General features: G+C 51.9%; 2 protein-coding genes and 1 long non-coding RNA gene across 15 annotated transcripts; 2 read left to right on the forward strand and 1 right to left on the reverse strand.

Annotated features, from left to right (window-relative positions):
• The first annotated feature begins 49072 nt into the window (after positions 1 to 49072).
• LOC120394371 (alpha-mannosidase 2C1-like) lies at positions 49073 to 65970 on the forward strand. Of its 6 annotated transcripts, none has more exons than XM_039518601.1 (17): positions 49073 to 49240; positions 51602 to 51727; positions 53243 to 53366; positions 54006 to 54076; positions 54577 to 54754; positions 55208 to 55397; positions 56845 to 56951; positions 57321 to 57431; positions 58480 to 58572; positions 59287 to 59403; positions 60613 to 60708; positions 61205 to 61350; positions 61622 to 61745; positions 62949 to 63070; positions 64083 to 64168; positions 65127 to 65221; positions 65835 to 65970. In XM_039518601.1, exons 1-16 carry the CDS (start codon positions 49140 to 49142, stop codon positions 65162 to 65164), a joined length of 1830 nt encoding a protein of 609 aa, XP_039374535.1. In that variant the 5' UTR covers positions 49073 to 49139; the 3' UTR covers positions 65165 to 65221; positions 65835 to 65970. The 6 variants fall into 6 exon arrangements, with proteins under 6 accessions (XP_039374535.1, XP_039374537.1, XP_039374538.1 ...); XM_039518603.1 differs by having other exon boundaries at positions 65817 to 65952; XM_039518604.1 differs by lacking the exon at positions 65835 to 65970 and having other exon boundaries at positions 64069 to 64168.
• A 3231-nt stretch (positions 65971 to 69201) lies between these two features.
• LOC120394370 (maestro heat-like repeat-containing protein family member 1) lies at positions 69202 to 116360 on the reverse strand. Of its 8 annotated transcripts, none has more exons than XM_039518594.1 (41): positions 116098 to 116360; positions 113000 to 113053; positions 112541 to 112615; positions 110095 to 110166; positions 108657 to 108710; positions 108451 to 108525; positions 107964 to 108071; positions 107054 to 107142; positions 105945 to 106025; positions 105454 to 105520; positions 105212 to 105325; positions 104801 to 104874; positions 104385 to 104507; positions 103749 to 103844; positions 102335 to 102485; positions 102073 to 102128; positions 101203 to 101344; positions 100706 to 100755; positions 100275 to 100382; positions 99997 to 100113; positions 99664 to 99789; positions 98767 to 98913; positions 97692 to 97811; positions 96946 to 97025; positions 96326 to 96464; positions 95582 to 95677; positions 94977 to 95081; positions 94733 to 94859; positions 94260 to 94354; positions 93871 to 94020; positions 92913 to 93067; positions 91132 to 91288; positions 90876 to 91042; positions 90078 to 90209; positions 89829 to 89943; positions 89313 to 89468; positions 88947 to 89129; positions 88437 to 88589; positions 87466 to 87600; positions 86936 to 87005; positions 69202 to 72786 (listed from the first exon to the last, which is right to left on the reverse strand). In XM_039518594.1, the coding sequence occupies exons 2-41, from the start codon at positions 113043 to 113045 to the stop codon at positions 72521 to 72523; spliced, it is 4572 nt and encodes a 1523-aa protein (XP_039374528.1). In that variant the 5' UTR covers positions 113046 to 113053; positions 116098 to 116360; the 3' UTR covers positions 69202 to 72520. The 8 variants fall into 8 exon arrangements, with proteins under 8 accessions (XP_039374528.1, XP_039374532.1, XP_039374527.1 ...); XM_039518598.1 differs by lacking the exon at positions 116098 to 116360 and adding an exon at positions 115546 to 115667 and having other exon boundaries at positions 69202 to 71182; XM_039518593.1 differs by lacking the exon at positions 116098 to 116360 and adding an exon at positions 115546 to 115667.
• A 9197-nt stretch (positions 116361 to 125557) lies between these two features.
• On the forward strand, positions 125558 to 134106 carry LOC120394374. The gene is made up of 4 exons (XR_005592265.1): positions 125558 to 125723; positions 127393 to 127563; positions 130036 to 130149; positions 134017 to 134106. It is a non-coding gene; the product is annotated as an uncharacterized LOC120394374 (long non-coding RNA).
• The last annotated feature ends 6057 nt before the right edge of the window (positions 134107 to 140163 follow it).

Below are 140163 nucleotides of genomic sequence, written 5' to 3' on the forward strand. Positions count from 1 at the left end.
TTCACTGTTGTGATGCACTTTTAAGCTGTTTATATGCACAGTCCGAAATGCGTCCCTGCTGTGGGGCCTGTGTACATTGCAGGTAACAGCGTGACCCCTCCCTACCACCTCAGAAGGCCCCTCCCATCAGTTTTGCAATTTGTACTTTTCCATGAGGAATAACACCAGCAGCAGATTCCCTGCATCAAACGATCGCTCACAAGGAGAGCGGAACCCCCTTTATCCCATCGAGTTGGGACCAGGGCCGGATTGGTTAACCAAAACGTCGGATAATCGGATGAATGGGAACGTGCCAGGCTGCAGCACCATCTAGGGACCATAGGAAAGATCGCCCACTTCTGGACCGATGTGCGCTGGTTGTTGGGTTAATATGGAGAACCGGATACTGGAGGGTCAGATAAACAGGGTTCTACTGTATTGTGATCATCCCATTCTTTCCGAGCTGCTTGGCTTCTAGTGAGGCTTTGCGTCACTATTCCAATCATGGATTTAGGGAAACCTAATTTAGGCTCCTCCCTGTGAAAGGGAAAGGAAAAGTGAAGTGCTTCAGTAAGATCAACCTGACCAGAATGAAATGGTTCCATTTTTTGTTTCAAAAGGACATTTGGCTTCATACGTTTATTTTATTTTGGATGAGATTGTGCCTTTCATGGTTTGTGGCACACAAGCAGACAAGTTAAAGAAAATATAAAATACTCTTGCTGGATGTTCGCAAAGTCTCGCTAATTTGTTTCTTAGGAGCCAGAACAACAACACGTAAGAACCCAAAAGTCAGAGGGAGAGAACGCAGGCTACTGCCTATAATAGAGAGGCACAACTCACTGGGGACCTGCTGACTGGCTGCTGCTATGCCCCGATTGTGTGCTGCCCTACTGAGCTCCCCAGTATGCAAGCATGCCCAGGAACCCTGCCCAACATTTAAAGTCACAGTATTCCATTTTAACACAACCACAAATGCACCAGAGCATCAATATTTTCTGTTTAACGAGGTCTTTCCTTTTTTGGAACCCTTGTTTCTAAACATGCCATGTGGGATTTGAATCAAATTTCAGCAACTACTTAACATGTGGGTGGAATCATCATTAATGTGTATTCTGGGTAGTTATGTTGTTGGCTTCTTTAGGAAATTTGGGGAAACAGGAACACTGGCAAAGCCTCGCCCCCCAAACACACATACACACCACACATTTGCTGCCCACTGGTGCTGCCAGAGCAGTAGCCTTGTGACATCAGAGATAACCCACCACTCAGCACTCCCTCCCTCCGGTCCATTTTCATACTTGGGGAGAATGACTAGCACCCTGGCTGCCATGGCAACAGCTCCCTTTGACAGCTGATTGCCCCCTTGTTACCAGAACATCATCACAGACAGGAAGTTTGTAATGAAACAGGGCCAGAGCTGGATAACCGGGACAGTCCCTGCTGTGCTCAGTGGGGTTTGTGCTGCGGTACGGGTCTGTGTTCCTTTGCAAAGGGCAGGTGCTTGCTACTTTCCTCAGTAAGGCCTAGGTGAAAACAAGATGCAAAATTCCAACTCTTTTTCTTGGATATTGTTTCTCTGGTTCTTGCCCATTCAGGGTTACAGCTGAGAACTTTCACTGACCCTGCAGTTGCATAAAATGAGTTTTATTTTAATGCAGTTTAATTTAATGACTTTCAATACTCTGATCAGCACAGCACTGAGTGGTGAAACGGGGATTTTCATCAAGATAACAATGGCAATAAAATATAGACTGAACCAACGCATGAGTAAGAGCTTCATTGTTTAAACAGCTTGTAGAGGTGTGGACTCATCCCCGCAGCACCTCCTGCTGGTGACTTCTGCTAATTAGCTCATTCCAGCTCCAGAGCGCTCGCTGCAGGCTGGTGATCTGCCTGTCCTCTGGCCGGTGCCACTTTAGCAGGGGTGCTGCCCCCTGGCAGTAACCCCTCAGTCTCAGGGTCTCCCCTCCTTGGGGAACCTCCAACCCACTATTCCCACCTCGCATCAGTATATGGCTACTGCCAGTCATCATCTAGCCCTGCACCCTGGGGCAGGCTGCAGTATCAGCCACTCATCACTGGCAAGGAGGGTCTGGACCTACTGCTTTGTCCTACCCCTGGGCTGCCCTCTGCAACCCCCAGGACCTGTTGGCCTTATGCAAGGTCACAGCCTGGGGCTTTCCAGGCTGGAGATCCCCAGCTCCTCTGCCTGTCCCCAGCCCTGCTCCACTCAGGTATCCTGTCTCTAGCTCCCTGCAGCCAGGCCCTTCTCTCTCTACAGACAGAGAAAGACTGATCCTTCCAGCTTCCCCTGCCTTCGTATAAGGCCCTGTTGCTCAGTTTGGGGCATGGCCCCAGCTGCAGCCACTTCCCCCAATCAGCCAGGGTTTTACCTTGCCCAGCCCAGCCCTCTGCAAGGCTTTTCTACCCCCTTCCAGGCTGGAGCGGGGGGTCACCAGGTTATACAGCACAGAGATAAAAGATTTTCTTTCTATTAAAAAAAAAGGAAATTAACAAACAAAAACCCTTCATTTAACGTTACTGACATTTGCTTTCATCAATAAAATCATTAGGCAATACAAAGGCAAGGTTTTTAAACAGGATGAAAAGACTACAAAGTGAAGCATTCTCAGGTTAGCAAATGTCCAAAGAAGTGTTGCCCTGGCACCCTCAATTCAGTCCTCTTGTGCATTTGCAGGATGATGCAGACTTTAATGACATGATCCCATAGTATTTTTTTCCCACAGGACCCCTTCCTTATTCAGCGCACAGGGTTTTCTGCTATGGGGCTGGGTATTGAAGGAGTCTGTTGCCTGTAGGATCCCTGCCTCATTTCAACGTTGCACAGGCAATGCTCATTCTGGTATTTCCTAACTTGAGAGTGCTTCACTTTGCAGCCTTTTAGTTCTCTGTGCATTTCCTAATGTTTATAGCTTGCTTTACTGAGGAGAACATTCTTCATGACAAAGGGCTTGGTTATTTATCTGGTCAGTGTCACTAGTGTGCGCTTTACAAGACAGAGAAAATAAGGACACTCCCTGATACAAAGCCCCTATGATCTAAGCAGGGGCGGCTCTAGAAATCGGGCTGCCCCAAGCAGCGCGGAGTGCTGCGCCGCCCTTCCCCGGTCCCGCGGCGGGTCCCCTCTTCCCGCGGCTCGGGTTGAGCTCCTGCCGGCATACCTGCGGCAGGTCCACCGGAGCCCGGGACCAGCGGACCTGCCGCAGTCATGCTGCCTGCGGAGCTCAACCGAGCAGCGGGAAAGACGGGACCCGCCGCAGTCATGCCTGCGGCAGGTCCGCAGGTCCGGTCCGCCCGTGACCTGCCGCAGGCATGCCGGCGGGAGCTCCACCGGAGCCAAATGCCGCCCCCCCGGGAAACGGCCGCCCCAAGCGCCTGCTTGGCGCGCTGGTGTCTAGAGCCGCCCCTGGATTTAAGGAAGACTGACACATACAAAGAAAGCAGGAGATGTAAGAACTAGGATGTTCTTTCTTTCTTCTGATGAATAGTCATTTATTTATTATGAATTATTATGAGGATTAAAGAAAGGGTGGTGGATTGGGGAACTTGTGTGGTGAGGAGGTTCTATGCAGAAGTTTCCATTGTTTGGCACATGCAGCTGATCTGAAGTGCCGCACAGTGCTAAGTTTTGGGTAGCAAGCACCCTCACAATGGCAAAGAGCCTTTTCAGAACTCTGATGCAATCTTCTCTTGATGCTCATCATCTCTGGTGGCCTTTAACCTTAGGCTCATCTCAAGCTCTTTCCACCTATGGAATGCTCTCTGGTGATTTGCTGCCCTCTCATTGCATGCCACATTTCTAGCCAGATTTTTCCAGTCCTTTGTTCCTGTAGAACACAGTGTGGCTGGAACATTAGACTGGAGGAGTTTGCAACAAAACAGTATGCAGCATTCTGGGTTTTGAGTACATAAGCCATGGCCTCTTCACCTTGTCACCATTGGGGATTTCACACCAGGAATGTGTTGGATGGAAACTTCTGTTTTCATTGTCTTTGGGGAACATGAAGTTTTTCACTTGCTGTGGCCCAGGCAGTACAAGGAAGTCCCTCAGGCTACTGATCAAGTGGGTCCACAGTCCTGGATCATCTAGATTTAAGGAACTAAACTCAGCAGCAGCTGTTTCTTGTGCCTCCACCACACTCTTCTCTGATCTACACTTTTCTTCAGGAATGTGCATGGTTACATCCATTTGAGATGAAGATATGGATGCTGCAGTAGCTGCCAGGTCACCTGCACTCTGACTACCTGGAAGATCAGGCATCTCCTCACCACTCACATCCTCACTGAGGCCGGAAGGCTCACCTTGAAAATTTGTGTCTATGTATCTCAGGAGAGTGTCATTCCTGCGTAGACAAAAAAGCTTCCTTTGCTTTCTTTCTTTTTCTGAATGCTGCCTCAGAGGGGCCTTTTCTTCTTTCACTCATGACTGCTGTTCTGTGCCAGCTAGAGTGGCAGGGGACAAATAAGCAGGCTGGTAGCAGGGTCTGAATGAGGGAAGATACCAGCATCTTAAGGGCCTACTCGGCTCCTACTACTTCAGTTGACTGCCTGTTCTCCTCAAGCGGGTTCAGGGAAGCAGCAGGAAATAGGAAGCAAAACAGGCTAAAAATCCCCATGGTTCTTTCCCACTAGACAGACATCCAAAAAGAAAAAGGCTTTCAGACAATTATTTCCTTACGCTCTGACGGGGTGAAATTCAGCCCTGTGCAGCCAGCCAGGGCAAGGTCTGTGCATCACAGCGGGGTTAAGTGGCACTTCACTGACCAGGTGCTGGGAGACTTCGGTGGCACAGTTTTCCTCCTGGATTGGAACAGCCGGCTGGAATCCTGTGAGGTATAGAGCAGAGACAGGTTAGGGCCACAACGTTCACCTCAGAGGCTGAGCTTCTACAGACTTTTGGGATGTTCCCATCTGAGAAGGAGGATTTTGGCCAGCCCCAGCTCAGAGCTTTCAGTCACTTCAACCAGTGATTCTCTGGCACAGTTGATCTAAAGCAGCTGAACTTTTCAGGCCTTGCCCCCATCTCCGACCCCCCTCCCACCTCGCATTGCCCTCTAACAGCCCTCTCCCTTCTCTCGATCACTGCCAAGCCCAAATACAGAGCCTAGCCCACGATCCTCCTCTCTTAGACCCTCTCCTCACATGACCCTCCCCTACCTTTGAGAGGCTGATCCCTGTGCCCTTCACACAGCTCCTGGAGACATCATGGCTCCTCAGGACAACTGGGCAGTGGGTGGTTCCAAACTCTGTGTGGGGTGTGTGGTTTTCCGTCTAAGCATCACTGAGAGCCAGCACGTCTCGATTTCACAGGATGAGTGAAGTCTAGGAAGCGCTGCACTTCTTGAGGACTTCCAACTTCGCCCCATTTATCAATGGCTTCCACCTTATTTGCATCAATGGTAACATCTTCTGGGGAGAGGATGTACCCCCAAAACTCTGTGGAGAGTTGGCTGGAGGTTCCGCTTTTCCAATTCTGTGTTGAGACCATGCTGCCGAAACCTCTCCAGGTTCGATGTGCTGCGTCTGCTGCTCTGGGTTCTCCAAAAAGAGACGTATTTCACCCGAATAGATGACACTGTCCCCAAATACATCACTGATGAAGTGTTTCAAGGTCAGGGGACCCTTAGTTAGCTCAACTAGCATATCAGACCGTTAAAATGTCCATCGTCTGTTTTGAAATCTGTCTTCAATTTGTCTCTTGGCCAAACGAGGGTTAGATTGGAAATCCTTGCAGATGAAGTTTGATGAAACCCTTTGCAGATTTCCTGTGAGCCAACAATTGTGGGATTCGCAGCAGAGGGTCATGGTTTCAAATGATCACTTTGTTCAGGAGCTGATTGTCTAAAGAGAGGCGTAGCAGAGTCCCACATTTCTTCTTCCCCAAAAGGGCCTGCTCTTAGGACCAGTTTTCATGACTGCATGCAGGGAGATCCACTAATTCTGGTCTCAACAATGCATAAATACAGGGAAAAGCAGCTTTCAACCAAGGTGGTAGGTCAATAGGGCAGTCATAGTCCCGGTGCAGAGGTAACGAGTCCACATTTCTTTCCATGTTATCCATGGAATCTTGGTATTTATCAGGAACGCCACCATCAATCAAACCCTAACCCCTCCCCTTGACCCTCCCAAGCCCTACCCGTTGACCCCTTAGTCTCTCCCACCTGTCACCAGAAGTCCCGCCCCATGGGGGGGTTTAACTCCGGGGTCAAGGTGGCCACATGACTGGAAGCAAGGTGTGTCATGTGACCCCTCTAAGAAATCCTCCCACCACTCTCTACCAATCAGGATGGGTTTCATCCCAGAAGGACCACCCTGAGAGGAGATTTGACCAGTCAGGGTGAGTTCTGAGGTGGGGTGACCCATCCAGAAGTGGGTCGTGTGACCCCTCTAAGAACTCCTCCGACCACCATCTACCAATTAGGATGGGTTTGACCTGATAGGACTGCCCTAAGAGGAGATTTTGACCAATCAGGGAGAATTCTGGGGCAGGGTGACCCATCCGGAAGTGGGCCATATGACCCCACTAAGAACTCCTCCCAAGGCCCTCTGCCAATCAGAGTGCAGCACCATTACCCCTTAAGTCCCAGCGCCGGACAGATGAGGCCATCTCTTACCAAGGACACATGGTTTAGAAATCGTGGGAAGGCTGCTGAGAGGAAACCTGGACTCCTTCACCATCCCCGTGAGAACTTCAGACTGTCTTCATCCCAAGGGTCTTTGACTATCCGCGGAGAAAGCTCTACATCAGCGACAGTGCCGAGGAGGAGGAGGAGGGAGTGACCGAGGGGAGCCCTTCGGCCCAGCCATTGATGGATAAACCGGAACCAGAACCCCAAACCCAACTGCTTGTGAGACACCCCAATGAACATGGTGACCTCTCTTTGTCCACCCACTTAGAGGTGGAATGCAATTGAGGCTGGGGGGAGTCACCAGTGGACAAGGTGAATGGTAAAGACGTCACACAGGTAAATGAATGATTAAGAAACAATCGCTTCTTAACGGGTAAGGAACCAGGAGTTGTGTAAATCTAAAAACAAACACTGTGGCGCTTACACTGTTTCTGTTCTGAAAATCTCTCAACAGCTCGACAATGCCTTTCTAGACGGCCTGGAAGCCCTGGACAGCGTTGCATCAAGCAGGGAAGATGAACTGGGCCCACCTCGGTTTTGCTCAATGCCGATACAAATTGTTGAAGAAGACTCTGAGGATGATGGCCATGAGGGGTTTCGGAGGAGGCTTGGCATAGAACTAACTGAGCCAGTGCCACGTCGTGAGCGTAAAAAAGTCACGCAGACTATTGTACGCGTTGCTGTTTATGCTGCCCTTAAGCACTGCCTGAGGGAAAAGCTTTGTGAAGATTGCGAGGGCCGTGTCATAGATGCGCCAGGCCAACAGCCCCACGACTGAGTGTCTTGGACTTCAGTGGATATAAACCACAAGCTCTGGGGCCTATGTGCTGAGCTGGGTTTGGAAAGCTGATTAAACACCGTGATTGCCAGAGGTTCTGCTGTGCAATGTCTGTGCCTAAGCCAAGAACATTTAGTGCAAGGGGGGACCTTGTTCAATGCTGTGCAGTTGAGTGGAGCCCCTGACTGTGTTTTAAAGAAAATAACCTGCTTACAGCTGGAGTGGAAAAATTGGAGGCACCTTCTGGTTCATTTTCTTTAAAACACAGTCAGGGTCTCCACTCACTCACTTGCACAGCATTTCTCCAGTTATGGCAATCATGTGAACAAGGACCCACAAATTGTGGGGTTTTTGCTATAAAACCTGTTGAAAAATCTCTATTCAGGGGTAAGCCAGTTCGCTGGTCCCCGCCCCCGGCATGCTCGTAATAAAGGGGCCTCGTGTGATTCTGATCCAAACACAACGCGGGGTCATTTATCCACGACACGGCGTGATATTGGCCGTCTAGTCTGCACAAAAAGTTACAGATTCCTGCTTAAGGAAAAGACTATTTGTAAGGAATCTAAAAGGATTCAGCTAGAGAATGGTGAGGGGACAAACATGCGATAGAAAACTTGGTAGCTGTAAATTTTAAAATAAACCCTATTGAAAAGGGCTTTGTGACTATCTGTGTTTCTGTTCAAAGGCCTTTGGCCCTTAAATGAGCTAAAAGTGTTAATGAAGCATCTTGGCTTGGTTTCAAGGAGCTGTATGTCTTTTAAATAAAAAATCAATTGTTTGTGAGAAGCTAGCGCTTGTGGGTTTTGAGTGTAAAAGTGACCCATTTACAGCAAAAAGCTGAAATGTATGTTGTGGGTGGGGGGAAAATCCTAAGAAATGTGCTTACAGTAAAACAAGCAGGCTGATCAGACCTGTGTTTGAGTACAATACAGTTGACTTATCCTGTTGAACTGAGTGGGTTTAACACCCCCCCTCACTGAATAGCCAGGGTGACTGCGATTACTTACCCTTGTTGCCATAGGGTTAAATTTGATGGGGGTGGGTGAGGGTGGATGGTGAGTTCTGATTAATATGAAATGAAATAAAACCTCAGGAATTCGCAGATGCTATTGGACAGTTTCAATATAACAGCTGGAGTTGGCAGAACTCAATTAGACAGTTTCAATATGACCCCAGGAGTTGGTGGAACACTATTGGACAGATTAAATATGGCCCTGGAGTTGGTCGAATGCTCTGGGTCATTCTTTCTAGAAAACACCCCCACCCCAAACTTTAAGCATGAAAGAAACGTGTTTTTTTAAAAAAAACCCAAGCCCCAAGACATTCATTGATATCTGCAAAGGGCCCCCCGCTTGGAAATGGGGACTGTTCAATACTCTAAGAAGGCCCCGCAGAAACATTTAATTTAACTTACAGAAAAAAGGAAAAAAGAAAAAAAAAGCCCTGTTGTGCAGACAGCTTGGTTCCCCCACCCCAGATCACCACAGGGGGTGCTGCGGAGGGCTGCCTAAAGTCCTTAAGGATCTATTAGTTCAGAGCCGTGGGGATTAAATTAACCTGCTAGCTACTATGCTGAAGTCTGTTTGAACAATGGGCTAAGATGGTATAAAAACGTCAGGTCTGTTGGAGACTGTCCTTTTCAACAGAAACTTTCTTGGAAGGCTGCTGGACGGCAGACAGAGGTAGGGCTGGCTGGCTTGAACTCTGAAACTATACATTGTATAATGCCACTCTTTGCCCAGGCTGTCTTAGGAAAATCATGGTGCCTATCTTCATTGCAGCGTGATCTGCTTAGCATGGACCCAGAATGTTAAGCTGCAGTTCACCACCAGGCCAAGGTAAAAACCATTTTAACTATAGTTGTGCTTAATACTGTTTTAAAATCTTTAAGTATTGCACAGTTTGTATAGGGATTTGGTGGTAATAGTAACTAACATTTTTGCTTGTTCTTTAACCTGAAGGCCCAAACACACATGGGGGAACGGGACAAGCATGTGCCTGCAACACTTGATCCCTTAGTGAAAGGGAACTTTTTTGCAACTGACTTTTAAATGCATGGGGGGGGGTTATTGAAAAGTATATGGAGGCAAACTTGGTTTAGTGTGTTTCTAAAGCTGCTAATTTGTGTGTGAGAGGGGTCTGGGCAAGGCATAGGTGTAGGGTTTTAAAAGTACTTGGTTTGTTTCAAACCAACAGGGTTTTTTCCTGTGCAAAATGTGGTTTAAAATGGATTTTAAAAGCAGTTCGGTTTTTATTCTGCAAAATGAGATGTATTTTAAAAAAATGTTTGAGGTTTTTGTTGTTGTTTGTTTGTTCAGGGCTCAGGTCCTTGGCGGGAGCTGAGCGACAGCAATAGTTCAGGGCTCAGGTCCTTGGCGGGAGCTGAGCACACAGCAATAGTTCAGGGCTCAGGTCCGTGGCGGGAGCTGAGCACACAGCAATAGTTCAGGGCTCAGGTCCTTGGCGGGAGCTGAGCGACAGCAATAGTTCAGGGCTCAGATCCTTGGCGGGAGCTGAGCGACAGCAACAGTTCAGGGCTCAGGTCCTTGGCGGGAGGTGAGCACACAGTAATAGTTCAGGGCTCAGGTCCTTGGCGGGAACTGAGCGACAGCAATAGTTCAGGGCTCAGGTCCTTGGCGGGAGCTGAGCGACAGCAATAGTTCAGGACTCAGGTCCTTCGCGGGAGCTGAGCACACAGCAATAGTTCAGGGCTCAGGTCCTTGGTGGGAGCTGAGCACACACAATAGTTCAGGGCTCAAGTTCTTGGTGGGAGCTGAGCACACAGCAATAGTTCAGAGCTCAGGTCCTTGGCGGGAGCTGAGCGACAGCAATAGTTCAGGGCTCAGGTCCTTGGCGGGAGGTGAGCACACAGTAATAGTTCAGGGCTCAGGTCCTTGGCGGGAACTGAGCGACAGCAATAGTTCAGGGCTCAGGTCCTTGGCGGGAGCTGAGCGACAGCAATAGTTCAGGACTCAGGTCCTTCGCGGGAGCTGAGCACACAGCAATAGTTCAGGGCTCAGGTCCTTGGTGGGAGCTGAGCACACACAATAGTTCAGGGCTCACGTTCTTGGTGTGAGCTGAGCACACAGCATAAGTTCCGAGCTCAGGTCCTTGGGGGGTCCTTTGAGACAGCAATAGTTCAGGGCTCAGGTCCTTGGCGGGAGCTGAGCACACAGCAATAGTTCAGGGCTCAGGTCCTTGGTGGGAGCTGAGCACACTACAATAGTTCAGGGCTCAGGTCCTTGGCGGGAACTGAGCGACAGCAATAGTTCAGGGCTTGGGTCCTTGGCAGGAACTAAGCACACAGCAATAGTTCAGGGCTCAGGTCCTTGGCGGGAGCTGAGCACACAGCAATAGTTCAGGGCTCAAGTTCTTGGTGGGAGCTGAGCACACAGCAATAGTTCAGAGCTCAGGTCCTTGGCGGGAGCTGAGCACACAGCAATAGCTCAGGGCTCAGGTCCTTGGTGGGAGCTGAGCACACTACAATAGTTCAGGGCTCAGGTCCTTGGTGGGAGCTGAGCGACAGCAATAGTTCAGGGCTCAGGTCCTTGGCTGGAGCTGAGCACACAGCAATAGTTCAGGGCTCAGGTCCTTGGCGGGAGCTGAGCACACAGCAATAGTTCAGGGCTCAGGTCCTTGGCGGGAGCTGAGCACACAGCAATAGTTCAGGGCTCAGGTCCTTGGCGGGAGCTGAGCACACAGCAATAGTTCAGGGCTCAGGTCCTTGGCGGGAGCTGAGCACACAGCAATAGTTCAGGGCTCAGGTCCTTGGCGGGAGCTGAGCGACAGCAATAGTTCAGGGCTCAGGTCCTTGGCGGGAGGTGAGCGACAGCAATAGTTCAGCGCTCAGGTCCTTGGCGGGAGCTGAGCGACAGCAATAGTTCAGGGCTCAGGTCCTTGGCGGGAGCTGAGCACACAGCAATAGTTCAGGGCTCAGATCCTTGGCGGGAGCTGAGCGACAGCAATAGTTCAGCGCTTAGGTCCTTGGCGGGAGCTGAGCGACAGCAATAGTTCAGGGCTCAGGTCCTTGGCGGGAGCTGAGCACACAGCAATAGTTCAGGGCTCAGGTCCTTGGTACGAGCTTAGCGACAGCAATAGTTCAGGGCTCAGGTCCTTGGCGGGAGATGAGCGGCAGCAATAGTTCAGGGCTCAGGTCCTTGGCGGGAGCTGAGCGACAGCAATAGTTCAGGGCTCAGGTCCTTGGCAGGAGCTGAGCACACAGCAATAGTTCAGGGCTCAGGTCCTTGGCGGGAGCTGAGCACACAGCATTGGTTCAGGGCTCAGGTCCTTGGCGGGAGCTGAGCACACAGCAATAGTTCAGGGCTCAGGACCTTGGCGGGAGCTGAGCACACAGCAATAGTTCAGGGCTCAGGTCCTTGGCGGGAGCTGAGCGACAGCAATAGCTCAGGGCTCAGGTCCTTGGCGGGAGCTGAGCGACAGCAATAGTTCAGGGCTCAGGTCCTTGGTGGGAGCTGAGCGACAGCAATAGTTCAGGGCTCAGGTCCTTGGTGGGAGCTGAGCACACAGCAATAGTTCAGGGCTTAGGTCCTTGGCGGGAGCTGAGCACACAGCAATAGTTCAGGGCTCAGGTCCTTGGTGGGAGCTGAGCACACTACAATAGTTCAGGGCTCAGGTCCTTGGCGGGAGCTGAGCGACAGCAATAGTTCAGGGCTCAGGTCCTTGGCGGGAGCTGAGCACACAGCAATAGTTCAGGGCTCAGGTCCTTGGCGGGAGCTGAGCGACAGCAATAGTTCAGGGCTCAGGTCCTTGGCGGGAGCTGAGCACACAGCAATAGTTCAGGGCTCAGGTCCGTGGCGGGAGCTGAGCACACAGCAATAGTTCAGGGCTCAGGTCCTTGGCGGGAGCTGAGCGACAGCAATAGTTCAGGGCTCAGATCCTTGGCGGGAGCTGAGCGACAGCAACAGTTCAGGGCTCAGGTCCTTGGCGGGAGGTGAGCACACAGTAATAGTTCAGGGCTCAGGTCCTTGGCGGGAACTGAGCGACAGCAATAGTTCAGGGCTCAGGTCCTTGGCGGGAGCTGAGCGACAGCAATAGTTCAGGACTCAGGTCCTTCGCGGGAGCTGAGCACACAGCAATAGTTCAGGGCTCAGGTCCTTGGTGGGAGCTGAGCACACAGCAATAGTTCAGGGCTCAAGTTCTTGGTGGGAGCTGAGCACACAGCAATAGTTCAGAGCTCAGGTCCTTGGCGGGAGCTGAGCGACAGCAATAGTTCAGGGCTCAGGTCCTTGGCGGGAGCTGAGCACACAGCAATAGTTCAGGGCTCAGGTCCTTGGTGGGAGCTGAGCACACTACAATAGTTCAGGGCTCAGGTCCTTGGCGGGAACTGAGCGACAGCAATAGTTCAGGGCTTGGGTCCTTGGCAGGAACTAAGCACACAGCAATAGTTCAGGGCTCAGGTCCTTGGCGGGAGCTGACCACACAGCAATAGTTCAGGGCTCAAGTTCTTGGTGGGAGCTGAGCACACAGCAATAGTTCAGAGCTCAGGTCCTTGGCGGGAGCTGAGCACACAGCAATAGCTCAGGGCTCAGGTCCTTGGTGGGAGCTGAGCACACTACAATAGTTCAGGGCTCAGGTCCTTGGTGGGAGCTGAGCGACAGCAATAGTTCAGGGCTCAGGTCCTTGGCTGGAGCTGAGCACACAGCAATAGTTCAGGGCTCAGGTCCTTGGCGGGAGCTGAGCACACAGCAATAGTTCAGGGCTCAGGTCCTTGGCGGTAGCTGAGCACACAGCAATAGTTCAGGGCTCAGGTCCTTGGCGGGAGCTGAGCACACAGCAATAGTTCAGGGCTCAGGTCCTTGGCGGGAGCTGAGCACACAGCAATAGTTCAGGGCTCAGGTCCTTGGCGGGAGCTGAGCGACAGCAATAATTCAGGGCTCAGGTCCTTGGCGGGAGCTGAGCGACAGCAATAGTTCAGGGCTCAGGTCCTTGGCGGGAGCTGAGCGACAGCAATAGTTCAGGGCTCAGGTCCTTGGCGGGAGCTGAGCGACAGCAATAGTTCAGGGCTCAGGTCCTTGGCGGGAGCTGAGCGACAGCAAGAGTTCAGGGCTCAGGTCCTTGGCGGGAGCTGAGCACACAGCAATAGTTCAGGGCTCAGGTCCTTGGCGGGAGCTGAGCACAAAGCAATAGTTCAGGGCTCAGGTCCTTGGCGGGAGCTGAGCACACAGCAATAGTTCAGGGCTCAGGTCCTTGGCGGGAGCTGAGCACACAGCAATAGTTCAGGGCTCAGGTCCTTGGCGGGAGCTGAGCGACAGCAGTAGTTCAGGGCTCAGGTCCTTGGCGGTAGCTGAGCACACAGCAATAGTTCAGGTCTCAGGTCCTTGGCGGGAGCTGAGCACAAAGCAATAGTTCAGGTCTCAGGTCCTTGGCGGGAGCTTAGCACTCAGCAATAGTTCAGGGCTCAGGTCCTTGGCGGGATCTGAGCACACAGCAATAGTTCAGGGCTCAGGTCCTTGGTGGGAGCTGAGCACACTACAATAGTTCAGGGCTCAGGTCCTTGGCGGGAACTGAGCGACAGCAATAGTTCAGGGCTCAGGTCCTTGGCAGGAACTAAGCACAGAGCAATAGTTCAGGGCTCAGGTCCTTGGCGGGAGCTGAGCACACAGCAATAGTTCAGGGCTCAAGTTCTTGGTGGGAGCTGAGCACACAGCAATAGTTCAGAGCTCAGGTCCTTGGCGGGAGCTGAGCACACAGCAATAGCTCAGGGCTCAGGTCCTTGGTGGGAGCTGAGCACACTACAATAGTTCAGGGCTCAGGTCCTTGGTGGGAGCTGAGCGACAGCAATAGTTCAGGGCTCAGGTCCTTGGCTGGAGCTGAGCACACAGCAATAGTTCAGGGCTCAGGTCCTTGGCGGGAGCTGAGCACACAGCAATAGTTCAGGGCTCAGGTCCTTGGCGGGAGCTGAGCACACAGCAATAGTTCAGGGCTCAGGTCCTTGGCGGGAGCTGAGCACACAGCAATAGTTCAGGGCTCAGGTCCTTGGCGGGAGCTGAGCACACAGCAATAGTTCAGGGCTCAGGTCCTTGGCGGGAGCTGAGCGACAGCAATAGTTCAGGGCTCAGGTCCTTGGCGGGAGCTGAGCGACAGCAATAGTTCAGGGCTCAGGTCCTTGGCGGGAGCTGAGCGACAGCAATAGTTCAGGGCTCAGGTCCTTGGCGGGAGCTGAGCACACAGCAATAGTTCAGGGCTCAGGTCCTTGGCGGGAGCTGAGCACACAGCAATAGTTCAGGGCTCAGGTCCTTGGCGGAGCTGAGCACAGCAATAGTTCAGGGCTCAGGTCCTTGGCGTGCGGTGCTGAGACAGCAATAGTTCAGGGCTCAGGTCCTTGGCGGGAGCTGAACACACAGCAATAGTTCAGGGCTCAGGTCCTTGGTGGAGCTGACCACACAGCAATAGTTCAGGGCTCAGGTCCTTGGCGGGAGCTGAGCGACAGCAATAGTTCAGGGCTCAGGTCCTTGGCGGGAGCTGAGCACACAGCAATAGTTCAGGGCTCAGGTCCTTGGCGGGAGCTGAGCAAACAGCAATAGTTCAGGGCTCAGGTCCTTGGCGGGAGCTGAGCACACAGCAATAGTTCAGGGCTCAGGTCCTTGGCGGGAGCTGAGCACACAGCAATAGTTCAGGGCTCAGGTCCTTGGCGGAGCTGAGCGACAGCAATAGTTCAGGGCTCAGGTCCTTGGCGGGAGCTGAGCACACAGCAATAGTTCAGGGCTCAGGTCCTTGGCGGGAGCTGAGCACAGCAATAGTTCAGGGCTCAGGTCCTTGGCGGAAGCTGAGCACACAGCAATAGTTCAGGGCTCAGGTCCTTGGCGGGAGCTGAGCACACAGAAATAGTTCAGGGCTCAGGTCCTTGGCGGGAGCTGAGCACACAGCAATAGTTCAGGGCTCAGGTCCTTGGCGGGAGCTGAGCACACAGCAATTGTTCAGGGCTCAGGTCCTTGGCGGGAGCTGAGAACACAGCAATAGTTTAAGGCTCAGGTCCTTGGCGGGAGCTGAGCACACAGCAATTGTTCAGGGCTCAGGTCCTTGGCGGGAGCTGAGCACACAGCAATTGTTCAGGGCTCAGGTCCTTGGTGGGAGCTAAGCACACAGCAATAGTTCAGGGCTCTGGTCCTTGGCGGGAGCTGAGCGACAGCAATAGTTCAGGGCTCAGGTCCTTGGCGGGAGCTGAGCACACAGCAATAGTTCAGGGCTCAGGTCCTTGGCGGGAGCTGAGCACACAGCAATAGTTCAGGGCTCAGGTCCTTGGCGGGAGCTGAGCACACAGCAATAGTTCAGGGCTCAGGTCCTTGGCGGGAGCTGAGCACACAGCAATAGTTCAGGGCTCAGGTCCTTGTGGGAGCTGAGCACACAGCAATAGTTCAGGGCTCAGGTCCTTGGCGGGAGCTGAGCGACAGCAATAGTTCAGGGCTCAGGTCCTTGGCGGGAGCTGAGCGACAGCAATAGTTCAGGGCTCAGGTCCTTGGCGGGAGCTGAGCACACAGCAATAGTTCAGGGCTCAGGTCCTTGGCGGGAGCTGAGCACACAGCAATAGTTCAGGGCTCACGTCCTTGGCGGGAGCTGACCACACAGCAATAGTTCAGGGCTCAGGTCCTTGGCGGGAGCTGAGCACACAGCAATAGTTCAGGGCTCAGGTCCTTGGCGGGAGCTGAGCACACAGCAATAGTTCAGGGCTCAGGTCCTTGGCGGGAGCTGAGCACACAGCAATAGTTCAGGGCTCAGGTCCTTGGCGGGGGCTGAGCACAGCAATAGTTCAGGGCTCAGGTCCTTGGCGGGAGCTGAGCACAGCAATAGTTCAGGGCTCAGGTCCTTGGCGGGAGCTGAGCACACAGCAATAGTTCAGGGCTCAGGTCCTTGGCGGGAGCTGAGCACACAGCAATAGTTCAGGGCTCAGGTCCTTGGCGGGAGCTGAGCGACAGCAATAGTTCAGGGCTCAGGTCCTTGGCGGGAGCTGAGCACACAGCAATAGTTCAGGGCTCAGGTCCTTGGCGGGAGCTGAGCACACAGCAATAGTTCAGGGGTCAGGTCCTTGGCTGGAGCTGAGCACACAGCAGTAGCTCAGGGCTCAGGTCCTTGGCGGAGCTGAGCACACAGCACAGTTCAGGGCTCAGGTGCTTGGCGGGAGCTGAGCACACAGCAATAGTTCAGGGCTCAGGTCCTTGGCGGGAGCTGAGCGACAGCAATAGTTCAGGGCTCAGGTCCTTGGTGGGAGCTGAGCACACAGCAATAGTTCAGGGCTCAGGTCCTTGGCGGGAGCTGAGCACACAGCAATAGTTCAGCGCTCAGGTCCTTGGCGGGAGCCTAGCACACAGCAAAGTTCAGGGCTCAGGTCCTTGGCGGGAGCTGAGCACACAGCAATAGTTCAGGGCTCAGGTCCTTGGCGGGAGCTGAGCACACAGCAATAGTTCAGGGCTCAGGTCCTTGGCGGGAGCTGAGCACACAGCAATAGTTCAGGGCTCAGGTCCTTGGCGGGAGCTGAGCACACAGCAATAGTTCAGGGCTCAGGTCCTTGGCGGGAGCTGAGCACACAGCAATATTTCTGGGCTCAGGTCCTTGGCGGGAGCTGAGCACACAGCAATACCTCAGGGCTCAGGTCCTTGGCGGGAGCTTAGCGACAGCAATAGTTCAGGGCTCAGGTCCTTGGCGGGAGCTGAGCACACAGCAATAGTTCAGGGCTCAGGTCCTTGGCGGGAGCTGAGCACACAGCAATAGTTCAGGGCTCAGGTCCTTGGCGGGAGCTGAGCACACAGCAATAGTTCAGGGCTCAGGTCCTTGGCGGTAGCTGAGCACACAGCAATAGTTCATGGCTCAGGTCCTTGGCGGGAGCTGAGCGACAGCAATAGTTCAGGGCTCAGGTCCTTGGCGGGAGCTGAGCACACAGCAATAGTTCAGGGCTCAGGTCCTTGGCGGGTGCTGAGCGACAGCAATAGTTCAGGGCTCAGGTCCTTGGCGGGAGCTGAGCACACAGCAATAGTTCAGGGCTCAGGTCCTTGGCGGGAGCTGAGCACACAGCAATAGTTCAGGGCTCAGGTCCTTGGCGGGAGCTGAGCACACAGCAATAGTTCAGGGCTCAGGTCCTTGGCGGGAGCTGAGCACAAAGCAATAGTTCAGGGCTCAGGTCCTTGGCGGGAGCTGAGCACACAGCAATAGTTCAGGGCTCAGGTCCTTGGCGGAGCTGAGCACAGCAATAGTTCAGGGCTCAGGTCCTTGGCGGGAGCTGAGCACACAGCAATAGTTCAGGGCTCAGGTCCTTGGCGGAGCTGAGCACACAGCAATAGTTCAGGGCTCAGGTCCTTGGCGGAGCTGAGCACACAGCAATAGTTCAGGGCTCAGGTCCTTGGCGGAGCTGAGCTCACAGCAAGAGTTCAGGGCTCAGGTCCTTGGCGGGAGCCGAGCGACAGCAATAGTTCAGGGCTCAGGTCCTTGGCGGGAGCTGAGCACAAAGCAATAGTTCAGGGCTCAGGTCCTTGGCGGGAGCTGAGCACACAGCAATAGTTCAGGGCTCAGGTCCTTGGCGGGAGCTGAGCACACAGCAATAGTTCAGGGCTCAGGTCCTTGGCGGGAGCTGAGAACACAGCAATAGTTCAGGGCTCAGGTCCTTGGCGGAAGCTGAGCACCCAGCAATAGTTCAGGGCTCATGTACTTGGCGGGAGCTGAGCACACAACAATAGTTCAGGGCTCAGGTCCTTGGCGTTAGCTTTGTGACAGCAATAGTTCAGGGCTCAGGTCCTTGGCGGGAGCTGAGCACACAGCAATAGTTCAGGGCTCAGGTCCTTGGCGGGAGCTGAGCACACAGCAATAGTTCAGGGCTCAGGTCCTTGGCGGGAGCTGAGCACACAGCAATAGTTCAGGGCTCAGGTCCTTGGCGGGAGCTGAGCGACAGCAATAGTTCAGGGCTCAGGTCCTTGGCAGGAGCTTAGCACACAGCAATAGTTCAGGGCTCAGGTCCTTGTCGGGAGCTGAGCACACAGCAATAGTTCAGGGCTCAGGTCCTTGGCGGGAGCTGAGCGACAGCAATAGTTCAGGGCTCAGGTCCTTGGCGAGAGTTCAGCACATAGCAATAGTTCAGGGCTCAGGTCCTTGGCGGGAGCTGAGCGACATCTATAGTTCAGGGCTCAGGTCCTTGTCGGGAGCTGAGCACACAGCAATAGTTCAGGACTCAGGTCCTTGTTGGGAGCTTAGCACACAGCAATAGTTCAGGGCTCAGGTCCTTGGCGGGAGCTGAGCACACAGCAATAGTTCAGGGCTCAGGTTCTTGGCGGGGGCTGAGCACACAGCAACAGTTCAGGGCTCAGGTTCTTGGCGGGAGCTGAGCACACAGCAATAGTTCAGGGCTCAGGTCCTTGGCGGGAGCTGAGCGACATCAATATTTCAGGGATCATGTCCTTGGCGGGAGCTGAGCACACAGCACAGTTCAGGGCTCAGGTCCTTGGCGGAGCTGAGCACACAGCAATAGTTCAGGGCTCAGGTCCTTGGCGGGAGATCAGCACACAGCAATAGTTCAGGGCTCAGGTCCTTGGCGGGAGATGAGCACCCAGCAAAATTTCAGGGCTCAGGTCCTTGGGGTGAGCTGAGCACACAGCAATAGTTCAGGGCTCAGGTCCTTGGCGGGAGCTGAGCACACAGCAATAGATCAGGGCTCAGGTCCTTGGCGGGAGCTGAGCACACAGCAATAGTTCAGGGCTCAGGTCCTTGGCGGGAGCTGAGCACACAGCAATAGTTCAGGGCTCACGTCCTAGGCGGGAGCTGAGCACACAGCAATAGTTCAGGGCTCAGGTCCTTGGCGGGAGCTGAGCACACAGCAAGAGTTCAGGGCTCAGGTCCTTGGCGGGAGCTGAGCACACAGCAATAGTTCAGGGCTCAGGTCCTTGGCGGGAGCTGAGCACACAGCAATAGTTCAGGGCTCAGGTCCTTGGCGGGAGCTGAGCACACAGCAATAGTTCAGGGCTCAGGTCCTTGGCGTTAGCTGAGCACACAGCAATAGTTCAGGGCTCAGGTCCTTGGCGGGAGCTGAGCGACAGCAATAGTTCAGGGCTCAGGTCCTTGGCGGGAGCTGAGCACACAGCAATAGTTCAGGGCTCAGGTCCTTGGCGGGAGCTGAGCACACAGCAATAGTTCAGGGCTCAGGTCCTTGGCGGGAGCTGAGCACACAGCAATAGTTCAGGGCTCAGGTCCTTGGCGGGAGCTGAGCACACAGCAATACTTCAGGGCTCAGGTCCGTGGCGGAGCTGACCACACAGCAATAGTTCAGGGCTCAGGTCCTTGGCGGGAGCTGAACACACAGCAATAGTTCAGGGCTCAGGTCCTTGGCGGGAGCTGAGCGACAGCAATAGTTCAGGGCTCCGGTCCGTGGCGGAGCTGAGCTGACACAGCAATAGTTCAGGGCTCAGGTCCTTGGCGGAGCTGAGCACACTTCAATAGTTCAGGGCTCCGGTCCTTGGCGGGAGCTGAGCACACAGCAATAGTTCCTGGCTCAGGTCCTTGGCGGGAGCTGAGCACACAGCAATAGTTCAGGGCTCAGGTCCTTGGCGGGAGCTGAGCACACAGCAATAGTTCAGGGCTCAGGTCCTTGGCGGGAGCTGAGCGACAGCAATAGTTCAGGGCTCAGGTCCTTGGCGGGAGCTGAGCAGACAGCAATAGTTCAGGGCCCAGGTCCTTGGCGGAGCTGAGCACAGCAATAGTTCAGGGCTCAGGTCCTTGGCGGGAGCTGAGCACACAGCAATAGTTCAGGGCTCAGGTCCTTGGCGGGAGCTGAGCACACAGCAATAGTTCAGGGCTCAGGTCCTTGGCGGGAGCTGAGCACACGGCAATAGTTCAGGGGGTAGGTCCTTGGCGGAGCTGAGCACACAGCAATAGTTCAGGGCTCAGGTCCTTGGCGGGAGCTGAGCGACAGCACTAGTTCAGGGCTCAGGTCCTTGGCGGGAGCTGAGCGACAGCAATAGTTCAGGGCTCAGGTCCTTGGCGGGAGCTGAGCACACAGCAATAGTTCAGGGCTCAGGTCCTTGGCGGGAGCTGAGCACACAGCAATAGTTCAGGGCTCAGGTCCTTGGCGGGAGCTGAGCGACAGCAATAGTTCAGGGCTCAGGTCCTTGGCGGGAGCTGAGCACACAGCAATAGTTCAGGGCTCAGGTCCTTGGCGGGAGCTGAGCACACAGCAATAGTTCAGGGCTCAGGTCCTTGGCGGGAGCTGAGCGACAGCAATAGTTCAGGGCTCAGGTCCTTGGCGGGAGCTGAGCGACAGCAATAGTTCAGGGCTCAGGTCCTTGGCGGGAGCTGAGCACACAGCAATAGTTCAGGGCTCAGGTCCTTGGCGGGAGCTGAGCACACAGCAATAGTTCAGGGCTCAGGTCCTTGGCGGGAGCTGAGCACACAGCAATAGTTCAGGGCTCAGGTCCTTGGCGGGAGCTGAGCACACAGCAATAGTTCAGGGCTCAGGTCCTTGGCGGGAGCTGAGCGACAGCAATAGTTCAGGGCTCAGGTCCTTGGCGGGAGCTGAGCACACAGCAATAGTTCAGGGCTCAGGTCCTTGGCGGGAGCTGAGCACACAGCAATAGTTCAGGGCTCAGGTCCTTGGCGGGAGCTGAGCACACAGCAATAGTTCAGGGCTCAGGTCCTTGGCGGGAGCTGAGCACACAGCAATAGTTCAGGGCTCAGGTCCTTGGCGGGAGCTGAGCACACAGCAATAGTTCAGGGCTCAGGTCCTTGGCGGGAGCTGAGCACACAGCAATAGTTCAGGGCTCAGGTCCTTGGCGGGAGCTGAGCACACAGCAATAGTTCAGGGCTCAGGTCCTTGGCGGGAGCTGAGCGACAGCAATAGTTCAGGGCTCAGGTCCTTGGCGGGAGCTGAGCACACAGCAATAGTTCAGGGCTCAGGTCCTTGGCGGGAGCTGAGCACACAGCAATAGTTCAGGGCTCAGGACCTTGGCGGGAGCTGAGCGACAGCAATAGTTCAGGGCTCAGGTCCTTGGCGGGAGCTGAGCACACAGCAATAGTTCAGGGCTCAGGTCCTTGGCGGGAGCTGAGCACACAGCAATAGTTCAGGGCTCAGGTCCTTGGCGGGAGCTGAGCACAGCAATAGGTCCGGGCTGAGGTCCTTGGCGGGACCTGAGCACACAGCAATAGTTCAGGGCTCAGGTCCTTGGCGGGAGCTGAGCACACAGCAATAGTTCAGGGCTCAGGTCCTTGGCGGAGCTGAGCACACAGCAATAGTTCAGGGCTCAGGTCCTTGGCGGGAGCTGAGCACACAGCAATAGTTCAGGGCTCAGGTCCTTGGCGGAGCTGAGCACAGCAATAGTTTAGGGCTCAGGTTCTTGGCGGGAGCTGAGCACACAGCAATAATTCAGGGCTCAGGTCCTTGGCGGGAGCTGAGCACACAGCAATAGTTCAGGGCTCAGGTCCTTGGCGGGAGCTGAGCACACAGCAATAGTTCAGGGCTCAGGTCCTTGGCGGGAGCTGAGCACACAGCAATAGTTCAGGGCTCAGGTCCTTGGCGGGAGCTGAGCACACAGCAATAGTTCAGGGCTCAGGTCCTTGGCGGGAGCTGAGCACACAGCACTAGTTCAGGGCTCAGGTCCTTGGCGGGAGCTGAGCCCACAGCAATAGTTCAGGGCTCAGGTCCTTGGCGGAGCTGAGCACACAGCAATAGTTCAGGGCTCAGGTCCTTGGCGGGAGCTGAGCGACAGCAATAGTTCAGGGCTCAGGTCCTTGGCGGGAGCTGAGCACACAGCAATAGTTCAGGGCTCAGGTCCTTGGCGGGAGCTGAGCGACAGCAATAGTTCAGGGCTCAGGTCCTTGGCGGGAGCTGAGCACACAGCAATAGTTCAGGGCTCAGGTCCTTGGCGGGAGCTGAGCACACAGCAATAGTTCAGGGCTCAGGTCCTTGGCGGGAGCTGAGCACACAGCAATAGTTCAGGGCTCAGGGCCTTGGCGGGAGCTGAGCGACAGCAATAGTTCAGGGCTCAGGTCCTTGGCGGGAGCTGAGCACACAGCAATAGTTCAGGGCTCAGGTCCTTGGCGGGAGCTGAGCACACAGCAATAGTTCAGGGCTCAGGTCCTTGGCGGGAGCTGAGCACACAGCAATAGTTCAGGGCTCAGGTCGTTGGCGGAGCTGAGCACAGCAATAGTTCAGGGCTCAGGTCCTTGGCGGGAGCTGAGCACACAGCAATAGTTCAGGGCTCAGGTCCTTGGCGGAGCTGAGCACTAATCAATAGTTAAGGGGTGAGGTCCTTGGCGGGAGCTGAGCACACAGCAATAGTTCAGGGCTCAGGTCCTTGGCGGGAGCAGAGCACACAGCAATAGTTCAGGGCTCAGGTCCTTGGCGGGAGCTGAGTGACAGCAATAGTTCAGGGCTCAGGTCCTTGGCAGCAGCTGAGCACACAGCAATAGTTCAGGGCTCAGGTCCTTGGCGGGAGCTGAGCACACAGCAATAGTTCAGGGCTCAGGTCCTTGGCGGGAGCTGAGCACACAGCAATAGTTCAGGGCTCAGGTCCTTGGCGGGAGCTGAGCACACAGCAATAGTTCAGGGTTCAGGTCTTTGGCGGGAGCTGAGCACACAGCAATAGTCAGGGCTCAGGTGCTTTGCGGGATCTGAGCGACAGCAATAGTTCAGGGCTCAGGTCCTTGGCGGGAGCTGAGCACACAGCAATAGTTCAGGGCTCAGGTCCTTGGCAGGAGCTGAGCACACAGCAATAGTTCAGGGCTCAGGTCCTTGGCGGGAGCTGAGCACACAGCAATAGTTCAGGGCTCAGGTCCTTGGCGGGAGCTGAGCACACAGCAATAGTTCAGGGCTCAGGTCCTTGGCGGAGCTGAGCACACAGCAATAGTTCAGGCTCAGGTCCTTGGCGGGAGCTGAGCACACAGCAATAGTTCAGGGCTCAGGTCCTTGGCGGGAGCTGAGCACACAGCAATAGTTCAGGGCTCAGGTCCTTGGAGGGAGCTGAGCACACAGCAATAGTTCAGGGCTCAGGTCCTTGGCGGGAGCTGAGCACACAGCAATAGTTCAGGGCTCAGGTCCTTGGCGGGAGCTGAGCACACAGCAATAGTTCAGGGCTCAGGTCCTTGGCGGGAGCTGAGCACACAGCAATAGTTCAGGGCTCAGGTGCTTGCCGGGAGCTGAGCGACAGCAATAGTTCAGGGCTCAGGTCCTTGGCGGGAGCTGAGCGACAGCAATAGTTCAGGGCTCAGGTCCTTGGCGGGAGCTGAGCACACAGCAATAGTTCAGGGCTCAGGTCCTTGGCGGAGCTGAGCACAGCAATAGTTCAGGGCTCAGGTCCTTGGCGGGAGCTGAGCATACAGCAATAGTTCAGGGCTCAGGTCCTTGGCGGGAGCTGAGCACACAGCAATAGTTCAGGGCTCAGGTCCTTGGCGGGAGCTGAGCACACAGCAATAGTTCAGGGCTCAGGTCCTTGGCGGGAGCTGAGCACACAGCAATAGTTCAGGGCTCAGGTCCTTGGCGGAGCTGAGCACACAGCAATAGTTCAGGGCTCAGGTCCTTGGCGGGAGCTGAGCGACAGCAATAGTTCAGGGCTCAGGTCCTTGGCGGGAGCTGAGCACACAGCAATAGTTCAGGGCTCAGGTCCTTGGCGGAGCTGAGCACAGCAATAGTTCAGGGCTCAGGTCCTTGGCGGGAGCTGAGCACACAGCAATAGTTCAGGGCTCAGGTCCTTGGCGGAGCTGAGCACACAGCACGAGATCAGCGCTCAGGTCCTTGTCGGGAGCTGAGCACACAGCAATAGTCCAGGGCTCAGGTCCTTGGCGGGAGCTGAGCACACAGCAATAGTTCAGGGCTCAGGTCCTTGGCGGGAGCTGAGCACACAGCAATAGTTCAGGGCTCAGGTCCTTGGCGGGAGCTGAGCACACAGCAATAGTTCAGGGCTCACGTCCTAGGCGGGAGCTGAGCACACAGCAATAGTTCAGGGCTCAGGTACTTGGCGGGAGCTGAGCACAGCAATAGTTCAGGGCTCAGGTCCTTGGCGGAGCTGAGCACACAGCAATAGTTCAGGGCTCAGGTCCTTGGCGGGAGCTGAGCACACAGCAATACTTCAGGGCTCAGGTCCTTGGCGGAGCTGAGCGACAGCAATAGTTCAGGGCTCAGGTCCTTGGCGGGAGCTGAGCACAGCAATAGTTCAGGGCTCAGGTCCTTGGCGGAGCTGAGCACACAGCAATAGTTCAGGGTGCAGGTCCTTGGTGGGAGCTGAGCACACAGCAATAGTTCAGGGCTCAGGTCCTTGACGGGAGTTGAGAACACAGCAATAGTTCAGGGCTCAGGTCCTTGGCGGGAGCTGAGCACTCAGCAATAGTTCAGGGCTCAGGTGAGCACAGCAATAGTTCAGGGCTCAGGTCATTGGCGGGAGCTGAGCACACAGCAATAGTTCAGGGCTAAGGTCCTTGGCGGAGCTGAGCACACAGCAATAGTTCAGGGCTCAGGTCCTTGGCGGAGCTGAGCACACAGCAATAATTCAGGGCTCAGGTCCTTGGCGAGAGTTCAGCACATAGCAATAGTTCAGGGCTCAGGTCCTTGGCGGATTCTGAGCGACAGCAATAGTTCAGGGCTCAGGTCCTTGGCGGGAGCTGAGCGACAGCAATAGTTCAAGGCTCAGGTCCTTGGCGGGAGCTGAGCACACAGCAATTGTTCCGTGCTCAGGTCCTTGGCGGGAGCTGAGCGCACAGCAATAGTTCAGGGCTCAGGTCCTTGGCGGGAGCTGAGCACACAGCAATAGTTCAGGGCTCAGGTCCTTGGCGGGAGCTGAGCACACAGCAATAGTTCAGGGCTCAGGTCCTTGGCGGGAGCTGAGCACACAGCAATAGTTCAGGGCTCAGGTCCTTGGCGGGAGCTGAGCGACAGCAATAGTTCAGGGCTCAGGTCCTTGGCGGGAGCTGAGCGACAGCAATAGTTCAGGGCTCAGGTCCTTGGCGGGAGCTGAGCACACAGCAATAGTTCAGGGCTCAGGTCCTTGGCGGGAGCTGAGCGACAGCAATAGTTCAGGGCTCAGGTCCTGGGCGGGAACTGAGCACACAGCAATAGTTCAGGGCTCAGGTCCTTGGCGGGAGCTGAGCACACAGCAATAGTTCAGGGCTCAGGTCCTTGGCGGGAGCTGAGCACACAGCAATAGTTCAGGGCTCAGGTCCTTGGCGGGAGCTGAACACACAGCAATAGTTCAGGGCTCAGGTCCCTGGCGGAGCTGACCACACAGCAATAGTTCAGGGCTCAGGTCCTTGGCGGTAGCTGAGCACACAGCAATAGTTCAGGTCTCAGGTCCTTGGCGGGAGCTGAGCACTCAGCAATAGTTCAGGGCTCAGGTCCTTGGCGGGAGCTGAGCACACAGCAATAGTTCAGGGCTCAGGTCCTTGGCGGGAGCTGAGCACACAGCAATAGTTCAGGGCTCAGGTCCTTGGCGGGAGCTGAGCGACAGCAATAGTTCAGGGCTCAGGTCCTTGGCAGGAGCTGAGCGACAGCACTAGTTCAGGGCTCAGGTCCTTGGCGGGAGCTGAGCACACAGCAATAGTTCAGGGCTCAGGTCCTTGGAGGGAGGTGATCGACAGCAATAGTTCAGGGCTCAGGTCCTTGGCGGAGCTGAGCACAGCAATAGTTCAGGGCTCAGGTCCTTGGCGGGAGCTGAGCACAGCAATAGTTCAGGGCTCAGGTCCTTGGCGGAGCTGAGCACACAGCAATAGTTCAGGGCTCAGGTCCTTGGCGGGAGCTGAGCACACAGCAATAGTTCAGGGCTCACGTCCGTGGCGGGAGCTGAGCACACAGCAATAGTGCAGGGCTCAGGTCCTTGGCGGAGCTGAGCACACAGCAATAGTTCAGGGCTCAGGTCCTTGGCGGGAGCTGAGCACAGCAATAGTTCAGGGCTCAGGTCCTTGGCGAGAGCTGACCACACAGCAATAGTTCAGGGCTCAGGTCCTTGGCGGGAGCTGAGCACACAGCAATAGTTCAGGGCTCAGGTCCTTGGCGGGAGCTGAGCACACAGCAATAGTTCAGGGCTCAGGTCCTTGGCGGGAGCTGAGCGACAGCAATAGTTCAGGGCTCAGGTCCGTGGCGGGAGCTGAGCACACAGCAATAGTTCAGGGCTCAGGTCCTTGGCGGGAGCTGAGCACACAGCAATAGTTCAGGGCTCAGGTCCTTGGCGGGAGCTGAGCACACAGCAATAGTTCAGGGCTCAGGTCCTTGGCGGAGCTGAGCACAGCAATAGTTCAGGGCACAGGGCCTTGGCGGGATCTGAGCACACAGCAATAGTTCAGGGCTCAGGTCCTTGGCGGGAGCTGAGCACACAGCAATAGTTCAGGGCTCATGTCCTTGGCGGAGCTGACCACACAGCAATAGTTCAGGGCTCAGGTCCTTGGCGGGAGCTGAGCGCACAGAAATAGTTCAGGGCTCAGGTCCTTGGTGGGCGCTGAGCAGACAGCAATAGTTCAAGGCTCAGGTCCTTGGCGTTAGCTGAGCACACAGCAATAGTTCAGGGGTCAGGTCCTTGGCTGGAGCTGAGCACACAGCAATTGTTCAGGGCTCAGGTCCTTGGCGGGAGCTGAGCACACAGCAATAGTTCAGGGCTCAGGTCCTTGGCGGGAGCTGAGCACACAGCAATAGTTCAGGGCTCAGGTCCTTGGCGGGAGCTGAGCACACAGCAATAGTTCAGGGCTCAGGTCCTTGGCGGGAGCCGAGCACACAGCAATAGTTCAGGGCTCAGGTCCTTGGCGGGAGCCGAGCACACAGCAAGAATTCAGGGCTCAGGTCCTTGGCGGGAGCCGAGCACACAGCAAGAATTCAGGGCTCAGGTCCTTGGCGGGAGCTGAGAGACAGCAATAGTTCAAGGCTCAGGTCCTTGGCGGGAGCTGAGCACACAGCAATAGTTCAGGGCTCAGGTCCTTGGCGGGAGCTGATCACAAAGCAATAGTTCAGGGCTCAGGTCCTTGGCGGGAGCTGAGCACACAGCAATAGTTCAGGGCTCAGGTCCTTGGCGGGAGCTGAGCACACAGCAATAGTTCAGGGCTCAGGTCCTTGGCGGGAGCTGAGCGACAGCAATAGTTCAGGGCTCAGGTCCTTGGCGGGAGCTGAGCACACAGCAATAGTTCAGGGCTCAGGTCCTTGGCGGGAGCTGAGCGACAGCAATAGTTCAGGGCTCAGGTCCTTGGCGGGAGCTGAGCGACAGCAATAGTTCAGGGCTCAGGTCCTTGGCGGGAGCTGAGCACACAGCAATAGTTCAGGGCTCAGGTCCTTGGCGGGAGCTGAGCGACAGCAATAGTTCAGGGCTCAGGTCCTTGGCGGGAGCTGAGCACACAGCAATTGTTCAGGGCTCAGGTCCTTGGCGGGAGCTGAGCACACAGCAATTGTTCAGGGCTCAGGTCCTTGGAGGGAGCTGAGCACACAGCAATAGTCAGGGCTCAGGTCCTTGGCGGGAGCTGAGCGACAGCAATAGTTCAGGGCTCAGGTCCTTGGCGGGAGCTGAGCACACCGCAATAGTTCTGGGCTCAGGTCCTTGGCGGAGCTGAGCACACAGCAATAGTTCAGGGCTCAGGTCCTTGGCGGAGCTGAGCACAGCAATAGTTCAGGGCTCAGGTCCTTGGCTGGAGCTGAACACACATCAATAGTTCCGGGCTCAGGTCCTTCGCGGAGCTGACCACAAAGCAATTGTTCAGGGCTGAGGTCCTTGGCGGGAGGTGAGCGACAGTAATAGTTCAGGGCTCAGGTCCTTGGCGAGAGCTGACCACACAGCAATAGTTCAGGGCTCAGGTCCTTGGCGGGAGCTGAGCACACAGCAATAGTTCAGGGCTCAGGTCCTTGGCGGGAGCTGAGCACACAGCAATAGTTCAGGGCTCAGGTCCTTGGCGGGAGCTGAGCACACAGCAATAGTTCAGGGCTCAGGTCCTTGGAGGGAGCTGAGCACACAGCAATAGTTCAGGGCTGAGCTCCTTCGCGGGAGCTGAGCGACAGCAATAGTTCAGGGCTCAGCTCCTTCGCGGGAGCTGAGCACAAAGCAATAGTTCAGGGCTCAGCTCCTTGGCGGGAGCTGAGCACACAGCAATAGTTCAGGGCTCAGGTCCTTGTCGGGAGCTGAGCACACAGCATTAGTTCAGGGCTGAGGTCCTTGGCGGGAGCTGAGCACACAGCAATAGTTCAGGGCTCAGGTCCTTGGCGGGAGCTGAGCGACAGCAATAGTTCAGGGCTCAGGTCCTTGGCGGGAGCCGAGCACACAGCAATAGTTCAGGGCTCAGGTCCTTGGCGGGAGCCGAGCACACAGCAATAGTTCAGGGCTCAGGTCCTTGGCTGGAGACGAGCACACAGCAATAGTTCAGGGCTCAGGTCCTTGGCGGGAGGTGAGCGACAGCAAGAGTTCAGGGCTCAGGTCCTTGGTGGGAGCTGAGCGACAGCAATAGTTCAGGGCTCAGGTCCTTGGCGGGAGCTGACCACACAGCAATAGTTCAGGGCTCAGGTCCTTGGCGGGAGCTGAGCACAAAGCAATAGTTCAGGGCTCAGGTCCTTGGCGGGAGCTGAGCACACAGCAATAGTTCAGGGCTCAGGTCCTTGGCGGCGCGGAGCCACAGCAAAACTTCAGGGCTCAGGTCCTTGGCGGGAGCTGAGCACACAGCAATAGTTCAGGGCTCAGGTCCTTGGCGGGAGCTGAGCACACAGCAATAGTTCAGGGCTCAGGTCCTTGGCGGGAGCTGAGCACACAGCAATAGTTCAGGGATCATGTCCTTTGCGGTAGCTGAGCACACAGCAATAGATCAGGGCTCAGGTCCTTGGCCGGAGCTGAGTGACAGCAATATTTCAGGGCTCAGGTCCTTGGCGGGAGCTGAGCACACAGCAATAGTTCAGGGCTCAGGTCCTTGGCGGGAGCTGAGCGACAGCAATAGTTCAGGGATCAGGTCCTTGGCTGGAGCTGAGCACAGAGCAATAGTTCAGGGCTCAGGTCCTTGGCGGGAGCTGAGCACACAGCAATAGTTCAGGGCTCAGGTCCTTGGCGGGAGCTGAGCACACAGCAATAGTTCAGGGCTCAGGTCCTTGGCGGGAGCTGAGCACACAGCAATAGTTCAGGGCTCAGGTCTTTGGCGGATCCGGAGCGACAGCAATAGTTCAGGGCTCAGGTCCTTGGCGGGGGCTGAGCACACAGCAATGGTTCAGGGCTCAGGTCCTTGGCGGGAGCTGAGCACAAAGCAATAGTTCAGGGGTCAGTTCCTGTGCGGGAGCTGAGCACACAGCAATAGTTCAAGGCTCATGTCCTTGGCGGGCTCTGCGCACACAGCAATAGTTCAGGGCTCAGGTCCTTGGCGGGAGCTGAGCACACAGCAATAGTTCAGGGCTCAGGTCCTTGGCGGGAGCTGAGCGACAGCAATAGTTCAGGGCTCAGGTCCTTGGCGGGAGCTGAGCACACAGCAATAGTTCAGGGCTCAGGTCGTTGGCGGGAGCTGAGCACACAGCAATAGTTCAGGGCTCAGGTCCTTGGCGGAGCTGAGCACACAGCAATAGTTCAGGTCTCAGGTCCTTGGCGGGAGCTGAGCACACAGCAATAGTTCAGGGCTCAGGTCCTTGGCCGGAGCTGAGCGACAGCAATAGTTCAGGGCTCAGGTCCTTGGCGGGAGCTGAGCACACAGCAATAGTTCAGGGCTCAGGTCCTTGGCGGGAGCTGAGCGACAGCAATAGTTCAGGGCTCAGGTCCTTGGCGGGAGCTGAGCACACAGCAATAGTTCAGGGCTCAGGTCCTTGGCGGGAGCTGAGCACACAGCAATAGTTCAGGGCTCAGGTCCTTGGCGTTAGCTGAGCACACAGCAATAGTTCAGGGCTCAGGTCCTTGGCGGGAGCTGAACACACAGCAATAGTTCAGGGCTCAGATCCTTGGTGGAGCTGACCACACAGCAATAGTTCAGGGCTCAGGTCCTTGGCAGGAGCTGAGCACACAGCAATAGTTCAGGGCTCAGGTCCTTGGCGGGAGCTGAGCGACAGCAATAGTTCAGGGCTCAGGTCCTTGGCGGGAGCTGAGCACACAGCAATAGTTCAGGGCTCAGGTCCTTGGCGGAGCTGACCACACAGCAATAGTTCAGGGCTCAGGTCCATGGTGGGCGATGAGCGACAGCAATAGTTCAGGGCTCAGGTCCGTGGCGGAGCTCAGGGACAGCAATAGTTCAGGGCTCAGGTCCTTGGCGGGAGCTGAGCACACAGCAATAGTTCAGGGCTCAGGTCCTTGGTGGGAGCTGAGCGACAGCAATAGTTCAGGGCTCAGGTCCTTGGCGGGAGCTGAGCGACAGCAATAGTTCAGGGCTCAGGTCCTTGGCGGGAGCTGAGCACACAGCAATAGTTCAGGGCTCAGGTCCTTGGCGGGAGCTGAGCGACAGCAATAGTTCAGGGCTCAGGTCCTTGGCGGGAGCTGAGCACACAGCAATAGTTCAGGTCTCAGGTCCTTGGCGGGAGCTGAGCACACAGCAATAGTTCAGGGCTCAGGTCCTTGGCGGGAGCTGAGCACACAGCAATAGTTCAGGGCTCAGGTCCTTGGCGGGAGCTGAGCGACAGCAATAGTTCAGGACTCAGGTCCTTGGCGGGAGCTGAGCGACAGCAATAGTTCAGGGCTCAGGTCCTTGGCGGGAGCTGAGCGACAGCAATAGTTCAGGGCTCAGGTCCTTGGCGGGAGCTGAGCACACAGCAATAGTTCAGGGCTCAGGTCCTTGGCGGGAGCCGAGCACACAGCAATAGTTCAGGGCTCAGGTCCTTGGCGGGAGCCGAGCACACAGCAATAGTTCAGGGCTCAGGTCCTTGGCGGGAGCCGAGCACACAGCAATAGTTCAGGGCTCAGGTCCTTGGCGGGAGCTGAGCACACAGCAATAGTTCAAGGCTCAGGTCCTTGGCGGGAGCTGAGCACACAGCAATAGTTCAGGGCTCAGGTCCTTGGCGGGAGCTGAGCGACAGCAATAGTTCAGGGCTCAGGTCCTTGGCGGGAGCTGAGCACACAGCAATAGTTCAGGGCTCAGGTCCTTGGCGGGAGCTGAGCACACAGCAATAGTTCAGGGCTCAGGTCCTTGGCGGGAGCTGAGCGACAGCAATAGTTCAGGGCTCAGGTCCTTGGCGGGAGCTGAGCGACAGCAATAGTTCAGGGCTCAGGTCCTTGGCGGGAGCTGAGCGACAGCAATAGTTCAGGGCTCAGGTCCTTGGCGGGAGCTGAGCGACAGCAATAGTTCAGGGCTCAGGTCCTTGGCGGGAGCTGAGCGACAGCAATAGTTCAGGGCTCAGGTCCTTGGCGGGAGCTGAGCACACAGCAATAGTTCAGGGCTCAGGTCCTTGGCGGGAGGTGAGCACACAGCAATAGTTCAGGGCTCAGGTCCTTGGCGGGAGGTGAGCACACAGCAATAGTTCAGGGCTCAGGTCCTTGGCGGGAGGTGAGCACACAGCAATAGTTCAGGGCTCAGGTCCTTGGCGGGAGCTGAGCACACAGCAATAGTTCAGGGCTCAGGTCCTTGGCGGGAGCTGAGCACACAGCAATAGTTCAGGGCTGAGGTCCATGGCGGGAGCTGAGCACACAGCAATAGTTCAGGGCTCAGGTCCTTGGCAGGAGCTGAGCACACAGCAATAGTTCAGGGCTCAGGTCCTTGGCGGGAGCTGAGCACACAGCAATAGTTCAGGGCTCAGGTCCTTGGCGGGAGCTGAGCACACAGCAATAGTTCAGGGCTCAGGTCCTTGGCGGGAGCTGGGCACACAGCAATAGTTCAGGGCTCAGGTCCTTGGCGGGAGCTGAGCAACCAGCTGGTAGGTCCTTTCTTCTCTGTCTGAGCGCTGGGGTGAGGGGGAGACTGCCACCCGTGAGTGGGGTGGCAGGGGGGACACAGGCCCACCCACTCCACTGTGTCCCAGCCCAGGGCCCTAAGAGCAGCATTTAGTCTGCTGCTGTGTCGGTGGGGTCCTGACCGCAACACACCGATATCGGCTCAACATCTGCTGTAGCCAGACTGCGTTCAGCTACCCCCGGGCTACTTTCCATTTCCCCCTCCATGGGTACCTGCTCAGTACCGGTGTCCGGCGCTGGGTCCCACACCATGGGCTCCTTGTCGTGCTCAGTGTCGGCTAGCTCTGGCTGCTCCTCAGGACGCGGGTCCGGGTTACGCTCAGGTAGCTCCTCGGTGTACCATGCTCGGGGAAGGCTCGGCCAGTCCACTTCAGGATACCTGGCTCGGGGCAGGCTCGGTCCAGCAGGAGCTCGGTCAGGAGCGTCTGTCCTCTCCGGCCGCCGGGCTGCAACTGAGCGCTGGGCCAGGGCTTTTATACTTCCTGTCCCTCCCCTTGACTTCCGGGGGGTGGGGACAGGCGGCAATGGCTCCGCCCACTGTGGCGGCTGTTCTGGCTCCTCCCTCTCAGGTGTGGCTGGGAGCCAGCCCGCCTCACTACAGGCCTGTCTACTGCAGCCAGGTGTTGACTATGTGCAGGCACATCCGGAGCCAGAGTCCATATCTGCGCCTGAGGTCAAAGCTGGGTGGTCGAAATTGCCGGTGTTGGGGAAGACCAGGAGGAGGAGGAGGCAGGGCTGGAGCGGGTGGCTGGAGGGCCTGGAGCGAGGCTAGAGAAAGGCAAGGAGAATACTGAGCCGGGGTTCAGAACCCAAATCTGGAGCCAAGAAGGGTCACACCAAAGTCATAGCCAGAGTCCGGAGTCAAGAGTCCAGCCAGAGTCAACAGCGAGAAACTGGAGGGCAGGGCAGGGCAGGGGGTACATGCGGGCGGGAATGTGGATGACTTACTGGAGGCCTGGAGGCCCCTCATCGGGGGACTCCCTTCCTAGCAATAACAGAAGGACAGCAGGATGACAAAGATGTCTCTGAGCCTGGGGTCCAAGCCAAGGGGAGCTCCCATCCAGGCTGTGTGCCAGGACCCCGACACCCTCCCTGTTCATTTCACACTCTCAGACCCCCTAGCCGGAGGGGAGAATAAAGGGGCAGAAGCGAAGGTGCCCCTGGGGGAAAGGCTCTTGGCCAGGACCCAGTCCACTTCCCACATCTACACCCAGGATTGTGTGACCAGGCCCACAGCCCTTCCTCTGCATCTCAGTTCCCACCTGCCAGACGGGGAGGCTGCTCCCCTGCCCCAGGGTGTTTGGGGGGAGTTTCCTTCCTGGCTGGGAAGGGCTCAGATACCGGGTGGGTGGATTGGGCCCTGGCTGGGGGATGGTCGGATGGGCACAGGGTATTACTAGTCCCCACCGCCCCAGTCCTCCTCCCTTTCCCCTGGGTCTCCCCTCACCTCCAAAGAGGGAGCCTTGAAACACAGGGCTCCCAGACCCCACGGAGGAGCTGCTGGACCCGCAGGAGAATACAGAGCTGGTGCTGTCACTGAACTCCTGCTCTGGGCTGGGAGGAGGTGCCACAAGTGCCAGGCTGGGGCTGGCGGGAGGCTTCTGAGTTGCCAGGCTGGGGCTGGCAGGAGGCTCCTCCGTGGCCAGGGTTGGGCTGGCGGGAGGCTCCTCCTTGGCCAGAGTGGTGCTGGCAGGAGGCTCCTCCGTGGCCAGGGTGGTGCCGGCAGGAGGCTTCTCCGGGGCCAGGGTGGTGCCGGCGGGAGACACTTCCGTGGCCAGGGTGGTGCCGGCGGAAGGCTCTTCCGTGGCCAGGGTGGTGCCGGCGGGAGGCTCTTCCGGGGCCAGGGTGGTGCCGGCGGGAGGCTCTTCCGGGGCCAGGGTGGTGCCAGCGGGAGGCTCCTCTGGGGCCAGGGTCGGGCTGGCGCAGGGCCCCTCAGCTGCCACGATGGTTGGCGGCTCCTGCTGGGCCCTGGGGCGCAGCTCCTGGATCCTTGGCTTCCTGAAAAGGAAGCCCCAGAGCTGCCGTCCCCGGCTCCTGCCCTCCCCTGGCTCTCTGCTCCACGGCTGAACCCGGGGACACCTCCGTTTCGGCCCAGAAGGTGCCTCTGGGTCAGCTAGAGGAGCTGCTGTCTTCCGCCTTCTCCAGCAGGCGAAGCAGCTCCTCCCTTTCCCCTGGCCACGAGCCTCTTCCCCGCCTGTGGGGACAGAGGGGCCGCTCTCCACCTGGGCAGGTGGGCTGATGTCTTCTTCTGGCTGTGGAGCCACCTGCCCGGCCTTCCTCCTGAGCATCTGCCTGATTCGCCTCATCCTGGAAGTGAGTGGGGAGCAGCCATGAGTCTGGCTTCAAAGCAGCCTCTCATTAACGAGCCTGCCTGCTCCTCTGCCCACCTCCCCTCTGCTGAGGCAATTTCTCCTCCCTACACATCCCACCGCAGGGCACAGGAACCCTTAACCTGGGGAACAAACCCTGACAAGGGACGGGCTGGGAGCCCTAGTGGTGGGATATTCCCACCACACTGGGGATGGCTCTGGAGAACTCCACTTACTTACTCTAGATCAGATGATGCTGAATGGCAGATGCTCGGGGTTGCTCCTCCCTTCACCCTCCTCGCTCTCCGCACCCAGGTGGCCGGCAACGGGTGCCGCTCAATGCCCTGCCAGCAGGGCAAGGGGTAGAAACCAGAGCTCTAAACTGGCTGTGAAAACAATACAATGCCACTAGCGGAACGCTCCTGGGACACTCCATAGCTGTACCCGGGGCCACCTCCATTTGGGCCCAGAAGGTGCCTCAGGGTCAGCTAGGGGAGCTGGGGGCTTCCTCCTCCTCCAGAAAGCCAGAGCTGGCAGTGCCAGCAGGACTCGATTCCCAGTCTCCCTGGCTCCGAGTGGGACCTGTTGTAGTGACTGACGGATTTGCTCCTTGTCCCCCATCCAAAGCCAATAACACATCTCTGGGTTGGCAGTCATGAGTTAGACCTTCTCAGCACCCCTCTGTCTCCCGCAGCCCTCAGCTGTTCCTTGGACTGCGGTGGCTTGGACGGTAACAGGAGTGGATATTGTTACTGGCTCACTGGGTGGTTCTAGCCAATGAGGGTCTCAGTCTAGCCTTAGAGGCCCACACCCCCTGACACTACAGGTCAGGGTGGATTGATTTCATTCCAAATGTTTTGTAGTTGTATTTTTGAGTTATTTTCCTAATGAGAAATTGATTCTCATGAAATTCTTAGTGGTGGCCGATGACAGAACATGGAGCAATGGTCTCAAGTTGCACTGTGGAAGGCTTAGCTTGGCTATTAGGAAACACTAGTTCACTAGGAGGGTGGTGAAGCCCTGGAATGGGTTCCCTAGGGAGGTGGTGGAATCTCCATCCTTACAAGTTTTTAAAGGTCAGCTTGACAAAGCCCTGGCTGGGATGATGAAGTTGGGGTTGGTCCTGCCTGCAGCAGGTGGGTTGGACTAGATACCTCCTGAGGTCTGTTCCAGCCCTAGTCTTCTATGATGCTAGGAATAGGGATTCATTCAAACATGCTGACTTGCTGGTTTTGCAGGATACAGAAAAACAAAAAGGTTGACTGAACCATTTGTTTTCATTTCAAACAAACTGAGGTAAAGAAGTATCTCTAGTTCGTGCACTGAACTGATTGTTCCTGCTCATAACGTCCTTCCAGATTTTAGAAGTAGTAGCTCACACCTCCTCCTCTCTAGCCTTTATTCATATTTTACAAGGGGAACAGAAGCCTTCATCCTTTTTCAACTCCCAATCAGTTTCTTACATTTGAATGAAGTAGCTGCATCAACTGGAATGAAGAAAATATTCTTTCTGCACCCACAGAAGAGGCTAGTGCTGCCAAAATCTGGCTGAGTGTTTCAATAACTTCTGGACCCCCAGGTGCTTAGGCAATGACTTCCAACAGTTCAGTGCTTTGACTTCCCCTGACACTTGGCAGCAAACATGGACTTCTTCATATATGTAGTTATTTAAATTACTTTAATAGGCTGGAGCAACTAGAGTCCTTAACATCACTTGTCATCATTTCAAATTTTATACTGGATAAGTTTTAAAAAAAGCTTTTTCAATATAAATTTAAAAAACCCAGTTTAAATAAAAATAAAATCTCTTTTGTGGGGGAGGGGGGGTTAGGTTGTGAAAAAGCCACTGACTGGTCTTGCCCTTGATTTTAGAAGAACTGCTTCATCTGAGAGAATCAGAAACTGCTTGTATTCTAGTCAAGGAGAGGAGGCAGCAAAATTCATCCTAGCAGTAATTTGTTGGGCCTTATTTGCTCAGTCTCAAACAAACAAGTGTGCAAAACTCTAGCTAGTCTCTTTTATGTAGGCCCAGCTAAGAGGTGGTGGGAGGGGCAGGAATGCTGTCTCCGTCCCAGATCCAGTGGCAATTGCACAGGATATTGCCACAAAACCTACATTTTACTGCCAAACTCTCTAAGCCAGTCCTCTCCTGCTTCCTGGTTTCTAAGTTTCAAATCCACAAAACCTTCCCCTTGACAGTCACTGCCCAGGTGGTGCAGCAGGCAGAGGAACCTGAGCAGTAACATTGTGACACCAGAGGTAACTCAGCCACCTGTCACTCCCTGACTCCACTAACCCGGAGCGTAAACCCGAAGCCTGAGCCCTGCCTTGGGCATCGCTCCCACGGAAACCTGCAGGCTCATTTACTGACTTATGCAAATCACCTGTGGAGAGTTAGCACTGACTGGCTGAATTCATTCTCAAGTCACAATGCCCTTCAGCTTACAGCACGAATGGAAGGGGCACAGGGTCGAAATCAGGCTTTTCTGGTGGCCCGTTTTCCAATTGAGAAGAAGGGACAAGAGGGAAGCAAAATGGCCACATTCCAAACGCTCCCAGCGAGTCACAGATTAATTCCAAGCCCAGAGGAAACCACTGTCGTCTGACTTTCTCTTTCACTTTGGCCATAGAATGTGCCTCAAAAGAATTCCCATAGGAATTAGAGCAGGTTTTTAGTAAAACACCCAAGCTTGATTTTAAAAGAGGCCAGTTGTGGAAAATCCAGCACAACCCTCAGTGAATTGCTCCAAACTCTAATGTTAAAAATGCTCCTCGCCTTCTTTCCAGTGTGTATTGGTCTAGCTTCAGCTTCCAGCCATTGTCTGCTCATAACCTTTCTCTGGCATGGGCGCCAACTTATATGGGCTCGTGGAGCTAAAGCCCCAGGAATATTCAAAATCAGGGGCTCTGCTCCGCCAATATTTGGAGCTAGGTTTTGCCCCTTTAAATCCCAGCCGCAGCAGGGAATCAGAGGGCTCTGGGCTGCCTGCAACTGCGGGGAGCCCAGAGCCCTTTAAATCCCAGCCGCGGCCGGGAATCAGAGGGCTCTGGGCTGCCCGCTGCGGCGGGGAGCCCAGAGCCTTTTAAATCCCAGCCGCGGCCGGGAATCAGAGGGCTCTGGGCTGCCCGCTGCGGCAGGGAGCCCAGAGCCCTTTAAATCCCAGCCGCGACAGGGAATCAGAGGGCTCTGGGCTGCTGGCAGCAGCGGGGAGCCCAGAGCCCTTTAAATCTCAGCCGCGGCCGGGAATCAGAGGGCTCTGGGCTGCTGGCAGCAGCGGGGAACCCAGAGCCTTTTAAATCTCAGCCGTGGCAGGGAATCAGAGGGCTCTGGGCTGCCTGCTGCGGCGGGGAGCCCAGAGCCTTTTAAATCCCAGCCGCGGCCGGGAATCAGAGGGCTCTGGGCTGCCTGCAACCGCGGGGAGCCCAGAGCCCTTTAAATCCCAGCCGCGGCTGGGAATCAGAGGGCTCTGGGCTGCCTGCAACCGCGGGGAGCCCAGAGCCCATTACCGCCCAGCCGCGGCTGGGAATCAGAGGGCTCTGGGCTGCCTGCTGCGGCGGGGAGCCCAGAGCCTTTTAAATCCCAGCCGCGGCAGGGAATCAGAGGGCTCTGGGCTGCCGCTGCGGCGGGGAGCCCAGAGCCTTTTAAATCCCAGCCGCGGCAGGGAATCAGAGGGCTCTGGGCTGCCCGCTGCGGCGGGGAGCCCAGAGCCCTTTAAATCCCAGCCGCGGCTGGGAATCAGAGGGCTCTGGGCTGCTGGCAGCAGCGGGGAGCCCAGAGCCCTTTAAATCTCAGCCGCGGCTGGGAATCAGAGGGCTCTGGGCTGCTGGCAGCACCGGGGAGCCCAGAGCCCTTTAAATCTCAGCCGCGGCTGGGAATCAGAGGGCTCTGGGCTGCCTGCAACCGTGGGGAGTCCAGAGCCTTTTAAATCCCAGCCGCGGCCGGGAATCAGAGGGCTCTGGGCTGCCCGCTGCGGCGGGGAACCCAGAGCCTTTTAAATCCCAGCCGCGGCTGGGAATCAGAGGGCTCTGGGCTGCTTGCAACCGCGGGGAGCCCAGAGATCTTTAAATCCCAGCCGCAGCTGGGAATCGGAGGGCTCTGGGCTGAATCCCAGCCGCCGCGGCTGGGATTTAAAGGGCTCAGGGCTCCCCGCGGCTGCCAGCAGCTCAGAGCCCTTTGAATCCCAGCCCCTGGCTGCTGATTGCCCCCTCCCCGGACCCCCACCCCCTATCTAAGCACCACTGGTCCTTGTCCCCCGTTACCCACTCCCGAGACCCCTGCCCCTAACTGCCCCTTGGGACCCCAGCCCCTATCTAAGCCTCCCTTCTCCTTGTCTCCAACTGCCCCCTCCTGAGACCCCACCCAACTTCCCACCAGGACCCCACCCCCTACCTGTCCCCTGATAAACCCCCTGGACTCCCATGCCTATCCAATTGCTGCCTGTCCCCTGACTGCCCCTCCGAACCTCTGCCCCATCCAACCCCCTCTGCTCCTTGTCCCTTGACTGGCCCCTGGAACCCCCTACCCCTTCTCCAACCTTGTAATCTTGTGGCACTGACGCGTTGTAGCTTCATTTTATATCGGCTTACAGGGCGGGAGTGGGGGGGGCACCACCATTTTGGGCCCCACCAAAAATTATACAAACCTGCCGCCTATGTTCTCTGGTAAAGGGAAGATGGAGGCTTGCTGCAGCAAGGCTCCAGGGCTCTGCGAGGTTCCCCCGCCCCACATCCCTGTCCTGCCTGGCTGTTGGCAAGGGAGCTCTGTGAGGTCACAGACGTCTCACTCATAGAATCATAGACTATCAGGGTTGGAAGGGACCTCAGGAGGTGTCTAGTCCAACCCCCTGCTCAAAGCAGGACCAATTCCCAACTAATTGTCTTTGCTCAATGGGCTGAGTTCCTGCCAAAAGCTTTTGTGAAGTCACTGCCACACCCACCTTTCCCTGGCAGGCCTGACCTCTGCCCCTGGCCAGCCCCGCTGGATGTTTGAGCTGCACCCCGGATCACCCCACTTGCTCATTATTGATTCTGGGGAGCAAGCAGGATACCCAGTAAAACAGCAGAGTCTGTTCCGCACCCCACACTGAGTTTTTCATAGAGGCATCAGTTGTGAAACAATTCAGTCTCCTAATCTGGCCTCTATTTCACGGGCTATGAAATTTCACACTCTTAGCGCCCTATTGAGCCCATTTGCTTGTAATTCACTAAAAGGCACCTTCCCAACCAGTTATGAGGGTAGGACACCAGGAAACAGAGACTCCACCTCTCCCCTGGGTAATTTCTTCCAGTGGCTAGTCTCCCTCACTGTCATAATTATATTGGAAATTGACAACCTCTGATAAGGGCCCAATTTATGACAATCTTTTAAATAATTTAAATAGAAGAGAAAAAATAACATTCAGTAGAACATGTTCACTGCCAAGCTTTTCAGACAGTCGAACCACTGATGTGATAGCTAAGGCCCTGGAAGCAAAGCTAGCTGAAATGCTAACCCAGCTTCGGGCAGCAGTAGCTTCCTTGAAAGGTGCAGAAAATATTGTCTTCCTTTCAGTTTATTCAAATCGTTCAGTTCAATCGACTAGTTTGCTGAAATTCAAGAAAGCCATTGGGAATTCACGAAACAGGCAAACTTGTTTTCCTCCCTCAATCTATGGATAAAAACTAAGGGGTAGATCTACTCGTTCATCAGTCTAGAAACATGTGGAGACTAGAATGTATCATTTCAGTTCACGAACCACACATCAAATTGCCTTTGTTTAAGAAATCGGTTAGTTTGAAATGCAAAATATTTTGATACAACTTCTTTCTTATGCTTCTCTTTCTAGCTCTGGCATGGCCTTGCTGTGTGACCAAAGAGAGGTCACTTCTTTTCTCTTTCCCTCGGTATCATGGGGGATGGAGAAAATTCTCTCAGCCCTAGCAGGAGAGAGATTTGAGCAAGTCAGGCGCGTTAGGGCCCTCGTGCTCTAAAGGACAATGGGCGATTATTGTTTGGGGTAAGAATCCCGACAGATTTGTTACTTGTCCCCCAACCAAAGCCAATAACACATCTCTGTATTTTCAGTCATGAGTTAGACATTCTCAGCACCCCTCTGTCTCCCGCAGCTCTCAGGTGTTCCTTGGCTTAGAGAGGCTTGGATGCTAAGAGAACTGGAATTATTTTACCGGCTTCTTGGGTGTTACAAGCCCATGAGGGTCTCAGTCTGGCCCCCAAGGCCCGCACCGCAGACACTAAAGATCAGGAGGGGTTGATTTCACTCAAAGTGTTTTGTATTTGCATTTTTGAATTATTTTCGTAATGAAAGATTGATTCTCATGAAATCTTAGAGCTGGCAGATGACAGAACAAGGAGCAATGCTCTCAAGTTGCAGTGTGGAAGGCTCGGATATCAGGAAAAACTTTTTCCCTAGGAGGGTGGTGATGCCTTTGAATCTGCTAGGATAGAGTCTCCTATCTTGTATCTATATCTAGAACCTATATTTTTTCTTACCTTCTACACAGATGACAACGTCTTTGAACCAAATACACACGGGAATGAAAAACACACGCACTGAATGTCCTGCACACCAACGTGTCTTGGTCCTGAGTGAGAGACCGCGAGCTGGAGGCTTGCTGCAGCAAGGCTACAGGGCTCTCCGAGGTTCCCCCTGCCCCGCATCCCTGTCCTGCCTGGCTGTTGGCAAGGGAGCTCTGTGAGGTCACAGACGCCTCATCATCTTTGCCCAATAGGCTGAGTTCCTGCCAAGGCCTTTGTGAAGTCACTGCCACACCCACCTTTCCCTGGCAGGCCTGATGTCTGCCCCTGGCCAGCCCAGCTGGATGTTTGAGCTGCACCCCAGATCACCCCACTTGCTCATTATTGATTCTGGGGAGCAAGCAGGCCACCCAGTAAAACAGCAGAGTCTGTTCCTCACTGAGCTTTTCATAGAGGTTATGAAACAATTTGATCTCCTAATCTGGCCTCTATTTCACAGGCTATGAAATTTCACACACTTTGCACCATATGAAGCCCAATTGCTTGTAAGTCACTAAAAGGCACCTTCCCAACCAGTTATGATGGTAGGACACCAGGAAACAGAGACTCCACCTCTCCCCTGGGTAATTTCTTCCAGTGGCTAGTCTCCCTCACTGTCAGAAATGTGTGCCTACGTCTCATTTGAATTTCTCGGGCTTCAGCTGGCTGTTGTTGGTTCTTGTTGTGCCTTTTTTGGCTAGATCGAATTAGCCCTAACCCATAAAATCCGATCTCCCCGTCCTGCTGGACCCCCCGGCCAGGAGAACCCAGTAGGGGCCTCCTAGCTGTTTCTCTGCCCGGCTGGGGACAGGACTTCCTCTCCGTGGGGATATCAGACACACCTGCAGAGGAAATGCAGAAGTGAGCGCGCTGCATCAGCCTGGCGTTGGGCTCAGGGCTTTGGCCTTGGCAGCTTCTGCTCCACTCACGTCTCTGGGTGCCCTGACTCAGAGCTTCTGGCCCCCTGTGGCTGCAGCCAGTGCTGGGGCACTGGGCTCAGGATTTTCATGCCCCTCCCCACTCCTGCCGGCGCTCTGGGTGCCTGGGCTCGGAGCTTCTGCCTGGCATCTGCAGCGGCGGCTCAGGGCTTCCCTTGCAGGTCCTTCTGGGGCTCAGGGGTCCATTTCTCTGGATGCCCCAAAAATGGTAGGAGCCGAGGTGCTCCCAAGTAGTCGGTAGGAGCTGAGGTGCTCCCAACAGCAGGGACCCACCTGCACATCTGGGAACCTCCTCTAGCTTCAGAAAGGTTGCTGGCTGCTGCCCTTGGAGCCAGGTCTGAAGGCAGTACAGAAGTGAGGGTGGCAATGCTGTGATCCCCCCACAACAACCTCTGAACTCCCCCATTCTCCCAGGTTGGTGGGGACCCCCATGGTTACAATACCAGTAAATGTCAGGTGGAAACATCGAAATGATGACGTTGGTCAATTTCAAGGCCAGAGGGTTTGTAAATTAGTCAAAGTGAGCCCTGAATTTGGTAGGGACCTGGCTATTATGGAGGCCCGAGCAGGTTTGCACTCCCAGTTCTCCTGAAAGGCCGTGGAGAATTCCTGCTGCCTGAGAAACTTCCCAGAATAAGCTACCAGGACTGGGGGGGAATGAAGGAAACCAACCAAAGCCTGAGCTAGGATGGAGAGCATTGATCCAAGCCGTGTTTGAACCCCTCCATCTCCCACCTGCCTGCCCATGGTGAAACAGACAGGGGGGCACTGATTTCTAGTCGTGAACTTGCTACAGACCATGGGCTTCAGCACAAGCCGTACAGCCCATACTCTGAACTCTTGGATAAACAGCAAAGATAGCTTTTCCGAAACCTTTCCCCCCAGTGCCTTGCATCCACTTGGGATTGTGCCCAGCAGAGGCTGGTGGAAGGGAAGGGAAGGGAGAGGAGGCCATGCAAATGTTGTGGCGTCTGCACTACCCCCCAGACACACACTACAATACAGGGTGTAATATCCAGGACAGTAAATTATTTGGCCATAACCTACCAAAGCCTCAGTGTTGAAAGTCCAATTTCTCTAGAAAACAATGGGAGGGAGGGGTTAGAGAGCTGCAGTAACCACCTGGACTTCCAGTCTCTGGCCAGGCACATCCCCCTCTGCAGAGTTTTCACTGCTATCGTCTCCAAACTGGTCCTCCTGATCTAATGTGAGGTCACATCCTGGCCTTTAGGGACATTGGCAGGATCTTCCCTGTTCTCAGCTGCAGCATCACCCTCGTTATCCTGCCTGATAAGGATCCCGCCAGGGCTCAGCTAAATGGCATGTGGCAGGACAGGCTCTTTGCTGGAGGCCCTTGGCAGCGCTCAATCGAGATCTGAATCGGACGGGCATGTGCAGCTGCATTTCCTGACTTTTTACTGGACTCCTGGACCCTCTCATGCTGCTGCTGCAAATGTTCCTTCTCGCTCAGCGCTGAGCAGCAGAATGCTCCTTGCCCTTTGGCTGAGCGACACACAGACCTCTAGTCCTGCTGCTCTGAAAGAAACCGTCTTCACAGCTTTAATCCTGGCAGATATTGATTAAAATCTTGCCGTGCTCCTCTAAGTGTATTTGTGATTGGACGTGCTTCTTGCTAGGGGGGATTTTCAGATACATGAACTGCATGAAACAGAGGGAAAGGCAAAGAGAAGCATCAACACGTCTAAGAACTTGAACAATATTTGAAGACCATATATTGGTGTCTAACGACCTCCTGCTGCCGGGAGACGCAACTGGTATTTTAATGAGACACATACCCCACCTGTGCCTGACCTGAGATTCAGCACCCTGAGGAGGAATAGCTCAGTGGTTTAAGAATTGGCCTGTTAAATCCAGGCTTCTGAGCTCAATCCTTGAGGAGGCCATCAAGGAATTGGGGTAAAATTCTGTTTGGGGATGGGTCCTGCCTTCAGCAAGGGGTTAGACTAGATACCTCCTGAGGTCCCTTCCAACCCTGCTATTCTGTCCTCTTGTGTTGGCAGAACAAATAAACCCCACCTCCAATTACCCTTATACAATCCATTTGAGTTCAAGAAAGAGAGATCTGTCTTGCAACAAGTATTAACATTACGAGGCAAAGACTAAGGTGAGTGGTCTCTTTTTCTTTCAGTTCTAATACCTGATGAAAGCTTCAAAATCCATTCTGTCGACCAAGAGAAAAGATTGTTTTTCTGCTCTCAAAGTGCTGATGCTTTTGACCCCAAAATGTTGTCTTCATTTTCTCTCACAAAATAACTTGCAGTGAAATGGGACCAACTGCCTAAACTATCCTGAACGCTGCATGTCAGAGTTTGGGAATATCAGGACAGATCATCACCTGGCATCAGTTGTCACAGATCCATCAGCATCAGCAGAGCTTCGGTGATTTATACCAACTGAAGTGTCTGGTCCATTGTGCTGTAATGAGTTAAAGATTTCATACGCTGTGCGTATGAAGATGAAAATAGTCTGTTTAAAATTACCCCTTTGGATTCAAAGAATCTTGTTTAATGGAGGTTTTTTTCTTTTTTTTCCCTAAAAATGTGCTTCATTTATTTGCATATCAAACATTTTCATTTAAAATTTCCCAGAGTGGGTTTTGTGCTGGTGAAATATTCCCAGTTGACAGCCCTGGAGAGAGAAGCTTGTGAAAAAAGACAGTACAGTATGGAATGGGCTTCCCCAGTGCACCATTTTCTGCCCCATGGAAGGTCTCATGGGTTCGGGGTGGATACACACCAACAATGGAATGAAATCTCTCTTGCATAGTTGAGTTTTCTTCTTAGTTTGAAGCGGGAGAAGGAACAGGAACTTCTGGACCCACCTAGCTTCCAAGGGAACCATTTTTCTTGATGCTGTTTGACCAGCAATTCATTGTGGCCCTTTAGGTGGAGATCAGTGGGTATTCTCGAGGAAGCTGCTTTATGACTCTGCTAAAGTAATATCTTCTAAGGACAGGCTGGTCCTCCCACTGCCTCCACTCACTCACGGTAAATTATAGAGATTTGTAGCTGTAGGTTGTACAGGATGATAAGATACTGCATGTGAGCACGGGAGAGAGGAAATGTTTTCCTTAGTATTCATTGAGGTCCTTTCCTTTGGAGGTGGAAGCTTTTCCAAACTCACTTGCTGCCTCTGCTTCCCACTGCAGAACTCCAGTTGTAGGCTGTGCAATAAGCCAGAGCAGGCATGAGGGTCTCACCCATAGTTTTAATTCAGCTCTCGCTGCTTAACTTTGCTCTTCATTCATATCTCTTCAGTTAATATACAGTGAACCAGTGTGAACGTAATCTTATTGATTTCAACAAGAATGCTGGTTATTGAACTTATCAGAGTTTATTCCTACTTTGTGGTTTTAATTGACTTCTTATAAATATTTATATATTTAGTTATGGAAAGGTGCTAGAGTGCTAATATGAGGCTTAAATCTACCACTCCAAGCACCCCTCGCCATAGATCAGGTGGCTGTGGTGACACCTGGCCTTTTAGTTTCATAACAAGAAAGTTATATTTGCAATTGTTGACTTTGCATTGTTTGTGGTTGGCATTTCTAAAATGCTGACTTGGGGGGGGGGGGACATTTGCAATTGTCAATTGCTTCGAAGCAAGCAGCCTTTGGAAATTCCGCAATGCTCACCTCCTTCTTTTTAAAGTAATTCTTTTTCTCTGCCATTGTCATTCAGTTCACTTTCTCGAAATAGCTACAGTATTAGTGGGATTCACTTAGAGATTAAATATTTTAACTTTACTAGCAACTTTGGCTCTTTCTACCTGAAAATGATTCTTGAATTAATTTCTTTTCTATCCCACATTACATCACAGTTAGGAGGGAACACGGCATTTGAAAGTGTTCTCGATATTGTTTTGTTACAACAAGGTAAGAGTTGATGATGTTTTAGGAGCAGTTCTGAAACCTGGAAATGATAACGGATATAATAATATATTAATATTCCTTTTGGTGGAAAAAATCCTTTATTTTTCAGTTGTCTGTTTAATATAATGTTTTTTTCTCTTGATGTTTTCTGATGGGTTCCTATTATGGTGAAACATGATTAGTCCCAACAGGACAATTGAAACGTGTGTGTGTGTGTGTGTGTGTGTGTGTGTGTGTGTGTGTGTGTGTGTGTGTGTGTGTGTGTGTGTGTGTGTGTGTGTGTGTGTGTGTGTGTGTGTGTGTGTGTGTGTGTGTTTTAATTTTTCACATTGATAAGATAAAGAATTGTAGAAATCTAGTACCAAAATAGCCACCTTACTAGGAAATGGGGCTTCCAGATGAGTGTGACTTTATGCTTCCATTTCCATATGGAAATTTTGATTCCTATCTTTGGTGTTTCTTTGTCTCATGGAGAAATGCAAGAACTTTGTTACTGGTGACCTTGTTCATAACCATAGATGGGCAAATCTGAAAAAAACTAGGAGCTGTAATAAAAAGCAGTGAAAGAAGACCAGTTTGCACAGAAGATGCATATCTCAGGGAAATGACTGAATATTCATGCAAATATATTGTTCACCATGTTTTTATTTGCAAGACTTTAACCCAAAATGATCTCAAAGTATTAAAGAATCCTGTGGCACCTTATAGACTAACAGACGTTTTGCAGCATGAGCTTTCGTGGGTGAATACCCACTTACGTCTGTTAGTCTATAAGGTGCCACAGGATTCTTTGCTGCTTTTACAGAACCAGACTAACACGGCTACCCCTCTGATACTCAAAGTATTAAAGTGCTTGAATGAAAAGTCCACCAGCTATTCCAGTTTACAGCTACTCAGGATCTGGCTCCATAACTTTACCTTTAAAGAGATTTCAGGTAGGAGCCCACGTAGAGAGATGGTTGGGTGAGCCTGGCTGCATTTTGCATTGGCTGAGTTGGCCAGTGGACTGGTCATGCCATTTTGTTATGGATGTTGTTTCATTAATGATCTGGAGGATGGTGTGGACTGCACTCTCAGCAAGTTTGCAGATGACAATAAACTGGGAGGAGTGGTAGATACGCTGGAGGGTAGGGATAGGATACAGAGGGACCTAGACAAATTAGAGGATTGGGCCAAAAGAAACCTGATGAGGTTTCATCAAAACCTGATGAGTCCTGCACTTAGCACGGAAGAATCCCATTCACTGTTACAGACTAGGGACCAAATGGCTAGGAAGCAGTTCTGCAGAAAAGGACCTAGGGGTTACAGTGGACGAGAAGCTGGATATGAGTCAGCAGTGTGCCCTTGTTGCCAAGAAGGCTAATGGCATTTTGCAAGTTTGCAGATGACAATAAACTGGGAGGAGTGGTAGATACGCTGGAGGGTAGGGATAGGATACAGAGGGACCTAGACAAATTAGAGGATTGGGCCAAAAGAAACCTGATGAGGTTTCATCAAAACCTGATGAGTCCTGCACTTAGCACGGAAGAATCCCATTCACTGTTACAGACTAGGGACCGAATGGCTAGGAAGCAGTTCTGCAGAAAAGGACCTAGGGGTTACAGTGGACGAGAAGCTGGATATGAGTCAGCAGTGTGTCCTTGTTGCCAAGAAGGCTAATGGCATTTTGGACTATATAAGTAGGGGCATTGCCAGCAGATGGAGGGATGTGATCATTCCCCTCTATTCGACATTGGTAAGGCCTCATCTGGAGACTGTCCAGTTTGGGGCCCCACACTACAAGAAGGATGTGGAAAAATTGGAAAGAGTCCAGCGGAGGGCAACCAAAATGATTAGGGGGCTGGAGCACATGACTTATGAGGAGAGGCTGAGGGAACTGGGATTGTTTAGTCTGCAGAAGAGAAGAATGAGGGGGGATTTGATAGCTGCTTCCAACTACCTGAAGGGAGGTTCCAAAGAGGATGGAGCTCGGCTGTTCTCAGTGGTGGCAGATGACAGAACAAGGAGCAATGGTCTCAAGTTGCAGTGGGGGAGGTTTAGGTTGGAAATTAGGAAACACTATTTCACTAGAAGGATGGTGAAGCACTGGACTGGGTTCCCTAGGGAGGTGGTGGAATCTCCATCCTTAGAGGTTTTTATGGTCAGGCTTGACAAAGCCCTGGCTGGGATGATTTAGTTGGGTTTGGTCCTGCTTTGAGCAGGGGATTGGATTAGATACCTCCTGAGGTCCCTTCCAACCCTGAGATTCTATGATTCTATGATTCCTCATGGAGATTTCCTCCCCCAGAGCCTTCTACCATGGGTTTGACCATGGGGGTGGGATGACTTTGCCGCAGAATCCCAAGAAACTGCATCCTGAAAACAATTCAGGTCAGATCAAAACCCTCATTGGACAAAGGATCATGGTGCAGTAGGAGTGAATGGAGAGAACAAGCAAGGGCGGTGTGGAACTTTCTGTACTCTCCTACTTTCTGGAAGCCAAATTCTGCAACATGGGAAATTCACAGGGCCCAAATTCTTCTCTTACAGAGCTGTATCTTTAAATGACTGCCCTTGCCTGGTTTCTAGCCCCATCATAGGCCATGCTTATTAAAGGCTTAGGGGACAACGTGAATGCCTATTGAGCACATTGGCAGAAGTGGAGATAGAGAGTGTATATTTTAATACGTGATTGAGTTCAAGCTTCTCTGGTTGCTCACACTTCTGGGAACGATTTCAGCAACTGTTCTGATCATCAGAGAAGTTGTACAAATGAAGTACCCGATCTTACAAGCTGATCAGTGTGGGTGGCTCACTGCACCTAGGATGAAGCTCACCGAAGACTCTGCAGGCGTCCACCTACAGGGAGCTGCCTGCAGGGTTTGAGCCTGAGAGGGTTTGAAAGGGGGTCCCCTTTCTACCTATGATACATTCACAATGCAGCTGATGTAACAGTGACAACCCAGTGGTGTGAGTAAAACTATTTGAAGGTGTAAAATTGCCAGGCAATGGGGTCAGAGTCAGTAGAAGACCCAGTGCTATCGCTAATTCCAATGGATGAATCATCTCTCTTGCGTGCGGTGAGGACTAGAAAGCAGCACATGAAAGGGAGCTGGAGGGACTCGAGTGCCCGTTGCTGGGCGACAGGGAGAGGCGGGACCCAGGCCCCGCCCCCGGGGCGCTCCCTCCCCACCGTACTACCACACACCCCCCCGGCCCCGCACATGCGCAGTAGCCCACGGGTTCGGGCTCCCCCTGTCGCCGGGCTCCGGAGCTGTGTCTCGGCCCGTGTCCGCGCTGCTCCGCGGGGCCATGGCCGGGCCCCAGGTGCTGAAGCACCGGCGCACCACGCTGGAGCGGGCCGAGAAGCTCCTCTCCGGGCCCGGCTTCCCCGACTGCAACCTCCGGGGCAGGTGGGAGCCGGACCGGTCCGCCCCGCCCCCTCCGGCCGGGAACCAGCGGCCCGCGGGCGGGCGTCCCCCGGGCCGGCGCTGCGCTCGCGCTCGGGACGCTGGGCCGGGGGGTGCGCGGGCGAGCTGCGGAGCGAGCCCCGCTGGGGGACCCGAGCCGCCACCGGCCCCTGGGTCCTGCTGGCCCGGCTGTGAGCGCGGGCCGGGGTCGGACGGGTCTGGGTTTGGAAAGCGACGTGGCTTCTCCGCAGTGAAACCCGCTGCTCGGGCTGCGGCTCTGCCTGAGAGTCGCAGTGAGTCCAGCCGTGCCCCGGGGCGGGGGCGATCGGGTGGGGCGTCCCCACCTACTACAGCGGGTGTCGCTGCTCCGAAAGCTTGGAGCAGGCTGCGGGGGCAGGTGAAGGGACACTTGCAAGCTCCTTTATTGTGCGTTTAAAGGCTTTACAAATCAAAGGTGCTCTGCTGCTCTGTCTTTCCCCTTTGCTGTTTCACGCTGCAGTTAGGCTGGTCAGTTTCACTTTTCTGCTTCTTTCTCTCGGATTCTGACAATGCTTTTGGGTTTCTCACAGTGTAGGAAGGAGGTTCTCCTTTTCACCCTGTGCAGCAGCTCCAGAGAGATCCTCTCACAGACCCATCTGTCTTACCAACACCGCAATCTTCCTGTTATTTGGCTCTCAAATATTTAAACAAAAAGACTCTACAATTACTGCATCTACTCCTGGCAGCTGTCACATAAATCCTTCCTCCTGCAACTGGCTCTGCTCAGGAGGACCCCAGCGTGGAGCCTCATTGAAGTTAATGGGGCTTCTGCATAGACGCACAGCCAATCCACTTAAAATAACTTGCAGGATTGGGGCCTGAATATATGCATGCCCAGGAAACTAGATGTGAGCTAAACAGGATTGCTGCATGTGTGTGTCCCCCTCCAATCCTGCCATGGGGCACAAAGGAGTCAGGTAGGCTGTGTTGGGTGGGAGAAAGTGGGAACCAGCCAGCCTCAAAGCAATACTACTGTTGTCACTTCTAGTTCCCTGCACAGACGTGCACTACTCTGATAGCAGCATGGTGCAGCCACTAACCAGGGGGAAGGGATATGAGTGGTATGATATCAGTGGTATGAGTGTTCGCCTGCTAAACCCAGGGTTGTGAGTTCAATCCTTGAGGAGACCACTTAGGGATCTGGGGCCAAAATTGGTCCTGCTAGTGAAGGCCCAGGGGGCTGGACTCAATGACCTTTCAAGGTCCCTTCCAGTTCTAGGAGATTGGTATATCTCCAATTATTACCTTTTTTACCTTATGTCAAACCCCCCCCCCCCCTTGTATTACATTTAAAAAAATCCTTCAGTCCTGTTTTCCTGGAAAAGAACAAACCAATAATTGCATTGTAACCACCTTCTTCAGAACTCAGATGAATGAATGACATGTTGGGTCTAAGACTATGTCACTCTGCTGCTTCAGGAGTGGAATTTCTGTCTGGACTATACATTTCCTCTTGATGCTTTAAGTCATAATGTGACTATTGCTGCTCAGCTAGTGTCTTTAAAATCTGTACAAGTAAATAACTGTACCATGGTATTGCTATATGTAGTTCATGTGAGTTCACTTAGGGACAGATCCTCAGGTGATGTAGATTGTCATAGCTTCATCCAGTGCTAATATGCTGTAACCTTTGCTTGCAAAGGTATTTGTAAGGCGTTGAATGGGGGCTCCTATCATTTAAATAGAAAAGAACAAAAGGGAAACGTTGTTATTAAGAGGATGGTGATCAATTGTTCTCCACATCCACTGAGGATAGTACAAGAAGTAATGGGCTTAATTTGAAGCAAGGGAGATTTAGGATGGACATCAGGAAAATAATTCTAATTATAAGGATAGTTAAGGTCTGGAACAGGTTACCTAGAGAGGTTGTAGAATCCCCACCATTGGAGGTTTTTTAAGAACACCTTGGACAAAGACCTGTCAGGGATGGCCTTCTAGGTTTACTTGATCCTATCTCAGCACAGGAGGCTGGGCTAGAGGTCCCTTCCAGCCGTACGTTTCTATGATGGTGTGATTTGTGGGAAGAAAGAAAATCTCCATGGCTTGGCACTTGTGGTAGTCAAAATATACAAGGCAGATACAGGTGTTCTGCTGCCATTGGTGACCACATGCCACGCTGGGCACCCAGGATTATTGTCAGGCTAATAAGCAAGAGGATTGTTAGTTTTTTAAAACATTGGTTTTTTTTAAACTGAATGTTTCTGCAATGGTGAACCACTGGGGAAAAACCAAGCATGACAAAGCTTTAGCCTTTGTCAGGAGATCGGGAGACAGATCCTCGTACATTGGGGTGATTGGCTTTATTGCATGTCATCTTTCCTGCAGGCTTTTCGGGGACACCTGCCCCCTGGTGTCTCTCTCCTGCTTCCAGACCCCTCAGCGAATCCCACGTGATGAAGCTGTCAGACAAGAATTCAAACCTGTGAAAGTTGGGGACTCCTTTGGACCCACGTAAGTACCAGCCTTAGAGGAACAAAGTGATGTGAATTGATTTTTAACTGACGTTTATTTAAATGAGGAAGTGATGTGAAGTCGCTATTGTTTTTCCCCTTGAGGGACACAATGAGCTGTGTGTGAGATTCCATTTTTACTCCCCAGGTGCTGCAGATTAATCAGTAGGACTGTGTGCAACACCTGTGTGTATGCAACTATTTTTTTCTACACCTAAAGATATCTTTAGTACTTTAACTTCAGGTTACTTGTATGCGTATTAGCTAATCCTCACAAACCCCTGATGAAGTAGGACAGAAGATATCTAATCCTCCCTGTTTTACATTTGGGAAGAAACTGAGGGATGGAGAAGTTAAGTAACCTGAGGCCTTGTGGCAAGTCAGTGTCAGAGGCAGGACTAGACTGCAAGCTAGGCACTCTGAAATCTCTTTGCTCAGCCATCTACCTCACTCTTTTGGATTCTTTCAGCTCCATGTTTAGGACTTTGATTTTGATTGATGCGTTGGGCCTATCGGCAAATCTCCAGGCAGAACAGAAGGCCTGTGATAATGCTTGGGCAGGTAAAGGAGGTATCATAAATACCTGTTTCTTGGGTGTTTGTAATTTGTTATAAAAATAAACTCCAGACTAAAACTTGACCCAAGAACTCTGGAAGCTAATTACTTGTCTCTGTCCATCCTGAGCCCCTCTCCTCCAACTTGACTCCCATGACAGCAGTCCCTGTGGAATACTTCATGTTAGACTATGGAGGTGCGGGGAGTGGATCTTTGAGACTTGGGCCTTCATGAAATAGGGTTGATTTCATCCCTTTTCTCCCCTTCTGAGGCCTTTCCTGCCTGGTGGGTAGTTGCTCTATCCCTGCAGTCACAATCTCTGGTCTCACTCCATGCTGGTAATGAGAGACCCTCTTTGTGCACCCCTTCTGCTTCCAGCATGGCAGCTCCTTTGTCCTGATTTCTCTGAGAGAGCAGGTCAAACTGTTGCTAGACAGCTGGCTGATTCACTCGACAGCTGGCTGAGATGCCCTGGGTCTTTGGGACCTGGGTGGAATGTGTGGGTGTCTCAATCCAGTTCCTAGACAACAGGTGTCTGTACTGTAAAAGCGCCTCTAAACTTTCCCCCCTTGCTGACTGTCTGACTGGATGAGCCATGGAGAACAAACTGCCCGTGGATGTTCCTGGTGGGTCTGGTTTGATGTGTATGGGTGGAGGCAGAGCGTGGGGTGCTTGTACTGCTGCCCTATCATACCTGATCTATACAGAGCAGATCTCTGTCTACGGGGCTGTCAGTTGAGCATCTTTCACTCTTAGGAAAACATAAAAGCAAGCCCTGGCGGGATTGTCTCCTGTGTGTGTTTGTGCATTGGTGTCTGTACATACTATGTGCTTTCCCCACAGACCTCCTTAGAGATTCTACTGAGGCTGTAGTGTCTTGTGCATGTTAACCTTTCATAGGGAAATGCTTAATCAGGAACGGCTCAACATCAGTTCAGAAGTGTATGTACCTGTCTTTCAGGTGGTGGACCTGCTGGTTTAAAGTGGAGCTTAGCATCCCCAGAGAATGGGTGGGGAAGGAAGTGCATCTCCTGTGGGAAAGCGATGGGGAAGGGATGGTGTGGAGGGATGCGCAGCCGGTTCAGGTAAGAGGAAGTGTGTGTGCCAATGCTAGATCTTTCTTAGAAGTATGTCATAGGCAGTGCTGCAATCAATGCTGTTTCCATGACATGTCCTCTGCCTCAGCCCTTTATAATGGGGCTGTCGGAATTCCCTGCCATTTGTTACATGGTTTGCATCAGACTGGATTTGAATTTCCTCTAATTATATAGCGCTTCCCTGTTTTGTGAGGTTTTTAATGCAATATTCCTGACCATTGGTCTCTGGCATGGAATACCCATGGGACTGGTATTAACCCTGCGGTTGCAGCAACTCACCAGGAGAAGCCGACCCTTTCTATGATGTTTTTAGTGTCTGTTTGATGAGGCATGGAGACATGTCCTAGGGAGTTTGAGCAAAATCTTCATTCAGCGGGGTGCTGCAAATGGTCTTTGTAGTAGTTCTACAGGCAAACAGTGAGCACAGTCTCAGTACGCACAACTCCGTGGTAATCTGCCATGTGTCAGAAGGGGCCCCTCTGCTGATATGTATCAACAAGCCATGGGTTAGTGATTCTGTACTGATGCAGCATGGCAGCCATTCCCATTGAACCTGTGTTAACATCTCTGACGTGCGTGTTGTCATGGAGCTATTTTAATGTTCCTCCTCCCTGTCGTGACACACAGGGTTTGACTAAAGAAGGGGAGAAGACCAGCTATATCCTGACAGACAGCCTCAAGGAGGCAGAGCCTCACAGGTGAGCACTGATGCTTGCTGAAATTCAGGGAAACCCCCACCCTGCACTGGTTGGAGGGGCTGTGAGGTACTCTTGGCACAGCCACACCACACAGGGAAAATGCCCAGGCCTCTCTGTTGAGAGCTGTGAGGACCAGTGATGTAGCATTGTCACCTATTGGCTGCTCAGCTCATGAGGTAACATCAGGCTGGATTACAATGACAAGGTTTATTGATTGCTGTGCTTCAGGGTGTGAGTTGCTCACTAAGTAGGATGAGGAAGAAATGTGTCCCTCGTGGGGTAGTGTTGCACAGTTAGGTTGGTGTAGTATGTCTGTCTGTCTCTGAAGCACTGGCCACCGTAAGAGACAGGATACCAGACTAGACGGGCCACTGGTCTGGCCTGGTCCGACCGTTCCTGTGCTTTTGGCAGATCTTGTTTCCCAGTCTCTATGCAGAGAACACAGTGAGTTGCTCATTGATCTCTGGTGACTTCTGTTTCCCTTTTTCTCATTTCTACAGTCTGACTGTCTACGTGGAAGTTGCCTGCAATGGTCTCTTTGGGGCTGGAAAAGGCAGCCTGATTGCACCTCCTGACCCTGACAAGAAGTTCACCCTGCACAAGGCGGAGCTTGTGGTCTTCAACAGGGATGTCCATGAGCTGCTGGTAGACTTTGAGATACTAGTGGACATGGCCAAGGTAAATACTTCAGTCCTCTGTCTCTTTTATTCTCCAGCTCCTCTATCTCCCTCTCTCCTCCTTTTTTCATGACTTTCCCTTTGGTTTGACCTCCTTCCCCCAGCTCTCCAGCGTCTACCAAAAAGACCTGAAGCAGTAAGTATTTGCCATTGTAGTTTGTGTACAACTGGAAGTGTCTCCTTTGTTTCATCATGTCAGCTAACATCAGCAGCCTCTGAGTTCCAAAAAAGTGAAATGTGTATAGTAGGGGAAGGAAACACCATCTTTGCGTATGTATTGCCTCAGGCTACACGTGTCATTGGTAGAGAGGTGGGAAGTTGGTAGGACACTGCTAATGGGCTGTCCATATGTGCAGCAGTTCAGCGTGCTATCCATCATACAGACTCTCAGCCTGTCCGATATAAGAGTTGCTGAGCTAAGCGTCTCTCTCTTCTCACTCTTGCCCTCCCTCAGTTCCTCGGGGAGGAAAACCAGCGGAGCTTCCAGACACTATATGTGGCCAATCAGATGGTTAACCTGCTTGATGTCACAGACTCCTCTACCTTCCCTGCAGTGCGTCACCTCGCTTCTTCCATCTTTAGGCAGAAGAATGGCGAGAGCCAGCACTCCATCCATGCTATGGGCCACTGCCACATTGATTCTGGTAAGAATGGGTCCAGGGGATGCGTGCTATGGAAAGGCCTGTGGTTAGTAGGGCTGGCCAGTGATGCTGGGTGCTGCCAGAGGGGAGCAGTTCTCAGGCGAATAGGCACTGAGTGTTCTGTAGAAGTGATGCTCTGAGCCTCTAGGATAAGGGACAGGGATATCCCAGCTATCAGCTACAAAATGTATGTAGCCGTGTCAGCCTGACTGGAGATGGTGACTTACCACAAGGCTGGAAGGCATCCTTTACAAAGGGGCATGTCAAAGCCTTCCATGCCCATTCCTTAGTTGCTTTGCCTGGCCCCTAGATTTCAAATTCCCAGTGGGGTTTTCCTAGTCATGCTATTGTGGGGAAAGGAAGTGAGGTATCCAGGACAGGCAGCAGCCCCGTGAGCTGAGGACTCTTCAGGACTTACAGCCATGCTTCAATCCATTGACATTTTAATAGTGTGATTTTCCCATGTCTTCACACCCTGCAGTGGTTGATTCTTGTAAAGGCAGCACAGCTTGGATCCCAGATGAGTAGGGCCCTACCGAATTCACCGTCCATCTTTGTGAATTGCATGGTCATAGCATTTTAAAAATCTTTATTGTCACAATTTCAGATATTTAAATCTTAAATTTCACGCAGTTGTAAACAAAGCATGAATATGTATGGAAAAAGAGCAAAATACAAACCTGTAAAGCCCTTAAGTCCGTGTTTCTCAAACTAGGGGTCCCAGGCCAAAAGGGGTTGCAAAGCTATTATAGGGGTGGTTGCGGTATTGCCACCCTTACTTCTGCACTGCCTTCAGAGCTGGGTAGCTGGAGCATGGTGGCTGCTGGACTGATGCCGAGCTCTGAAGGCAGTGCCGCAACCAGGAGTAGCGCAGCGTTCAGAGCTGGATTCCTGGCCAGCAGCCGCTGCTCTCTGGCCACTCAGCTCTGAAGGCAGTGCCACCAGCAGCAGCAGGTAGAAGTAAGGGTGGCGATACCATACTATGCCATCCTTACTTCTGTGTTGCTGCTGGCAGCGGCACTGCATTCAGACCTTGGTGCCTAGCAAGCAGCTGCCGCGCTCCAGCCACCCAGCTCTGAAGGCAGCATAGATGTAAGGGTAGCAGTACTGCAACCCCTATACAATAGGCTTGAGACCCTCTTTTGGGTTGATACCCCCCATTTGAGAAATGCTGTGTACTTGTATATACTTTTACCCTATAGTATAAAAGAATATAGTACAGGGTGAAAGTACACAAAATATCAGATTTTACGGGGGAACCCAGATTTCATGGTCCGTGACACGTTTTTCACAGTTGTGATGAGGCTCAGTTGTGTCTTTCCAGCCAGGGGAAGGCAGCACAGAATGGGCATTGGCAGGCGACAGGCTGTATGTGTATATAAAATAATGGCCATTTAAAATGGAAAGGCCATGTGGCCACAGTGAGATCAGCCTGCTTCTGTCCCTGCAGCCTGGCTGTGGCCATACGAGGAGTCTATCCGCAAGTGTGCTCGCAGCTGGGTGACTGTTGTACGCCTGATGGAGAAGAACCCGGAGTTCACGTTTGTCTGCTCGCAGGTGAGTTGTCATCTGCCGCTCTCAGGTGGGCAGCAAAACTCTTGGAGCAAAGACAGGAGGAAGGTTAGTGCATATTCTAAGGAGCATGGTAAGTGGCTGGGAGAGGGGCTGCTATGCAAGGGACTTCTCTATCCCTGGTCTCCAAGTTGTTTCTACCATGCTCCCAAGACCAGATGCCAGGTGTAGATTTCAGCCCAAGCCTCCTGCCTGGTAGCTGTCCTGCCAGGTCTGGGACCAGTCCTATTTGCACTGAGCTCCAATGCCTGCTGAAAATTCAGGTTTGCAGCTGCTGTGAGTCAGAAGCTTTAGACAAATTGGATAATCTCTAAAATAATCTCCGGGTGCTTTATGGCTCTGTCTTCTTTGCAGGCCCAGCAGTTTGAGTGGGTGAGGAACTGGTATCCTGGGCTGTACGCTCAGATTCAGGACTATGCCAAAGAGGGACGGTTCATACCTGTTGGCGGCACCTGGGTAGAAATGGTAAGGTCACGGCAGCCCTTCTGCATTGCCCTCTGAGTCTTGTCTCTAACAGATCAGTTACTGAGTCTCAGATGCCTTCTCTTAACATCTTCTTCTGCTCAGACCCTCAAGGGGAATCATGAGAGGGATTTTGGAACCCAGCCCCTAGCCTGGGGAGCCCTTCCCTCTGGAAACGTAACCCTAACCCTACCATTTGGAATACTAATGGTACCTGAAGACCACTACCCTTTAGAACCCTTATCCTAACTCAGGGACCCCTACCTTTGGGACATTAATCCTAGGCGTTGGGGCCTAACACAGTGACTCCTACCCTTTGGAAACCTAAATGTATCCTGGAGAGCCCTATACTCTGAAACTTTAACCTTCACCAGGGGAGTCCTATGCATTGGAAACCTAAATATAGTGTGAGGAGTCCTCTCTGTTGGAACCCTAATGCTACCTTGGGGATCCATACCCTGTGGAACCCTGACCTTAGCTTGGGGAGTCGCACCATCTTGAATCCTAATGCTTGCTTGGGCAGCCCTGTTACCCTAGCTCTAACCTCTGGAACCCTAACACTAGCCGGGGTGTCTTATCGATTGGAAATCTAACCTGAACTTGGGGAGCCTTGCCCTCTGGAACCCAACCCTAGCTGCAGGAGTCTTATCTACGTGAACCCTAGCCCTAGCCTTGGGAGCCCGACCCTCTGGAACCATAGCACTAGCTTGGGGAGTCCTATCAACTGGAATCCTAGCCCTGTTCCAGGGAGTCCTACCCTCTGTACCCCCAACTGTAGATTAGGCAGCCTTATACCCTGGAACCATAACGCAGTAGCACCCTCAGCTGTATTGTGAACACAGCTCTTCCCTTTCCCCAGACTCTGTTACCCTCCCCCTCCCCTCTGGAGGGTGTGTCAAGTCCATACATGACTGCAGTGTCTCAGCTGGGAGCTGTATGGATTGGGCCTGCCATGGGGTGCATGCTACTGGGGTGGCCACTCTCCTTTCTCTGCTGGCAAGCGGGGCAGGAGATCTGCATAGAATTCCTCAGGGCTGCCATTATCTCCCAGGACGGGAATCTTCCCAGTGGCGAATCAATGGTGCGTCAGTTCCTGCAGGGACAGCGGTTTTTCCAGCAGCAGTTTGGGAAGCTTTGCTCGGAGGTATGTGTTCCTCCTCGGTGGATCCTCTACATGTTCCTTCTCTGTGGGGGTGGGGAAGTGATCCATGTGGTCCCTTCCAGAGCTGATATTCCCGGTGTCTCTGCTTCATTCTTGGTGGGACACGCTCACTTTGGAGTGATCTATCTAAGGTATGTATGTGGCCCATCACCGTGGTATTTGAATTCTTTCAATCTCTTTTGTATCTATCCTCATGCGCCCCTGTGGGGAAGGGCAGTGCTGCTATTCTCACTGTATAGATGGGAAAACTGACGCACAGACCGGCCCAGTGACTCGTCCAAGGTCACACATGAAATCTGTGGCAGAGCAGGGACTTTATTCCAGGTCTCCCAAGTCCTAAACTAGTGCCTGAACGGCTGGACCATCCACAAGAAATTGCAGCTGGAGGCTGCTAGGGCCTCGGATATATTAGTGCAGCGTACCTCTTCCTACCCCCCAGTACATAGGCCTTGGCCAGTTCATATAGCACCCACTACCTAGCAATATTTTCTCCAGGCTGAGGGGCCCTGTGGAGGGCATTAGGGCCACAGTGATACGTGGCTCATTATATGGGGTATCCAGAATTTGGGCCTGTTCCCATCTCGGCTCTAGAGATGTATGGAGAGATAGGTGCAGACTACATTGTCTGAGAGACATCTGAGCAGGTGATGGGATTGTGTTTCTCTCTCTCTCTCACGTTCTGTTCTCTGCTCCCAGTTTTGGTTGCCAGACACTTTTGGATACTCGGCCCAGCTGCCCCAGGTGATGCGTGGCTGTGGGATACGATGGTTCCTCACTCAGAAACTCAGCTGGAGCCTGGTGAACACCTTCCCGGTGAGCTGGTCTTTCCTGCTGTGGGGGGTGTGCACATGTGTATGGGAATCTGCCCAGTGGGCTCGCTCCTGTCATAACTATGAAGGGAAGGGTAACAGCCCTCCTGTGTACAATACTATAAAATCCCTCCTGGCCAGAGACACCAAAATCCCTTTACCTGTAAAGGGTTAAGAAGCTCAGGTAACCTGGCTGACACCTGACCCAAAGGACCAATAAGGGGACAAGATACTTTCAAATCTTGGTGGGGGAAGGCTTTTGTTTGTGTGCTCTTTGTTTTGGGGGTTGTTCGCTCTGGGGACTAAGAGGGACCAGACATCAATCCATGCTCTCCAAATCTTTCTGAACCAGTTCTCATATTTCAGACTTGTAAGTAACAGCCAGGCAAGGCGTGTTAGTTTTATCTTTGTTTTCTCAACTTGTAAATGTTCCTTTTGCTAGGGGGTTTACCTCTGTTTGCTGTAACTTTGAACCTAAGGCTAGAGGGGGTTCCTCTGGGCTCTTTGAATCTGATTACGCTGTAAAGTTATTTTCTATCCTGATTTTACAGAGATGATTTTTACCTTTCTTTCTTTAATTAAAGCCATTCTTTTTAAGAACCTGATTGATTTTTCCTTGTTTGGATCTGGACTCACCAGGAATTGGTGGGGGGCAAAGGAAGGGGAATGGTTAATTTCTCCTTGTTTTTAGATCCATGGGTTTGGATCGGTGTTCACCAGGAACTTGGTGGAAAAGTCTCTTAAGGCTACTCAGGGAAGGGTTATAGTACTTGGGAGGAAAATATTCTAGGGAGGCAGTAGACAGAGTTTCCCTGATAACTCATAAATAATTTGGGTGGTGGCAGTAAAACCAGATCTAAGCTGGTAGTTAAGCTTAGAGGTTCTCATGCAGGTCCCCACACCTGTACCCTAGAGTTCAGAGTGGGGAAGGAACCTTGACAGGCCCTCATTCAGAGAGCTCACCAGAGCTTTACATGAGGCTGACTGGATCAGGTAGTTCATTAGCCACGACAAGAGAAGATTTGGCTACTGATCACATCATGATAAGGTTCTGAAGTATGACGCCAACAGCTTTGAAAAGTTAATAGTGAGCAACCAGAAGTTTCCTTTCAGTAGCTCCTTGGACTCGTGCGCCCCATTCTGGCTGTCCCTGTGGTGTCCCCCTGTGAAGCTGTAATAGACTCCCCCTTGGTGACATTTTGCTCTCTTCCAGCACAGCACCTTTTTCTGGGAAGGCATCGACGGCTCCCAAGTTCTGACCCATTTCCCGCCTGGCAATTCCTATGACCTAAAAGGTCGAGTGGAGGAGGTGAGCGATATGACATTTTAGGCAGATGGGTATGCTTCTGTCTTTCTGTCCCAGCGTACCCAGCTTGCAAGGGAATGTCACCGCCATCTGGGCTGTAAGCAAAGACTGTTGGAGGGGAGTGCCACATAGCGAGTAGGTGGGGAAAGGTGATAGGACAAGCAGCTGGGGGCTTTAGAGGTTTGGAGTAAAGCCCAGATTTGTCTGTCCATGCAATGTGTCAGAGCCTTGAGTTTCTATAATGAGCTGCATTTTAAAGATAAATTCACAGGGGAGTGGGGAGCTGATGAGTCACTGCAGGAGGGCTCTCAACTTCTCCAGATTCTCCTGTCTCCCTGGGCCCTGGTGGATGTGTCCCGGGAGGCAGAGCTGAAAAGAGAATGAACATGGTGAGAAGACAACAAGCTAGTGCCTGATCTTTACGCCTGCAGGGCTCTCCTTGGCTTGACTATGTGAGGGTCTGACACTACGTGTCATGTGTATACATAATCTTCTCTAGATGCTGAAAACCATGAACAACAACAAAGACAAAGGCCGTGTGAACCACAGCGCTGCTCTCTTTGGGTTTGGAGACGGAGGAGGTGGCCCGACTCAGAAGATGCTGGACAGGCTGAAGAGAATGAGAGATACGGATGGGCTGCCCAGGTCTGGGGAGGCTCTGCTCTCTCTCCTCATCTGTCCTTCAGAGCTCAGTGCCGACTGCTGACTCTTGAGAGATTTCTGCTAACCCCTTTGGTCCTAGCATTCTGGAGAGTGGGGCTGGAGGGAGCTGATGATTCACGGCTGGGGCTGTTGCTTTCCCACTTGCAAACCATCAACTCATGCTAGGGAAGGAACCACAGGGCTCCTCGTTCCCTCTGCAGTGGGCAGCAGCTGCTAAGCCTGTCCTGTTACTATCTGCATTTCTCCCCCATAGGGTTCAGATGTCCACACCTGACCAGTTTTTCTCTATGCTGGAGAAGGAGAAGACCCAGTTGCTCACCTGGACAGGAGAACTGTTCCTGGAGCTACACAACGGCTCTTATACCACCCAGGCCCAGGTTACCACTTGCCCGGGATGGGAGGGGAGATAAGACAGTGGGTGGAAACTATCTAGATCAATGTTAACTCTGACCAGTAGGGAAGACTTCCACTCTGAATCCATCTCCTTGGTGTGCCATCATTGGTGCAATTTAGCACCATAGTAGGACCCGATAAAGACCTTGTGATTCTCTAAAGCTTTGAGCCCATGTAATTTTCCCAGTTAGTCCAATATAAGTTATTAGGACAGAGCCCTATGTGCTACAATGATTGGTGCCCTGACTGCACCATGAAAATTAACAGAAAACTCCCATTGGCTTGAACCCTAGTGTAGACAAGACTCTTGCAGATGGTCTGTTTTGAACGCCATTTCTATTTAAGCTCTGTTCCAGCGTAGACACACCCTGTTTCTAGTTGGTCCACTTTCTAGGTCTCATGCACTGGCACAGCATTGGTGGGTTGGGGTTTTTAGCACTGCTTTTGGTTAATTCAGGTTTTCTTCTTTACAGGCCTTAAGTCTCAGCTTTAAACTATTGACAGGGTCTCTTTGAACTGTGTTTGAAAACAAGAGGGATGCTCTTGTTTGAGCCAGAGATGAGCAAAAGCTGCTCATTGGCTCTCGGGTTGATTGCTGAGCCACTGGTGGTTTTCCCTGTAGTAGGAAGGGGCATTCAGCCCTCAGTTGAGTGTGTCTCTCTGCCTGACCTCTGTAAACATGGTACAGAGAGGCTGCCACCCAAACCCTGTTGTTTCCAAAACTGACACGGCAGCATTGGGTGCTGCTATCAATTAACAGCATTGTGGGAAGTACCATCTTTCAGAACAGTTAGCTAATTTCTGAGTGACTGTAATCTCTGCTGTTACAGTGGGAGGGGCTCTGGAGAAGATACCTTCAGGGAAAAGAGAATCTCATTTCTATTTGTGAATATATAATAGAATATTAGGGTTGGAAGGGATCTCAGGAGGTCATCTAGTTCAACCCCCTGCTCAAAGCAGGACTGATCCCCAGACAGACTTTTACCCCAGTTCCCTGAATGGCCCCCTCAAGCATTAAGCTCACAACCCTGGGTTTAGTAGGCCAATGCTCAAACCACTGAGCTATCCCTTCCCCCCCACAGTGATAGATACCGTCTACATCCCGATGCCTGATATAATGTTTTGCAACAGATGGCAAAAATCTCCTCTGATAAAGCTCTTCCTGTTTCCACCTACTTTGGGATCAGATAAAGAAAGGGAATCGGGAGTGCGAGCGGATACTCCATGATGCTGAAGTACTGAGTAGTTTTGCTCTGACCCAGAAAAATACTTTCCAGTATCCTTCCATCAAACTGCAGCATCTCTGGAGGTAAAGTAGTTCGTCCGAGTGCCACTATTGATTGGATAAAGCTGCAGTGATAATTGGAGCCCTGTGCCGATACAGAAATTTGGATCAGCATCCGTGATAATTAACTTGTATCTGACCTGCAATCCTCACTCCCCCTTCTATATGCATCTGCATCCGCACCCTACCTCACTGGTAGAGCTCTGCGCACATACAAAAATTTGGACCAGCATCCAGTCTGCAATCTGCAAAGATGGTAAACAATGCAACCGCATCTGTGGATGCAGATATCTGCGGATATAAAGTGGATAACCGCAGATTTGCAGGGCTCTAGCGTTAAGCACACTCAGGTATATAAAAAACAAGCGGACACAGTGTTCCCATTAGATGAGATAGTAACAAACAGTATATTAAGTAGCAAACCAAAAAGTAGCCTCATTCATTTGTAGCTTAGACCAAACCCCAGACAGTCTCTCAACAGACTGATTTAGAAGAATTCATTGGACAAGTATATCAGTTGCCTGTCTATCAGAGGCTATTAGAAATACCCCTCTGGTCCTCAGGAGGCTGAACTGTTGTGTGCCACAGGCAGAGACCAGGAGACACTGATATACCACCAATGCCCAAGGTTGCTGCCAAAGCAGGGAATTGAAGGAACAAGTATATTTGTTTCTGTGAATTCCCAAACCTGTGCCCAGGGAATCCTCCCAGAACAAGACTAGGAATACCTGGTTCAGGTGACTGCTAAGAGAGCGCAGGGCCTTCGAGCCGGCTGCACTCTCTCTTGTCTCCAATAGCAGCAGAGCAGGGTCCGGCAGAACTCACGTTTTTGATGGATGGAATGAAAGTGGTGACCTGAAGCCAGAAGGCCACAGTTACCATGTGCATGTGAGAACTGCCTGGCTGTTGCAGTCCCCATCAGCCGTCAGCAAGATACAAAAGGCTTTGTCCTCTAGAATGAGGGTGGCATAGTTCCTTCATAGTGATACTAATCCATAGCTGTCTTCTGGTTCTTGCCTCGGTCCCTCGTGCTCAGGCTGCTGCTCCTGACTCAGTTCCATGACGTGTTGCCGGGCAGTTGTATCCAGCTGGTTGTGGAGGATGCCATGAGATACTATGCAGGTGAGGAGTGATTTGTACTTAGAGGCTTTTCCTGCCAAGTGGGTTGGGTTCATTGTAACACCCTCTGTCAGGTGGGTTTTAAAAGGTGGTGTTCCTGCTTTCTGATCTGACTCCTCAGCAGGTTTCGTTGTGGGTTGGTTTTGTTACAAGCCCTAGAGGCACTGGGGACTCCATATTAATAGGTGGTGCTCTTGGTGTTGATAATAACAAATGGGACCCAATCCGTTTTCCTCCCCTGCGCATCCTGCTTCCACCGAGGCTGGTAGGAGGAAGGATGCCCATAGTGCCCTGGGCCATGGCCCTGCTGCACCCAGCCAGTCTGCATTATGCCATTTGTCAATAACCAGAGAAAACAAGCCGCAACCATGTCGTTACACAATCAGAGTCTGGCAAGCAGAGGACACCTCCCCCCTCCCTGCAGGTGGAGACTCCGTGGCCCCAGGAGCCCTGTGAGACTGGAAGAGACAGTGCATGTGAAGGATTAGTTTGAGCAGTGGGGATGGGGAGGATTGTTGGGAGGTTGCTAGAAATGGCTGCAGAGATGCATCAACTCCAAAGCTAGACGGAACCATTGTGATCATCTCACTGACGCGTAGACTTTAAGACCAGAAGGGACCCTCATGATCATCTAGTCTGACCTGCACATTTCCGGCCACAGAACCTCACCTATCCCCCTCCTGTAGTAGGCCTCTAACCTCTGGCTGATTTAAAGACTTCAGGTTACAGAGAATCCACCATTTACACTAGTTCAGCAAGTGATCTATGCCCCATGCTGCAGAGAAGGCAAAACCCCTCCAGGGTCTCTGCCAATCTTACCTGAGGGGAAAATTCTTTCCTGACCCCAAATGTGGAGATCAGTTAGACCCTGAGCAAGTGGGTGAGACCCATCAGAGTTGGGTTTGAATTGTTTGATTTGGCAGATGTTGGTTAACCCCTTGTGTTCTGTGCCCAATTTCAGCGTTGGTCAGACTACGTAGAGCAGTACGTCAGCTCTGATTCTACCTCTCCCGAACTTCGGGAACACCTGGCCCAGGAGCCGGTTTTCCTGCCAAGGTGAGTGAACAAGCTGTGGCTGTGAAAAGTGACACACAGGCCAGAAGTACCCATGTCAGCAGAGGGAGAAAGATCTTACTCCGTCACAGTGTTGGCTGTTGCAGTCTCTTGTTTGTTTTTAGTACTCTGCCACTTTAGAAGACATTAACCTGGGAGTAGCATATAGAGACACAGTGCTGCTGCTTATTCCAAGAGCCCACCCTGGGCTCCTGCTCTCCAGTGACTGAGAGAGGGCATAGGCCACAGGCAGCAGGGAGGTCAGAGGTTTGGGGAGTCACAAGCCCCCCCTCCCCCCCCCTTTTTTTTTTTTTTGGCAATCATGTCTTTGCTTACAGAAGCCGTCTAGCTGAGTGTGGGAGGTGCTGAGTCAGTACTTTTCACTAGCAGGGAGTTGGTTGCGAAATAGCTGTGAAAGGCCCCCACTCTCCGTAAACAGCTGAGATCAGTGAGTTGGCTCATGGTAGGCACATGAGCCTAAAGGACTTTAATTTGTGACCATTCCACTCTGAGCAATACTTTGGGTTCCGAAGGGCTGGCCTGGAGCCACCAGATACGTCCAGCCTAGTGGGCAGAGGATGAGCACTAATCCCAGCAGGGATTTTCTGGTTTACAGGAACCTGAGGCGGATCCGTAAGTGTCGGCGTGGTCGGGAGCAGCAGGAGAAGGAAGGGAAGGAGGGAAACAGTAAGAAGTCCATGGAGAATGTGGAGAGCTTGGACAAGCTGGAGTGTAAATTCAAACTGAACTCCTATAAGATGGTGTACGTGATCAAATCGGAGGATTACATGTACAGGAGGACCACTCTGCTGCGTGCTCAGCAGGTAGGAGTTGAGTGAAGGGAATGGAACGAGCAGCTGGTGTTTCCCTGAACTTCTTGCTCCCAAAGGGTGTCTGGGGAGAGTCAGAGAACGTTTCTGGGGTGGGAGGGGTGTTGTTCTCCTGTAACATTTAACACTCTTCCTATTGCTTTGAGGATGGGACATGACATGGTTTCGTCCACTGGACTCTGTAAACTTCCTCTGAATGCTCCTGAGATGTAACCCTCCCTTTCCTCCCCCTCCATTTCCCAAATTCTCCTGTTAGAGTCGGCAGCTGTTAGCATCCTTTTACTCCTTGGTTTCTTGCCTAGGGTCACCTCACATTGGTTGCTAACCCCCTTGTCGCGGTGGGCCTAAAAAGGGGGATAGCAAAGAACTGAAATGCTGACACGTGCTCTGACATGGCCCTCCAAGCTCATCTCATCAAAGAGCTGTGCCTTGTCCCTGCAGTCACTGAGAGTGGGAGTCAGGGTTGCTCCCGGGCAGGGGAGCACTGCAAACGAATGTACCAGCTGCTTGAAAGCGCTGGGTCTGTGACTAGGATAGCCGCAGTGATGTCATACTTACAGAAAGGTCCAGGGTGGATAAACATTGGAAGACTTTTTTTTTTTAATTAAATAAAATTCCTTTTAAATTTTTTTTGTTACTTATAAGTTTTTCTTTTTAAAAATGAACCAGTTTAAAATGAAATCAGAATTTAATACAAAATATGTTGAGGCCTAAACTTAGAAGATTAATATAAGACATTTAAATAACAAATAAATATGCTGAATCCATGACCCTCTCTTTAAAAACAAAAAAAACAAACCCACTTTGAATTAAAGGCTTCTTTTCTATATAAAGAAAGTCAGGGAAGGCATCTAACTTTTGAGGTCAAGTTTCAAAAATATGGTACAGTTGGTTAGCCTAGGTAATTTAGGAGATTGTCTGTCTTCTTTTCAAGAGACATAGGCGAGACTGGAAATTTAAGCCCCAGTTACTTTCACTTAGGCATATTTGAAAATTTTCCCAGACCAACCTGAAATGATCAGTTTAATTCACTGACTACAGTTAATCTCTCTATTGAATAAATTATTTAATTGTCAATGTGAAGCATCTTTTGATAAGAGAAGTTTGTGTCTATAACATTTAAGGTTGTCTTGTCTAATACAAATATATTTTATATACTGCTTTGTTTGTTTAAATTCCAGTTACCATTCTAAAGCAGATTGACACAAAATCTGAGCAAAAAGTTAATTATCTAGTAAATAAGCAATATATCATTGACCATTTTCTAACATACTAAAAGTGTTTGGTTAATAAGAATCTGAAACTATTAAGCTATATAATTGCTTAAATGTATATAGTTGTGGTGTACACTTCTAGGTAGCAAACAGATGTACCGAATCTACCGTAAAGTGTCTATTTAGTTGTACGTCAAAGAGTTTTAATGGTTATATCAACTAATGAGTGCATCTTACTTTAAAAAAATAGCTGAAATACAAATGGAAAAGCTGATTTAAATCAGTCCACCCTGGAAATGTCACAATGCACATTTTGCCAGGACTCAGAAGTTCTGGTTGTAACAGAATAGCAGAGCTATGGGAATATGTATAGTAGTTACTGGGACTGACCACTGTGATTAAGTCGGTGTTAAACTTCAACTAAGCCTTTATAAATTACTCATAACTTTACTGAGATTCCTTTTTGGTTTGCAATTTCTTAGGCTCTGTTTCAGTCTCAAAATAACTTTATTTTAGTGGGATGCTGTGTGCATGCACGCATGTGCTGTGAGAGGTTGGGAACAAATCTATCCATCTCAGCATCCTTCTCTTCTAATCCAGCTGGAATTCTTGCATGCACATGAGACTGTTTCTGTATTGTTTTTTTAATAAACACCTGCATTGCAGGCTGACTACAGTCTTGCATCACCTGATACTGCCATTAATCGGGGAAAAGATAGGAGAAGCTTAGCATTATTGCAGCATTAGGGTTATAATCAAGCAGTCACGTCAGAAACTTCTGGAAGTTACTTCTATTGAGTATTTAATTCTGCTCTGATGCCCATGTATTTTTGTGTGTCCCAGTTTTGCTCATTAACACAGTGTTGAATCTATGTAATAAAATATACTGCTTCTTCAGACACTGCCTCCAATTTACTGAGGCTTTCCCTTGGTCAGTCGGCAAGGTCAGTGTTTGTATTGCCAGTTCCCCGGCAGAGCTAAACATCCCAAATCTGTTGGCCTAGGGAAGTGGATTTGTTTTTGCTTTTTAAGCGTTTTGTGATCCTGAATGTTGGTGGCTGTAGCCTTTTATTTTTTTGTCTCTCCCATTTCTGTAGTCCCATGAAAGAGTGAGCAAGCGGCTGCACCAGCGGTTCCAAGCCTGGGTGGACAGATGGACCAAGGAGCATGTGACCCAGAAATGGCAGCTGAGACAAACAAGAAGGGTTGGAGGGTTTGGTGCCCTGTACCACTACCTGTGATACAGAGACTCTGCACTTTGTGAGCATTAACAAGTACCGTGTCAAATACGGCACAATATTCAAGACACCGTAAAGTCCCTGAGTGAGGGAAGATCACGTGGTGTGTGTGCGTATGTGTGTATCAAGGAAACGAGGAAGATGCCTTTCTCCTTTCACTGTATATCTCCGTAACATGGCCAGTTCACTAGTGCGAAGCTGGTACAGTCTGTCACCAGCGGGATTCGGTTTAGGAAAACGAATCTCTACAAACCTAAGCTGGAACTGTTGCCAACAGGCCTTTGACTTCAGCGTGCACTGTGGAGGGAAGGACCCTTTTCAGAACTGAGTGATCCTAGAGAAATGCAGCTAGCTCGTACGCACCAGCAGATCTGAGACTAACTTCTCAATGGCCTGAGCTTCAAGGGAAGAGAACTGGATATTGCATACATCCTGACCGGAGTGGTGCATTTAAAGTTACATGCTCAGATATGTCGTGAAACCCAGAGGTGCCTATCACAACTGGATTCTCCTCTGTTAGGCTGCTGCAGGTTTGCCAGGATCTCACCCGGGGTCACCCATCTGTGCAGTCCAGCTGTTGAAAACACCATCTCCTGGATCGGACCCTCGACTCCTCCCTCCTTCACCCTGCTGGACTCCTGATTCAGCCAGTTCAGATTGGTCTGTCCTTTCTAGTGCCAGTGGGATTGTTTTGTACCTGCTTCTTTACTAGTCTTTCCTAGTGCCATGCACCAGCTTTTCACACACATACGCACACACAGCAGAAACAACACAATTTTAACATGTTCCCCTTCCTTTTTGTAAATAAATGTACATATTGTCAATTTTTTTGTTGTTTTTTATTAAAGAAAGTTTGCTTGATGTGCTAGCATAACTGTACCAGCTTCTTGTGTACCATAGTACTAGGTGGCTTGAGAGTTAGTACCTACAAACAGACCTATGGAGCCATTTATTACACTTTTTACCAAAGGGAGTTATCATTGTAGTGCTTTTGTGTGGAAACTTTTCTCTCTTTTGTAAATAAAAATACGTCTTGGTTCTTATTGAGGAAGACACTCGCTCACCCACAGCCCTGTTCCTGTTCTGAAAGGCACCACGCAGCATGCAGTTTGCAGTGCGGAGAGGGGACATTTGACCATTTTATTATTGGCTTCACAATCTGCCTCTGCCTTCTCCCCTCAATGTGTGTGTTTTGTGGTGAACATGACCATGTTCTAAGCAGCCTGTTATATAATATATATTTATATATCTTCACTTTTAATTTTTTTAATTATTTTTTTGGGTGGGTAATTTTTATCCACCTGGTCTTCCAGCTCAGAGAACCTTTGCTTTTGGGACGTGTTGCTGAGCTACCTAGCTGGGGTTGATTGTGCTTATGTATTTTCCCTCTCGGTATTGGAGAAAACATCCTAAGTACCAAACCAGTATTTCATTAGAGTGAGTGTGTGTGTGTGTGTGTGTGTGTGTGAGTGGCAAGGCGGGTAGGCTGTGTGACGCATTTCACTAGTGAAATCCACAAATGGGATATATATTTTTTTAAGCATAGAAGTTTAGTGCTGGCATATATTTAAGCATTGGAAGATTTTGGTTTTCAGACAAGTTGGCATGGACTTCGTAAGCCACGACAGACCCAACTGCACTGTCTCTCCTCCTCAGAGGAGGCATCTTTTCCTTGCACAAAACAATGCTGCCAGTTGTGCCCGAACAGCTTCCGTTGTCTCAGCTGGAGAGCTGTGAATGCAGCTTTGCTGCTTTTCCAAGTCCTCTTCTGAACTCTGTTCCAGGAAGGGGGTTTTATTGTGTCCTCTTCCATTTCAAAGGTTTTACACACACTCCCCTGCGCCTCACCCAACCCTCAGGTGTTTCTTTTCAATGTATGTTAAAGCTGATCTGGAAGTGGAAGTCTGGATAATTTAGACTTTACCAGCTTGGAAGTAACAGCTGCTGCTGCTTTGTGGGTGTTTTGTCCAAGAATCTGTGCCTGCATGTTGTTTGAGCGGAATGGGGTTAACATGGCGGGATTCCTGTTGTTCAAGGTACCTAGGAAAAAAACCCAATAAAACAAGGAGATCTCCTCCTGCAGCAGGGTATTCACCTACAGCTTTCATCCCTCCCGACGTCTGACTTCTGAGCTCCAAGCTCTGATCCCAGCCTGTGCAATAGCAAAGATTTCTTTTTACTTTAAATTGCTTTTTGTATTCTGTAATATGATCCTTGGCCACCTATCCATGTGATGATTTCTATACAAATGTTGTAAACTTGACTGTAGAGCAGTATTTCCATTAAAATATCAGGGCTAATCATTGTGTATAGATTCTTCTTCCTTCTTGATCATACACAATGAGATTTTGACACACACTCTCCAGAGGGAAGGGAGGAAGATGCATCTGAGGAAATCACTCCTTTAATAAAAATAGAATTAGAGTTGGTGGGAGAAGATAGTAAACCTGAAAGTTTGATCTCTGTTTAGAACACTCACAAATGACCAATGTTTGACTTGCCCTTTAATTTATCTGCTAGGGTATCGCCTCTGGATTCCAGACACTAATTTGTAAGCAATTCCCAGTCCCTGTTCAGAGGTGTGAAACTCCCTTTATTTTGTAGCAGTTGCAACATTTTGTGGTGGCGGAGAGACAATAATTAGCCACTTCTTCCCCTGGAGTTGGGAGGTCATCCCAGCTGCTATAGATCAGAACAAATACGGAAGTAATCAGCCCTGTAAATTTCAGTTCCACTAAAGCTGCTGGGGAAGGGGTTGACCCCCCCCAACCCCTTGAGTCAGTCTGGGAAATGGGGTAATACAATTTACCAGCCAGTGGAAATGTCCAAAAAAACACCCCAACTCTCTCCCTCCGTCTTGTTAGCAGCAGGGCTGTTAAATAACAAATCAATCCTTTTTGGTTCCTTAACACATTAACAGTTGTCTTTAGCCTGATTCTCTGTTGATTTTGAGCTGTCTTCAGCACTCCCTTTGCCTACATCCAGTGCTTCGAGGTTGAGGTCTATCACATCCACAGTCATGGTGTTTAGGCCACTAAACATGCAGCCACCCTGACGTGAACCTTGAATTTTTTTAGCCTCAGTGGTAACATTGCACTTTATATGGCTCGGTATTTTGTGGAACAGTTTAATAGTTTTTCCTCTCTGCTTTCTGTCTCTTGCCGTTGGGTGAGGAAGCCCCATGAGGTAATTGGGTTGTATAAATACACAGGTGGAACTACCAGAAAAGCTCAGCCAGCTGGCATTGGGTATCCCAAGCCACATGCTAAGGAGCACTGAATACAGACTGTAAGTCCATTCATAATGAGTGGGGAATCCAAGAGATGCAAATAGTGGCAATGTCTGAAGGTGCTCTAAGGTACTGGATAGCCTGACTGGTTTTCAACAGTGCTTTGAGCCTCCCTTTGAACTCTTCCCTTTTGGACTCTGAACTGGGGGATGTCAGCAAGCAAGGGTCATAGAGCACAACCATCCCTTCTGGTCTTAGAATCTCATCTGACTGCCTGTATAACCCAGAACTTCCCCCAACAAATTCCTTTGGAACTGCAGCTTTAAAAAAAATCCAAAAAAGATGCGCCTGTGGAAGTGCAGCCCACAGGCTTTGGTTCAGCTGAGTCATTCGTCCATCTCCTCCCCTTCTTTGGACACACCCCCAAAAAAGAAACAAAAAAAACCCCTCAGCTTTGCCCTGCAAAGCTGGGTCATTAGAGTACTTTTGAGGGAGCCAGAACATCTGGCGAGTGCTGTCTTGACTCAGTGAAGCTGCCAAGCGCGTTTGTGTGGCCAGACCGGGAGCAGTGAATGGTGTGCTGCTTCCTTCGCCAGCAGGTGGTGACAGGTTAGCAAAGGTTTGTGACTTCAGGGGAGCCATTCTGTGTCTCCAGGCAGTTTCTTGCTTGTCTCTGTAAGGGCTGCCACATTTTACTGAAGGCTGAAAATCTGAGGAGCCCTTTGCCTCTCTGGTGCTTAAAGCTGCAGCGCTTTCAAAGAATCTCGTGTTCCTTCCCCTCCCAGGCAAAACTAGAATTCTGTATCTAGGTCAAGCAAAACAGCTGCTCGTAAACCACCGGGTTTGCCTTTGCACGCTATGATGTCCCTGGCATGCTGGATTAGTGACATGGTACTTGAGGCAGTTAATCCTGCCATTGTCTGGTAATCAGAGTAGGTTCCCCAAGGGGTGCTTTCAAACTTCTCCCTCTCAGCTTCCAGGAATTTGATGTTTCGGACCGTAAGCTCTCCTGTCTTTGACACACATGGAGACTTTTCCCAGTTGGGTGGCAGAGAATCTGTTGGAAGTACGCGTTCCCAAGGCAGCTGTAGCACCTCTCTCCTTAGCTGCTTTCTGGAAGGGGTCCCAAATGAAACCTAGTCCCTTGGGATTCCCCTAGAAAGTGGCTGTGTAGTAGAAGCAGCTTATTGGTCTTCCACCAGCATGTTTATAAAACATCATCTCCACGACCCTGCAGTGAGACTCTGAGAACCCAACACCCGTCCCACAGCTGTTGGGCTCAGTAATTTTGGGGACTGAGTCTCCACACAGCTCCTTCCCCTCCTCTGCCCAGATGGATTGCAGGTGGGGAGCACCTTGAAGGACAGAAATACAAATGGTGGCTGGTGCCCTGCATGCTGTTAAATAACCAGCCCTGCCTGCCTCCCCTGGGATACATGATGGACAAGTGAAGCCGGAGAAGAGCAGGAGGCTTGGACCACCCGCCCTGCTGTAAGTCCCAGCTGAGGGGTAGTGCTGTGCTGGGAGAAGAGGCGGGGGGAAATCGGGGAGGGGTTCTAGGGGCAGGGGCAGCAGCCACATCGCACAGTGGCTGAGAGCCAGAACCCAGTTGGAGTGACCTGCAGAGTGTAGGAGGAGGGAGAAAACCCTCAGGGCTGGTTCTGGGGTATCCTCTCCCCAGCCATAGTGTGAACCTCCCTGCCCCGTGAGGTGTTGCCATCCTGGCCCGGGCAGGAGCCATGGCTGGTCAGCAGGGTCTGGGAGTCAGAAGTGAGTCGTTCCTGGCAGGCTGGGGGCAGTGGCAAGCAGGGAGGGGGTGGACTCCACAAGAGGGAGGAAAACAACCTCCCATGGGAGACCCGGCTGCTGGAGGAGACTTTCCCCCTACTCCCTCCAGAGCTGTGGTGCCGCCGGCAGGGACTCTGAGCTGCCCCAGCCAAGGGCGAGGCTGGGGGTTGATCCGAGCCTTATTTGGTGCTAATTCTGCAGAACCTAGCCTGGCATATGCCAGGAAGTCGGGTTACAGACCCAGCACTAACCATCTCTCCCAAGGATTGCTGCCAGCCCCCTGCAAGTGGCAGCTCCGAGAGCTCCTGCACGCACAGAACAGCTGACCCCCCCACCCCGTCTCAGCCCCAGCTATGCTCATGGGGATATGAAATTCTAGCTCTGAGCCTCCCTGCCTTCAACAGCTGATCATGCCCCAAAGGGCTGCGCCAGAGCTGAGGAAACAGAGCCCAGGGCTGGAGTGTGCAGTCCAGTCCCTCCCGCGCATCACGGGCATTAGTTCTGTCAGTGGCTGACCCTGCCAGCTGCTCACTAGGCAGAACCCAGCCAGGTGCTGAGCAGGTATCCCAGGCCTGGCGCTTAAATACCTGTAGAGGCGGCAGTCAGCCCAAGAAGGGTGGGCAGGGGGGTTGGCGTAGAGTCTCAGGCTGAACTGCAGGCCACAAGCGGAGCCAGTGTCACTTCTCACAGCCCCAATCCGCAGAGCAAGAGAGGACCAAGGCTGCTGCAGCCAGAATTTCCTTCACTCCGGCTGCAGGGCCTGGGCTCGCCCAACATGTGACTTTGGCTGTCAGAAAACTCCCCAGCTCCCTTTTAAAACTGATTCTCCCCTCCCCCCATCACTGTCGAGGACAAACTGCGGGGGTCAGCTCTTGCTTAGGGAGGGGGAGTTTGAGCTCCTTACATTGGCTTTGTAGTGAAGCGAACTCCTAACCAGCAAGGTCATGTGAAAGTAAAATGAATTATATTGTAAAAATAAGAATGGATTAAAGAAATGTTGTATGTACCTTTAAGCAGAAATAAGAAATGTTGAAATACAGGTGCCAGGAAAAGAAACATTAGGCATAAAAAATGGTGCTAATGGCGAAACATTAACAGACAATCGGTAATAGTTAGTAAGGAAATAAGATATGCATGCCTAGCCCAGGTAAACTTGTCTGATTCTGCTTCCTTTGTTATCTTGTTAAGTTCTCACCCTTTTATCTGTATAAATAAGATAGTTTGTGTCTTGCGTGGTGCTCACGTTATCTGGGTGTTGTTAGCAGAGCGCTGTGCTAATAAAACAGAGTGGTCTGACAAACTGTGAGTCCTGAGTCTAACTTTGGCAGTCACTAATAATAGCAAGAGGCAAGAGTTTATTTGAACTGAACAAATTCTTTAAAAGAGGCAGGGTGGGGAGTAAACAGAAGCCTAAATTGCAGCAGGTGGCATGTAAGTGGGAAAGTAGAAGTGCTGAGATGGCTTGTGAAGAGCAAGTAACTGAAGGGATTTGGGGCTGGTCTACACTATGGGGGAAATCGATCTAAGATACGCAACTTCAGCTACGTGAATAATGTAGCTGAAGTCGAAGTATCTTATATCGAATTACCTACCGTCTTCACGGCGCGGCATCGATGTCCGCGGCTCCCCATGTCGACTCCACTACCGCCGTTCGGGTTGGTAGCATTCCGGAGTTCACAGGAGCGCGTTCGGGGATCGATATATCGCGTCGATCCCCGAGAAATCGATTGCTACCCGCCAATACGGCGGGTAGTGAAGACGTACCCATAGACAAACACTAAAAACACTTTATGGAGATCAGAAGCCTGTGAGCAATTAAAGATGACAAGGACATTGCTGAGAAACTAATCTTTTTGTGTGTTCATCTTCTGCCTTCTCACAGAGGCTGTTGGACAGAGATCTGTCCCAGACTGGTTCTCTTCTATTTACAGAGGTACCATCGAGGCTTGAGAGAGCAGCAGAGGCAGTCCCAGACCAAGCTGATAATTTACAAAGTAACCCCCACTCCCACTTCTTCGAGCTGGACTTCATCCTGCTCTTAGTAGTATAAAGGTGCTACTGTCAGTCAAAGCCTAACCCCACCCCTTGACCCCTTAAACCCTGCCCACCTATCACCAGAAGTCCTGCCCCATGTGACCCCTCTAAGAGCTCCTCCCACTGTCCTCTACCAATCAGGATGGGTTTCACCCCCATAGGACCACCCCGAGAGGAGATTTAACCAATCAGGGGGAGTTCAGGGCTGGGTGACCCATCCGGAAGTGGTTCTTGTGACCCCTCTAAGAACTCCTCCCACCACCCTCTACCAATCAGGTTGGGTTTCAGCTGTTGGGGACCACCCCCAAGAGGAGATTTGACCAACGAGGAGGAAGTCCGGGGTGGGGTGATCCGTCCGGAAGTGGTTCGTGTGACCCCTCTAAGAACTCCTCCTATCGCCCTCTATCAATTGTGATGGGTTTTGGACACATAGGTCCACCCCAAGAGCAGATTTGACCAAAATAGGGCAGGTTCTGGGACTGGGTGAACTGCCCAGAAGAGGGTGGTGTGACTCCTCGAAGAACTCCTCCCAGTGCCCTCTGCCAATCAGAGCACAGAACCATCACCCCATAAGTCGCAATGTCAGGCAGAAGAGGCCATCTTTTACCAAGATCGTGTGTTTTAGAAATCGTGGAAACATGGACTCCTTCAGCACCCCTATGAGAACTTCGGACTTTGTTTTAGCCCCGAGAGTCTTCGACCATCCACGGAGAAAGTGCTATATCAGCGACAGTTCCGAGGAGGAGGTGGGAGCGACTGAGTTTACACTGTTGATGGATACGCCGGAACCCAAACCGAAAGCCAACTGCTTGTGAGACACCCCCCAGAGGAGGAAGGTGAGGTGAACGGAAAAGATGTCGCACAGGTAAATGAATGATTAGGAAGTGACGGATGATGATGGGGTGTAATGGGTTAGGAACCAGGCGTTGTGTGAATCTAAAAAACAAGCAGTGGGAACTTGTTTCTTGTCTGAAAATCTCTCAACAGCTTTCTAGAGGCCCTGGACAGCATTGCATCAAGCAGCAAAGATGAACTGGGCCCACCTTGTTTTTGCTCAGTGGCGATACAAACACTATTATTGCCATAGGTTATGCTCGGCAATGTCTGTGCCTGACCCAAGAACATTTTGCGCAAGGGGTGACCTTGTTAAATGCTGTGCAATTCAGTGGAGACCCTGACCATGTTTTAAAGAAAATGACCAAACTGGAAGATGGCTGCTTACAGGGTTATATTGACCGTCTAGTCCGCACAAAAAGTTACAGAACCCTGCTTAAGAAAAAGACTATTTGTAAGAAATCTAAAAGGATAAAGTTAGAGAATGGTGAGGGTAGCTGTAAATTAAAAAAAAAATTGAAAAGGACTTTGTGACTATCTGTGTTTCTGTTAGAAGGTCTCTGGCCCTTAAGTGAGCTAAAAGTTTTAATGAGCATCTTAGTTTGTTTTCAAGGAGCTGTATGTTTTTTAAATAAAAAATAAATAGTTTGTGAGAACGTAGCTCTTGTGTTTTTGTGTAAAAGAGAACCATTTACAGCAAAAACCTGAACTGTATGTTGTGGGAGGGAAAAATCCTAAAAATGTGTTTACAATAAAACAAAAAACAAAAGAACCCCAGAACAAAACAAAAAACCCCAGGGATGGTTCAGACATGTATTTGAGTACAATAGAGCTGACTTATCCTGTTGAACTGAATGGTTTTAACCACACCCCCACTGAATTAGCCAGGGTGACTGTGATTACTCACTCTTGTTGTCATAGGGTTAAATTTGATGGGTGTGCACCCACGGTAAGGGGTGGATGGGTGAAGATGGGGAATTCTGATTAATATGAAATGAAAGAAAACCTCAGGAATTCGCAGATGCTATTGGACAGTTTAAATATGGCCCAGGAGCTGGTGTAATGCTATGGGTCATTCTTTCTAGAAACCGCCCCCCCTCCCACCAAACTTTAAGCATGAAAGAAACATGTTTTAAAAAAACAAGCCCCAAGACATTCATTGATATCTGCAAAGGGCCCCCACTTGGAAACGTATTTTAACTAAAAGAAAAAAAAGCCCAGTTGTGCCGACCCACCCCCACCCCAGATTGCAAAAGGGAATGCTAGGGGAGGGCTGCCTAAAGTCCTTAAGTATCTATTATTTCTGAGCTGTGGTGATTAAATTAACCTGCTAACTACTATTTTGAAATGTGTTTGAAACAAAGTGTTAGGACGGTATAAAAACCTCAGGTATTTTGGAGACTGTCTTTTTCAACAGAAACTCTCTCCAGTTGCTGCTGGACTGTAAGAGGAGGAGCTTTGTTCCCTGTTTTTAACTCTGACAATATATATTATATAATGCCACTCTTTGGCCATGCTGTGTTACAAAATAATGGTGCCTATCTTTATTGCAGTGTGATCTGTTTAGCATGGAACCAGTAACTTGAAGCTGCATTTCACAACTAGGCCAAGGTAAAAAAACATTTTTCACTATATTTGTGCTTCATACTGTTAAATTAAAAACCAAACAAACAAACAGAAAAACCACTTCAGGTATTACAGAGGTTGTATAGGGATTTGGGGGTAATACTAACTAACGTTTTTGCTTGTTCTTTAACCTGAAGGCCCAAACAAACGTGGGGGGGAAGCAGAACAACCATGTGCCTTTTAAATGCATGTGGGTTTATTAAAAAGTATTTGGTTGCAAACTTGGTTTGGTGTGTTTATAAAGCTGCTGGTTTTGTGTGTGAGAGAGGGGTCTGCGCAAGACATAGGTGTGGGGTTTTTAAAAAGTATTTGGTGGCAAACTTGGTTTGGTGTGTTTATAAAGCTGCTGGGGTTTTGTGTATGTGTGTGTGTGTGTGCGCGATAGGGGGTCTGTGCATTACATAGGTGTGACGGTTTGGATCACAGAAACCCCCTGGGAGCTGCCACCTGATGTGCCCAGACTACTTCTAGCCCTGCTTTCTCTGCCAGCTCAGGACTCCTGCACCCTGTCTTGCTGAGCCAGACTCTCCCGTCTGCTCCAGCAAAGACCCAGGGTCTGAATTACTTGCCCCACAGCTGCAGGTTTACCTGAAAGGAGCTCACAGAAGCGTTCCTGTCTTTAACACTCAGATGCCCAACTCCCAATGGAGTCCAAACCCAAATAAATCTGTTTTACCCTGTATAAAGCTTTATACAGGGTAAACTCATAAATTTGTTCACTCTCCATAACACCGACAGAGAGAGATGCACAGTTGTTTGCTCCCCCAGGTATTAATACATACTCTGAGTTAATTAATAAGTAAAAAGATCCTTAGCAGTTGCAGAATGCCCCCTGTTACAGACTAATCTCCTTTTAGCTTGGGTCCAGCAATCATTCACACCCCTTGCACACTGTCCTTTGTTCCAGTTTCTTTCAAGTATCCTGGGGGGTGGAGAGGCTCTCTCTTTAGTCAGCTGAAGACAAAATGGAGGGATCGTCCAGGGGTTTAAATAGACTTTCTCTTGTGGGTGGAGACTCCCTCCTCACTCCTATGCAAAGTCCAGCTCCAAGATGGAGTTTTGGAGTCACCTGGGCAAGTCACATGTCCATGCATGACTCACAGTTTGTACAGGTAGCATCCATTGTTTACATGCTACCTTGAATGTCCTCAAGTAGACTTCTTATGTGGCTTGGAGCATTCCAAGATCCATTGTCCTTTAAGTGTTTCTTGATTGGGTACTTAATTTCAACATTCCTTTCTCCAGGAACTGACCAAATGCTCTACTAAGGTTATTTAGAAATCAAGCCAGTACACAGCCAATGTTCATAACATTCATAACTTTGAATACAAAAATGGTACATGCATACAAATAGGATTAAAAAGACAAGTCAGCAAAAAGACTACCTCAGAGCCCATGAAGGCTATCACATTTACAAATAATGGTCCTCACTCTGCCGGGCACTCTCCCAATCTTAATTCCCCTATCTCTGACAACCCTGGGCAGCGCCGACCCAAGAAGACCCTTAGCAACATGATTTGGAAGGAGCTGGTGAATTTAGGGGAGGATATGGGAAAATATGATCGCCAGCCCCTCAGCATCCTGATTAATACTTTGTCTCAGGTCATGTGGAAAACGGAGTTAATGCAGGGAGCTCCCCCACAACCCACTGCCCCAGTATGGAGGGCATCCCCCACACCCACTCCCTGTCAAAGCCAGATCCCTGTCCCCTCTTCTGAGTGGAGGCTCTGGGAGATTGACAATCAGTAGGGGAGCCCGGTTCCCCACGCGCCTCCCCAGCTGATCCCAAGACGTCAGTGCGACGTATGGAGGAGACCCACTGTGAGGGCTACAGTGGGGAACCCAGGTCTGTTACCCCAATTGCTACCGGATAGGATCTCCGAAGGGAGACCCACCACTAAACAGCTCAACGGGTATGAGGGAGAAACTGTCTCCCATGGTTGGTCTCTTGGAAGTGGTGATTTGCCTGTTAGAAAAGCCATCCCAATCTCCCAGTGTTTGTCTGTGAACAGTCATGTGGTCTGTGACAAGGAGAAGGGAAGGTGAAACTGTTTGTCTAGTCAGAAAAGCAGTTTAACTGCCGGGGAAGAAAATGTCTCCAATCTTCTGTCTGTGGAGCAGGCAGAAAGTACCTCTCAGTTTATGCTGATGGAGGATTTGTCAGTTGTGCCAGATGTGGTTCTGACCTCAACTAAAACCCAGGAAGGAAGTGTTCCTAAGCCTGTGTCTGTTGGGCGTAATGACTTGCCTATAGAGGGAGCTACCCCAATCTCCAAACGTTTGTCTGGGAACAAAGGGGAGGAAATTCCAAACTTTGTGACTGTTAAGAATGGCAGTTTATCTGTTGGGGGAGAGTTTGTCTCCAATCTTCTGTCTGAGGAGCAGACAGAATGTGCCTCTCGGCTTATGCTGATTAAGGATATGTCAGTTGTCTCAGAAGTTGTTCCGGACTCAAGTGAAACCCAGTAAGATGTTTCTGTAGAGCAGCCCCTAACTACAAAGGGAAAGGACAAAATTTCTGGGGAAAATGAATTGTTGCCTAAAAATGCCCCTGAAGGAATAAATCCTCATGCTAGCTTTTGCAAGCAGTTTGCTGCAACTGAAGGGTGTGGAAGTGAGTTACCTAACTTAGCTCAGAATGAATCATTGCCTGTAGCAAGCAACAGTGTAGGTGCTGAGAAATTTGATTCAGTTTCTAGTTGCCAAAGTTTCTCAACTGTGTATAAATCCACTGACTTTATTTTAGAAAGATCCAGGGTGGAAGTCATCCCTACTAAAACCAACACTGCATCTGTCACTGCTAAGCAGCTCTTTACACACACCTGGGATGGCCGCTGCTCTATTGTGAATCGGGCCAGCCCCAGTGTTTATCAGGTAGAAATCCTAAATGGGAAAAATGAAAAATCCTGGCGGAAATGGTTTCATTCTTCACGGCTCAAAGACTGGAAGGATAAACCACCTGACCCGCAAGACTGTCTTCTCCATCCTGTTGGCCACCCTTCTTGGCCAGCAAGAAGGAACGGCTTTGAGCCATTGGAAAATATGCATCGAGTGGGCTGGTCAGTGCTTACCCCGATGTTAAGACAGGAAAAGGCCAGAAAAGTCCTTCACCCTGCAATATTGGTCCCTGATTCTCCCAGTATATACGGGGGGGGGGGAGTGTGGGAAGTTTCTCTCTCTTCTCTGCCCCCTCACAGGTCCTGTACACGAGCCTTGACATCATTGTCATTGGAACTCAGACACTTCCGTTCCGTTACCCAGAGGTGAACTGCAGCTGTCTCTGATCACGCCAGCAGGCAACAATATCACACGGTTCCTCAGAAACTGGGAACCGCTGAACTGGATTTTAGCTGGACGTGACTTGATTCAGCAAGGTCCCCCAGACTGGGTAGTTCCATTAAAGGGCACACACATTGTGACAAGCTCATGCCAGCAATTTGGGCATATTGCTGTTTTGGGGGGATTTCCTGAGCCCAGTTTGTACAGAGTGGAATTGGGCCAATAACAAAAAAACAGTTTTAAATTTCGACCCCCTGATTACAAACCTTGCTTCCCTCCGACATTTAAGAGCCCCAGTTTCAGGACCCCGTGTGTTGAAATTCGATCAACAAGAACATTTGGTTCTTCAACCTCAGACTTCTCCGAAGGAGCTTCAAATCCACTTAGAGGGCATGAATATCTCTCACATTGAACCTCTAAGCGCTCCCTGATTGGAACTAGCCATAAGGGTTGGGAAGAATGGGTAACCTGGGGATAAGTCTCGCTGTTCCTCGCTGTTATCCAGGAAGACGGGTCTGTTATTGTCTATGTTGGCAAAGCATGTGTGTGTGTAAGGACAAGATGTAATATTGTGTTAATTACTGGACATTGGATCCAACCCACAGTGCCTTACATTAATTGCTGTTTGTGTAATGTAACCACCATTGTTAGTCGTGATATTAAGTTTACTGTGCCTATATGGACTGTACAACATTTAAATGGCGATCCTGAGCTCTACAAGGAGGTTTCCCCCATTTCACTGGGAATGGGTCTCATTGCCATGAAGGTAAGAACACAGGCCATTACTCCTGGTGGGAGATTTGCTTGGGTGGAGCCCCAGTGCAACAGGTCTTTTGAAGCTCATGCTTCACCCCATTGTGGTGATCACTGGTTTCCAAATTATACAAGCAATTGGTCTGGTTCTGCTGATTTATTGGATACAACGACTGATGCGGCAGCTGCAATGGATGGAAGATCAGAGCCGGTACCATGGCGTAAGGCTGTGATGGGGATACTCGCTCAGCGCAAGCACCCCATGAACGGGGGGACTTGATACCAGTCAGCTCTGTGTTCTTGGGGAACCACGGTGCAGTATCCAGCCTGACTCATGAAAGACACACACACTCCTCCACCGGCCTCTGCTTAAACCAAAACCCATCAGAGGAAAAAACTTGCAGAGAACAGTGAAGGGTGGATGGGAGGCACACCTAGACCCCTCCTGACAAGGGTGACAAGACTAAGACATCGCCATTAGCATACAGAATGAAGAACAGAGACAAGTCCCTTAGCCCCATCTGCATGAAAGATGGGACAGGGAGACATCTCAATTTGCATACAGAATGGAGAACAGAGAACCACACTGAACTCTGGGACCACAAAAAGCAGGGACGCACTGCATCATGGGAATCTCTGCTCCAGATGTTAATGAACCTATGCCTGCCCACACCCAGCTCAGCAGTCATCAGACCAATTCTAGTAAGGAATCCTTGACTGATGTCCAAAATACTGAAGCAGCCTAGTTGCACTGTGAGCTCCCTGGAAGAAAACATCTCCCATAGCCAAGAGTGATCAGCTCCTATTGTCTAGCCCAGGGGTCGGCAACCTGTCAGAAGTGGTGTGTTGTCTTCATTTATTCACTCTAATTTAAGGTTTTGTGTGCCAGTAATACATCTTAATGTTTTTAGAAGGTCTCTTTCTATAAATCTATAATATATAACTAAACTATTGTTGTATGTAAAGTAAATAAGGGTTTTAAAATGTTTAAGAAGCTTCATTTAAAATTAAATTAAAATGCAGAGCCCCCCAGAGCAGTGGCCAGGACCTGGGCAGTGTGACTGCCACTGAAAATCAGCTCATGTGCTGACTTTGGCATGTGTGCCATAGGTTGCCTACCCCTGGTCTAGCCTAAAGAAAACCCTTGAATCATCACTTTACCTAGAAACAAATCTAGTGTTCTCCCTTGAATCATTGTATTTTCTCTACAAAAACCCCTACTCACCCTCCAGCAAGTGTTCTGATGCATAGACCCAAGCTCTGCATCAGTTCCACTGGGACTCCATCTCCTGACTGGTCGTGCTGGGGGCTCTGCCTGTCTCCTGCCCTCAGGACCCTGAACTACCACCATCACCTGGGAACCCCGACCAGTTCAAGCTTCAGGGAGCGGTGAGATCCCCTTCTCTCTCTCTCTCTCTCTCTCTTTTCCTCTCTACCTTAGGTATTAACCTTTAATTATGTATGTTCTGTTGCTTTAGCCCTCCTTGTGTAGTGATCTCTATTATTCAATAAATAACTTGTATGGTTAAGCTGGTTGCTTCTCTCTCTTTCTTTTATGTTATTAGCTTCCCCCATTCACTCTACACAGGGCCGGCTCCAGACCCCAGCTCGCCAAGCAGGTGCGTGGGGCGGCATTGTTGGAGCAGGGCGGCATTTGTCTCCGGCGGACCTTCCGCAGTCATGCCTGCGGGAGGTCCACCGGAGCCCCGGGATGAGCGGACCTGCCGCAGGCATGACTGCGGAGGGTCCCCTCTTCCCGCGGCTCCGCTTGACCTCCCGCAGGCATGACTGCGGCGGGTGCGCTGGTCCCGCGGCTCGGACGGAGCTCCCACAGGCATGCCTGCGGATGCTCCACCAGAGCCGCGGGACCACGGGACCGTCCGCACGCCCTTCTGCCCCGGCCATGGGACCGGGGAAGGGCGGCGCGAGCGGCGCAACGCGCCGCCCTGCTTGGAGCGGCGGAATTTCTAGAGCCGCCCCTGACTCTACAGCAACACTTCTTTTACCTAAGCTAAAGATCCCTGCGGCGCTCAAAATCCTGTGGGGTTTGCTCATCCATTAGGTTACTGCCAGTACAATTGTGATGTGAGAGTGGGGATAGGGTTGTGCTGAATCTAGGACACATTAGGGTAACAGTTTGAAAGTGCTGCTTGACCCAGTCCATGGAGCCCAGGGGCATAGAAGGAGAGGCAGCTTGAAAGTGCTGCTTCATCCAGCCCTAGATTCCCTCCATCCAGCTCCATTTCTTGGTGTTGTCCGGCTGTGTCTTTGTAAAACAGGCTGGCGGAAAATTGCGTGGCGAGAATGTCATCGCTGTAATTGAGCATCGATTCTAGAAAGGCCCTGTAAGGGTAACAGTTGTTGCTTTGGCTTATGAGGCAGTCTCCCAGCGTGACATCCAACTGACTGAAAATAGAGGCCACGGGGTAATTCACCAGGCCCACTGCGGCGTCCTTGGTGAGTTCAGTTCCGTCTCCCTTTACAATCTTGCAACACAGGTACAGCAGTGTGTTGTTTAAATCCATATCATCTATGCCATTCCCTGCTATAAAAAAGTCAATGGGGGCAGACTCCGTAAACGGCCAATAGAGGCGGCACTTCAGTGTAGATGCTTTTCTCGATTCTGGTCTGTGCAGGGGCTGTTTGGAACAAGTCTAGTTCAGATTTGATGCACTCTTCAGATCCGCAGCGAACAAAAGCCATGTTCATTAAAATCTCTCTCTTTTACCAGGCAGAGACCATCTCCTCTTTCGCCCAGGCTTCCTCTTGGACTTTCGCTTATTGCCGGCCCTGTGTGTCAAAGCCCTTCTTTAAAAGGGTTTTGGGGGACCTGTGCATCGCGGGTATGAGGCATTTCTCTTTCTCTTCCTTCTTTTAATGTACATCATCCCCAATCCTTCCTGTGAGGCTGTATTCCCCACCTTCTCCAGAACAGCGCAGCAGACATGACCTACCAACCACATCTTTAGCTATGTTTTGAGCAGCAGTTTTTACGTGGGGTTTAATAATCTCTAGCCCCTTCCTCAAAAGCGGTACGGCCTTTCAAAAGAGGCTACGAAATATTCCACCCACACCAGCCCCGTACGTTATGGGAGCCCCGTGATATCCAGGAAGGGCGTATCCAGCCTGGGCTTTGTAATAGTTCCTGTAGATGGTGGGGTGGTCGTAATTTTTTAAGATCGCCAGAATAGCGTTTTGCTTTTTAGAAACTTGCTCTCTCTCTGCGGATGCAGATGCAGCTTGACGATCACCTTGCTGAAGCGAAATGAGACACGTCTGTTCTGATCTGTCTTTATTTCAGTGGTGATGGTGTCGATGTGGTGTTTACTGACAGGGACGTAATGAGGCTTCTTGGGTTGACTGCCACCTCTACAGGTATTTAAGCACCAGGCCTGGGATACCTGCTCAGCACCTGGCTGGGTTCTGCCTAGTGAGCAGCTGGCAGGGTCAGCCTCTGACAGAACTAATGCCCATGAGCATAGCTGGGGCTGGGATGGAGTGCGGGGGGGGGTCAGCTGCTCTGTGTGTGCAGGAGCTCTCGGAGCTGCCACTTGCAGGGGGCTGGCAGCAATCCTTGGGAAAGATGGTTAGTGCTGGGTCTGCAACACGCTTTCCTGGCATATACCAAGCTGGGTTCTGCAGAGTTAGCACCAAATAAGGCTCGGATCAACCCCCAGCCTCGCCCTTGGCTGGGGCTGCTCAGAGTCCCTGCCGGCGGCACCGCAGCTCGTGAGGGAGTAGGGGGAAAGTCTCCTCCAGCAGCTGGGTCTCCCATGGGAGGTTGTTTCCCTCCCTCTTGTGGAGTCCACCCCCTCCCTGCTTGCCACGGCCCCCTGCCTGCCAAGAACGACTCACTTCTGACTTCCAGACCCTGCTGACCAGCTATGGCTTCTGCCCAGGCCAAGATGGCAACACCTCATGGGGCAGGGAGGTTCACACTATGGCTGGGGAGGGGATACCCCAGAACCAGCCCCGAGGGTTTTCTCCCTCCTCCTACACTCTGCAGGTCACTCCAACTGGGTTCCGGCTCCCAGCCACCGTGCGATGTGGCTGCTGCCCCCTGCCCCTAGAACCCCTCCCTGATTTCCCCCCGCCCCTCCTCCCAGCACAGCACTACCCCTCAGCTGGGACTTACAGCAGGGCGGGCGGTCCAAGCCTGCTGCTCTTCTCTGGCTTCAATTCTCCATCATGTATCCTAAGGGAGGCAGGTGGGCCTGGTTATTTAACAGCATGCAGGGTGACAGCCACCACTTGTATTTCTGTCCTTCAAGGTGTCCCCGGCCCCCAATCCACCCGGGCAGAGGAGGGGAAGGAGCTGGGTGGAGAGTCAGTCTCCAAGATTATTGGGATCATTTTGCCTTTGGCCTCATGCCCCACAAAGGCCAGGAGAGAGGTGTTGTGCACACAAGCCCCACTGGGAGTTGGCATGAAGCACAGTGTGGCAGAGCTGTGGCTCTTTGCCAGCATGGCTGGTGGTAGCTGGGGTGGGCAGAGCTGGGGCTTCCTGTGAATCTCTGCCCTCCCTGTACAGGCTGCAGGGGGACCTGGCTGGGGCCAGTGCCTCGGGGGTGGGGGGATGGGGACCAGGGTGAGACCTTTGCGAGGGAGGATCTCTCCCTCAGGCCTGCTCCTGCTGCAGGTGTTGGGCTTGTCCAGGGCCAGGACGGAGAGACACTGTGGCCACAGAGCCCTCCCGCATCTGGCTGCAGGGAGTCTTGGTTCCCGCTTTGTCCCAGGGAGGTGGGAAGGTGTGTGGGGGGAGGCGGGTGTGTGTGTGTGCAGGCAGAGGCGGCCAGCCCCTCCCCCAGTTGGCAGTGTGCATGTGGCACTGGGCCCCAGGCTCATGGGGCAGGGAGGGATAATAGGAAGTAGAGCTCCAGCTCTTTTCTTACCGATCAGCTGTTGGGCAGCTGCTGCTCTCAGGGCAGCCTTCTTGCTCAGCCTCCCTGGGCAGTCCTGGAGCTGGGAAGCCAAGAACCCAGTTAGTCCCAAGCCACACATCCTCCCCAGGCTGAGGGGAGCTGCCTGCTAGGGAGGTGAGGAACCCCTGGCTGCCAGAGCCCTCTCCCCCTTGACTCCTCCCATGGGACAGAGCTGACTTGTAGGGGAGCCATCCGCAAGGGCGGGGGAGGGCTGAGTCAATGGGGGGCAGCACCTTGTAAGGGGTGGCCATTCTTGGGGTGGGCGGGGAGCGCGCGGGTTTTTTGGGGGGTTTTGGTTCAGTAGGGGAGAGGTTTTTTGTTGTTTTTGTTTCGGGGGCGTGGCGCTTGGGGGAGGGTGTTTCGGGGGGGCGGCGCTCTTTTTTTTTTGCTTGGGGCGGCAAAAAAGTTAGAGTCGGCCCTGCCTGGAGCAGGGAAATGCTCTGTGCCTAGGTCCTCCCACCACCCAGTCCTGCAGGGCCCACGCCCCAGAGCTCACTCACCAGGGTCCTGCAGGCTTCGCTCAGGAAGGTGGGGATGGCGGGGGCCGCTCCCTCGGCCAGCTGGCTCCGCACGAGTGTGCGCAGGGGCTGGTAGCTCAGGAAGGGTGCGCAGTGCAGCAATGCCACCCTGCACGCCTGCCGGAGAGGGCGAGAAGGGAGCTGGGTGAGTTTCCCTGAGCGCAAGGGGCTGCCAACTCGCAGGCTCTGCATGGCTTGGGGAGACTCCGCTGTGCCGGAGCAGCAAGGAGCCAGCTCTTTGCAGAACCTCCTCTGGCCTGATGGTTGTTCCCTAGGCCCCCACAGCCCCCATCTCCAGCTTGGCTGGGTTGAGAGGAGCCAGGCCCGAGTGCTGGGGCCGGAGAGGGACACTCCTGGAGCAGGGAAGGGGCCATTCCCTGGGGGTCCCTGTTAAGTGGTTAACAGCACTGCCCGGTGTCCAACATACTTGGCCTCCCCTCAATCCCAGGCACTACTGGGGGCTGCTACTCGGCGGAGGGGAGATTGCTGCAGGAGGCTGGTCATTCCCAGGCAGGAGCTAGCACACAGGTGAGGGCAGGGCAGCAGCAGTGGAGACCCAGTTGGCCTCAGCGACCTGCCCTTCCCTGAGGCCCTGCTTGGGTTAGGTCACTTGCTAGGGGCCAGAGATAGACCTGGGCCTGGCCACTAAACAGGGCAGGCTGTAAAATGGAGCCACGGCCTCGGAGAGGCTGGCTGGGCAGGGAGGCTGGAGGTGCCTGTGGGGAATGGAGGAGGAGAAGGAAACCTCACAGATCTACCCCACAGCTACACTCTGAGGGCTGGCAGAGCTCTGTGGGGTGGGGGAGGGCTGGATTAGTGGGGGGTCCTGGGTGCCACAGGGCAGCACTGAAGAGATCTGGGGCTTGGAGGGGGGAGTTTGCACCACCCTTGCCATGTTGTTCGAATGCCCCCAGCAGCCACCCCTGCCCCTATGAGCCCTCAGCTGCACTCACCTGGGCCACCTGGGGGTCCCCGTCTTGTAGGCGGATCAGCAGCGTCCCCATGCTCTTCTCCACCTCAGCCCCGAAGCGGGATGACCTCTTGGAAACAAACTTGCTGAGCTGGCCAAAGAGCTCGATGGAGGCCCGCCTCAGGCTGCTGTTCTCCTGCAGACAGGGGGTTCAGGGTGGTTAGAGGGGACAGGCTGAGGCCCTCACATGCTTTGGGAATCAGCCTGGCCGCTGCAGAGCCCGGAGAGGTTTCAGCTAGTTCAAACGACAGGACAATTCTCTGCAAACTCCTCTCCTTCCTGCTGGGCCCCAGGGCTGCCGAACAATTGTGGGCCCAGGGCCCAAGAATGGTTCTATCCCTGCCTCCCCTGGCAGAGGAGCTGAGCTGCCCCACAAATGCAGGAATGTGCCTGCCTCGGACACTGAGTCCCCTCCGTGTGAGGTCAGGTCCTGACCATCTCCCCCTGTGGGGTGTCCTATAGCACCCTGGGGCCTGCCCTGCTTGGTACTTACATCCTCAAAGAATGTTCTCGCCTGCATGGCCAGCGGAATGGCAACATGCGCCTTCAGAGGCGCCTTGGGGTCCCGCAGCATCCAGCAGAGCCCTTCCGTCGCGTCCAGAATGGCGCAGGGGTCGCAGGATTGGCATACGCCGTGGACAAAGCTCGCCAGAATCTGGTCTTGCTTCTTCCTGACCTGCAGACAAGGGGTTGGATGCCGCTCGGTGAGTAACCATCTGTCAGCCTGAGTGTAACCACAGTCCGGTCAAGTCAGCCTACAGCCCAGTCTTCTCCATAGGAGCCATAGGCTGAGGAGAAGGGAAACCAGGAGCTTCCTATCCAGCCTTCTCTGCCTAGTATCCTGCCATTCCAGACCCACCTTGTCCGGGAACGCGGTCACTGCGTTCCTGAGGCCATGCAGGGCTCTGCCACGAATGTGGATGTTGCTGTCCTGCGTCTGCTGCAGCATGGCCTTCAGCACCTGCTTCCGCATGGCCTTGGGCTCGTTTTCCATCAGCAGGGGGCTGCCGAGGAACTAAAGGGAAGGAAAGGAGCTGTCAGAGAGGGCTGGGCGAGGCCAGTGGGTCCTAGCCCGGCAGGAGCAAGGGCAAGGGAGTATGATCAGGGCCCAGGAGGTGACTTAGATCCGTACCGACTGCTGTTCACGAGGGCCTGGCTTCAGCTGAGCTTAACGGAAGTGATATGTGCAGGGCAGAGCGCTCCCTCTGGTTCCAGTGGGGTGCTCCCAAACCCCACCACAGATCCCCCAGCAGAGGGATTAATTTACAAACAATACACCACCAGGACCGTTTCTCATTAGCTGACCAGCTATTGGCCCCCTGTTCCATCATCTTCTGGGCCTGGTTAACCCTTCCCCCTGGTCCTCCAGGCTCACCTCTGCGAACAGGGCAGTGCAGGCCATGCGTTCACCCTCCTGGCTGGCCTGCAGGCTGGGAAGGAGAAGCTGTGGGATGCTCTTCAGGGCCAGGTTTGGGTGGCTCACTATGGCTCTGGGAGAGAACAAGAGCTCATGTTGATGTGTGCATGACAGCCCTGCACATGCTGGAATCCGGCCCGGTCCCGGCCACCCCCTTCCATCTCTGCCCCACTGCGAGAACGTGACTCCTCCAGCCTCTGTCCTCACCTGCTAAGGAGAGTGAACCCCTCGGGCTGGGCCTCTTCCAGCAGCTGCCAGCCTTGCTCCTGGTCCATTAGTTCCACAGCTGGCTGACTGCCCCTGAGGCGCAGCACCCGTGCCAGGGCCTGCACGGCCATGCTGGGAAGAGAAGGAGGCAGGAGATGGTGATGCGGGGATGCTTGCTCTCTGGGCGGGGTGGGGGCCTGGCTGCAGCACTCCCTTGCTGCAGCACTGAAAGGATCAGGGTGGGAATAGATGCTGCCCCACTTCTGCCTTTGGTTCTCCCCCCGCAACTGTGGGGGCGGGGGGGGTGTCTGCAGATGTGACCTTCGCTCTCCTCCAAAGATGTGAAAATTGCCCCTCCCCCCAGGATACTCACCCTGGGGAGAAAAGTACAGGCAGTGCCCCCTGCTGTCCTGAGCCCTGCCCCCCAGGGCCCACTGCAGAAAAGGGATGAAGTGGCTCAGTGACAGGCCCGGCCTGTCCAAAGCCTTCAAAGCAGACAGTAAATAGAGACAGCAGCCAGCTCTGCCCTGCTCCCCAGCTCTGCTCCCCCTGCCCCCTGGCTCAGCTCCCTCATCACCCTGCTGAGCTGCCCACTCTGAGGAGCTCTCTGGCTCCCTGAGTACCCAGGGGCAGCTCTGCCTGCTCCTCAGCACAAGAAACCTGACTGATCTGAACCCTCGGTCCCCCGAAGGCGTTGGGGGTCCCTGGACAACGAGGGTCCAAGCAGGAAGCTTCCCCCTCCTAGGGGCTAGCACAGACACTACGTGAGTGCTGGGATCCATCAGCCCCACACATTACCTGCGTGGACTGGTGTCACTGGGCCGGTCCTGCTGGACTCCTAAGAGGTGTTGTGCCGGGGGGCAGGCGATGGCAAGGAAGCAAGAGGCGAACAGGTCGTCCTCGCATCCCTCCAGGGTGTCCCCTTGCCCCAAGGCCCCGATCAGCTCCCACAGGCCGTATATGGTCTGGAAGGGAAAAGATACAGTCAGAAGACCGTGGCAGTGCGCAGAATGGAGCCAGGAAAGGGGGCTGAATGCCAGCGATGGGAACTTACCGTCGGGGGCAGCCGGGCTGGCTGGGGGCAGCTCCTGTCCTGGGTCTGTCCAGGGTTAGCCCAGCCCTTCTCCGGGCTGTCGTCCAGCAGGATGTGGAGTACCTCCCTGGTTAGCATGGGGTCTGCACCCAGGAACCTCCAGATGGCCTTGATGTGGCTGTGACGGACAGGGGGACAGGCAGGTAAGGAATTAACACAGAGGACGGGCTGTCACGGAGTGTGGGGGAGTCCGGCTCTGCACCCCTCTTCCTGGGACTCAAAGTGTCTCTCAGCCAGTCAGTAAAACAGAAGGTTTATTGGACAACAGGAATGCAGGATACAGCAGAGCTTGGAAATACAGCCAGGACCCCGCAAACTGGTCCTTCTGGGGGTGCAGGGAGCTTAGTTCCCAGCTTGGGATTCCCAGCACTGCACCCCCCAGCCCCAAACCGAAACTGGCCCAACCCTCTCCAGCCGGCTCTCTGCCTTTGCTGCCTTTGACTAGCTTCCCTGGCCAAGGTGTTGACCTCCCCTCCCGCCTGCCTAGCTCAGGTTACAGGCTCAGGTATTGTCCATCACCTAAAGTCCTCCCCGGCTCTCCCATCCCCCACACAGACAGTCCCTACTCCATCACACGGGCCCAGCTGGGATACACTGGGGATGACGCCCTCTGAGGGGCGATGGGCCAGAAGCAGCAGGTTGAGCCTGCCGGTGGCTGACCTCAAGGCCCTTCAGGCCCTGGCCAGCCCTAAGGGGTTCATACCCTCCTGCCTGGGCGCTGCCAGGGGGCGCTGGGTCACAGCAAGGGCTGGGCGGACGTGGCCAGACTCACTTCTCCCAGCTGGGGGGCCCCCTCCCTCCCTTGCTGCCTTCTCCTGATGGGAACCAGAGGGGCTGGGGTTAGAGCCCCCATGGGGGAAAGCAGTGACTCCAGGCTCAGGGGTGGGGGCTGGTGTGAGGAGGTGGCCACCCTTGCGGGGGGCTCGTGCTAGGTGCTGAGCTGGATCTCCTCAGCTCGGGGGCAGAGATGGGGGCTGCAGGCAAGGAGAGGAGGAGCTCCTTCCCCATGGGGAAGGGGGCAGGGGGTTCAGGAGGAACAAGGCTCCAGTTCTGGCCACGCCATGGCTCTGGGGTAGGGGGGTTTGGAGAAGGCTGTAAAATGGGCTCCGTGCTTGTCGGCTCTGGGCAGGATGCAGGGAAGGCACTGCTGGCCCTGGGGAACCTGGCAGGCTGGTGAATCAGAGAAGACCAGCCTCTAGGGGTGGGATGAGGTGTCTAAAAGTGTGCGGGGATGGGGAAGGGACCAGGCTGGGATTTCAGGGGGGAGAGGGCATTTCCCAGCTGGAGGGAGGGGGTGCCCCTGCGGGACATGCTCAGTGTAGGGGCGTCTGTGGGGAGCGATGTAGTTAGGCTGGCCCCTCTCCTGCCTCAGCCTGTAGGGAGGACCTGCCGGGAGCAGGGGGCCATGCTGACAGAGGGGGTGACCCTGCTCACATGGGGTCTCTCCTGGTCTGTGTTGTGATGAGGGGCCCTGCAAGACTGTTCTGGCCTCCAGCCAGCTAAGCCATTGGGTGACAGCTGTGTTAGGAATAGCTCTGGAGCCCTCCAAGGGACAGGGAGCCCTTCAAGGGACAGCGAGGCTAATGGTTATCGCACGCTGGGGCAGGGCTGTTCCCTGGGGGCCTGTGTGCAAGGGGAGGGTTTGTCCTGCATGTAACCATGGTGCTGTGGAGTGACCCCATTAAGGGGGGCTCGGAGGCTGGAGGGGGGTGTTCTATCTTTTCCCCAGGGCCGGCACTCACTGTTTGTAAGGCCAGGGCATCTTCAGGAGGATGTTGACTGCGGTCTTGGTGTGCTGCCTGGCCAGTAGGTGGAGGATGTCTCTTGTCCCATCACTCAGCCGCTCTCCCCGGGGTGGGCTCAGTGTGTAGGAAAGAGCGGCTTGGAGATCCTGCACCTGTGGAAGCAAAGCAGGGGCTGAGACCCTACTCCTGCTGTGGGTGGCTGGCAGGCAAGGGCCAGGAGGAGCTGGTCAGGCTCAGAAACAAGTCAACAGTCCCATGGCCTGGTGGAGGCCGTGGATAAACTCTCCTAGTGAGTGACCAAGCCAAGGAGGGTTCTGGGTTTGGTACCTTGAAACCTCCACCTGTGATCCAGCTCCGTAGCACTAAGGGTCCCTTGGAGGGACACAGGGCCAGCGGTTAGGTGGATCACGGGCCTGCAGAGGGCGCGCCGATGGCTGCAGAGCTAATTTCCGACAGAGACCAGCAGGAGGCGCCGCAGGGGTGAACCCACATTGCTACAGTCCCAATCCCACTGCCCAGTGACACCCCACCCCCCGGATATCCCGGCTGTACCTCCCCTTGTGACAGCACACCTGGGCTGCTTCAGCACCAGAGTGGGATCTAAACGTCTGGGATGCATTTCCATGCCCTACGTCAATCTGTGTCCACTGGGCAAAGAGTCAGTGGACACCGGGGATGCCACTGCAGACTCTGTTCCCCCAGCTGAGGGATGGGTCTGGAAATAGGGCACATTTTCCAAGGAGTGAGCTGGGCAAGCCAGACTCCTGGGATCGAAGCCTGCAAAGGATTACAGGGCCGTGCCTAGAGTCCGCCCGGCAGACAGGGCATGGATGGGTCCCATTGATCAATGATGGTAAGAACGGACGTCCCCCCTCCACATCCTCCCTCAGGCCCCAGGAATTCTAGGCACGGGGCAAGATGGAGCTGCCCGAGATGGCCAATGCCCAGCCATTACTTGGCCCTGTAGCTCTGATTTCTGCTGTCTCAGCACCGCCTCCATGACGCCCGCCAGCTGCTCAGCACACTCCCCCTTCTCCAGCAGGCCCACCAGCAGGGTGAAGCTGAAGGGCATGAGGTCACGGGACTGCAGGTGTTCCGCGATGAGCTGCAGGGAAAGGCACAGGCCGAGTGTGAGCAGTGAGCCCCGGCCCGGGGAGGTGGGTTTGCTCTTCAGGGAACGGGGACAGAGGCACTGGCAGCCTGTGCCCAGGGCTATGTGAGTGGGCATTGGAACCCATACCCAGGAATTTCCATCTGCCGGCTCCTCATCGAGGGAAGGAGACAATAACCCCTCCCTTTCCCATGTGTGTGTCTGTCTCTCCAGCCACAGTCTCTTTTACTCACCATAGCAACATGGGCAGGGCTCTCTCTGCAGCTGGCATCCTGCTGTGTCTTGCTCAGCACAGTCAACAACGCCCCTGTCTTGCTGTACACGACGGCTGCACGAGAAACCAGCAGCGCTCAGGCAGAGCTCTCAGGCCAGATTCTTCCCCCTTCCCGTCAAGCCAGGGCAGAGGTGCCAAAGAGCCAGACTCTGGGCGCAGCTGGGGTGAGCTCTCAGCTGGCTCCTGGGCCAACTGCCCACCTAGAAGGTGTGTTGGGGTGGGGTGAGATCAGGGGAGGTCCCAGATGATCCCAGGCATCTGGTGAAGGGCAGATACCAGGTCGGCCCAGTAGGTACCAACCCACATCTGCTCTGTGTCCCCCCTGGTCAGGGCTGCAATGAAGGCGCCATGTTCTCTCTGCAGCTCTGCTCGCCAGGTAACGGCCGGGGCTGTGAAGGCTGAGAAGTGGCGACTGCTTGTGCTCCATCTTACCTGTGCAAGGCGTGAAGAGCCAGTAGAGAGCCTGATATGCCCAGTATCGGGTGGTCTTCTGAGCATCGAAGGCCTGGCTTGTCAGCAGCCCGGCCATGTAGCCCTGCTCCACCATGGGTTTCAGGTCCTAATGGGCCACCAAACAGAAAATCAGGGCATGGGTTGGGGCGAGCCCAGCTCTGTCTGTATCACACCCTCCTCCCCCGTGAATGCTGTGGGGGGTAGCAGGATCTGTGCTGCTCACCTCGGTCATGGCCTTGAATCGATAGAACATGAGGAGCCGGGCGCTGGCTTTCACAGCTCGGCTCCTCTCCTGGGCCCGGGGGGAGCAGATCCATGGCTGCAAGTGCTGGGGAGCAGGGAGAAAGCCGGGTGAGCGGCAGCAATGCCGGGGCAACCCCCAGAACCTGCTTCCCACCCCAGCAGGGAGAGGACATGGAGCATTTAACCCCTTCTCCTCCGCTTCCGGACACTGGAGCTCAGCGCTCCTCTCCTGTCTGGGGGGCGCTGGGACAGGTCTGAGGGTCTTGGGCTCAGCGCTTTCAGGATTCTCCCCATTGATCCTGTGGGGTCGCGGGGCTGTTCCTTCAGGGGCACAGGGGTGCCAACCCAAATTTAGGAGGCCAAAGTGACACCCCTGGAGCAAGACTAGGATTGTCTTGCTTGATCCCAGGGTTGGGTGTATGCCCTGGGGGACTGGCTAGTTCACAGCAGCTGGGAGGCCTGCTCAGCCCCCCCGGGATCAACTGGAGCCTTCCCTCTTGTGGTTCGGGTAGAATCTGAGCAGCCGGCCCATCCCCAGATGGCCAGTGCTAATGGGGCCCTCGCCGTCGCCCCTCCCTATCATACCAGAAACAGCTGCAGTAGAGTGGTGGGGGTCAGGTGCTGTTCCAGGAATGTCTGCAGCACATGATCCAGGCCCTCCCAGGGCAGTTCTTGGAGAGACTGCAGCAGAGAGAAGCAGGGGAGTAAATAGCAAGGGAGGTGGGGTGCATGAGGTAGGGGGACGAGTGGATCCCCCCTGTCTGGAGCCAGGTGCTGTGGTATTTGGGGTCCCTTTACCCAGGTGATACTGATCCCCCTGCACATAGACATGGGTCTCACCTGGACCATGGGCTGCCCTTTCCCAAAGAATCCTTCTTCCCACCCGGGCTCCCCAACCAACACATGTACTGTGCTGGGCTCTGGAGGGAAGGCCTCCTTCCTTCCCCTCTGGAGGGATCCCAGCTGCCCCCAACACCCTGCTGGCTTGTCTTGTGCTGAGCTGTTCATCCCTGCTCCAGCCAATCTCTGTTTCTGTGGCAAGGCGAGTCCATGCATCCATTCTAGCTCCCTGTGCCAAGAAGCCAGGGTAATTCTGTACAGTCTCACAGACACTCACCTCTACAGCTGTCCTCCCTGCCAACCCAACTGCAGAGTTAACTGCATAGCCACTTGTCACCAACCCTTTGGAAAATAAACCAAGGGGCTGGCTTCGGCTGGACACACAGCTCCCTGCATCGGGCCAGGGTCCAGCTACTCAGAACAGGGGTGGCTGAGTTTCCCAGCCAAGGATGCAGTTGGAAGTTGCAGCTTTGTCTATGCCTCACTAACCTCTGCCCGGATAGCGGAGCTCTCTGCCACCTCAGTCCCTCTCAGCTTCACCAGGGCTGGACGCTGAACCATGTAGCTGGTGACACAAGTGCTGATGGTCTCAGCCACCTGCTCCTTAGACAGGTGAGGCTGGAATTTCCTGATTGGAAGGAATGGAGCAGACGGGGCCATTAGAACGGAGACAGGTCCCGGAATGAGTCAGGTTGAGTTTGATGGCAGGAGGGACAGCTCCCACCCTAAGCAGCAGAGCTCCACGAGGCATCTCCAGCAGAGCCACCACCTAGGGAATGGTCCTGTCTGGAGATGCCTATGCCCCCTTGGCCCGGGAGGGTCTCTGCTGGGGAAGCTGCTCTCCGGGGATGATCCTGGGCCCTGCTCTGCGGCTGCATTCACAGCACTACATGCTGACAGGAGGGGATCCCTCTTTCCAGGCAATATGCAGAGATGGGGGCTGGATAAAGTGACCCGGAGGCCGAGGAGGATATGCCCCATTTGTGAGCCACCAGGGAGAAGCATCCTCTGGTTCTTATTGCAACTTGTCCCTCCCTCACTTCCTCTCCCTCCATCTGCCCCTCCCCGGCTGCTGAGCTCCGCAGGTCAGACAGGCCCCATGGACGTACCCTATGTATGAGATGGCCAGCAGGGCACACTTGTGGTCGGGGCTCTGCAGCCGGGTCCGGTCCTTGCCTCTGAGGATCTCCTGCAGCGCAAAGCAGAGGGTCAAAGGCAAAAGAATTTAGGGGAACCTGGTTACTCAGCAAGACATGGAATCGCCAAACACTGTTTGATGCCCCCTCCGAACCTTAGTCCCAGCATGCAGTGCACTGGCGCACGGAGCTGGGCAGATGGCCTGAGAGCGGCCATGTGGCCAGAATGCGCCTAGTTCGCCATTCCTGATGGCACATCTGGAAACTTCAGCATCTGCCACAGAGCAGGGAAGGGGGATCTGTGCAGAGGCGATATTGTGATTGGGAGCATTAGAGGCCTGAACAGCTGAGGTCAAATATTTTGCTGCAAACCAAGGGAGGGCTGCTCCTGTTAACTCCTCAGGATCATGTCCCAGAGTGAAAACCCTTGGAGTTAATCCCCAGGGCACTTTCTGGGTGCCGGGCAGATCCCTCAGAAGTGGGATGGGGAATTGTCCCAGGTTTAAGCAGCATGAATCCGTTAATGGAAAATAGTGTCATCTAATTCCTTGGGCTGGAATCGCATCAGAAGAATCCGGCGTCAGCACTGGCTTTGCAGTGCACAATGTAGAGCCCTGGGCACCTGGTCGCAAACACAGCACATGGCCTTCAACGCCAGATACTCTGGCATGTGCATCTGACCTAGGAACCCCTCCCAGGGCCCCAGGGTGCTCACTCACCAGCAGGGGGGACAGCACGGTGTATGTGTCCTGGCTAACCAAGGGAATCCTGCTCACTTGGGTGACAGCTTCACCCACCAGCACGAGGCTTCTCACAAATGCAGATCTCACCAGCGGGTCCTGGGCTCGCAGGAAGGAGGGGACGAGAACAATGAGGAAACAGCCACAGACAATAGAGAGCTGAGACAAAGGCTACAGGGCAAGTCTCTACAAGGGAGCTGCTGTGCTAGGCTGGATTGCCCTCACGCCTAAGGGAAAGGACCTGGCTTGCCGAGTGGAACATCTTTGCAGTCCCTAGGGGAACATCTCTGGAGATGGGTGCAAGGAATGGGCTGATTTCCAGAGGTGCTGAGCACTTGCAGTTCCCAGAGCTGTCAATGGGCCCTGCGGCTGCTCAGCTCCCCTGACATTCAGGTCGTAATTGTCTGATCTGGGACAGGAATCTGCTGCTCTCTGCAGTTGGCTGGGCTCTCCCTACCAAGGCGTCCATTCGCCAAGGAAAACATTCAGTTAAACCAAACTAGCATCCCCTCTCCTTTTCACTGGGACGCGCATATGGGCATTGGGCGTAGGACTGAACGTCGGCCTCAAACCTCCCATGGCAAGAAAACAACCTAGAGTTATCTCAAAAATCCCCCTTCAGCACCAGAACCTGTCAGCCGGGCTAGGGGCCTGAATCCCTCAGTGCGCCTTTTGTGCCCAGCTACCCCATCGACTGCAGCGTGTGGGGAAACAGGCCCTAAAACTTTCTCTTCTCATCCCTGAGTGCAGCACAAGCCTAGAGGTACCGAAGAGGATACAGTCGTCTCTGGGACAACAGCACCCAGTGATGCTCAGTTACACTCTAACAAGGCCCAGATGGGAGTCCTTCCATTAGCTTCCATGGGCCTGGAATCGGAGAAGAAGCTAATCGAGATGGGGGAGTCACAGAATGGTGCTGTTCTCATGTCTCCTGCCCCTCCTGGGGCAAAGGGCCAGCCCTGGGAGCTGAGTTTATGCAAAGACATAGCTCTGTGCTGCTGTGCACAGCCCGGGGAGGTGCTGCATGGGCGGTCAGGGGAGGGCTCTGACTTACATGTGGGCTCAGAAAATAGTGTTTCCGCATGGGAGACAGGATGTTGTATCCTATGGTCTCTAGGATGAGGTCTGTGGGGCCTGAGTGGACCACGTGCCCATAGGTGAGGAGCAGGAGGCTTCTCAGCTGCTCGATGGAAGCTGGCTCCTGAGAATTGCAAAGGAAAGAGTGAGAAGAAGGGATGGCCTCCAGCAGCTCCTAACTCACAAATGGGGCCAGGGGAGGATTTTTCACCCAGCCGGCTTAGCAACCAAAGGCTGCTCTGCTGAGCTGAATTGCCCAGCTCCCCAGGATTGGGTGGTTGAGGTGACCCGGCAGCTGAAGGGGACACACTAGCAGCTGCTTTAATTCAGCCTAGCTCCAGAGATGTCACTGAGACTACAGTGGACTGCACTGGCCCAGAGAGTTACTGGGAAGGTGATGGTGGTGGTGGTGGTGGTGGTGGTGCGGGAGGGGAGGGGGAATGTCAGACATGCCAGCCCTGGTGAGTCTGCCAGGACGGTCTGTGAAATAGCCCAGTTCAGGGGAAGACCAAGGGTCTGTTCTGCTGAGAAATGTGTCAGCTGGCGCTGATGGCATGGCAGTGTCTTTCTGACCCTCTCTGAGCCTTCTTTATGGGGCTGCGTGGAGCATGTCTGAGCTCCCCAGGAGATACCCTGGAGAGTTTATACAACAGCACCCACCTTCCCCCCTGGATCCACCCCATAGTGCTGTGATTGCAGCTCCATGGAGGAGTAAGGAAAGGGCTCCCTCCACAGAGGCTGAGCCACGGCTTGGAAATTCAGCTCTTTGCTGAACAGGCTTCTGGGAAGCAGGGTCCTCCCTGGCAGGTCACTTTACCTGCAAAGACTGGTGAAGGGATGGATGAAAGAGCAGAGATGCTAGGTGAGACCGTACCTCCAGAGAGCCAGCAGCAGAAGGCTGGAGCTGCACCCTGCTGACGACCTCTTCCCAGTGCTCCAGGATGGCAAAAATCTCATAGAGGTGTTGCCTGGCACACAGCCCAAGCGCTCGGGCGAATCCCTGAGAGACAGAAAGATGGAGGCGGGAAATGCTGAGCAACAAGCCAAGGGGCCAGGATGGGCTCTCAAAGTCATTGCCATGGGCATGGGTATAGGGAAGATCTTTTCAATCCACTGGACTTTGTCCAAGGCAGAACATACCCATGTAGCACCAGGGGATTGACAAGGAATGAGGGATCACTTGACAGCGGAGGAGCAAAGACCTCACCTCTCTTTCCTCTTCTTCTCTGAAATTGACCAGCTCCAGCAGGCGCCATAGCTGGGGCTTGATGCTCTCTGCTGGAGATAACATCAGCCCGGTGCCCCAGCACTTGTAGAGAAAGCTCTGCGAAAGAGACACCATCATGCTGGATGCATTGGGCATGGCCTGGCATGCACAGAGCCCACTGGGTATAGCTGTCGGCTTCACTGGCCCCAAGCTGCCCCTGGGTAGCGACTGCTGTTCTGAACTAGGCACTGAACCCCAATTCCTTCCAGGACACTGACCTTGTCACTGGGCCGCTTATCGCTGTGGGCCAGCTGGCGCCTGATACTGGTGATGAAACAGCCCAGCCAGGTATGGTCCGAGATGAGGAAGAGAAGGTCTTCCAGGAACTGCCAGGGAAAGAAGAGCCAGTTAGAAGCGAGAGGGGCCAAGAAACTGGTCCTCTCAATAGCTCCAGCCAGGAACCCACCACAGCTGGGAGGGGAGGGGAAGAGGGAGTGTGCACTGTCACCCCCCATGTCTCTCGTAACGCTTGTGAATCCTTGTGAGCTGCCCCTGGTGCTTCTCCAATTTTATCTGCTGGACTCAGCCGCTTCCTCTGTCCCCCAATGCAGTGGTGCTGAGAGGCCTCTTAATCCTGCCTCAGCATGGCGGGGCGGGACTAGATGACCTCTTGAGTTCCTTTCCAGCCCTCCATTTCTCTGACCCTTACCTGCAGCAGCTGCTGCTCCCACTCCCTCTGGCAGAAGCAGGTCTTGTGATCTGGAAGAGATGGGCAGGTCAGTTTCCTTTGTGTTTAGACCCTTCTACTGGGGAGCAGCCTGCAACCTGGCTCTTGTTTGGCAGGGGCTGGGGAGGTGCTGCCGACTCATGGGCCCCAGGGGACCCATGGCTCTTTGCAAATCACTGATGGACAACAATCCCTTAATGTGAAATACCCAGGAGTTCTGCTTGCCAAGATCCTTCCCCAGGGGGTGAGGGATCAGATGAAGGTTAGATATGGTCCTGGAAAGGATCCTTCCTGTCTAGGCACGGGGTGGCTGGGCTAGATGAACCCGGAGAATGATCCTAACATGATCCTCTCTGATTCCAAGTTTACACCATCATATTATCCTGGAGTCAGAGGGAGGCCCTGCCCTCTCCCTCTCTAGCCCAGCACCACAGTGTCCCCTCCCTTCGCTCCTGCAAGGGGAGACACTCCCCCCTCACCTTCCACGTAGAGGAGCATTTCGGTCGTGTAGTTATTCCAGTATTGGCCCGAGCCGGCCTGGAACATGCTCATCAGCTGGAAGAGGAGGAACATGGCTGCCCTTCTGACCTGCACCGTCATGCATGAAGACGCACCGAGCACCTGGCGGACAAAGAGGCAGAGGTGGCTGTAGCCCTCCCTTGCAAGGCAGTGTGAGAAGGGAGCTCCCTACAGGCACAGGGGGAGAGCTCAGTGGTGGAGGGAAGGAGACAGCAGGGAGGTGGAGCTGACAACCAGGACAGGACTGAGATGGATATTTCAATTGAGCGGGGACACTCCATGGACCAGCATTTGGCTCCTTCCATCCTCTCACTCCTGGGCTGGCTCTAGCTCAGCTGAAAGGAGACAGGCTTATCCAGAGGCCGTCAGGCAGCTGCTGGGTCAGATCCTGGGCCTAGGTTAGAGCAGCACAAGGGGAGCTTGAAGCAGCCCGAAAGAGGCAGCTGGGCCATAAAGGGAATCCCCAGCTGCCCCTTGGGAAGGGAGGATGCTGGAGGCCAAGGGGCAGGAGGGGGCCTGCACAACAGTCCCTAAGGGCTCATTCCAGCTGGCTTCTATTGGAGCGTCCGAGGGCTGCACTAACTTGTGCTGGGGGCCCTGGTCCAGCCCCAGGATCAGGGCAGCCAGGAAGGTGGCTGCTCAGAGAGCTGGCTGGTTCTGTTAAATGCCGAGAGGCGCTGGGTCGATGTGCAATGACCGCGAGGAATGTGACGAGCCAGCTCCTCCGGGGGCTGTGGGGAGAAGAACCACCACTCTGCATTGCTAGCCAGCTCCAGGAGCGGCCCCTTCCCACTGAGCATAAGGAAACCTCCTGGCTGCGGGTTACTCACCAGCAGCCGAGCCAGCAGTTCCTGGGGTAGACTGGCCCTGGGGCTTGACCGACACCCTGTGAACAGAAAGGGGAGACACCCCATCAGGCTCTGGAGGGATCTTTTGCATTTGTCTCTGAGCTCTATCTGTGCCTTGACGGCTGGCTGTGTCCTTGCAGTGAGCTGGAACCAGAGCCGAGAGCTGATCCCCACCCCCACCTGGGGGCAGACGCCTCTCGCTAGAGAAGGACTAAGAGCGGGTGGATAAAATACTAGGACTCACCTCTGTTCGCCTTGCCGCACTTCCCGGCCAAGGGCAGCCTGCCTTCCTCCTGCAGCCTCTTTACCACCCCGACCGAGGTCTGCAGGAGGAGAGGCAGGGCTGGCCCATGGGCTGCTGGGCTCAGCTGAAGGAGCAGCCCAGGCCATAAAACCTGCAGAGCAGAGAAAAGCCATCTCAATATGGAAATATCCTCTTCCTGCACCAGCTCTCTCTTTCCTACACTAGACGGCACCCCTGGCCTCGCCACCGCCAGCCAGATCTCTCTACCCAGCCTGAACTATGCAGCGATCCCCGCCTCCTCCCCCTTCACACCTGTCAGTGTCTGCCTCCAGCACCAAATCAAGTGACACTTGACTGAGCCCCGCCTTTTGTTGAGTGGAGCATCATCATTGACAGCACCGTATTTCCTAACTCCAGTCCCACTTGGAAAGGCCGTGTTCTCACGGCGTGAACGCAATACACCAGCTTGATCAATAAAGAGGAGACTAGGAAAACCAAAACCATCAAGTGAAACCATGACAGGCGCTCAGGGAGGTTTGAGCTCTGACCTTCCCATCCCCACACAGGCCTGTGCCACTTGAACCACAGATGAAATTGCTGTCTGCTGTGTGGACAAGAGGGGGACTTAACACACACTATGCCAGAGGGTTACACAACTCTTTGCTGGACAGTATAGACTAGTGGAGAGCAGGAACTCCCGGGGGTCTCTCCCCACCTGTAGTAACTAAAGCACGTATCTTTGGCAGGCTCAGTCTGAATGACAGTGTAGCTGAGGGCACAATACTTGGTTCTGCCTTCTTAGAAATGTGGCTGTTAGTCTCAGCTCTGCCTGATGTGACCTTGCGCAACGTAGCTGTTAATTTGTTCAGTGTGGGGAGGGGCTGGCTAATACTTGACTGCTTAGGCTACCGTTCTGAGGCCTGGGTCAGTAATCAGGTCTGTGCAGTGTGTGGAAACCTAAGCGGTAGTCAGCAGAGATGAGATTTGGATGTAGTGTCTCCCAGCTCAGTGGATTCTCCCTTAGGTACCAAGGTAGTGTGGGTGAGAGGCAGGAAGTCCCGGGCTAGGGTTGGCTTTTGCAAAACAAGAATGTGATGGTCGGTATAGACCCCACCCTGTAACAGCCAGGAAAAAGTTAACAAAGGGACCAATGAAGAGGGACTGAGCTATGGAAGCTGCAGAAGCAGCATGACTGACCATGGGATGCTAGAGCGGAAGAGCCCCTGTGACCACTGGTGAGTGTTCCCTGTTCCAAAGAACCAGATCTGGCTCGGATCCAGGGTCCATTTTACCCAACCCCATGATGTTCTGGAGCGGGGAGGCTCAGGTAAATAAGTCAGGTTGCGGCCTGTCTCATGGAAAAGCTCAGACGCAGAGAGGCCTGCGTCCAATGGAGAGGGGCAGGGTCACTTACATTGGCCATTCTGGGGGAATCACCCAGGGACTGCAGGGTGCTGGAGCAGAGGTGGCGGACCTCGAGCTCCATGGTGTGCCTCCCGTCTGCTGCCTCCTGATGGTGAGAAATAAGGGAGACACCAGGGAGATTTAGATTCAGTGGAGACCTCCATGGCACTGTACCTATAGTGGGCATGGCAGGGGGTGAAAATGGGGCTTGAAGGGAAAAGGCACAACCCTGGCTGTGACTGTGCCATAACCAGCCCAGGCTCTGTGTGGAGCCAGTTCTAGGCTCCACCCCTCTGCGTGGTGAAAACCAGACCCATCATGGCTTAGTCTCCTGTAGGGTGGATGATCATGGTGGGGCGAGAGAAGGAGGAAGCCAGGGGTCCTGCCCTCCCAGCGCAAGGGACAGAGCCCAGATGGCAGCTGGGAGAGGGATCAGAGAGAATGGGCTGGGAGGAAAAAACACTGTCTTCTAGTTGTCATCATCTTCCATCAGTAGATGGAGGGTGCCGTCCCCAGTTCCATCTGCTTCCCAAGCTCTATTTGCTGCCCATTGCCTGCCCCTCCCCATCTGCAGCTGCCCCTCCTTCCCTATCCCTTGACCCCATGTTCACGGACCCCCAGCACTAAGGTCTCTGCGGATTCTTACCGTGCTGTCGAGGGGCAGGGTGCACTGATGCACCAAGAAGTCAATTAAGGGTCTTGATGTAGATTTTTCCAAGAGCCCATGTGCCCCCATTGTGCGTATCAAATAAGCAAGGGCTTCTCTGACCTGCCAGACCCAGACAGAAACAGAAATGATTTGCACACAGTGTGGAGGAACCTTGTCCCCTCCCGGTCCAGGCTGGGATCCTTTCTCAGCAGGGTGTTTGGTGAAATACTGCTAGGCAGCCCAGAGATGGCAATGCAGGCGGAGCCCTGCTGGGATTCTTTCCCCCACCTTCTGCCCTACACTATGGAGCACTGATGGGTCATGTGTTTCGTTGCACAGGGTCCCGGCAGGCTCTGCACTGACAGGCAGACATTCACTAGCTTTGGCCGCATTGGCCATGGTTCCAGACTCACCCGTATGCTTGTGCACTGCAGGATTGGCCCCAGGGCTATGAACAGCTGCTCTGTGTGCTGTGTCATTTCGGAAACTGTAAGAGACACAGACACCGGCTTGGCAAGGCTGATGTTAAACCAGGGTGTGCAGGGACCTGAGATCTCAGGAACCTTAGAGCAATCCCAATATCCCTACATGACCCTCCTGGCAGGTTACCCCCATGGGTAACCAGCTGCATTTGCCCATGCTTGCAGTTCCAGCAATGATTCTCCTCTCTCATTGCCGCAGCATCGGCTGAGGGGCTGCAGGACTTGGCTTGTCTACTGCAGACAGGTACAAGTGAGCCCAATGAGGCCCAGTGCTAAGCGCTGCTAATTGCACAAGAGGCCATAACACATCAAAAGACGAGGCCTCGCTGCGGGGTCACTTACTGTTGGATCGGACTATCTGGTCCAAAATGAGGAGACTGGCACAGGTCTCCTCTTCCTCGTCCCTGTTCAGCCTCCTGAACAGGAACACAAGCAGCTCCACCAGGAACAAGCGAGCTGCAGGAAGAGGAGTGAATCATAATGGGGTGAATCGTAAAGGGGAAGGGAATATAGTTCTATGCCTGGGCTCTGAAATTCCACAGGCTGGGATCTCCTTCTCTGGGAAAGGTGAATGGGTTTCTTACCCAGATGGATGAGAGAGTCCAGGGCCTCTCTCCTCTCTTCCAGGTGCTCTCTGGGGAGATGACACACCTAAGGGAAGAAAGCAACACCAGCAAAGGTAAACTAGATCCAGTGTCTCTCAGGCCAAGCCCTCGGACGGCAGAGTGAAGGGATGAGGGTGGAGAGGCAAATTCTAATTCCCATCTAAAGAACAGGCCAGCAAGCTGGATCAGTCTATGAGTGACGCCGAGGCTTTGGGGGCCGTGGCTCATGTAGAAGCAGAGTTTGACGGGTCAGGAACCGAAGATGTGGAGCGTTGGAACAACATGTGGGATGCTGTTGTTCCCGGTCAAAGGGGTTGGGGTGGGTGGGAGGAAAAGAAACCAAAGGAGAGTTCTCCAGGATCCATCCCCCAATGGGAACAGGATGAGGCAGGGACAGCTCTTCCCACAGCCTACCCAGTTTAAGCCAACAGGCCCCGGCATTTTGCCTGAGTGATGCCAGCATCTCTTACCATGGAGTGGAGTGCCGGGAAGAGGATGCCAATGTCCTTCCTCAGGGCAGCCTCATCCATGTCCCTCACGCAAGCAAGGCCCTGTGTAAGAGAAGAGACGCAGGACATGGTGATGACGTGTCAGGCAGAAAAGCCCCAATGTGTAGAATCTCCATCAGCAGCTGGGTAACCACAACCCAGACTTGGGAGGAATAAAGTTATGGCCCTGGTGGAGAGCAGCTTCCAGCTGGTCCTGGACTCTCCCTTCTCTGGGAGGGGCATTTGACCCCTTTGTTTGCACTAGCCTAGTATCACTGATGGTTGGGTCAACAGGACAGTTGTCCCTGGCGCCAGCTGGGGTGGTGTGTGCTGAGAGGAGGGCAGGGATGGCGGGGCCCGGTTTGGAAGAGCGGGGCCTGCCCTGATTACTTATCACTAATGATGTTACGGCAGCGCCCAGAGGCTGCAGTCAGGGTCAGGCCCTTTTGCACTGAGTGCAGCACAACGCAGTCAGAGACAATCTGTGTCCTGAAGGGCTGACAGTCTAGAGACCCACACAGACAGGTCAGGGATGGGGAGACAGCATCCAAGGGCACCTCCCTGCCCCCGTGCTGGGGTGAGGAAACCACGCGGGAGCTTGGAAGGGGAAGTTTAATGTCCCTTCATGTGGCCTTCCCAGGCGCCAAGGATCTGGCCCATTGTCTCTGCCTGCTCACCTCCTCCAATGGTCACTTCCAGAGTGTACCAGGGACATTCTGGGGAGAGGTGAAGCTCAGGACAATGGTTTATTTCTCTCCCTGGTTCCCTAATGCAGCCCATTGCTGACCAGCCACCAAAGAAGAAAGAAAGCAGAGCCAGGTGCTAGGAATGGAGTCGCCTCTCTCCTCCCGTCTGCAACACCTGCCCTGGCAAGGGGGTTCAGAGCATGTTCTCTAGGGCCAGAGAATGGCAGTGAATCTGGGACAAGCGGACGGGGAAAGGGGGTCAGAGCCTTAGAGGGTCAGTGTGTTGTGGAGAAGGCAGTAGGAGCGGGAGTCCAGGCTGAGTTGGTGATGGAGGGAACCTTGTACCATCTGTGCCGTGGGCACTTCCCCAGTGTGCTGTGGATTTCCCGTTCTCTCCTCACTCACTCTGGTCTTCCTTGGCCTTTCCTCCTCCTCCTCCTTGCTGATTGGGGTGAGCTGTCCCCTGGGTGATGAATAGGCCTTTCTCTTGGTGCCTAAAATGAACGGAAGGAAACTAAGTTTGCTCTTGAGCAAAGTAAGCAGTCATGGGATTAGAGGGAAGGTCCTCTCATGGACTGTAGCTGGTTAGAAGACAGGAAACAAAGGGTAAGAATCTATTTTCAGTTTTCACAATGAGGTAAATAGTGGTGTCCCCAAAGATGTGTACTGGGGCCTTTGCTGTTCAGGGGTAAAACAGTGAAGTGGCAAAATCTGTGGATGACACAAAATTACTCACCATAGTTAAGTCCCAGGCAGACTGCAAAGAGTTCCAAAGAGACCTCACTAAACTGGGTGACTGGGCAACAAAATGGCAGATGAAATTCAGTGTCGATGAGTGCAAAGTAACGCACATTGGAAAACATACAAAATGACGGGGTCTAAATTAGCTGTTACCACTCAAGAACAAGATCTTGGAGTCATTGTGGATAGTTCTATGTAAACATCCACTCAATGTGCAGCGGCAGTCAAAAGAACTAGCAAAATGTTGGGAATCATTATGAGGAGCCACTGGGGAGCTGAGCTGGTAGAGGGAGCTGCCTGGTGTGTCAGTTCCCCCTTTACTGGCACCTGGGCTGCCCGGTGGTGATTCCAGTGCTGCCCTATGGCAGCAGGGCTTTAGCCCAGCGTGGGATGGCACGGAGGCTGGCGTGTAAGGTGGAACACAGGGCAGTGGCTTATGTGCATGTGCAGAGCAGGGCACAGAGCCTGGGTGGAGTCTCTTCTTGCCCTCTCAGCCCTGGGGTTTTGCTGTCACTGTGGCTGCTTTCCTCTCCCCCCCTTTATTCCTGGCACTCAATCCTGGGCATGGGCCTACCTGGATCATGAGGCTCAGCACAGAAAGTGCTGGAGTGGCTGCCCGCTCCTGCAGCCAGGGTTTGTGGCGTCAGGTCTTGTTTTTGGGCCACCTTCTGCTCCTCTGTGTCTGTGGATACAGGCAGATGGTGGGTTAATTTCCCGCAATCGTGGTCACTGATAGAATGCCCTGGGGGCGACAGGGACATACAGCTGTGAGGGAACTGTCTGCACCTTATGGAAGCCCTGGCGAGGGATTTCCACCAATCACTGCCCGGACAGTGTCATGTTACTTAACACTGAGATCGGGCATTTCCCCTTCTAGTTCCTTTACAAACATTACCCACACCATCCAGACCCCAGTGGAGGTTGTGAGTCTTGTTAGCCCCATTATGAAGCTAGGAAAACTGAGGCACTGAATGATCCTGTGTGCACTGGGATGGAACTTCCTGATGGGACAGCAATAGAAATGTGATGATTTGTCACAGAGAAATGCTGTTGACTCCTACCTGGGACAGAAGAGTCAGTGGGGCCTGGCTGGCTAGAGTCCAGATTTGTCCTGTCTGTTTGGAAAGGTGTCCATCCTGTAATTCAGAAGGGCAGTGGTGGGGTGAGGTGTCATGTGACTGAGTCTATGTAAGGGCAATAGGAATCAGAAGGGAACTGGGGTAAATCTGTATCGTGGGGGACGCTCCCAGGCAGAATTCCTACTCACCAATAGTCTGAGTAAGTCTTTGGTAGAGACGGTCCAAAAGCCCCATATTGACTCCTAAGACAAGAACCAATGTAAACAGATCACAGGAGTTTCTCTTCTACTGCACAGACCTCAGAACATTCACTACGGTGACCAGACAGCAAATGTGAAAAATCAAGACAGGGGGTGGGGGGTAATAGGAGCCTATACAAGAAAAAGACCCCAAAATTGGGACTGTCCCTATAAAATTGGGACATCTGGTCACCCTAACATTCACATCTCACTCTTGGGAGGTCAAGCTAGCGCTCTGGTGCCCGGTGCTCTGCACTGCCATGTGGAATGAGACCCAGGCTCAATTCTTTGTGCTGGTCTGCGGCTCCCAAGATGGCTGGAATTGCTCCAGGTGGGGGGAACCTCCATTAACATGAGGAGGCTCTCTGCTTGACTAGGGACTTTGAAGGGGATTCCATTGGGTTCCCCTCAGCCAGAAGGACGTAACTCATGAGCTGGAGAACCCCAAGGAAATAGAGACATTGCAAGGCTCGGCTGGAGGTAGATGCACAGAGCTGCAGCACTGAAATGTGGGATCCCCCTTCTTTGGGGATAAAACCTTTGTGATACCTCTCCTCTTCCTTGGGATTCAGCAAGGCGGCTCTATCACCTAGAACATTTGGTTCCATGAGGTATTTGAGCTTATGAGGTGTGTTCTGACCAAGAAGTTACCTATTCTGGCCCACCTCACTGCACAGCCACCAAACCAGCAGTGCTTGAGACAGCATCTGATCATGACTCACAAAGCCATTTCTAATATACATATGAAAAATGTGGACATCTCAGTCATGAAAAATGCATTGGCGTCTGTTTCCAGGAATGGAATGTGTGTGGCTCAGTAGCACCCACAGTTCCAGCCACAGCCGTGGTCGCTTGACACACAGTCAACCAGTTACAGATCACAATGATCGATTGCACAAGTAGTCACTGCAACTGCTTGGATAATTGCTGCAACCGTGCACATGAGTTAATAAGCCGTTGTGGGCATCCTTCTGAATTCTGAGGCTAATGAGACATTTACTCTCATAATAACAGTTGTGATTCTCTAATATAGCACCCCGTGTTAATATACCATTGTTCACCCAGAAGGATCCCATGGGAATTATACTGTTTGCACAAGCTAGAACTAAACATTCTGTTAGTTTGTGTCATTATATAATGCCTGCATCTGTCATTTTCACTCCATGCATCTGAAGAAGTGTTTTTTACCCACAAAAGCTTATGCCTAAATAAATCTGTTAGTCTTTAAGGTGCCACCGGACTCCTTGTTGTTTTTGTGGATACAGACTAACATGGCTACCCCCTGATACTAAACATTATGTTGATTCTGTAAAAGACATTGCAGATGAACAGCAACTTTGGCCTCGGAAAGGAATTCTGGCTGTGGATCACGCCGCTTTCTGCCTACCTGGACCAGAAGACTCTGTGTCAGGTGGGTTGCCATCTCTGGCTGACACTGAAGTCTCTTGCACTGCTGTGTCTGTCAATAGAAGAGAAGGGTTAAATTTCTCCATTAAAAGTCTCTGGTTGAACGCCCAGGGGAATGATGTGAATGATAGTGCTAAAGGGAGGGGAGTTTTCGGTACCCAAAGCAGCAGGTTCCAGTCCTCTTGTGACCCTTCAATGAACCTGATTTCACTGAGTAACAAATACAGTCACACCTGGGTCGCCAAAGAACTTTCTCGGTTACAGAGAACACCTGTGTGACCCAGAAAGGAGCGATTCTCTAAACAGAGGCAAAGCCACCCCAGTTCTCCTTCTCACTGTCACAGGTTGGTGCCAACAATCACAGCCCCTGCCTCCCACACAGTGCACGATGGGGTCTCGGCAGCGCAGGGGGTGGGGACTAGCTTGCAGCAAACACAGCTTGGAGGATTTAGAAATCTTGCACGTGCAGTGCCTGGGGAGGGGGAACTGCAGGGAGATGGAGACTCCAAGAGCCCTCCTCATTCAGTCAGTGCCAGGGCAGCCCAGGGGGGTGGGGGAAGTGGGGCAATTTGCACCCAGGCCCCGGGCCCAGCAGGGGCCCCCACGAGAGTTTTTCGGGGCTCCTGGAGCGGGGTCCTTCACTCGCTCCGGGGGCCCAAGAAAACTCTCACGGGGCCCGGGCCCTCAGAGCTTCTTCCGCTCCCGGTCTTCACCGGCGGGGGGTCCTTCCGCTCTGGGACAGAAGGACCCCCCACCACCGAATTACCGCCGAAGCGGGACTCGCCACCGAAGTGCAGCTGGGTCTTTGGCGGCAATTTGGTGGCGGTGGGGGTCCTTCCATTCCGGGACCCGCCACCGAAGTGCCCCGAAGACCCGTGGTGGGGATCCCCCGCCGCCGAATTACCGCTGAAGACCCGGCTGCACTTCGGCAGCGGGTCCAGCTTCGGCGGTAATTTGGTGGCAGGGGGTCCCCACTGCAGGTCTTCCGGGCACTTCGGTGGGGGGTCCCGGAGCGGAAGAACCCCCCGCCGCCAAATTACTGCCGAAGCGGGGGCTCCCTGCCGCGGAAGACCCCAGGCCCCCGGAATCCTCTGGGCGGCCCTGGGCAGTGCAGACCACAAGGCCTGTGGAAAAGTCGAATGCCAGGCACAAGCAGAACCTCATGGGGAGGAGGGGGCTGACCCACTGGAGGGAGTTGGCAAAGGGCAGGTATAGCCTATAGGTAGTGCTCTACCAAATTTACGGTCCATTCTGACCAATTTCATGGCCATAGGATTTGAAAATCAATTTCAGGTTTTCAGATGTTTACCTCTGAAATGTCACAATGTTGTAGTGGGGGTTCTGCCCCAAAAGGGAGTTGTGGAGGAGCCGCAAAACTGTTGTAGGGGGGTTGTGAGATACCCTCACTTCTGCACTGCCTTCTGAGCAACAGGTGTATTTACCTGGAGGGGGGTCTGATCTCCCCCGTGAGGGCAGCTGTGCAGGGGAAGTGCCAGTTCCCTTCCTCCCCAGCCCAGAGGGGATTAGCAGCTGGAGCCAGGGCCATGGTAGGAGCCTGCCCTTCCCCACCCCTCCAATAGCTAGATTTCATGGGAAAGGTCTGATTTCATGGTCCATGACTTTTTCATGGCTGCTCCCTATGGGATGGTTTAGGTTAAGAAATAAATAGAAAATAGGCTTAGGGCCTAAGTTAGCTCAAGTGTAGTAGAGTTTAGAAAACCGAAGTTGTTAGTGTGAGGAAAGTTAGCGATCAATTGGAGATCCTGTTATGGGAAAGTGAGAGTTAGCAAGCACATGGCCCGGGGTTATGCTGCTGTTTGGCTATAACTGGCTTAAGCAGGGTTTTGAATGAGTGTTTTTGAGAATTGTGACTGCTTTATTCAAATGTTATGTATACTAATAGCGTGGGAAGGATATTGGTGCAGATGTTCATGTAAACCACATCCAATGTAAAGAGTCAATAAGGAGGCGATGGAAATATAAACAGTGTAAGGGGCAGCTGCACGTTCAATAGTCTGAGAATAGCTTCTACTGGGAGTTGTTCTGTTAATTCGGTGAGTGCTCCAATTAACACCCTAAGGTACCGTTCTGTCCCAGGGTTCTAAGGCTGTACTTCACGCTGCTGTCAGTGCACTGATCCCGCATTGATCCACAGTACAACATTCAGTGATGACAGTGTAGGTGGTAACTGCACACCTGTTTTCTTAAGGAATCATTTTATTTTGGAATGAAGTTTGGTTTTATCATTTATAATGTCACCTAAATACATTTTCTGTAACCGACCTAGATGCTTGAACTTGGGTTTTGTTGCAGCCTTATCTGTAACAACTTACTATGAATTGGAAACATTTCAACCTCAAGGTTACAGAAGGTTACGCAGGGAAAGGGGTGAATCTGGGGAGTCTGTACCCCTGTTTCCTACTTACCTGAAGCAGCAGGCTCAGATAGGGAAGGGCTGCAAAACCCAGTGGCTTCCGTAGCCTCGTTCCCCTGGTCTGTGGCTGTGGATAAGTGCAAAGGGGAGGGGGTCATTTCTCCTTTCCTGGTCACTGATAGAAACCGCAGGGGGTGAGGTAGACAATACAGCTGAGTGGAGAACTAATGACACTGCAGGGCACCTCTGGAGAGGGACTGCCACCAGTCACAGCCCAGAGCATTTATACTGCACACCCATCTCCAAGGCATTTGACAAACACCTCACCCCACAGGTAGGGAGCTGAGATAACATGGGCAGGGGCAATAGGGGCCGGGGGAAATTTGTGGAGAATCTGCCCCAAGCACATGGAGATTCCATGCAGATTCCCAGCAGTCCCCTGCAGGTAGCTCTGGAGAGGACAGCAATGGGGGGAGAGGAGTGACCATTTCTGGGGAGAATTCCTACTCACCTCCAGACTGGACCAGCAGTCGGCGGAGGTAGCCATAAAGATCCATATCAGCTCCTAAGACAAGAACCAACATGAATGAGTCCCTGAGGCTTCCTTCCCATGACACAGACCCCACCATACTCACACATGCTTCTAGATGGGCCAAGGAGACCCAGACTTAGGTTTTTGCTGCCTGCCTGGCTGGAGAGACAAGACCACTATGAGGTGGCGAGACCTCAACATTGATGTAAACATTTTATGAATAGCATTATTATAACTTATTTTTATAATGTTAGGTCATTACAAACATGTTTGTGCCTTTACTGAACATTCAAATATACATTTATCACCAGGATGCTTGAAAATATGAGTAGCCCAGTTTTTGTTAGCTAGGTTATAAAATGTTCACGCTAATCAAAGACATTGCAGAAGGCTTCAGCTTTCTGCCATCCAGAAATGAGCAAATGTCCAGAAAATAACATCTCCTTAACCATAAACCTGTTTATGTCCCACAAGAGTATCTGTACAAACTTTCAAAGGCAACTGTCCTCATTTTAACTTGCTTTAACTTTTATACTATTTTCTTTTTGTGCTCTGTTTAAAATATGGGTCGATTACTGGCATTTGTGCTTTGTACAAAATATTTCATAGAAGTTGAATTGCTATAACAAATCACTTGTAACTCTAAGGAACTTGGGTCAAAAATCAAAGCACCCAAAAGAGTGTTTTATCTACACCAGAGCACCCCCTCTTCTGTAGACTGCCAGTTTAGTATAGATCTAACCCTTTAACTCAATAAAACACGTTATAAAGACAAATGTTTTAGGAAAGATTTGGACCCATAGAAGGTGAGGATGTTATTTATGTTGGATATTCCAAAATGAATTTAGGGCTCGGGCAAGGGCTAGGGAGGAATAGCTCAGTGGTTTGAGCTCATAGCTTGCTAAACCCAGGGTTGTGAAGTCACTCCTTGAGGGGGCTATTTAGGGATCTGCAGCAAAAATCAAGACTTAGTCCTGCTACTGAAAGCATGGGGCTAGACTCAATGACCTTTCAGGGTCCCTTCTAGTTCTATGAGATAAGTATATCTCCATATATGTTAGAACAATAAATCTAGGCCGTAAAATGCACTCTACCAGCCCCTTTTTGCAACAAAACCCTCTGCTTGGGTTCTTCAAACTTTACAGAAAAATGTGTGTAGTTGAGAAAAAGTTTTGTGGAAAACTTTAGTTGATTTCTAAAATATTGAAATGGCAAACTGTTTTGGAGGGCATGTTTGCAAAGTATTTTAACTGAATGAAAAGCATCTAATGTGGTTTTCTAATATCATTGCTACAGGTGGTAAAATGCATTATGTACTAACATGAAATCAAATGACCTTGCTCAGCTGATTACCACTATAAGAAGACATTTAAGTCTAGACTATTTATTATATTAATGGGGAATTAATTCGTTACTAGCAGAGCTCCAGCCACTCCTCCTCCCAACTCCGAAACATAAGAAGAATCATCTCTCCAACAATTGTTCTAAAGAATCAACAACTTCTTCAATCACTATTTAAGCTAAAGACTTGCTAAGAATGATTTGATTTTAAAAGACTGCTTCCAGAACTAAAAACCTTCTCATAAAGAACAGGCATGTTTGGACTTTTTAAAAACAGAATTTCATTTCCTGCTGAACCCTAATGAAACTGAAGAAATATCTCAGAAAACGAACTGAATAAGAAGAGTGACAAGACTAAATTTGAAGCTGTTCTGAGAATCTCCCCCACATAAACAAAGGAAATAGAACTGTCAAGGAAGACTTACAGCCCTAACACATATACCCATTAACAAACTACCTATGCATAAGATGAAGAGTCTCCATGAATGTACGGAGCCAAGGAAAGGGCGAGAGAGGGGTGTTTTTCTAAAATTGCACGGAAATAGGGAAGAGGAGAGTATAAAAACTCTAAGTGAGCACCCTGCACATGCTCTGCAACCCTGCTGCGACCCTGTTCAAACTCAACTCATCCTCTCCCTCCCTACAAGCAAGCTGACACAGACAGAAGAGAGAAGCCTCGGGAAGAAACCAGCCCAAGGCAACCTCCCCAAAACTTCAGCATGTGTTGGTAAGAGAAGTTAGCTAAAACCCTGTCAAGGGATTAGAGTTGTAAACTCTTGTAACAGTTTTGCTGTGATATGGAAATACTGATGTAACTTCAAATGTTAACAGTTTCTCCTGTGAACCACTAAATGGTTCGACCATATGCATTTGGGAAAGAGACAAGGGCTAAAGATCGGGAAACAGAGAAATCATGGGATTTAACTGACTTTAAGATTCTAAATATTTTGTTCATTGGCCAGTCTCTAGACAGCTCCTTAAATGGTTTCTTCTAACTCGGTAATTTTACTACTTTCTTCTATTTCCGAGGATTTAGTTAAAATTGCTTACTTTGCCATCTAGATAAACAGTCTAGTTATTAATAGGATCCGCCTGCTCTTAACATTATTTTGCCCATCCATAAACAGTCTTAGTATGTCTGACTCACAACAATTTTGGGAAATAAGACCTTGGTTTCAACTTACCAAAAGAAAAGTGCCCCATCAAAGGCAGAGCTGCTCACAAAGGTGTCATCTGTTAAAAGCGCTCCAGAGTGAAGCACACAGATGAGACTGAACAGAAATCAGCCTTTTCTCATTTGTGTTCTGTCTTTTGTTGGTTTGTTTAGTGTTTTCTTTTCTTTAATAATCAAATAGCCATGGTTACTCACAGAGATTCTTTTGCTTGGTTTTAATCCTGGTGTCCCCTAAGGTATGTCAAAGAGCCCCTGTGACTAAACTAGTGGAGTCACCCCCTGAATGGTCAGAAAAAGAGATAGGAAGAGCTAGCCTAGCATTGCTTGTTTCTCTAAACTACATATTTTTACTAAGTTTTGGGATAAAATTACTTGACATCCAACACAATTTAAAATGACCCCTTTCCACCCCGCGCCGAGTTCACGGCAGCACGAACTGGTTTAAATCAGAGCGAGTCAAATCAATGATTTTCACTGTGATTTAAATCAGCAAGCAGAGGAAATCTTGATTTAAATCAGTGATTTTAACCTTGTTTTCCATTTTTGCTGTTTAGATATTTACCTAAAGAAAGGCTGATTGTCAGAGCTTGGTATAATTTCGTCCTTCTCTTTCCTAACCCTGAGGATATGGTAGGAAAGGTCCCTCTCTCCTGTGCTGGGATGGTTGAGCCACAGAAGACTGTTGATGTTTCACATATAATTGCAGATGACAGTGAAGATGTGGATTCCTCTGCGAGTTCTATGTAAACAGGTGCTATATGCTCCCCAAAATGCTCCCAACTGTCTGAAAAGCAGAGCCCAGACAGCCGTGTGCTCCCTCCTCCAGCTCCCAGAGCACACTGAGCCACAGGCTGCCTACCCCTTGGTGACACAGGGCCTACCCTCTTTGTGACACAGGGCCACTGCTGACATCACAGAGGCAAGGTGGGCTGGGGCTGTCTGGCTAGGGCCCTTGGGCTTTGCATCCCCCAGGCTGGATTAAGGGAGCATTGCTCTTGGCTTTTGTTGGGAATTTTAATCCAAAGGAGCCCCGGGGCCTCCCCACAAACCCTGTCTGTATAATGTGTCATGAGAAGAGGAGATTCAACCACAAGGTGCAAAATCATTCTGTGTCAGTCCACTCCAGTATCTTGCTTCTTGCAGCAGCAAAGGGGAAGGTGAAATCCCCACAATGCACCTGGCCAGCTTTGCTGTTCTCTGCCATAGGGGTAAAAAAGTCCTTCCTCAGCCCTCAGTGACCATGGAATCCCTGAAGCATGAGACTGGACTGGGCGTCTGTCTCAGCGTGAGGCGCTCCAATTGCTAGTCCAGACACAGCTGCATCGGTGCCCTGGGCCGAGAGAATAAAAGGGCTGAGAAGATTCTTTCCGAAGGATACACACGGACACTAAATCTCATTCCTAAAGGCTTCAATAAAAGGCAGTCAGAGTGCAGGACCCATGGGTATTTCTTGAGTCCCAACATGCTGGGGGCTGTACAACCCAGGGGAGGGCAGCGAATCTCTTGCTTGGTTTATTTGATTTCCCATTGTCCTGAGTAGGCTCTTGTTTAAGGAGGAACTTGACGGAAGAGAGGAAAGTTTGGGGCAGGAGCAGGGGAGAATAGTGTTAGTCTGAGGAGCAGCATGGCAAGGGAGAACCAGGGAAGGACACAAAGGGAATGGCTGGGAGAGTGGCGGGGGAATGAGCCCGGAGAGTTAGATGGGGACAAAATTTGCAAAGATTCAAGAAGGAGCTGCATTCGGGTGCTGAATGGAGCTGAGCGAATCAGTGACTTTTCAGTTTGGGGGCCAGTCAGAGAATTAAATATATATATATCATCTATATCTATCTATCTATATATTGGTTAGGTTTGACCTGAAACAAAATTGTTTTGGTTGTTCATTTCAGGTTGTTTGTGGGTGTTTTTCAAGACCCCCTCCACCTCTCTTTTTAACATTGCCTCAATTTCAAAATGAAAAGTGACAACATTTTGCTGTGGAATGGTCCAAACAGACTGGCTGAATTTTTAAAACAAAACATTCCCTTTTTATGTGTGGCTGAAAGGATTTGCTTAATTTGCACGTGGTTTGGGTGGCCCTGAGAGATGCATTTTTGGGGAATTTGCTGGCTGTAGTGTAGGACCTGCGAGGGAGCCAGGGGAGGGATCAGAATGGGCTGGTCTGACGGGTGAGATGATTTTACAGCGGGCTCTGAAGGGGAATGAGAGGAGATATGGGGGGAGGGCAGAGTTAATGGGGTGGGTGATCAAGGCCTGGAGCAGGTGGGCTGGAGAGGATGAGGGGGATTGTAGAGACATGGTTCAGGAAGGACAGGCAGGGCAGAAAAGGTGGGAGAGTTGCATTGCATGTAAGAGAGCAGCATGACTGCTCAGAGCTCCAGTATGAAACTGCAGAAAAACCTGAGAGTCTCTGGATTAAGTTTAGAAGTGTGAGCAACAAGACTGATGTCGTGGTGGGAGTCTGCTATAGACCACCAGACCAGGGGGCAGTGAGGTGGATGAGGCTTTCTTCCGGCAACTAACAGAAGTTACTGGATCGCAGGCCCCGGTTCTCATGGGAGACTTCAATCACCCTGATGTGTGCTGTGAGAGCAATACAGCGATGCACAGACAATCCAGGAAGTTTTTGGAAAGTGTAGGGGATAATTTTCTGGTGCAAGTGCTGGAGGAACCAACTAGGGGCAGAGCTCTTCTTGACCTGCTGCTCACAGACTGGGAAGAATTAGTAGGGGAAGCAAAAGTGGATGGGAACTGGGAGGCAGTGACCATGAGATGGTCGAGTTCAGGATCCTGAAGAAAGGAGAGCAGCAGAATACAGACCCTGGACTTCAGAAAAGCAGACTTTGACTCCTCAGGGAACTGATGGGCAGGATCTCCTGGGAGAATAACGTGAGAGGGAAAGGAGTCCAGGAGAGCTGGCTATATTTTAAAGAATCCTTATTGAGGTTGCAGGAACAAACCCTCCCAATGTGTAGTGTGATGGGCTCAGGCCAAATGATAGAAGGCAGATATATTAGCCCCAGGTTAAATAGGTCCCCTTTCCCTGGGTAAGTTAACAGGGAAGGTTCCAGAACAATCAGGAAATTTCTGGAAACAATTAAGGCAGACAGGCTGATTAGAACACCTGCAGCCAATCAAGAAGCTGCTAGAATCAATTAAGGCAGGCTAATCAGGGCACCCGGGTTTAAAAAGGATCTCACTTCAGTTTGTGGTGTGCATGTGAGGAGCTGGGAGCAAGAGGTGCAAGGAGGGGAGTGGGAGTGCTGCTGGAGGACTGAGGAGTACAAGCATTATCAGACACCAGGAGGAAGGTCTTGTGGTGAGGATAAAGAAGGTGTTTGGAGGAGGCCATGGGGAAGTAGCCCAGGGAGTTGTAGTTGTCATGCAGCTGTTACAGGAGGCACTAGAGACAGCTGCAATCCACAGGGCCCTGGGCTGGACGCCAGAGTAGAGGGCAGGCCCGGGTTTCCCCCAAACCTCCCAACTCCTGATCAGACACAGGAGGAGTTGACCCGGACTGTGGGTTCCACCAGAGGGGAAGATCTGAAGCGAGCAAATCTGCCAATAAGCGCAGGACCCACCAAAGAGGAGGAACTTTATCACAGTAGAAAGAATAGTAAATAACAGTGAAAGCCTTGCTGATCTTAAACACAAAAAAGAAGCTTACAAGAGGTGGAAGACTGGACAAATGACCAGGCAGGAGTATAAAAATATTGCTGAGGCATGCAAGAGTGAAATCAGGAAGGCCAAATCACACTTGGAGTTGCAGCTAGCAAGAGATGTTAAGAGTAACAAGAAGGGTTTCTTCAGGTATGTTAACAACAAGAATAAAGTCAAGGAAAGTGTGGGCCCCTTACTGAATGAGGGAGGCAACCTAGTGACAGAGGCTATGGAAAAAGCTAATGTACTCAGTGTTTGGGTTTTTTTGCCTCTGTCTTCACGAACAAGGTCAGCTCCCAGACTACTGTACTGGGCAGCACACCATGGGGAGGAGGTGACCAGCCCTCTGTGGAGAAAGAAGTGGTTTGGGACTATTTAGAAAAGCTGGACGAGCACAAGTCCATGGAGCCCGATGTGCTGCATCCGAGGGTGCAAAAGGAGTTGGCGGAGGTGATTGCAGAGCCATTGGCCATTATCTTTGAAAACTCATGGCGATCGGAAGAGGTCCCGGATGACTGGAAAAAGGCTAATGTAGTGTCCATCTTTAAAAAAGGGAAGAAGGAGGATCTGGGGAACTACAGGCCAGTCAGCCTCACCTCAGTCCCTGGAAAAATCATGGAGCAGGTCCTCAAGGAATCAATTCTGAAGCACTTAGAGGAGAGGAAAGTGTTCAGCATGGATTCACCAAAGGCAAATCATGCCTGACTAACCCAATTGCCTTCTGTGATGAGATAACTGGCTCTGTGGATGAGGGGAAAGCAGTGGATGTGTTATTCCTTGACTTTAGCAAAGCTTTTGCTACGGTCTCCTACAGTGTTCTTGCTGCAAGTTCAAGAAGTATGGAGTGGATGAATGGACTATAAGGTGGATAGAAAGCTGGCTAGATCATCAGGCTCAACAGGTAGTGATCAATGGGTCCATGTCTAGTTGGCAGCCGGTATCAAGTGGAGTGCCCCAAAGGGTCGGTCCTGGGGCCAGTTTTGTTCAGTATCTTCGGTAATGATCTGGAGGATGGCGTGGATTGCACCCTCAGCAAATTTGCAGATTACACTAAACTGGGAAGAGAAGTAGATATGCTGGAGGGTAGGGCTAGGATACAGAGGGACCTAGAGAAAGTAGAGGATTGGACCAAAAGAAATTGGATGAGGTTCAAGAAGGAAAGTGCAGAGTCCTGCACTTAGGATGGAAGAATCCCATGCACTGCTACAGACTAGGGACTGAATGGCTAGGCAGCAGTTCTGCAGAAAAAGGACCTGGGGGTTACAATGGACGAGAAGTTGGATATGAGTCAACAGTGTGCCCTGTGTAGTCGAAGAAGGCTAACAGCATTTTGGGCTGTATAAGTAGGGGCACTGCCAACAGATGGAGGCATCATCTGAAGTACCGTGTCCAGTTTTGGGCCCCACACTACAAGAAGGATGTGGAAAAATTGGAAAGAGTCCAGTGGAGAGCAACAAAAATGATTAGGGGGCTGGAGCACATGACTTATGAGGAGAGGCTGAGGGAACTGGGATTGTTTAGACTGCAGAAGAGAAGAATGAGGGGGGATTTGATAGCTGATTTCAACTACCTGAAAGGGGGTTCCAAAGAGGATGGATCTAGACTGTTCTCAGTGGTAGCAGTCAGCTGCTGTCTATCATTGGAGGTTTGGGGTTAGAGCCACAAACCCCTAATCCAGGGACCCCCATTCTCTCCCCAGAACATCAGACTCATGGATGGAGGGATGAGATGCTTCTGTCCCCATCTTTCCCCACCAGCCCCCAAGCAGGGCTTCAAAACTCTGCCTGTCAGTATGTAGGTGGACAGGACTCATCTCAAAGCTCTTTGTTTTTTCTCCACCATCAGTGACGACTGGCCTCTCCTCTGCCACAGCCCTGCAGAGAGTGATGGTGGCACCTCTCCCTGGTAGCAACTGCCCCATCTCTCCCTCACAGCTCGGAGGAGGGTGGGGAACGAGTAACTCACTGAGAGTGATATGGGGGGGGAGCGGGAGGGAAGATACACAACTGAAGTGTGTCTGCTTCACTGCTGTGCTGCTCTGACAGGTCTGCTGGAATAGTCCATGGAATAGTCTCCCCCCGGAAGGGGTGGAAGCTCCATGACTTGGGCCATCATCACAGTAGACTAGACCAGGAGTCCCCAACCCCCAGTCCGCGGCCCGGTACCGGTCCGCGGCCTCTTACAAACCGGGCCGCGAACCGACCCTGCGGGAGGTCTACCCGAGCCGCAGGGCCGCCCGGGGGGGGGGGCAAAGGGGGCAATTTGCCCCGGGCCCCGGGCTCCGCAGGGGCCCCCAAGAGAAGAGCGGAGGCTCCCGCCTCCGCCCCTCTCCGGGAGCCTCGGCGCATCAAGCCGAGACTCGGCCGAGCCCTGAGCCCGCCCCGAGCGCCGTGGGGAGGGGCGGGCAGCTGCCTCCGCTCGGCGTGAGCTCCCAGCCCCGCCTCACCACGCGGCTCTGAGCAGGACGGAGCTCAGGCCCTACCAGCGACGCGCTCGGTAAGAGGCCGAGGCCGGGGCCGGGGCCGAGAGACGCCGGGGCCGGGGGCGGGAGAAGCCGGGGCCGGGGGCGGGGCCAGAAGCGGGGGCTGGGGGGGATGGAGAAGCCGGGGCGGGGGGGGGAGAAGCGGCGGCCGGGGCCGGGCGGGGGGGGAGAAGCGGGACCCGCCGCCATCGAAGCGCAGCCCGGTCTTCGGCGGCGGGGGGCCCCTTCCGTTCCGGGACCCGCCGCCGAAGTGCCCCGAAGGCCCGTGGCGGGGAGCCCCCCCCGCCCCCGGAATCCTCTGGGCGGTCCTGGCCCGAGCCGCGGGACGAGCGCTCCCTCCGCAGTCATGCCTGCAGGAGGTCCGCTGCTCCCGGGACTCCGGTGGACCTCCCGCAGGCATTACTGCGGACAGTTCGCTGGTCGGGCGGCTTAGCTGGACCGCCCGCAGGCGTGCCTGCGGGAGGTCTACCCGAGCCGCGGGACGAGCGCTCCCTCCGCAGGCATGACCGGTCCCTGGTCCTGAAAAGGTTGGGGACCCCTGGACTAGACAACTCACGGGGAAATACACTGTAGGGAGCAGGGCACAAGGTGAAATAATGGCCTTGTGAACCTGGTGCAGTGCCCACCCCCCACCAGCTTTGGATCTAATGTGCTGCAGAGAAGGGATCTCTGGAGACTGTGTTAGTGACAGATCACTCCTACATCACCACCCACCACACTCTGATTGACAGCTGCCTCAGAAGGAGGCAGCTTGTGTCACTCACTAGCAGGGCCGGTGCAAGGATGTTTCGCGCCCTAGGCAAAACTTCCACCTTGCGCCCTCCCCCGTCCCTGAGCCCCCGCCCTGAGGCGCCCTTCCCTCCCCTCCCCCCCATGGCAGCTCCCCTCCTCCGCCCTGAGGAGCCCCCCCTGCAACAGCTCCCCATCCTCCGCCCTGAGCCGCAAGCCTGGGAGGCGGGAGAAGTGAAGCAGCCATGGCGTGCTCGGGGAGGAGGCAGGGCAGGGGTGAGCTGGGGCGGGGAGTTCCCTTGCGTGCTGCCCCCCCCCTTACTTGCTGCAGGTGGCTCTCCCTGTGCTCCCCTGCCCCAGCTCCCTCCGCCTAAATGCCGGTGGCAACCAGGGAGACTGAAGATCTGGCCGCCACGGTTGCTGCTGAAGAAAATGCCGCCCCCCAAATCCTAGTGCCCTAGCGGTCGCCTAAATGGTTGCACTGGCCCTGCTTACTAGGTTGGGGTATCTGCACCCAGCTCCTTTGATGCCATCATGGCAGGACAGTGAGCTTCTGCATTGGAAAAGGAGAAAGTGAGCGTGTCAGTGAAATAAACAGGGTCATAGTAGGGTTTGTTTAAGGCCAGAGCTATTTGGTTACTTGTAGCTGCAGCCACATACTGGCCACAGCCTGTGAGAGAAAACAAAGCGCAGGGGCAGGATTCTTGGTCAGACCTTCTGGGACAGACACAATAACTTGCAAGGCGGCTGCCCAAACCCCTGGTCAGGAGGAAGAGGGATGTGGGTCCCTGCCCAGACAGAGGTGACAGCAACAGGAGAGTAGCTGAGAACTTTTGGTGTTAGCCCCGGATGTAAAGGCAGCTTCTCTTCTTGTCCTGGGATGTAGGAGCTTGCAAAAGTTGACAGCTTCCTTGTCAAGAGCCGAACTGAACCGCTTTCAGGTTTTCAACGTTGCCTTAGTCAAGAGGATTCTAGAATAGGTGACCACCCTGCAGAACTTCATCCATGTACATCTCCCAGCTGCTGTCGCACTAGGCACAGTGAGTGACCTGGCAGTCACACGACCCAACAACAGTGGCAAAAAGTATGGAGAAGTCAGCTTCAGCCTCTCTGTTTGGAGAGACTGCAGGACCCTAGGCTTTCTGGGTCCTCGGCTCAATAACCAGCTCTCCTGGTCTGTCCAGGTTCCCATCCAGTCTCTTCTCAGGCATCTGGGAAGCCAGGCAGCCCTGGAGCCAGGAAGGCAGCTAGGGAATCATTTTGGTTCTCCCCAAATGGAATTTTTCTGGAAGTCCTTTCCCATAAAATACTTTGAATTTTTGTCCCAATTTGGGGCAGAACATTTTCAAAAATGCAAATTTTTTTTGTGGGAAGGGATTTCCATTTTCAGGCAACTTCTCATCCAGGTCCAGGTGGCCTGTGGGGAGGGAGGAAAGAGAAGCAGGAAAAGGAAGGGTGCTGCTGCCAAAACCAAAGAGTGTGCGGCCCAGCTCCCTCCGCGCAGGGCAGAGCTGCTGGGAGAAGGAGTTTGCTGTGGCACAGAGGGAGCAGACTGGGTCCATGTGTGATGTGTGATGCAGTTTTGGGACTTACCCTGTGGGACGACTGGGAGCAGAAGAGTCTCTGTCAAAGCTTCAGAGCTCCAAGGAGCCATGGCTGGGCAGGCAGAGCAGAGCAGCACTTGACAGGTGGGAACCAAGAACACAGGCCCCTTTGTGCTGGAGTTAGGGAGGGTGGAAATGGATCTGCTGGGACCCTATACACACCATTAACCCCACTTCAAATATCCCTGCTCCCCGTTTCCTGGTCTCTCTCTCCCTCCCCCCAAACCTTCCTACATTTGTTGTCATTAAGCCAGGATACTCCACAAACTACATCTTTGTCTAGAAATGATTACGGCTGGGTGAGTGGGGCACCTGCTCAACACAAATCCTTAAAAGCAAGGAAATGACAACTCCCAGGACACCGGTAACTGTATCCCAGTGTCCACTCAGCACATATCCACTGACTGCAACACACCACATCATCACAGGGAACTGCCTGCTATCTGAATGTCAAATAGCATCCAACCTTCTACTGCTGTATGGTTAATAGCTGTGTGACCCACTGGAAACTCCTCTCTACAGGCTGGTCCATGCATAGGATAAATAGTTACTACGCCATCTCAGGTGGTAGCAGTCTGTTCTGTGTACTTGAAAGTCTCTGATCCAAACCTGGCTGCTGCCCTGTGCAAGGGTCCTTTGGCTACCATTGGACTAAGGTCTTGGTTTTTTCTAGTTTTCTTCTTAAACAACTAGTTTATTTAATTCACCCAGGGAAGAAACAGCCTTAAAAACAGACGTTTAGTTAAAAATCATTAATCTGCTCAGTCACAGTGCTGTGTAAAGCAAGACCCAGGTGTTCCACATTCCAGTCACTGTCACACATTTCTATTGTGTCTGTCACTCACGGGCAGGTTGGGGGCTGAGAGGTTTGGGGATTCCAGTTGTGCTAGACAGAGGCTGTAATGGGGAAAAGGTGCTGTATCCTCAACACTGTGGGGGGTTGGTTGGTTATGAGAACGATCAGGTAGTTTGTCTTCTGGGATTAAGGGTGTCTGTTCTTACAAGGGACGGGTAATGGATGCTCATGGCCCTGGGGAACACTTGGGGGCTGGAGAGCTTATTCTGGCTCCATCTGCTTAAACCAGAAGGGATCCAGAGCGCTAGCAATGAAAATGTTTGAACTATTTTCCAGCCACGACCTTCCCCCTCCCAACCCACTAAAAGTGACCCCACAACCTACCCCCTCCCTTCACTTCAACTGACCAGTCACTTGTGGAGTGCTGCGTAACCGACATAATGGGCCAGACTGTGCTCTCAGCTGCTCTGTATTTGCAAGTCTGCCTTTATTGACTGCAAGGGATGATCCAGAGTTACAACAACATGAACGAGGGCTAAACACTGCCTGACAGGCGTGCATGGAAGAAATCCACACTAACGGCCTTCTGTGTTTTTATTCCCCCTGGCCTCTTCCCACAGCGCTGTCATCTCTCCCTGCACTCCCACAATAACAAATATTTCTAGACTCACACAGACATCTGTGAGGGGAACACAGTGCATGGGTCAGAAATGAATCGTTTTCCATTCTCTCTTCATTTCATGCAGGTTGGAGGGGTGCAGACTCTCAGCTGTATGTTGTGGGTTCCTCGCCTCTGCTCTCAGCACCAGCCAGGCCCTGACAGAGCTGAACCTTTGGGGGGCGAAGCTGGGAGATTCAGGCGTGCAGGTGTTGTGTGAGGGACTGAGACATCCCAACTGCAAACTGCAGAAAATACTGTAAGTACTGGCTGGTCTCCTCCAGACTGTGCCTGCTAGCATGGTAGCTCTGGCTGCTGGGTTACCGAACTGTAAAGCTTTGCTGAAACCAGCCCCAGGCCCTGCACCTCAGGGGGACCATCCCACTCCTTAGAAATGTACAGCTGGAAGGGACCCTGAGAGATCAGCAAGTCCATCCCCCAGTGCAGAGGCAGAATTAAGTAAACGTAGCCCATCCCTGACAGGTGTTTGTCTCACCTGTTCTTAAAAACCTCCAAGGACAGGGATTCCACAGTCTCCCTAGGTAACTTGTTCCAGGGCTTTACTATCCTTATATTTAGAAAATGTTTCCTAATATCCAACCTAAATCTCCCTTGCTGTTGATTCAGCTGATTACTTCTTGTCCTACCCTTGGTGGACATGGAGAACAATGGATCACCGTTCTCTTTATAACAACTTTTCACATAGTTGAAGACTGTTATCATGTTGCCCCTCAGCCTTGTCTTTTGTAGACTAAACATGCCCAAGTCTTTCACCCTTTTCTTGTGGAGCTTGTTTTCTAAACCTCTTTTCACTTTTGTTGCTCTCATCTGGACTCTCTAAGTCGTCAACATCTTTCTTGAACTGTGATGCCCCAAACTGGACACAGTTCTCCAGCTGAGGCCTCACTGGTGATGGGTAGAGTGGGACAATCACCTCCCATGCCCGACTTACGACTCTCCTGCTAATACACCCTACAGTGATATTAGCTTTTTTTTCAAAAATACATCACACTGTTTACTCATATTCCCCAGATCCTGTTCTGCAGTACTGCCGCCTAGCCAGTTATTCCCCATTTTGAAGTTGTGCATTTGATATTTTTCCTTGCTAACTGCAGAACATTGCATGTCTCTATCTAATATTATCAATTTCAGACCAATTTTCCAATTAATCAAGATCATTTTGAATTCTAATTCTGTCTTCTAAAATTGTTTGTAACCTCTCCCAGCTTGGTGCCATCTGCAGATGTTATAAGTGTACTTGCTACTCCATCATTCAAGCTGTTAATCAAAATATTGAGCAGTACCGGACCCAGGACAGACCCTTGCAAGACCCCACGTGATATATCCTCCCAGGGGTAGTTTCAGGCCAAATTGCAGGGCCAGCATAGCTCTGAAGACTCAGCTGCAACAGCAAATGTCTTATTGAGAGTCGGGAAGAGGCAGCGTGAGCAGCAGGTGTATGGGGTGGTACCATGGTCCTAGCACTGTACGGCAGCAAGACTCTGGTAATCAGGAAGGATATTTCAGCAGAAGCAAATCTCAATCAGCAAAGCAAAACAACTTAAACACATCAAATCATAAACCACCCCAGCCTGAGGCTCGCTCAGCCTGGATTTGCAGCCATCTCAACCCACAGCCATTCTGCACCCACTGGCTCCCCAACAGCTGTTTTTATAGCCCTTTCCCTGAGCACCTGTGCAAGGACAGATTGAAGGAAGCCAGAATTAACCCCTTACTCGCTGAGGACCTAGGATGTCCCTAGCCCCTAAGAATTTGGCTAGTGGCACATGTAGCAGGAGCCATCCTTCCCTCCCTCCAGAATGGAAATGAAACCCTCTCCAGACAGACACCGATACCAGTGAGGGAACCACAGCCAACAGGGAGGAAACAAGTGATCACTTCCCTCTCTGTGTATTTGTCTCTTGTAGGTTGGGGAGTTGCAGCCTCACAGCTGCTTGCTGTGGGGATCTCTCCACTATTCTCAGCACCAGCCAGAGCCTGACAGAGCTGGAACTGGCGGATAACAAACTGGGGGATTCAGGCGTGCGGCTGCTGTGTGAGGGACTGAAACACCCAGACTGCAAACTGCAGAAACTAGTGTAAGTAACAGCTGGTTTCCTGCAGTCTGTGCTTATTAACAGTGACCTGAGCTTTGTCTACTGGAACATCCGTACTCCTAGCAGCTGTGGGAAACTGTTTTCCATCCTGTGAAAACTCAGTATTTTCCCCCATTCTGTATTGTGATGAAACAAACACCTTCTTAGAGAGAGAGAAGCTAAACTAGCCAATAGTCCACTGGTTAGGGCACTCACCTGAGGTGTGGGGAGCACAGGTTAAAGTCACTGCTCTACCTGATTTGGGAGGAGACGAAGCTGGGCCTCACACAGGCCAGGTGAATGCCCCAACCACAGGGCTACTGGCTATTCTAGTCTTGCTCTCTCTGTAGTTTTGCCCTGACAGTCCAGCCTGGCTAGGAAAGACCTTCCTGACAGGACTTCCATCAACACCGAGACATTCCCACAAAAAGTGTGTGACTAATCTGCATTTTCTGATGGAAAAACTATTTCACTGAAAAAATCCCAACTGGTTCATCTAATGACCACCCAAAAGCACCTACTCTCCTCCTGCGTACAGCTGAGAGACCCCATCACACTGTAGATTTGTCATATTTTACTAGACAGAAGTTGGGTCACACAGAGCCTCTTCATGCCCCATAGAGATTTTCTGTAGATCCTCTGTTTATTTTACTCACTACGGTTTGGTCCATACTAGAAAGTTAGGTTGACCCAGCTATGTCGCTCAGGGGTGTGAAAAATTCACACCACCCCCCCGAGAGACTTAGTTAAGCCGACCTAAGCCCCAGTGTAGACAGCGCTAGGTCACTTACTGCGCGTGGAATCCTGCTGGGAGCACATGGCTCCAGGATCTTCTCTGGTTGCCTATTGGTCTCTGGGTGGAGTTTAAGAGGCTAGTTCTGAGCTATAAAGCCCTAAATGGCCTGGAACCAGCCTATCTGAGGAATTGTGTCTGGCACTGGGCCAGATTGTCCCAACTGCAGTCAGCACAGGCACCTGAGCTGATCCCCTTTTTGTTATAAAAGAGAAGGGATGGTTGGCCTCTGTGAAGGCTCTGGGACTTGTCCTTCCCGCCCCCACCCCCCGTCCAAAATACTCCACATTTAGGAACCTTCTGGGCATGCTGCAAAGAGCCTGTTTGATGGGGTTTTAGAGAGGGTTGAGGGGTGGGAAGGTGCTTTCTGTAGTTGGATGGATGAGCTCCTATTAGAATAATTAATTTAGTGCTACTTGGGTTTTGGCTGTAGTACTAATTGTGTGCTAGAGGTCTAGAGCAGGGGTGAACAAACTTTTTGGCCCAAGGGCCACATCTGGGAATATAAATTGTATGGCAGCTGTGAATGTTCACAAAATTGGGTTTGGGGTATAGGAGGGGGTAAGGGCTCTGATTGAGGGTGTGGGCTCTGGGGTGGGGCCAGAAATGAGGAGTTCAGGGTGCAGGAGGGGGCTCCAGGTGGGGAGTGGGGTGCAGCCTCCAGCTGAGGGTGCGGGCTCTGGGGTGGGGCTGGGGATGCAGAGTTTGGGGTATAGGAGGGTGCTCCAGCTTGGGATCAAGGGGTTTGGAGGGCAGGAGGGGGATCAGGGCTGGGGCAGGGGGCTTGAGTGTGGGAAGGGGTGCAGGCTCTGGCTGGGCGTGGGGCCGGGGATGAGGGGTTTAGGGTGCAGGCGGGTGCTCTGGGCTGGGATCAAGGGTTTTAGAGAGCAGAAGGAGGATCAGGGCTGGGGCAGAGGGTTGGGGCATGGGGAGAGGCTCAGGGGTGCAGGCTCCGGGCGGCGCTTACCTCAAATGGCTCCTGGAAACAGTAGCATGTCCCTCCTCCGGCTCCTACACAGGCAGGTACTTCCCCTGCAGCTCCCATTGGAGCATCAGAGGGGGCCATTGGAGTGCGCAGCAGCTGGAGTGGGGCCATGCCACGGCTTCCAGGAGCCGCATAGAGTGGCCCCTGAATCTGCTCCCTGGCTGGAGTGCCAGAGCACCGGAGCAGGACAAGCCCCAGACCCCACTCCCCAGTGAGACCTCAAGGGCCAGCTTAAAATGTCCCATGGGCCGTAGTTTGCCCACCCCTGTCTAGAGCCTTATATAGGGGAGAGGGATAGCTCAGTAGTTTGAGCATTGGCCTGCTAAACCCAGGGTTGTGAATTCAATCCTTGAGGGGACCAGTTAGAGGTCTGGGGCAAAAATCTGCCTGGGGCCTGGTCCTGGTCCTTGTCCTGGTCCTGCTTTGAGCAGGGGGTTGGACTAGATGACTGCCTGAGGTCCCTTCCAACCTTGATATTCTGTAGGGGTATTTCTGTAATTGCTTCTAAAAGTGATTTCTGTATTGCTTCTAAATTAAGAATTAACTTTAAAGTTACACACAGGTATCAAGGAGGGGAAATGCAGAGGATGGGGCATAAACAAGTCATCATTTTTCTCTCTGTATATCTTCATATCCTACAGACTGGGTATTGTGATCTCACAGTTGCTTGTTGTGGGGATCTGTCCTCTGTTCTCAGCACCAGCCAGACCCTGACAGAGCTCGGCGTAAGGTGGAACAACCTAGGAGATTCAGGAGTGCAGCTGCTGTGTGAAGGATTAAAACATCCAAACTGCAAATTACAGATACTGCAGTAAGTACCAGCTGGTTCCCTTTAGTCTGTGCTTGTTGACATGGTGGTGTTGTGAGTTACACTCTATTTATCAAAAACAACAAGGAGTCCGGTGGCACCTTAAAAACTAACAGATTTGTTTGGGCATAAGCTTTTGTCGGTCAAAAACCCACTTCTTCAGATGCATGGAGTGAGAATTACAGATGCAGGGATTATTACACTGACACATGAAGAGAAGGGAGTTACCTCACAAGCAGAGAACCAGTGTTGACAGGCCCAATTTGATCAGGGTGGATGTAGTCCACTCCCAATAACTGAGGAGGAGGTGTCAACTCCAGGAGAGGAAAAGTTGCTTCTGTAGTGAGCCAGTCACTCCCAGTCCCTATTCAAGCACAAATTAATAGTGTTAAATTGCAAATGAATTTTAGTTTTGCAGTTTCCTCTAAGTTATACCAGAGGCTGTTTTGGCCCCCACCTGGCCCAGGATCAGTGCAGTAGGAAGGTGGGTTACAGCCAATATCTTCTCCTTGAAGTCTCTCAGCAGTGCCAGATGTGAACTTGGTGCTGCCAAGGGCAGAATCCAGTGGTTTTTAGCAAACCACAAATGCAGCATATTTTGGAGTTAGAAAAACAATGACTTTACTCACTAAGGCAGTAACAACCCCACATGTGTGCACACTGCCTGAACAGGAGCTGTCACTCCTGCTCTCCCAAAAGGGCTGGAAAGAAAAGGAAATTGAACATGGCTCTGTTCTCCCAAACTGGCTGTAAACAGTAATGTGAATAAATAACATCAACATTAATGTGTTTCCCACAAAGTGGCTGGGACTCCCCCCGATCATCACCTGTCATTTCACAGAATATCAGGGTTGGAAGGGAACTCAGGAGGTCATCTAGTCCAACCCTATGCTCAAAGCAGGACCAACCCCAACTAAATCATTCCAGCCAGGAGGGATAGCTCAGTGGTTTGAGCATGGGCCTGCTAAACCCATGGTTGTGAGTTCAATACTTGAGGGGGCCACTTAAGGGTCTGGGGCAAAAATCAGTACTTAGTCCTGCTAGTGAAGGCAGGGGGCTGGACTCAATGACCTTTCAAGGTCCCTTCCAGTTCTAGAAGATAGGTGTATATCTCTTATTACTATTGTACAGCCCAAAGGCAGCTCTAGCTTTTTTGCTGACCCAAGCATGACAAGCAGGCAGCCTTCGGTGGCATGCCTGTGGGAGGTCCGCCAGTCCTGCAGCTTCGGCGTACCCGCTGCCGAATTGCCGCCAAATCCGTGGAACCGGCGGACCTCCTGCAGGCTTGCCACCGAAGGCTGCCTGACTGCTGCCCTCGCAGGGACCAGCAGGCTGCCCCCCGCAGCTTGCCACCCCAGGCACGCACTTGGAGTGCTGGTGCCTGGAGCCGCCGCTGGTCAAGTTGGGCCTTAAAGACCTCTAAGGATGGAGATTCCATCACCTCCCTAGGTAACCCATTCCAGTGCTTCACCACCCTACTAGTGAAATAGTTTTTCCTAATATCCAGCCTAAACCTCCCTCACTGCAACTTGAGACCATTGCTCCTTGTTCTGTCATCTGCCACCACTGAGAACAGCTGAGCTCCATTCTCTTTGGAACCCCCGTTCAGGTAGTTGAAGGCTGCTATCAAATCCCCCCCTCACTCTTCTCTTCTGCAGACTAAATAAGCTCAGGTCCTCAGTTTCTCCTCATAAGTCATGTGCTCCAGCCCCTAATCATTTTCATTTCCTCCACTGGACTCTCTCCAATTTGTCCACATCCTTTCTGTAGTGCGGGCCCAGATGTGGCCTCATCAATGCCAAATAGAGGGGAATAATCACTTCCCTCAATCTGCTGGCAATGCTCCTACTAATTTAGCCCAATATGCTGTTAGGCTTCTTGGCAACAAGGGCACACTGCTGACTCATATCCAGCTTCTCATCCACTGTAATCCCTAGGTCCTTTTCTGCAAAACTGCTGCCTAGCTAGTCGATTCCCAGCCTGTAGCAGTGCATGGCCAAATCAGCAGTATCACCCCAGCTACTGATAACACAGCCTAGCCAGAAAGTGTATCACTGAGAACCGGCTGTGGGCTAGCACCCGGTGCCATTTCTGACCCATCTTTCTCATGGCAGACAATTTAGGGCTTGTCTGCGACCCCACTGGCCAGAGCTCAGTCCTGTCGTCTCTAGTCTCCTCAGGGTCCCTGTGTATTGTCCTCCTGTCACCCAGCCTTAGCAATTGCCTCTCACCTCCTGCTTGCAGGCTGCTCCACCCCACATGTCCTGGTGCTGCTGCTCCCAGCCCGCCAGCCACAGCCTGCTTCTTTGATCAGCTCTCACCTTCCCACCTGCCTCCTTGCCCTGGCTCTCAGGATACCACTGCCAGGCTTTCTGTCCTTGCTACCTGCAGCCTGCTGCTCATCCCCCCACACACACTGGCCATCTCGCTCTCCCAGCCTGATCCCTTCTGTCCACAGGATGTCACTTCTCTTTCCTCGTCATTCTGCTTAACACAGCGCCCCCTACTGGTGAGATGCTAATCTAGGTCCTTCCTCCACCAGACTAAGCTAGGGCTTAGTCCTTTCTCCTCTTACCACTCTAGAGGGGGCGGTATCCAGTAGAGAACCAGCAGGTCATTACAGGATATTGTTAGGATCACCCCACCTACTAGAAATAGCCCCTCAATCTACCTGTCCCTTCAGCTCATCTGAACAATCACATATAGAACACATAGTAACTGACACAACACCTGCTCATGGTGAAGTATTCTCCGGGGCTTGTAGAGTTTAAGACGAGAGGGTGTGTTTCTATGGGGGCACCACAGTTCTTGGCTCTATGCTTTTTAACATTTTTATCAATGACCTGGCAGACAACATAGTATCACTGATAAAGTTTACGGATGACACAAACATTGCAAAATGGGAAATAATGTAGAGATGTAGAGCACAAATTACTGCTACAGAGCAATCTGTATTGTTTGGGAAATTGGGCGCAAGCGAACAATATGTGCATTTTAGTACAGACAAATATAAACTTGTACCTCTAGGAGCAAAGAATGTAGGCCACACTTACAGGGTGGGGAACCCTGTCCTGGGTAGCAGTGACTCTGAAAAAGACTTGAGGGGGTACGGTGGATAATCAGCTAAGCATGAGCTCCCAGTGCAATGCTGTGGCCAAAAGGGCTAATGGTTGTATAAAGAGAAGAATCTCGAGTAGGAGTCAAGGTTATTTTACCTTTGTATTTAGCACTGGTGTGACGGCTGCTAGAATCTTGTGTCTAGTTCTGGTGCCCACAGTCCAAGAAGGATGTTGATAAATTGGAGAGGGTCCTGAGAAGAGCCATGAGAATAATGCAAGGATGGGAAAACCTGCCTTATAGTGACAGACTTCGATCTACTTAGCTTAAGAAAGAGAAGGCTAAGGGGTGACATGATCACAGTGTACAAGTACCTACGTGGGGAACAAATATTCGATAACGGGCTCTTCAGTCTAACAGAGGAAAGTATAACAGGATCCAATGGCTGGAAGTTGAAGCTAGACAAATTCAGACTGGAAATAAGGTTCCGTGAGGGCAGCTAACCACTGGGACAATTTACCAAGGGTTATGGTGGATTCTCTGTCACTGGCAATTTTAAAATCAAGATTGAATATTTTTGTCGACAAGCTCTGCTCTAGTTCAAACAGGAATTGTTTGGGGGACGTCCTGTACTGCAGGTCAGACCAGATGATCACAGTTGGCCCTTCTGGCCTTGGAATTTATGACTAATCCCAAAGGCTCCTCTCAGAGCAATGTGGTTTACTGTGCATGCCTAGAATGAAGACTGCTGATGCCAGTGAATGGGGCAAAAATAAGCAGTCATAAATCTTTGTATCTCTCTGGCTCCTGCAGACTGAGTGGTTGCCATTTCACAGCTGCTTGTTGTGGGGATCTCGCCTCTGCGCTCAGCACCAACCAGACACTGACAGAGCTGATCCTGGGAGAGAAAACAATGGACAACTCAGGTGTGAAACAATTGTGTGAAGGACTGAAACACCCAAACTGCAAACTGCAGAAACTGGGGTAAGTTACCAGTGGGCTCCTTTCACCGGTGTTCCTTTCACATGGGGCCAGGCTTTCTAAAGTGCTCAGCATGCAGTAGCTTGTGACTTCTATGGTCAGATTTTCAGAAAAGCCAGCAGCACCCTGGGTAAATGGGACTTCAGTCCCCTTGAACATCCAGCCCCAGTTGTGGGTGCTGAGTTCTTTGGAAAAGCTGGCACATAGTGATGTGATTTAAGCTCTTTCTCCTGAGGTCACAGTGTTATTGTCTGTGCACCCAAGAACCAGAACCTAGTCTCCTCCCGCAGAGAAAGGGACAGAGATACACTGCTGTGATACCAGTAGAGCTGGGTGACATTTTTTGCTCAAATAGTAAATGTGCAGAAAAATGCAGTTTCAGGATGAAAATATTTGCAAATGGAGATTGCATTTGGTGAATAATTTTGGCAGAATAAAAAGCTGACTTTTTTTAAACAAAAGATTTGTCTTGTCACTTTGAAACAATGTTTTGTTTAGAATGTTTTGTGTAGCTAATTTGATTAATTGGTTTTTTGAGGGTGAAAAACACTTCAAAAGAAACTAAAGAAAAACTCAAAAAGACCCAACATTTTTTTCAGATCAAATAAATTTTCATTTGGCACCAAAAAAATTGTTTGTTTGATTTCTTTCAACAACAACAAAACCCTGAAAAATTTAGATTTTGGTTCAAAATGAACCTTTTCTTTTTTTTTCTTCAGCCACCAACCTGAAAAAAATTATTATTCTGCAGTTTGACAAGCTTAAACATGGGATAATAAAGTGGCTGTTTGAGCACTCCAAAGGCAGTGTAGTTTTATGTTAGAATCTCAGTTATTTTACTCAGTAAGCAGTACTGAGAATACAAGTCTGGGGTGCTTCACAATTGAATTAAAATAGCCCTGCATTCAAATAATAATTTACCACCATTTCAACAAATAATTCTGGGACAAAGCCAAACAGATAGACAAAGGAAAAGAGGGGAAGGATACAAAGTTGACACCTAATTGTTTCTGCTTAATTTCTTTTTCTGTCTATGATGGCAACCCAGTTCCTTCACTCCTCTCTTCATCTTGGTTGTCTCTAGTCAGCAGCTCATACAGATATCGGTAGGATTGGAAGGTCCAGCTGGCTCCTTAGGCAGCTGACATCTGCCTTTTCCTCCAGAACAATGTCAGGCAGTTTTAAACTGTTTTTAAGATCTTCTTAGTGCATAAAAGCTACTAGGGTTTCAGCTTAAGCAGCATTTAAATCCAGCGCAGCCAGCCAGGTGGGAGGTTTAAATCCACAGCTACAAGATAATGTTTTGAAATTTCCATATCAATGGCCTGAAGGGGAAAAGGCAAATCTATAAAAGAGAGAGAACTAAAAGGACCAGAAATAAAGGAAGATAAAAGACTGATGGGAATTAAAAAATGGAAGTAAGTTCTGTGGAGCATTGAGATAGCAAATACATTTAAACAATGTCCAGATTTCTACACAGTCCTAGACATCCCCCACACCGCCTTTGGTTCTGGGATGTTACAACCAAAACACATGATGGCAGCTTTCAAAATGATTTAGATTTAGAACAATAACTTTATAGATTAATAACAATTCAGAAACAAATAAGTTCGCTGAAGTCAGTTTTCTCGCTTGCTATAAATGTCACATGCTGGCATCTCCCTCCCTCTAAGTGGGCCGAGAGTTACGCACGTCACTCAACAGCAGCCTCTTCAGCAGGCAAGGACGGGCCTGGTCAGACTCCAAAGGGAATCCTGTGCAGATGGTGACTACCGGTGTGGACCAGAAATGTGTGGGATGGGGAAAGAAGATGGGCCCAAATAGTTATGTCTGAACATTCATTGCAATAGTCTTTTGTGTCCATTCCAGAGATGATTTCACTGAAACCAATGGTGTGCGGCTAACTCTGCTTCAAAGGGACTGTGTTCTCAGGCATTATGTCTAACACTTTTTCTTGACTTGTTTTTCCCCACAGCTTGAGCAGTGTCAATGTAAATGAAGACACACAGAGAGAGCTAGATGCTGTGAAAAAGAGGAAACCTGATATGGTCATACATATATGGAGGAATTGGTGAGCAGGAGCCATTGCACCGACACTGCTCTGGCCTGGCTGTCGGCCTGCTAGCTGGGACAGCAGCTAGGGACAGGACCTGCCTCTTTTAAGGCATCTCTGGCATCACCAAGGACTCCGGATGCATATTCTCCTGCTGGTGTTAAGAGTGAGAACCTCACACTGTGGGGAAAATACGCTCCCGTTTTGTGAGCTTGTTGAATTTACACATTCAGCCTCCACAGGCGCAGGACTGGAAGAGACTGTCAGGTCTGTGAGAACCAAAGGCTTATTATATGGAGCTGGTTAGGCTTTTTAGGTTCACCCACTGATATCTGCCCACATCCTCAAGGTTGTAGACCCCTGTTGCTTATTGAAAGAAATGTTGTTTGGTTTCAGTTTTATAAATTGTATTAAAACTATTACACCAACAAACTGTATCACCAAAGTGAAGCTACTAATCGTACTACAAAACTAAATGAAGCACAGAGCAATGCAACTATCCAAACAAAATCAAACCCCAATTAAATTAGTCTCAGTGTTAAATCAAAACTATGTCACCAAATTAGTTACCTCATCAGATTAATAAGAACTGATTATTTGTTGTATTAATCCTAAAAAGGATCTAAGAAGGTGACTGTTTGGGTTATGAATCCCAGCTAAAGAATTTTACCCAATCAACCAAATCTATAACTTGGTGCTGGGTCACTCTCTTAGTACTGTAAGGAGTTTATTATTTAATGTCCGAACCACAAGCTCAGAGCCAATTACAAAGCTTTCTCCTGACATTTCAATGTGTGCTGGTGAACACTTTCCTCTCCTCACCCAGAGCTATTACAGTGCAGGCTTTGAAAAAACACACTCTGCTAAGCAGCAGTTTGACATCTCTTATTTAGCAATTTACAGCTGACAGCTTTGTTTCTCAGGCCTCAAACACACACAGACAGAACATACTTCAGCGAATGTCTTTGAGACTGTTTTAGGGCTACTTCTATCCGGGGAACTTTCTTTAAGGCGCCTTCCTGGTGTGGATTCTACTGGCGCTCGTACGCACATGCTGCATGTATGTACAAACCCATGCTCTCACACCATCAGATTAGAGAATAAAAAGGGCTGGGACATCTCCCAGTTAATAAAACCAAGGCAAAAATAGAAAAAAGGGAAAAACAAGACATTTAACATAATGCCCACGCTTGTGCTGGGACTTATAAAACACAAAAAGTCTGTACACACTAAAACAACCCTGACTGACAGAGCAGGAGGGGGAAACACTAACCCCCCTACCTTTTAGGCTTGATCTTGCTATGATCGAGGGTATATTCACCTATGTAATTTATATATATAAATTTATATATATTTTTCCGACACACGGGTAGGAGCACTGAAGACTCTAATCTTCTCCCTATTGCCCAATATCTCTATGACCGGGGGTGTGCACAACTGAATGATTGATCACTTTATACGTATGATATACCCTTTAGCAGTATTTTCAACAATCACGGTGTATGTCCTCTCCCTTTTGCAATTCTCCAGCAACAAATGTTATGCTTACGATAGGAGCTTGATGTAGCATGGGACAGCACAACCTTTTCCAATGCTTGCCCCAGTGCTTTTCCCCAATCATCGGCCAACGCTGCAGCCCCCAAGCTAGGAGCTGCTGAGTCAGAGCCCAACAAACCTGACTTATTAGCTATTATACAGAGTACTTTCCTCAAATATAAACACAATTGTTTTCCCAACTTAGTGAATCACTGACCAGGTGCTTACGAGCCCCCCCAAAATGTAACCCTTCCGCTAGGTGGAGCCAGGTTCATAGAATCATAGAATCTCAGGGTTGGAAGGGACCTCATGAGGTCATCTAGTCCAACCCCCTGCTCAAAGTAGGACCAAACCCAACTAAATCATCCCAGCCAGGGCTTTGTCAAGCCTGACCTTAAAAACCTCTAAGGAAGGAGATTCCATCACCTCCCTAGGTAACCCATTCCACTGCTTCACCACCCTACTAGTGAAAAAGTTTTTCCTAATGTCCAACCTAAACCTCCCCCTCTGCAACTTGAGACCATTACTCCTTGTTCTGTCATCTTCTACCACTGAGAACAGTCTAGATCCATCCTCTTTGGAACCCCCTTTCAGGTAGTTGAAGGCAGCTATCAAATCCCCACTCATTCTTCTCTTCTGCAGGCTAAACAATCTCAGTTCCCTCAGCCTCTCCTCATAAGTCATGTGCTCCAGCCCCCTAATCATTTTTGTTGCCCTCCGCTGGACTCTCTCCAATTTATCCACATCCTTCTTGTAGCGTGGGGCCCAAAACTGGACACAGTACTCCAAATGAGGCCTCACCAGTGCTGAGGTTGAATATCTAGGGGTTCCTTTCCATTGATCCAACACCCCTTGAGGGTATGCAGCCATTTGTGCACACACATGCCATCATATTTTTACAGAGCTCAGACATTTGAGCCCTTTTTTCCCCCAAGGTTCTTTAAACTGAAAGTGACTAGCTCCTTTGGGACAGGTTAAGCACAGTCCTTTTCTGTATTCCCACAATAATTGCAAACATTGGTAACTATATTTCACTACCCCTGCATTCAGGACTAAAATAATTTGTGACCCAACACCAGCTAAATCCATTACAATGAGCAAAACACCGGTTCATCAGCTGAATATCTATTAAATCTAAGCAAAGCAGGAGCAAACTGTATTTACCTAAACACACCCAGGGTGTATCACCTGGTCTTGGGGACTTGCTGCTCTTCAATTTATCAATTTTCTGCAACACTTCCTCCTTTGTTATTGCAGGTTGACAGTTCCTCATCTTTCTTCCTGCAGGTCCCCCCACAGAGATTCCCCACCCTTCTTCTCTAAGCAGCCCCCACAAACTCTATCCTGCAATTCTCCTCTGTCCCCTCAGCTTCCCAGGATTCTAAACTTCCCCTCCCACTCCAGTAGTTATGGATTGTGCTGCCCCCACGTGACCCTCACTTTGCACTGAGGCAGCATGTGCTCTGGGACTCACCCTGGTGTCACTAATGTAGATGATCTCTGAGCGAATGTCTTAATGGAGATGGGCCCTTAGACACAGCTCTGATGTCCCCAGTGAAAATATCAACCAATGATTTTAGCAGAAAGCACAAACTCCCAGCTCTAGTGATTGGTTTTCCCTTTGAAGGCATCTTCACACCACAGGGTTACAAAGCTATTTATTGTTTATAGTGAAAACTCCCAAATCATTGGTGACACTGGTCTACAATTTTTGAGAAGTTGTCTGCTTCAGAGATAAAATGTACTATTTATTATGTATTTTGATGTGCTGAATTCAAATATGACAATTAAAACAACTGATTGGCTACTGTTTCTAAGTTATTTAAGTTTTTACATTTTATGTCTATGTATATTGTGTAGATAGTAGAGTTTTAATCATAAATTGTAAACCTAGGTCTTTTCATGTGTTTATGGTTGCTTTACATGATAATATTTCACCTGTCCTGTTTATGTAACACTTTAAAAATCAGCAAAAGGGTTATATAACTAAAATTTATTATGAAACAAAAGGCAAAAAACTATTATGTACGTAGTTTAGTCCTATTCAGTGTCTACTCGGCGCTCCTTGGCTTGTCTCTTGTATTTATTAAATGGAGCATCTCTTGTCACTGTCCAGCAATAGTCTGCAAGCATTGATGGGCTCCATTTGCCCTGATAGCGTTTCTCCATTGTTGCAATGTCCTGGTGAAATCGCTCACCGCACTCGTTGCTCACTGCTCCGCAGTTCGGTGGAAAAAAATCTAGATGAGAGTGCAAAAAATGTATCTTTAGTGACATGTTGCAACCAAGGCTTTTGTATGCCTTGAGGAGGTTTTCCACCAACAACCTGTAGTTGTCTGCCTTGTTGTTTCCGAGAAAATTTATTGCCACTAACTGGAAGGCTTTCCATG

The sequence above is a fragment of the Mauremys reevesii genome, unplaced genomic scaffold, assembly GCF_016161935.1.
Source record: "Mauremys reevesii isolate NIE-2019 unplaced genomic scaffold, ASM1616193v1 Contig52, whole genome shotgun sequence".
Classification (NCBI taxonomy): domain Eukaryota; kingdom Metazoa; phylum Chordata; order Testudines; family Geoemydidae; genus Mauremys; species Mauremys reevesii.

What these genes read in the sequence shown, in the direction of transcription:
- LOC120394371 (XM_039518601.1), top strand. Translation starts at nt 49,140, where the DNA reads ATGGCCGGGCCCCAGGTGCTGAAGCACCGGCGCACCACGCTGGAGCGG. An exon ending in GCGGCACCTGGGTAGAAATG is followed by an intron (nt 57,432 to 58,479) that starts GTAAGGTCACGG and finishes ATTATCTCCCAG; the next exon opens with GACGGGAATCTTCCCAGTGG. An exon ending in TGCCATGAGATACTATGCAG is followed by an intron (nt 64,169 to 65,126) that starts GTGAGGAGTGAT and finishes GCCCAATTTCAG; the next exon opens with CGTTGGTCAGACTACGTAGA.
- LOC120394370 (XM_039518593.1), bottom strand. An exon ending in TGCTGAGCCTCATGATCCAG is followed by an intron (nt 107,143 to 107,963) that starts GTAGGCCCATGC and finishes CGTTCATTTTAG; the next exon opens with GCACCAAGAGAAAGGCCTAT. An exon ending in AATCAGAGCTACAGGGCCAA is followed by an intron (nt 93,068 to 93,870) that starts GTAATGGCTGGG and finishes TTGCTTCCACAG; the next exon opens with GTGCAGGATCTCCAAGCCGC.